This window comes from Oryctolagus cuniculus, chromosome 16 (genome assembly GCF_051225735.1).
Source record: "Oryctolagus cuniculus isolate XC-2025 breed Fujian yellow rabbit chromosome 16, ASM5122573v1, whole genome shotgun sequence".
Taxonomy (NCBI): Eukaryota; Metazoa; Chordata; class Mammalia; order Lagomorpha; family Leporidae; genus Oryctolagus; species Oryctolagus cuniculus.
In genome coordinates, this window is record NC_142882.1 from 35104832 (window position 1) to 35249010 (window position 144179).

Consider the following 144179-nt stretch of genomic DNA (forward strand, 5'->3'; position numbering starts at 1 on the left):
CTTTCTGTAAACATGACATTGGATGCATTTGCCGAACAGGAAGATTGTGCTTTTCTCCAAAACCACTTTCACGGTGAATTTTGGATAAATTTCACCCAAAATCCACAACAATTTGTCCAGATACTCCTGGATGAAAACAAAACTATCTGGTGTGTTGTGGCTGTCTCAATCCCAGATCTTGCTACAGCCTCTCTGTGTGTTTGTGTTTTCTGGACATTCTCTATGGACTTTACGGTTTTGAATGCATTTTAGCATGTAAGGTTTTGTTTTCTGCAGGCAAACGCTAATTGGTTCCATCTGGAGTCAAATCCTCCACACATTCGAGTTTTCTAGGCAGAAACCTACAGCAACCTGAGAAAACATGATATTTCTTTCTGTAAACATGACATTGGATGCACTTGCCGAATAGGAAGATTGTGCTTTCTCCAACAACACTTTCACGGTGATTTTTTGGTTAAATTTCACTTCAAAACTACAACAATTTGTCCAGATACTCCTGGATGAAAACAAAACTATCTGGTGCGTTGTGGCTATCTCAATCCCAGATCTTGCTACAGCCTCTGTGTTTATTTGTGTTTTCTTGACATTTTCTATGTACTTTACAGTTTTGAATGCATTTTAGCATGTAAGTTTTTGTTTTTAGCTGCCAAACGCTAATTGGTTCCACCTGGAGTCAAATCCTCCACACATTCGAGTTTTCTAGGAAGAAAGCTTCAGAAACCTGAGAAAACATGATATTTCTTTCTGTAAACATGACATTGGATGCATTTGCCGAACAGGAAGATTGTGCTTTTCTCCAAAACCACTTTCACGGTGAATTTTGGATAAATTTCACCCAAAATCCACAACAATTTGTCAAGATACTCCTGGATGTAAACAAAACTATCTGGTGTGTTGTGGCTATCTCAATCACAGATCTTGCTACAGCCTCTGTGTGTGTTTGTGTTTTCTGGACATTCTCTATGGACTTTACGGATTTGAATGCATTTTAGCATGTAAGGTTTTGTTTTTAGCTGCCAAACGCTAATTGGTACCACCTGGAGTCAAATCCTCCACACATTCGAGTTTTCTAGGAAGAAAGCTTCAGAAACCTGAGAAAACATGATATTTCTTTCTGTAAACATGACATTGGATGCATTTGCCGAACAGGAAGATTGTGCTTTTCTCCAAAACAACTTTCACGGTGATTTTTGGATCAATTTCACCCGAAATCCACAACAATTTGTCCAGATACTCCTGGATGTAAACAAAACTATCTGGTGTGTTGTGGCTATCTCAATCCCAGATCTTGCTTCAGAAACCTGAGAAAACATGATATTTCTTTCTGTAAACATGACATTGGATGCATTTGCCGAATAGGAAGATTGTGCTTTCTCCAAAACCACTTTCAAGGTGTTTCTTTGGTTAAATTTTACTTCAAAACTACAACAATTTGTCCAGATACCCCTGGATGAAAACAAAACTATCTGGTGTGTTGTTGCTATCTCAATCCCAGATCTTGCTACAGCCTCTGTGTGTGTTTGTGTTTTCTGGACATTCTCTATGGACTTTACGGTTTTGAATGCATTTTAGCATGTAAGTTTTTGTTTTTAGCTGGCGAACGCTAATGGGTTCCACCTGGAGTCAAATCCTCCACACATTCGAGTTTTCTAGGAAGAAAGCATCAGAAACCTGAGAAAACATGATATTTCTTTCTGTAAACATGACATTGGATGCATTTGCCGAACAGGAAGATTGTGCTTTTCTCCAAAACCACTTTCACGGTGATTTTTGGATCAATTTCACCCGAAATCCACAACAATTTGTCTAGATACTCCTGGATGTAAACACAACTATCTGATGTGTTGTGGCTATCTCAATCCCAGATCTTGCTTCAGAAACCTGAGAAAACATGATATTTCTTTCTGTAAACATGACATTGGATGCATTTGCGAATAGGAAGATTGTGCTTTCTCCAAAACCACTGTCAAGGTGTTTCTTTGGTTAAATTTTACTTCAAAACTACAACAATTTGTCCAGATACCCCTGGATGAAAACAAAACTATCTGGTGGGTTGTGGCTATCTCAATCCCAGATCTTGCTACAGCCTCTGTGTGTGTTTGTGTTTTCTGGACATTCTCTATGGACTTTACGGTTTTGAATGCATTTTAGCATGTAAGTTTTTGTTTTTAGCTGGCGAACGCTAATGGGTTCCACCTGGAGTCAAATCCTCCACACATTCGAGTTTTCTAGGAAGAAAGCATCAGAAACCTGAGAAAACATGATATTTCTTTCTGTAAACATGACATTGGATGCATTTGCCGAACAGGAAGATTGTGCTTTTCCCCAAAACCACTTTCACGGTGATTTTTGGTTAAATTTCACCCGAAATCCACAAGAGGTTGTCCAGATACTCCTGGATGAAAACAAAACTATCTGGTGTGTTGTGGCTGTCTCAATCCCAGATCTTGCTACAGCCTCTGTGTGTGTTTGTGTTTTCTGGACATTCTCTATGGACTTTACGGTTTTGAATGCATTTTAGCATGTAAGCTTTTGTTTTCTGCAGGCAAACGCTAATTGGTTCCACCTGGAGTCAAATCCTCCACACATTCGAGTTTTCTAGGAAGAAACCTACAGCAACCTGAGAAAACATGATATTTCTTTCTGTAAACATGACATTGGATGCATTTGCCGAACAGGAAGATTGTGCTTTTCTCCAAAACCACTTTCACGGTGAATTTTGGATAAATTTCACCCAAAATCCACAACAATTAGTCCAGATACTCCTGGATGAAAACAAAACTATATGGTGTGTTGTGGCAATCTCAATCACAGATCTTGCTACAGCCTCTGTGTGTGTTTGTGTTTTCTGGACATTCTCTATGGACTTTACGGATTTGAATGCATTTTAGCATGTAAGGTTTTGTTTTTAGCTGCCAAACGCTAATTGGTACCACCTGGAGTCAAATCCTCCACACATTCGAGTTTTCTAGGAAGAAAGCTTCAGAAACCTGAGAAAACATGATATTTCTTTCTGTAAACATGACATTGGATGCATTTGCCGAACAGGAAGATTGTGCTTTTCTCCAAAACAACTTTCACGGTGATTTTTGGATCAATTTCACCCGAAATCCACAACAATTTGTCCAGATACTCCTGGATGTAAACAAAACTATCTGGTGTGTTGTGGCTATCTCAATCCCAGATCTTGCTTCAGAAACCTGAGAAAACATTATATTTCTTTCTGTAAACATGACATTGGATGCATTTGCCGAATAGGAAGATTGTGCTTTCTCCAAAACCACTTTCAAGGTGTTTCTTTGGTTAAATTTTACTTCAAAACTACAACAATTTGTCCAGATACCCCTGGATGAAAACAAAACTATCTGGTGTGTTGTGGCTATCTCAATCCCCGATCTTGCTACAGCCTCTGTGTGTGTTTGTGTTTTCTGGACATTCTCTATGGACTTTACGGTTTTGAATGCATTTTAGCATGTAAGTTTTTGTTTTTAGCTGGCGAACGCTAATTGGTTCCACCTGGAGTCAAATCCTCCACACATTCGAGTTTTCTAGGAAGAAAGCATCAGAAACCTGAGAAAACATGATATTTCTTTCTGTAAACATGACATTGGATGCATTTGCCGAGCAGGAAGATTGTGCTTTTCCCCAAAACCACTTTCACGGTGATTTTTGGTTAAATTTCACCCGAAATCCACAAGAGGTTGTCCAGATACTCCTGGAAGAAAACAAAACTATCTGGTGTGTTGTGGCTGTCTCAATCCCAGATCTTGCTACAGCCTCTGTGTGTGTTTGTGTTTTCTGGACATTCTCTATGGACTTTACGGTTTTGAATGCATTTTAGCATGTAAGCTTTTGTTTTCTGCAGGCAAACGCTAATTGGTTCCACCTGGAGTCAAATCCTCCACACATTCGAGTTTTCTAGGCAGAAACCTACAGCAACCTGAGAAAACATGATATTTCTTTCTGTAAACATGACATTGGATGCATTTGCCGAACAGGAAGATTGTGCTTTTCTCCAAAACCACTTTCACGGTGAATTTTGGATAAATTTCACCCAAAATCCACAACAATTTGTCCAGATACTCCTGGATGTAAACAAAACTATCTGGTGTGTTGTGGCTATCTCAATCACAGATCTTGCTACAGCCTCTGTGTGTGTTTGTGTTTTCTGGACATTCTCTATGGACTTTACGGATTTGAATGCATTACAGCATGTAAGGTTTTGTTTTTAGCTGCCAAACGCTAATTGGTTCCACCTGGAGTCAAATCCTCCACACATTCGAGTTTTCTAGGAAGAAAGCTTCAGAAACCTGAGAAAACATGATATTTCTTTCTGTAAACATGACATTGGATGCATTTGCCGAACAGGAAGATGGTGCTTTTCTCCAAAACAACTTTCACGGTGATTTTTGGTTAAATTTCACCCGAAATCCACAAGAGGTTGTCCAGATACTCCTGGATGTAAACACAACTATCTGGTGTGTTGTGGCTATCTCAATCCCAGATCTTGCTTCAGAAACCTGAGAAAACATGATATTTCTTTCTGTAAACATGACATTGGATGCATTTGCGAATAGGAAGATTGTGCTTTCTCCAAAACCACTGTCAAGGTGTTTCTTTGGTTAAATTTTACTTCAAAACTACAACAATTTGTCCAGATACCCCTGGATGAAAACAAAACTATCTGGTGTGTTGTGGCTATCTCAATCCCAGATCTTGCTACAGCCTCTGTGTGTGTTTGTGTTTTCTGGACATTCTCTATGGACTTTAAGGTTTTGAATGCATTTTAGCATGTAAGTTTTTGTTTTTAGCTGGCGAACGCTAATGGGTTCCACCTGGAGTCAAATCCTCCACACATTCGAGTTTTCTAGGAAGAAAGCATCAGAAACCTGAGAAAACATGATATTTCTTTCTGTAAACATGACATTGGATGCATTTGCCGAGCAGGAAGATTGTGCTTTTCCCCAAAACCACTTTCACGGTGATTTTTGGTTAAATTTCACCCGAAATCCACAAGAGGTTGTCCAGATACTCCTGGATGAAAACAAAACTATCTGGTGTGTTGTGGCTGTCTCAATCCCAGATCTTGCTACAGCCTCTGTGTGTGTTTGTGTTTTCTGGACATTCTCTATGGACTTTACGGTTTTGAATGCATTTTAGCATGTAAGCTTTTGTTTTCTGCAGGCAAACGCTAATTGGTTCCACCTGGAGTCAAATCCTCCACACATTCGAGTTTTCTAGGCAGAAACCTACAGCAACCTGAGAAAACATGATATTTCTTTCTGTAAACATGACATTGGATGCATTTGCCGAACAGGAAGATTGTGCTTTTCTCCAAAACCACTTTCACGGTGAATTTTGGATAAATTTCACCCAAAATCCACAACAATTAGTCCAGATACTCCTGGATGAAAACAAAACTATCTGGTGTGTTGTGCCTATCTCAATCACAGATCTTGCTACAGCCTCTGTGTGTGTTTGTGTTTTCTGGACATTCTCTATGGACTTTACGGATTTGAATGCATTTTATCATGTAAGGTTTTGTTTTTAGCTGCCAAACGCTAATTGGTTCCACCTGGAGTCAAATCCTCCACACATTAGAGTTTTCTAGGAAGAAAGCTTCAGAAACCTGAGAAAACATGATATTTCTTTCTGTAAACATGACATTGGATGCATTTGCCGAACAGGAAGATTGTGCTTTTCTCCAAAACAACTTTCACGGTGATTTTTGGATCAATTTCACACGAAATCCACAACAATTTGTCCAGATACTCCTGGATGTAAACAAAACTCTCTGGTGTGTTGTGGCTATCTCAATCCCAGATCTTGCTTCAGAAACCTGAGAAAACATGATATTTCTTTCTGTAAACATGACATTGGATGCATTTGCCGAATAGGAAGATTGTGCTTTCTCCAAAACCACTTTCAAGGTGTTTCTTTGGTTAAATTTTACTTCAAAACTACAACAATTTGTCCAGATACCCCTGGATGAAAACAAAACTATCTGGTGGGTTGTGGCTATCTCAATCCCAGATCTTGCTACAGCCTCTGTGTGTGTTTGTGTTTTCTGGACATTCTCTATGGACTTTACGGTTTTGAATGCATTTTAGCATGTAAGTTTTTGTTTTTAGCTGGCGAACGCTAATTGGTTCCACCTGGAGTCAAATCCTCCACACATTCGAGTTTTCTAGGAAGAAAGCATCAGAAACCTGAGAAAACATGATATTTCTTTCTGTAAACATGACATTGGATGCATTTGCCGAACAGGAAGATTGTGCTTTTCTGCAAAACTACTTTCACGGTGATTTTTGGTTAACTTTCACCCGAAATCCACAAGAGGTTGTCCAGATACTCCTGGATGAAAACAAAACTATCTGGTGTGTTGTGGCTGTCTCAATCCCAGATCTTGCTACAGCCTCTGTGTGTGTTTGTGTTTTCTGGACATTCTCTATGGACTTTACGGTTTTGAATGCATTTTAGCATGTAAGGTTTTGTTTTCTGCAGGCAAACGCTAATTGGTTCCACCTGGAGTCAAATCCTCCACACATTCGAGTTTTCTAGGCAGAAACCTACAGCAACCTGAGAAAACATGATATTTCTTTCTGTAAACATGACATTGGATGCATTTGCCGAATAGGAAGATTGTGCTTTCTCCAACAACACTTTCACGGTGATTTTTTGGTTAAATTTCACTTCAAAACTACAACAATTTGTCCAGATACTCCTGGATGAAAACAAAACTATCTGGTGCGTTGTGGCTATCTCAATCCCAGATCTTGCTTCATCCTCTGTGTTTATTTGTGTTTTCTTGACATTTTCTATGTACTTTACAGTTTTGAATGCATTTTAGCATGTAAGGTTTTGTTTTTAGCTGCCAAACGCTAATTGGTTCCACCTGGAGTCAAATCCTCCACACATTCGAGTTTTCTAAGAAGAAAGCTTCAGAAACCTGAGAAAACATGATATTTCTTTCTGTAAACATGACATTGGATGCATTTGCCGAACAGGAAGATTGTGCTTTTCTCCAAAACCACTTTCTCGGTGAATTTTGGATAAATTTCACCCAAAATCCACAACAATTTGTCCAGATACTCCTGGATGTAAACCAAACTATCTGGTGTGTTGTGCCTATCTCAATCCCAGATCTTGCTACAGCCTCTGTGTGTGTTTGTGTTTTCTGGACATTCTCTATGGACTTTACGGATTTGAATGCATTACAGCATGTAAGGTTTTGTTTTTAGCTGCCAAACGCTAATTGGTTCCACCTGGAGTCAAATCCTCCACACATTCGAGTTTTCTAGGAAGAAAGCTTCAGAAACCTGAGAAAACATGATATTTCTTTCTGTAAACATGACATTGGATGCATTTGCCGAACAGGAAGATGGTGCTTTTCTCCAAAACCACTTTCACGGTGAATTTTGGATAAATTTCACCCAAAATCCACAACAATTTGTCAAGATACTCCTGGATGTAAACAAAACTATCTGGTGTGTTGTGGCTATCTCAATCCCAGATCTTGCTTCAGAAACCTGAGAAAACATGATATTTCTTTCTGTAAACATGACATTGGATGCATTTGCCGAACAGGAAGATGGTGCTTTTCTCCAAAACCACTTTCACGGTGAATTTTGGATAAATTTCACCCAAAATCCACAACAATTTGTCAAGATACTCCTGGATGTAAACAAAACTATCTGGTGTGTTGTGGCTATCTCAATCCCAGATCTTGCTTCAGAAACCTGAGAAAACATGATATTTCTTTCTGTAAACATGACATTGGATGCATTTGCCGAATAGGAAGATTGTGCTTTCTCCAAAACCACTTTCAAGGTGTTTCTTTGGTTAAATTTTACTTCAAAACTACAACAATTTGTCCAGATACTCCTGGATGTAAACAAAACTATCTGGTGTGTTGTGGCTACCTCAATCCCAGATCTTGCTTCATCCTCTGTGTTTGTTTGTGTTTTCTGGACATTTTCTATGTACTTTACAGTTTTCAATGCATTTTTGCATGTAAGTTGTTATTTTTAGCTGCCAAACGCTAATTGGTTCCACCTGGAGTCAAATCCTCCACACATTCGAGTTTTCTAGGAAGAAAGCTTCAGAAACCTGAGAAAACATGATATTTCTTTCTGTAAACATGACATTGGATGCATTTGCCGAACAGGAAGATTGTGCTTTTCTCCAAAAGCACTTTCACGGTGATTTTTTCGTTAAATTTCACCCAAAATCCACAACAATTTGTCCAGATACTCCTGGATGAAAACAAAAATATCTGGCGTGTTTTGGCTATCTCAATCCCAGATCTTGCTACATCCTCTGTGTTTGTTTGTGTTTTCTGGACATTCTCTATGGACTTTACAGTTTTGAATGAATTTTAGCATGTAAGTTTTTGTTTTTAACTGCCAAAAGCTAATTGGTTCCACCTGGAGTCAAATCCTCCACACATTCGAGTTTTCTAGGAAGAATGCTTCAGAAACCTGAGAAAACATGATATTTCTTTCTGTAAACATGACATTGGATGCATTTGCCGAATAGAAAGATTGTGCTTTCTCCAAAACCTCTTTCACGGTGAATTTTGGTTAAATTTCACCCAAAATCCACAACAATTTGTCCAGATATTCCTGGATGAAAACAAAACTATCTGGTGTGTTTTTGCTATCTCAATCCCAGATATTGCTACAGCCTCTGTGTTTGTTTGTGTTTTCTGGACATTCTCTATGGACTTTACGGTTTTGAATGCATTTTAGCATGTAAGTTTTTGTTTTTAGCTGCCAAACGCTAATTGGTTCCACCTGGAGTCAAATCCTCCACACATTCGAGTTTTCTAGGAAGAAAGCTTCAGAAACCTGAGAAAACATGATATTTCTTTCTGTAAGCATCATATTAGATGCATTTGCCAAACAGGAAGATTGTGCTTTCCTCCAAAACCACTTTCACGGTGATTTTTGGTTAAATTTCACCCAAAATCCACAACGATTTGTCCAGATACTCCTGGATGAAAACAAAGATATCTGGTGATTTTTAGCTATCTCAATCCCAGATCTTGCTACAGCCTCTGGGTGTGTTTGTGTTTTCTGGACATTCTCTACGGACTTTACAGTTTTGAATGCATTTTAGCATGTAAGGTTTTGTTTTTACCTGCAAAACGGTAATTGGTTCCACCTGGAGTCAAATCCTCCACACATTCGAGTTTTCTAGGAAGAAAGCTTCAGAAACCTGAGAAAACATGATATTTCTTTCTGTAAACATGACATAGGATGCATTTGCCGAACAGGAAGATTGTGCTTTTCTCCAAAACCATGTTCACTGTTATTTTTTGATTAAATTTCACTTCAAAACTACAACAATTTGTCCAGATACTCTTGGATGAAAACAAAACTATCTGGTGTGTTGTGGCTATCTCAATCCCAGATCTTGCTACAGCCTCTGTGTGTGTTTTTGTTTTCTGGACATTCTCTATGGACTTTACGGTTTTGAATGCATTTTAGCATGTAAGGTTTTGTTTTTAGCTGCCAAACGCTAATTGGTTCCACCTGGAGTCAAATCCTCCACACATTAGAGTTTTCTAGGAAGAAAGCTTCAGAAACCTGAGAAAACATGATATTTCTCTCTGTAAACATGACATTGGATGCATTTTCCGAACAAGAAGATTGTGCTTTTCTCCAAAACCACTTTGAAGATGATTTTTTGGTTAAATTTCACTTCAAAACTACAACAATTTGTCCAGATCCTCCTGGATGAAAACAAAGATATCTGGTGATTTTTAGCTATCTCAATCCCAGATCTTGCTACAGCCCCTGTGTGTGTTTGTGTATTTTGGACATTCACTGTGGACTTTAAGGTTTTGAATGCATTTTTGCAGAACCCTTTTTGTTCTCTGTTGGCAAACGCTAATTGGTTCCACCTGGAGTCAAATGCTCCACACATTCGAGTTTTCTAGGAAGAAAGCTTCAGAAACCTGAGAAAACATGATATTTCTCTCTGTAAACATGACATTGGATGCATTTGCCGAACAGGAAGATTGTGCTTTTCTCCAAAACCACTTTCAAGGTGATTTTTTGGTTAAATTTCTCTTCAAAACTACAACAATTTGTCCAGATACTCCTGGATGAAAACAAAGATATCTGGTGTGTTGTTGCTATCTCAATCCCAGATCTTGCTACAGCCTCTGTGTGTGTTTGTGTTTTCTGGACATTCTCTATGGACTTTAAGGTTTTGAATGCATTTTAGCAGGACCCTTTTTGTTTTCTGCTGGGAAACGCTAATTCGTTCCACCTGGAGTCAAATCCTCCACTCATTCGAGTTTTCTGAGAAGAAAGCTTCAGAAACCTGGGAAAACATGATATTTCTTTCTGTAAACATGACATTGGATGCATTTGCCGAACAGGAAGATTGTGCTTTCCTCCAAAACCACTTTCACGGTGATTTTTGGTTAAATTTCTCCCAAAATCCACAACGATTTGTCCAGATACTCCTGGATGAAAACAAAACTATCTGGTGTGTTGTGGCTATCTCAATCCCAGATCTTGCTACAGCCTCTGGGTGTGTTTGTGTTTTCTGGACATTCTCTATGGACTTTACAGTTTTGAATGCATTTTAGCATGTAAGGTTTTGTTTTTACCTACACAACGGTAATTGGTTCCACCTGGAGTCAAATCCTCCACACATTCGAGTTTTCTAGGAAGAAAGCTTCAGAAACCTGAGAAAACATGATATTTCTTTCTGTAAACATGACATTGGATGCATTTGCCGAACAGGAAGATTGTGCTTTTCTCCAAAACCACTTTCAAGGTGCTTTTTTGGTTAAATTTCACTTCAAAACTACAACAATTTGTCCAGATACTCCTGGATGAAAACAAAACTATCTGGTGTGTTGTGGCTATCTCAATCCCAGATCTTGCTACAGCCTCTGTGTGTGTTTGTGTTTTCTGGACATTCTCTATGGACTTTACTGTTTTGAATGCATTTTAGCATGTAAGGTTTTGTTTTTAGCTGCCAAACGCTAATTGGTTCCACCTGGAGTCAAATGCTCCACACATTCGAGTTTTCTAGGAAGAAAGCTTCAGAAACCTGAGAAAACATGATATTTCTTTCTGTAAACATGACATTGGATGCATTTGCCGAACAGGAAGATTGTGCTTTTCTCCAAAACCACTTTCACGGTGAATTTTGGATAAATTTCACCCAAAATCCACAACAATTTGTCAAGATACTCCTGGATGTAAACAAAACTATCTGGTGTGTTGTGGCTATCTCAATCACAGATCTTGCTACAGCCTCTGTGTGTGTTTGTGTTTTCTGGACATTCTCTATGGACTTTACGGATTTGAATGCATTTTAGCATGTAAGGTTTTGTTTTTAGCTGCCAAACGCTAATTGGTTCCACCTGGAGTCAAATCCTCCACACATTCGAGTTTTCTAGGAAGAAAGCTTCAGAAACCTGAGAAAACATGATATTTCTTTCTGTAAACATGACATTGGATGCATTTGCCGAACAGGAAGATTGTGCTTTTCTCCAAAACAACTTTCACGGTGATTTTTGGATCAATTTCACCCGAAATCCACAACAATTTGTCTAGATACTCCTGGATGTAAACACAACTATCTGATGTGTTGTCGCTATCTCAATCCCAGATCTTGCTTCAGAAACCTGAGAAAACATGATATTTCTTTTTGTAAACATGACATTGGATGCATTTGCGAATAGGAAGATTGTGCTTTCTCCAAAACCACTGTCAAGGTGTTTCTTTGGTTAAATTTTACTTCAAAACTACAACAATTTGTCCAGATACCCCTGGATGAAAACAAAACTATCTGGTGGGTTGTGGCTATCTCAATCCCAGATCTTGCTACAGCCTCTGTGTGTGTTTGTGTTTTCTGGACATTCTCTATGGACTTTACGGTTTTGAATGCATTTTAGCATGTAAGTTTTTGTTTTTAGCTGGCGAACGCTAATGGGTTCCACCTGGAGTCAAATCCTCCACACATTCGAGTTTTCTAGGAAGAAAGCTTCAGAAACCTGAGAAAACATGATATTTCTTTCTGTAAACATGACATTGAATGCATTTGCCGAACAGGAAGATTGTGCTTTTCTCCAAAACCACTTTCAAGGTGCTTTTTTGGTTAAATTTTACTTCAAAACTACAACAATTTGTCCAGATACTCCTGGATGAAAACAAAACTATCTGGTGTGTTGTGGCTATCTCAATCCCAGATCTTGCTACAACCTCTGTGTGTGTTTGTGTTTTCTGGACATTCTCTATGGACTTTACGGTTTTGAATGCATTTTAGCATGTAAGGTTTTGTTTTTAGCTGCGAAACGCTAATTGGTTCCACCTGGAGTCAAATCCTCCACACATTCGAGTTTTCTAGGAAGAAAGCTTCAGAAACCTGAGAAAACATGATATTTCTTTCTGTAAACATGACATTGGATGCATTTGCCAAACAGGAAGATCGTGCTTCTCTCCAAAACCACTTTCACGGTGATTTTTGGTTAAATTTCACCCAAAATCCACAACGATTTGTCCAGATACTCCTGGATGAAAACAAAACTATCTGGTGTGTTGTGGCTATCTCAATCCCAGATCTTGGTACAGCCTCTGTGTGTGTTTGTGTTTTCTGGACATTCTCTATGGACTTTACGGTTTTGAATGCATTTTAGCATGTAAGGTTTTGTTTTTAGCTGCCAAACGCTAATTGGTTCCACCTGGAGTCAAATCCTCCACACATTCGAGTTTTCTAGGAAGAAAGCTCCAGAAACCGGAGAAAACATGATATTTCTTTCTGTAAACATGACATTGGATGCATTTGCCGAACAGGAAGATTGTGCTTTTCTCCAAAACAACTTTCACGGTGATTTTTGGTTAAATTTCACCCGAAATCCACAACAATTTGTCCAGATATTCCTGGATGAAAACAAAACTATCTGGTGTGTTGTGGCTATCTCAATCCCAGATCTTAGTACAGCCTCTGTTTGCGTTTGTGTTTTCTGGACATTCTCTATGGACTTTACGGTTTTGAATGCATTTTAGCAGGACGCTTTTTGTCTTCTGCTGGCAAACGCTAATTGGTTCCACCTGGAATCAAATCCTCCACACATTCGAGTTTTCTGGGAAGCAAGCTTCAGAAACCTGAGAAAACATGATATTTCTTTCTGTAAACATGACATTGGATGCATTTGCCGAACAGGGAGAGTGTGCTTTTCTCCAAAACCACTTTCACGGTGATTTTTTGGTTAAATTTCACTTCAAAACTACAACAATTTGTCCAGATACTCCTGGATGAAACAAAGATATCTTGTGATTTTTAGCTATCTCAATCCCAGATTCTGCTACAGCCTCTGTGTGTGTTTGTGTTTTCTGGACATTCTCTAAAAACTTTTAGGTTTTGAATGCATTTTAGCAGGACCCTTTTTGTTTTCTGCTGGCAAACGTTAATTGGTTCCACCTGGAGTCAAATCCACCACACATTCGAGTTTTCTAGGAAGAAAGCTCCAGAAACCTGAGAAAACATGATATTTCTTTCTGTAAACATGACATTGGATGCATTTGCCGAACAGGAAGATTGTGCTTTTCACCAAAACCACTTTCACGGAGATTTTTGGTTAAATTTCACCCGAAATCCACAACAATTTGTCCAGATACTCCTGGATGAAAACAAAACTATCTGGTGATTTTTAGCTATCTCAATCCCAGATCTTGCTACAGCCTCTGTGTGTGTTTGTGTTTTCTGGACATTCTCTATGGACTTTACGGTTTTGAATGCATTTTAGCATGTAAGGTTTTGTTTTCAGCTGGCAAACGCTAATTGGTTCCACCTGGAGTCAAATCCACCACACATTCGAGTTTTCTAGGAAGAAAGCTTCAGAAACCTGAGAAAACATGATATTTCTTTCTGCAAACATGACATTGGATGCATTTGCCAAACAGGAAGATTGTGCTTTTCTCCAAAACCACTTTCAAGGTGATTTTTTGGTTAAATTTCACTTCAAAACTACAACGATTTGTCTAGATACTCCTGGATGAAAACAAAGATATCTGGTGATTTTTAGCTATCTCAATCCCAGATCTTGCTACAGCCTCTGTGTGTGTTTGTGTTTTCTGGATATTCTCTATGGACTTTACGGTTTTGAATGCATTTTAGCAGGACCCTTTTTGTTTTCTGCTGGCAAACGCTAATTGGTTCCACTTGAAGTCAAATCCTCCACACATTCGAGTTTTCTAGGAAGAAAGCTCCAGAAACCTGAGAAAACATGATATTTCTTTCTGCAAACATGACATTGGATGCATTTGCCGAACAGGAAGATTGTGCTTTTCTGCAAAACTACTTTCACGGTGATTTTTGGTTAAATTTCACCCGAAATCTACAACAATTTGTCCAGATACTCCTGGATGACAACAAAACTATCTGGTGTGTTGTGGCTATCTCAATCCCAGATCTTGGTACAGCCTCTGTGTGTGTTTGTGTTTTCTGGACATTCTCTATGGACTTTACGGTTTTGAATGCATTTTAGCATGTAAGGTTTTGTTTTCAGCTGGCAAACGCTAATTGGTTCCACCTGGAGTCAAATCCTCCACACATTCGAGTTTTCCAGGAAGAAAGCTTCAGAAACCTGAGAAAACATGATATTTCTTTCTGTAAACATGACATTGGATGCATTTGCCGAACAGGAAGATTGTGCTTTTCTCCAAAACCACTTTCAAGGTGATTTTTTGGTTAAATTTCACTTCAAAACTACAACGATTTGTCCAGATACTCCTGTATGAAAACAAAGATATCTGGTGATTTTTAGCTATCTCAATCCCAGATCTTGCTACAGCCTCTGTGTGTTTGTGTTTTCTGGATATTCTCTATGGACTTTACGGTTTTGAATGCATATTAGCAGGACCCTTTTTGTTTTCTGCTGGCAAACGCTAATTGGTTCCACCTGGAGTCAAATCCTCCACACATTCGAGTTTTCTAGGAAGAAAACTTCAGAAACCTGAGAAAACATGATATTTTTTCTGTAAACATGACATTGGATGCATTTGCCGAACAGGGAGATTGTGCTTTTCTCCAAAACCACTTTCACGGTGATTTTTTGGTTAAATTTCACTTCAAAACTACAACAATTTGTCCAGATACTCCTGGATGAAAACAAAACTATCTGGTGTATTGTGGCTATCTCAATCCCAGATCTTGCTACAGCCTCTGTGTGTGTTTGTGTTTTCTGGAAATTCTCTATGGACTTTACCGTTTTGAATGCATTTTAGCATGCAAGGTTTTGTTTTTAGCTGCCAAACGCTAATTGGTTCCACCTGGAGTCAAATCCTCCACTCATTCGAGTTTTCTAGGAAGAAAGCTTCAGAAACCTGAGAAAACATGATATTTCTTTCTGTAAACATGTCATTAGATGCATTTCCCGAACAGGAAGATTGTGCTTTTCTCCAAAACCACTTTCAAGGTGATTTTTTGGTTAAATTTCACTTCAAAACTACAACGATTTGTCCAGATACTCCTGGATGAAAACAAAGATATCTGGTGATTTTTAGCTATCTCAATCCCAGATCTTGCTACAGCCTCTGTGTGTGTTTGTGTTTTGTTGACATGCTCTATGGACTTTACGGTTTTGAATGCATTTTAGCATGTAAGGTTTTGTTTTTAGCTGCCAAACGCTAATTGTTTCCATCTGGAGTCAAATCCTCCACACATTCGAGTTTTCTAGGAAGAAAGCTCCAGAAACCTGAGAAAGCATGATATTTCGTTCTGTAAACATGACATTGGATGCATTTGCCGAACAGGAAGATTGTGCTTTTCTCCAAAACCACCTTCAAGGTAATTTTTCGTTAAATTTCACCCGAAATCCACAACAATTTGTCCAGATACTCCTGGATGAAAACAAAACTATCTGATGTGTAGTGGCTATCTCCATCCCAGATCTTGCTACAGCCTATGTGTGTGTTTGTGTTTTCTGGAAATTCTCGATGGACTTTAAGGTTTTGAATGCATTTCAGCAGGACCCTTTTTGTTTTTAGCTGCCAAACGCTAATTGGTTCCACCTGGAGTCAAATCCTCCACCCATTCGAGTTTTCTAGGAAGAATGCTTCAGAAACCTGAGAAAACATGATATTTCTTTCTGTCAATATGACATTAGATGCATTTGCCGAACAGGAAGATTGTGCTTTTCTCCAAAACCACTTTCACGGTGATTTTTTTGTTAAATCTCACTTCAAATCTACAACAATTTGTCCAGATACTCCTGGATGAAAACAAAACTATCTGGTGTGTTGTGGCTATCTCAATCCCAGATCTTGCTACAGCCTCTTTGTGTGTTTGTGTTTTCTGGACATTCTCTATGGACTTTATGGTTTTCAATGCATTTTAGCATGTAAGTTTTTGTATTTAGCTGCCAAACGCTAATTGGTTCCACCTGGAGTCAAATCCTCCACACATTCGAGTTTTCTAGGAAGAAAGCTTCAGAAACCTGAGAAAACATGATATTTCTCTCTGTAAACATGACATTGGATGCATTTGCTGAACAGGAAGATTGTGCTTTTCTCCAAAACCACTTTCAAGGTGCTTTTTTGGTTAAATTTTACTTCAAAACTACAACAATTTGTCCAGATACTCCTGGATGAAAACAAAACTATCTGGTGTGTTGTGGCTATCTCAATCCCAGATCTTGCTACAGCCTCTGTGTGTGTTTGTGTTTTCTGGACATTCTCTATGGACTTTACGGTTTTGAATGCATTTTAGCATGTAAGGTTTTGTTTTTAGCTGCCAAACGCTAATTGGTTCCACCTGGAGTCAAATCCTCCACACATTCGAGTTTTCTAGGAAGAAAGCTTCAGAAACCTGAGAAAACATGATATTTCTTTCTGTAAACATGACATTGGATGCATTTGCCAAACAGGAAGATCGTGCTTCTCTCCAAAACCACTTTCACGGTGATTTTTGGTTAAATTTCACCCAAAATCCACAACGATTTGTCCAGATACTCCTGGATGAAAACAAAACTATCTGGTGTGTTGTGGCTATCTCAATCCCAGATCTTGCTACAGCCTCTGTGTGTGTTTGTGTTTTCTGGACATTCTCTATGGACTTTACGGTTTTGAATGCATTTTAGCATGTAAGTTTTTGTTTTTAGCTGCCAAACGCTAATTGGTTCCACCTGGAGTCAAATCCACCAAACATTCGTGTTTTGTAGGAAGAAAGCTTCAGAATCCTGAGAAAACATGATATTTCTTTCTGAAACATGACATTGGATGCATTTGCCGAATAGGAAGGTTGTGCTTTCTCCAAAACCACTTTCACGGTGAATTTTGGATAAATTTCACCCAAAATCCACAACTATTTGTCCAGATACTCCTGGAGGTAAACAAAACTATCTAGTGTGTTGTGGCTATCTCAATCCCAGATCTTGCTTCATCCTCTGTGTTTGTTTGTGTTTTCTGGACATTTTCTATGTACTTTACAGTTTTCAATGCATTTTTGCATGTAAGTTTTTGTTTTTAGCTGCCAAACGCTAATTGGTTCCACCTGGAGTCAAATCCTCACACATTCGAGTTTTCTAGGAAGAAAGCTTCAGAAACCTGTGAAAACATGATATTTCTTTCTGTAAACATGACATTGGATGCATTTGCTGAACAGGAAAATTGTGCTTTTCTCCAAAACCACTTTCACGGTGGTTTTTTGTTAAATTTTACTTCAAAACTACAACAATTTGTCCAGATACTCCTGGATGAAAACAAAGATATCTGGTGATTTTTAGCTGTCTCAATCCCAGATCTTGCTACAGCCCCTGTGTGTGTTTGTGTATTCTGGACATTCACTGTGGACTTTAAGGTTTTGAATGCATTTTTGCAGAACCCTTTTTGTTGTCTGCTGGCAAACGCTAATTGGTTCCACCTGGAGTCAAATGCTCCACACATTCGAGTTTTCTAGGAAGAAAGCTTCAGAAACCTGAGAAAACATGATATTTCTCTCTGTAAACATGACATTGGATGCATTTGCCGAACAGGAAGATTGTGCTTTTCTCCAAAACCACTTTCAAGGTGATTTTTTCGTTAAATTTCACTTCAAAACTACAACAATTTGTCCAGATACTCCTGGATGAAAACAAAGATATCTAGTGATTTGTAGCTGTCTCAATTCCAGATCTTGCTACAGACCCTGTGTGTGTTTGTGTATTCTGGACTTTCACTGTGGACTTTAAGGTTTTGAATGCATTTTTGCAGAACCCTTTTTGTTGTCTGCTGGCAAACGCTAATTGGTTTCACCCGGAGTCAAATACTCCACTCATTCGAGTTTTCTAGGAAGAAAGCTTCAGAAACCTGAGAAAACATGATATTTCTTTCTGTAAACATGACATTAGATGCATTTCCCGAACAGGAAGATTGTGCTTTTCTCCAAAACCACTTTCAAGGTGATTTTTTGGTTAAATTTCACTTCAAAACTACAACGATTTGTCCAGATACTCCTGGATGAAAACAAAGATATCTAGTGATTTTTAGCTATCTCAATCCCAGATCTTGCTACAGCCTCTGTGTGTGTTTGTGTTTTGTTGACATGCTCTATGGACTTTACGGTTTTGAATGCATTTTAGCATGTAAGGTTTTGTTTTTAGCTGCCAAACGCTAATTGGTTCCACCTGGAGTCAAATCCTCCACACATTCGAGTTTTCTAGGAAGAAAGCTCCAGAAACCTGAGAAAGCATGATATTTCGTTCTGTAAACATGACATTGGGTGCATTTGCCGAACAGGAAGATTGTGCTTTTCTCCAAAACCACCTTCAAGGTAATTTTTGGTTAAATTTCACCCGAAATCCACAACAATTTGTCCAGATACTCCTGGATGAAAACAAAACTATCTGATGTGTAGTGGCTATCTCCATCCCAGATCTTGCTACAGCCTCTGTGTGTGTTTGTGTTTTCTGGAAATTCTCGATGGACTTTAAGGTTTTGAATGCATTTTAGCAGGACCCTTTTTGTTTTTAGCTGCCAAACGCTAATTGGTTCCACCTGGAGTCAAATCCTCCACACATTTGAGTTTTCTAGGAAGAATGCTTCAGAAACCTGAGAAAACATGATATTTCTTTCTGTAAACATGACATTGGATGCATTTGCCGAACAGGAAGATTGTGCTTTTCTCCAAAATCACTTTCACGGTGATTTTTTGGTTAAATTTCACCTCAGAACTACAACAATTTGTCCAAATATTCCTGGATGAAAACAAAACTATCTGGTGTGTTGTGGCTATCTCAATCCCAGATCTTGTAACAGCCTCTGTGTGTGTTTGTGTTTTCTGGACATTCTCTATGGACTTTACGGTTTTGAATGCATTTTAGCATGTAAGGTTTTGTTTTTAGCTGCCAAACGCTAATTGGTTCCACCTGGAGTCAAATCCTCCACTCATTCGAGTTTTCTAGGAAGAAAGCTTCAGAAACCTGAGAAAACATGATATTTCTTTCTGTAAACATGACATTGGATGCATTTGCCGAACAGGAAGATTGTGCTTTTCTCCAAAACAACTTTCACGGTGATTTTTGGTTAAATTTCACCCGAAATCCACAACAATTTGTCCAGATATTCCTGGATGAAAACAAAACTATCTGGTGTGTTGTGGCTATCTCAATCCCAGATCTTAGTACAGCCTCTGTTTGTGTTTGTGTTTTCTGGACATTCTCTATGGACTTTACGGTTTTGAATGCATTTTAGCAGGACGCTTTTTGTCTTCTGCTGGCAAACGCTAATTGGTTCCACCTGGAGTCAAATCCTCCACACATTCGAGTTTTCTGGGAAGAAAGCTTCAGAAACCTGAGAAAACATGATATTTCTTTCTGTAAACATGACATTGGATGCATTTGCCGAACAGGGAGAGTGTGCTTTTCTCCAAAACCACTTTCACGGTGATTGTTTGGTTAAATTTTACTTCAAAACTACAACAATTTGTCCAGATACTCCTGGATGAAACAAAGATATCTTGTGATTTTTAGCTATCTCAATCTCAGATTCTGCTACAGCCTCTGTGTGTGTTTGTGTTTTCTGGACATTCTCTAAAAACTTTTAGGTTTTGAATGCATTTTAGCAGGACCCTTTTTGTTTTCTGCTGGCAAACGTTAATTGGTTCCACCTGGAGTCAAATCCACCACACATTCGAGTTTTCTAGGAAGAAAGCTCCAGAAACCTGAGAAAACATGATATTTCTTTCTGTAAACATGACATTGGATGCATTTGCCGAACAGGAAGATTGTGCTTTTCTCCAAAACCACTTTCACGGAGATTTTTGGTTAAATTTCACCCGAAATCCACAACAATTTGTCCAGATACTCCTGGATGAAAACAAAACTATCTGGTGATTTTTAGCTATCTCAATCCCAGATCTTGCTACAGCCTCTGTGTGTGTTTGTGTTTTCTGGACATTCTCTATGGACTTTACGGTTTTGAATGCATTTTAGCATGTAAGGTTTTGTTTTCAGCTGGCAAACGCTAATTGGTTCCACCTGGAGTCAAATCCACCACACATTCGAGTTTTCTAGGAAGAAAGCTTCAGAAACCTAAGAAAACACGATATTTCTTTCTGTAAACATGACATTGGATGCATTTGCCGAACAGGAAGATTGTGCTTTTCTCCAAAACCACTTTCACGGTGTTTTTTGCTTACATTTCACTTGAAAACTACAATTTGTCCAGATACTCCTGGATGAAAACAAAACTATCTGGTGATTTTTAGCTATCTCAATCCCAGATCTTGCTACAGCCTCTGTGTGTGTTTGTGTTTTCTGGACATTCTCTATGGACTTTAAGGTTTTGAATGCATTTTAGCATGTAAGGTTTTGTTTTTAGCTGGCAAACGCTAATTGGTTCCACCTGGAGTCAAATCCTCCACCCATTCGAGTTTTCTAGGAAGAAAGCTTCAGAAACCTGAGAAAACATGATATTTCTTTCTGTAAACATGACATTGGATGCATTTGCCGAACAGGAAGATTGTGCTTTTCTCCAAAACAACTTTCACGGTGATTTTTGGTTAAATTTCACCCGAAATCCACAACAATTTGTCCAGATACTCCTGGATGAAAACAAAACTATCTGATGTGTACTGACTATCTCCATCCCAGATCTTGCTACAGCCTCTGTGTGTGTTTGTGTTTTCTGGAAATTCTCGATGGACTTTAAGGTTTTGAATGCATTTTAGCAGGACCCTTTTTGTTTTTAGCTGCCAAACGCTAATTGGTTCCACCTGGAGTCAAATCCTCCACACATTTGAGTTTTCTAGGAAGAATGCTTCAGAAACCTGAGAAAACATGATATTTCTTTCTGTAAACATGACATTGGATGCATTTGCCGAACAGGAAGATTGTGCTTTTCTCCAAAATCACTTTCAATGTGATTTTTTGGTTAATTTCACCTCAGAACTACAACAATTTGTCCAAATATTCCTGGATGAAAACAAAACTATCTGGTGTGTTGGGGCTATCTCAATCCCAGATCTTGTAACAGCCTCTGTGTGTGTTTGTGTTTTCTGGACATTCTCTATGGACTTTACGGTTTTGAATGCATTTTAGCATGTAAGGTTTTGTTTTTAGCTGCCAAACGCTAATTGGTTCCACCTGGAGTCAAATCCTCCACTCATTCGAGTTTTCTAGGAAGAAAGCTTCAGAAACCTGAGAAAACATGATATTTCTTTCTGTAAACATGACATTGGATGCATTTGCCGAACAGGAAGATTGTGCTTTTCTCCAAAACAACTTTCACGGTGATTTTTGGTTAAATTTCACCCGAAATCCACAACAATTTGTCCAGATATTCCTGGATGAAAACAAAACTATCTGGTGTGTTGTGGCTATCTCAATCCCAGATCTTAGTACAGCCTCTGTTTGTGTTTGTGTTTTCTGGACATTCTCTATGGACTTTACGGTTTTGAATGCATTTTAGCAGGACGCTTTTTGTCTTCTGCTGGCAAACGCTAATTGGTTCCACCTGGAGTCAAATCCTCCACACATTCGAGTTTTCTGGGAATAAAGCTTCAGAAACCTGAGAAAACATGATATTTCTTTCTGTAAACATGACATTGGATGCATTTGCCGAACAGGGAGAGTGTGCTTTTCTCCAAAACCACTTTCACGGTGATTGTTTGGTTAAATTTTACTTCAAAACTACAACAATTTGTCCAGATACTCCTGGATGAAACAAAGATATCTTGTGATTTTTAGCTATCTCAATCTCAGATTCTGCTACAGCCTCTGTGTGTGTTTGTGTTTTCTGGACATTCTCTAAAAACTTTTAGGTTTTGAATGCATTTTAGCAGGACCCTTTTTGTTTTCTGCTGGCAAACGTTAATTGGTTCCACCTGGAGTCAAATCCACCACACATTCGAGTTTTCTAGGAAGAAAGCTCCAGAAACCTGAGAAAACATGATATTTCTTTCTGTAAACATGACATTGGATGCATTTGCCGAACAGGAAGATTGTGCTTTTCTCCAAAACCACTTTCACGGTGATTTTTGGTTAAATTTCACCCGAAATCCACAACAATTTGTCCAGATACTCCTGGATGAAAACAAAACTATCTGGTGATTTTTAGCTATCTCAATCCCAGATCTTGCTACAGCCTCTGTGTGTGTTTGTGTTTTCTGGACATTCTCTATGGACTTTACGGTTTTGAATGCATTTTAGCATGTAAGGTTTTGTTTTCAGCTGGCAAACGCTAATTGGTTCCACCTGGAGTCAAATCCACCACACATTCGAGTTTTCTAGGAAGAAAGCTTCAGAAACCTAAGAAAACACGATATTTCTTTCTGTAAACATGACATTGGATGCATTTGCCGAACAGGAAGATTGTGCTTTTCTCCAAAACCACTTTCACGGTGTTTTTTGCTTACATTTCACTTGAAAACTACAATTTGTCCAGATACTCCTGGATGAAAACAAAACTATCTGATGTGTACTGACTATCTCCATCCCAGATCTTGCTACAGCCTCTGTGTGTGTTTGTGTTTTCTGGAAATTCTCGATGGACTTTAAGGTTTTGAATGCATTTTAGCAGGACCCTTTTTGTTTTTAGCTGCCAAACGCTAATTGGTTCCACCTGGAGTCAAATCCTCCACACATTTGAGTTTTCTAGGAAGAATGCTTCAGAAACCTGAGAAAACATGATATTTCTTTCTGTAAACATGACATTGGATGCATTTGCCGAACAGGAAGATTGTGCTTTTCTCCAAAATCACTTTCAATGTGATTTTTTGGTTAATTTCACCTCAGAACTACAACAATTTGTCCAAATATTCCTGGATGAAAACAAAACTATCTGGTGTGTTGGGGCTATCTCAATCCCAGATCTTGTAACAGCCTCTGTGTGTGTTTGTGTTTTCTGGACATTCTCTATGGACTTTACGGTTTTGAATGCATTTTAGCATGTAAGGTTTTGTTTTTAGCTGCCAAACGCTAATTGGTTCCACCTGGAGTCAAATCCTCCACTCATTCGAGTTTTCTAGGAAGAAAGCTTCAGAAACCTGAGAAAACATGATATTTCTTTCTGTAAACATGACATTGGATGCATTTGCCGAACAGGAAGATTGTGCTTTTCTCCAAAACAACTTTCACGGTGATTTTTGGTTAAATTTCACCCGAAATCCACAACAATTTGTCCAGATATTCCTGGATGAAAACAAAACTATCTGGTGTGTTGTGGCTATCTCAATCCCAGATCTTAGTACAGCCTCTGTTTGTGTTTGTGTTTTCTGGACATTCTCTATGGACTTTACGGTTTTGAATACATTTTAGCAGGACGCTTTTTGTCTTCTGCTGGCAAACGCTAATTGGTTCCACCTGGAGTCAAATCCTCCACACATTCGAGTTTTCTGGGAATAAAGCTTCAGAAACCTGAGAAAACATGATATTTCTTTCTGTAAACATGACATTGGATGCATTTGCCGAACAGGGAGAGTGTGCTTTTCTCCAAAACCACTTTCACGGTGATTGTTTGGTTAAATTTTACTTCAAAACTACAACAATTTGTCCAGATACTCCTGGATGAAACAAAGATATCTTGTGATTTTTAGCTATCTCAATCTCAGATTCTGCTACAGCCTCTGTGTGTGTTTGTGTTTTCTGGACATTCTCTAAAAACTTTTAGGTTTTGAATGCATTTTAGCAGGACCCTTTTTGTTTTCTGCTGGCAAACGTTAATTGGTTCCACCTGGAGTCAAATCCACCACACATTCGAGTTTTCTAGGAAGAAAGCTCCAGAAACCTGAGAAAACATGATATTTCTTTCTGTAAACATGACATTGGATGCATTTGCCGAACAGGAAGATTGTGCTTTTCTCCAAAACCACTTTCACGGTGATTTTTGGTTAAATTTCACCCGAAATCCACAACAATTTGTCCAGATACTCCTGGATGAAAACAAAACTATCTGGTGATTTTTAGCTATCTCAATCCCAGATCTTGCTACAGCCTCTGTGTGTGTTTGTGTTTTCTGGACATTCTCTATGGACTTTACGGTTTTGAATGCATTTTAGCATGTAAGGTTTTGTTTTCAGCTGGCAAACGCTAATTGGTTCCACCTGGAGTCAAATCCACCACACATTCGAGTTTTCTAGGAAGAAAGCTTCAGAAACCTAAGAAAACACGATATTTCTTTCTGTAAACATGACATTGGATGCATTTGCCGAACAGGAAGATTGTGCTTTTCTCCAAAACCACTTTCACGGTGTTTTTTGCTTACATTTCACTTGAAAACTACAATTTGTCCAGATACTCCTGGATGAAAACAAAACTATCTGGTGATTTTTAGCTATCTCAATCCCAGATCTTGCTACAGCCTCTGTGTGTGTTTGTGTTTTCTGGACATTCTCTATGGACTTTAAGGTTTTGAATGCATTTTAGCATGTAAGGTTTTGTTTTTAGCTGGCAAACGCTAATTGGTTCCACCTGGAGTCAAATCCTCCACCCATTCGAGTTTTCTAGGAAGAAAGCTTCAGAAACCTGAGAAAACATGATATTTCTTTCTGTAAACATGACATTGGATGCATTTGCCGAACAGGAAGATTGTGCTTTTCTCCAAAACAACTTTCACGGTGATTTTTGGTTAAATTTCACCCGAAATCCACAACAATTTGTCCAGATACTCCTGGATGAAAACAAAACTATCTGATGTGTAGTGGCTATCTCCATCCCAGATCTTGCTACAGCCTCTGTGTGTGTTTGTGTTTTCTGGAAATTCTCGATGGACTTTAAGGTTTTGAATGCATTTTAGGAGGACCCTTTTTGTTTTTAGCTGCCAAACGCTAATTGGTTCCACCTGGAGTCAAATCCTCCACACATTTGAGTTTTCTAGGAAGAATGCTTCAGAAACCTGAGAAAACATGATATTTCTTTCTGTAAACATGACATTGGATGCATTTGCCGAACAGGAAGATTGTGCTTTTCTCCAAAATCACTTTCAATGTGATTTTTTGGTTAAATTTCACCTCAGAACTACAACAATTTGTCCAAATATTCCTGGATGAAAACAAAACTATCTGGTGTGTTGTGGCTATCTCAATCCCAGATCTTGTAACAGCCTCTGTGTGTGTTTGTGTTTTCTGGACATTCTCTATGGACTTTACGGTTTTGAATGCATTTTAGCATGTAAGGTTTTGTTTTTAGCTGCCAAACGCTAATTGGTTCCACCTGGAGTCAAATCCTCCACTCATTCGAGTTTTCTAGGAAGAAAGCTTCAGAAACCTGAGAAAACATGATATTTCTTTCTGTAAACATGACATTGGATGCATTTGCCGAACAGGAAGATTGTGCTTTTCTCCAAAACAACTTTCACGGTGATTTTTGGTTAAATTTCACCCGAAATCCACAACAATTTGTCCAGATATTCCTGGATGAAAACAAAACTATCTGGTGTGTTGTGGCTATCTCAATCCCAGATCTTAGTACAGCCTCTGTTTGTGTTTGTGTTTTCTGGACATTCTCTATGGACTTTACGGTTTTGAATGCATTTTAGCAGGACGCTTTTTGTCTTCTGCTGGCAAACGCTAATTGGTTCCACCTGGAGTCAAATCCTCCACACATTCGAGTTTTCTGGGAAGAAAGCTTCAGAAACCTGAGAAAACATGATATTTCTTTCTGTAAACATGACATTGGATGCATTTGCCGAACAGGGAGAGTGTGCTTTTCTCCAAAACCACTTTCACGGTGATTGTTTGGTTAAATTTTACTTCAAAACTACAACAATTTGTCCAGATACTCCTGGATGAAACAAAGATATCTTGTGATTTTTAGCTATCTCAATCTCAGATTCTGCTACAGCCTCTGTGTGTGTTTGTGTTTTCTGGACATTCTCTAAAAACTTTTAGGTTTTGAATGCATTTTAGCAGGACCCTTTTTGTTTTCTGCTGGCAAACGTTAATTGGTTCCACCTGGAGTCAAATCCACCACACATTCGAGTTTTCTAGGAAGAAAGCTCCAGAAACCTGAGAAAACATGATATTTCTTTCTGTAAACATGACATTGGATGCATTTGCCGAACAGGAAGATTGTGCTTTTCTCCAAAACCACTTTCACGGAGATTTTTGGTTAAATTTCACCCGAAATCCACAACAATTTGTCCAGATACTCCTGGATGAAAACAAAACTATCTGGTGATTTTTAGCTATCTCAATCCCAGATCTTGCTACAGCCTCTGTGTGTGTTTGTGTTTTCTGGACATTCTCTATGGACTTTACGGTTTTGAATGCATTTTAGCATGTAAGGTTTTGTTTTCAGCTGGCAAACGCTAATTGGTTCCACCTGGAGTCAAATCCACCACACATTCGAGTTTTCTAGGAAGAAAGCTTCAGAAACCTAAGAAAACACGATATTTCTTTCTGTAAACATGACATTGGATGCATTTGCCGAACAGGAAGATTGTGCTTTTCTCCAAAACCACTTTCACGGTGTTTTTTGCTTACATTTCACTTGAAAACTACAATTTGTCCAGATACTCCTGGATGAAAACAAAACTATCTGGTGATTTTTAGCTATCTCAATCCCAGATCTTGCTACAGCCTCTGTGTGTGTTTGTGTTTTCTGGACATTCTCTATGGACTTTAAGGTTTTGAATGCATTTTAGCATGTAAGGTTTTGTTTTTAGCTGGCAAACGCTAATTGGTTCCACCTGGAGTCAAATCCTCCACCCATTCGAGTTTTCTAGGAAGAAAGCTTCAGAAACTTGAGAAAACATGATATTTCTTTCTGTAAACATGACATTGGATGCATTTGCCAAACAGGAAGATTGTGCTTTTCTCCAAAACCACTTTCAAGGTGATTTTTTGGTTAAATTTCACTTCAAAACTACAACGATTTGTCTAGATACTCCTGGATGAAAACAAAGATATCTGGTGATTTTTAGCTATCTCAATCCCAGATCTTGCTACAGCCTCTGTGTGTGTTTGTGTTTTCTGGATATTCTCTATGGACTTTACGGTTTTGAATGCATTTTAGCAGGACCCTTTTTGTTTTCTGCTGGCAAACGCTAATTGGTTCCACTTGGAGTCAAATCCTCCACACATTCGAGTTTTCTAGGAAGAAAGCTCCAGAAACCTGAGAAAACATGATATTTCTTTCTGCAAACATGACATTGGATGCATTTGCCGAACAGGAAGATTGTGCTTTTCTCCAAAACCACTTTCACGGAGATTTTTGGTTAAATTTCACCCGAAATCCACAACAATTTGTCCAGATACTCCTGGATGAAAACAAAATTATCTGGTGATTTTTAGCTATCTCAATCCCAGATCTTGCTACAGCCTCTGTGTGTGTTTGTTTTTTCTGGACATTCTCTATGGACTTTACGGTTTTGAATGCATTTTAGCATGTAAGGTTTTGTTTTTAGCTGCCAAACGCTAATTGGTTCCACCTGGAGTCAAATCCTCCACACATTCGAGTTTTCCAGGAAGAAAGCATCAGAAACCTGAGAAAACATGATATTTCTTTCTGTAAACATGACATTGGATGCATTTGCCGAACAGGAAGATTGTGCTTTTCTCCAAAACCACTTTCACGGTGATTTTTGGTTAAATTTCGCCAAAATCCACAATTTGTCCAGATACTCCTGGATGAAAACAAAACTATCTGGTGTGTTGTGGCTATCTCAATCCCAGATCTTGCTACAGCCTCTGTGTGTGTTTGTGTTTTCTGGACATTCTCTATGGACTTTATGGTTTTGAATGCATTTTAGCATGTAAGGTTTTGTTTTTAGCTGCCAAAAGCTAATTGGTTCCACCTGGAGTCAAATCCTCCACACATTCGAGTTTTCTAGGAAGAAAGCTTCAGAAACCTGAGAAAACATGATATTTCTTTCTGTAAACATGACATTGGATGCATTTGCCGAACAGGAAGATTGTGCTTTTCTCCAAAACCACTTTCAAGGTGATTTTTTGGTTAAATTTCACTTCAAAACTACAACGATTCGTCTAGATACTCCTGGATGAAAACAAAGATATCTGGTGATTTTTAGCTATCTCAATCCCAGATCGTGCTACAGCCTCTGTTTGTGTTTGTGTTTTCTGGATATTCTCTATGGACTTTCCGGTTTTGAATGCATTTTAGCAGGACCCTTTTTGTTTTCTGCTGGCAAACGCTAATTGGTTCCACCTGGAGTCAAATCCTCCACACATTCGAGTTTTCTAGGAAGAAAGCTTCAGAAACCTGAGAAAACATGATATTTCTTTCTGTAAACATGCCATTGGATGCATTTGCCGAACAGGAAGATTGTGCTTTTCTCCAAAATCACTTTCAATGTGATTTTTTGGTTAAATTTCACCTCGGAACTACAACAATTTGTCCAAATATTCCTGGATGAAAACAAAACTATCTGGTGTGTTGTGGCTATCTCAATCCCAGATCTTGTAACAGCCTCTGTGTGTGTTTGTGTTTTCTGGACATTCTCTATGGACTTTACGGTTTTGAATGCATTTTAGCATGTAAGGTTTTGTTTTTAGCTGCCAAACGCTAATTGGTTCCACCTGTAGTCAAATCCTCCACTCATTCGAGTTTTCTAGGAAGAAAGCTTCAGAAACCTGAGAAAACATGATATTTCTTTCTGTAAACATGACATTGGATGCATTTGCCGAACAGGAAGATTGTGCTTTTCTCCAAAACAACTTTCACGGTGATTTTTGGTTAAATTTCACCCGAAATCCACAACAATTTGTCCAGATATTCCTGGATGAAAACAAAATTATCTGGTGTGTTGTGGCTATCTCAATCCCAGATCTTAGTACAGCCTCTGTTTGTGTTTGTGTTTTCTGGACATTCTCTATGGACTTTATGGTTTTGAATGCATTTTAGCATGTAAGGTTTTGTTTTTAGCTGGCAAACGCTAATTGGTTCCACCTGGAGTCAAATCCTCCACACATTCGAGTTTTCTAGGAAGAAAGCTTCAGAAACCTGAGAAAACATGATATTTCTTTCTGTAAACATGACATTGGATGCATTTGCCGAACAGGAAGATTGTGCTTTTCTCCAAAACCACCTTCAATGTGATTTTTGGTTAAATTTCACTTCAAAACTACAACAATATTTCGAGATACTCCTGGATGAAAACAAAACTATCTGGTGATTTTTAGCTATCTCAATCCCAGATCTTGCCACAGCCTCTGTGTGTCTTTGTGTTTTCTGGACATTCTCTATGGACTTTACGGTTTTGAATGCATTTTAGCAGGACCCTTTTTGTTTTCTGCTGGCAAACGCTAATTGGTTCCACCTGGAGTGAAATCCTCCACACATTCGAGTTTTCTAGGAAGAAAGCTTCAGAAACCTGAGAAAACATGATATTTCTTTCTGTAAACATGACATAGGATGCATTTCCCGAACAGGAAGAGTGTGCTTTTCTCCAAAACCACGTTCACGGTGATTTTTTGGTTAAATTTCACATCAGAACTACAACAATTTGTCCAGATACTCCTGGATGAAAACAAAACTATCTGGTGTGTTGTGGCTATCTCAATCCCAGATCTTGCTACAGCCTCTGTGTGTGTTTGTGTTTTCTGGACATTCTCTATGGACTTTACGGTTTGGAATGCATTTTAGCATGTAAGGTTTTGTTTTTAGCTGCCAAACGCTAATTGGTTCCACCTGGAGTCAAATCATCCACACATTCGACTTTTCTAGGAAGAAAGCTTCAGAAACCTGAGAAAACATGATATTTCTTTCTGTAAACATGACATTGGATGCATTTGCCGAACAGGAAGATTGTGCTTTTCTCCAAAACATTTTCACGGTGATTTTTTTGTTAAATTTTACTTCAAAACTACAACAATTTGTCCAGATACTCCTGGATGAAAACAAAGATATCTGGTGATTTTTAGCTATCTCAATCCCAGATCTTTGTACAGCCTCTGTGTGTGTTTGTGTTTTCTGGACATTATCTATGGACTTTAAGGTTTTGAATGCATTTTAGCATGGAAGTTTTTGTTTTTAGCTAGCAAGCGCTAATTGGTTCCACCTGGAGTCAAATCCTCCACACATTCGAGTTTTCTAGGAAGAAAGCTCTAGAAACCTGAGAAAACATGATATTTGTATTTGTAAACATGACATTGGATGCATTTGCCGAACAGGGAGAGTGTGCTTTTCTCCAAAACCACTTTCACGGTGATTGTTTGGTTAAATTTTACTTCAAAACTACAACAATTTGTCCAGATACTCCTGGATGAAACAAAGATATCTTGTGATTTTTAGCTATCTCAATCCCAGATTCTGCTACAGCCTCTGTGTGTGTTTGTGTTTTCTGGACATTCTCTAAAAACTTTTAGGTTTTGAATGCATTTTAGCAGGACCCTTTTTGTTTTCTGCTGGCAAACGTTAATTGGTTCCACCTGGAGTCAAATCCTCCACACATTCGAGTTTTCTAGGAAGAAAGCTCCAGAAACCTGAGAAAACATGATATTTCTTTCTGTAAACATGACATTGGATGCATTTGCCGAACAGGAAGATTGTGCTTTTCTCCAAAACCACTTTCACGGAGATTTTTGGTTAAATTTCACCCGAAATCCACAACAATTTGTCCAGATACTCCTGGATGAAAACAAAACTATCTGGTGATTTTTAGCTATCTCAATCCCAGATCTTGCTACAGCCTCTGTGTGTGTTTGTGTTTTCTGGACATTCTCTATGGACTTTACGGTTTTGAATGCATTTTAGCATGTAAGGTTTTGTTTTCAGCTGGCAAACGCTAATTGGTTCCACCTGGAGTAAAATCCTCCACACATTCGACTTTTCTAGGAAGAAATCTACAGAAACCTGAGAAAACATGATATTTCTTTCTGTAAACATGACATTGGATGCATTTGCCGAACAGGAAGATTGTGCTTTTCTGCAAAGCTACTTTCACGGTGATTTTTGGTTAAATTTCACCCGAAATCTACAACAATTTGTCCAGATACTCCTGGATGAAAACAAAACTATCTGGTGTGTTGTGGCTATCTCAATCCCAGATCTTGGTACAGCCTCTGTGTGTGTTTGTGTTTTCTGGACATTCTCTATGGACTTTAAGGTTTTGAATGCATTTTAGCATGTAAGGTTTTGTTTTTAGCTGGCAAACGCTAATAGGTTCCACCTGGAGTCAAATCCTCCACCCATTCGAGTTTTCTAGGAAGAAAGCTTCAGAAACTTGAGAAAACATGATATTTCTTTCTGTAAACATGACATTGGATGCATTTGCCAAACAGGAAGATTGTGCTTTTCTCCAAAACCACGTTCACGGTGATTTTTTGGTTAAATTTCACTTCAAAACTACAACGATTTGTCTAGATACTCCTGGATGAAAACAAAGATATCTGGTGATTTTTAGCTATCTCAATCCCAGATCTTGCTACAGTCTCTGTGAGTGTTTGTGTTTTCTGGATATTCTCTATGGACTTTACGGTTTTGAATGCATTTTAGCAGGACCCTTTTTGTTTTCTGCTGGCAAACGCTAATTGGTTCCACTTGGAGTCAAATCCTCCACACATTCGAGTTTTCTAGGAAGAAAGCTCCAGAAACCTGAGAAAACATGATATTTCTTTCTGCAAACATGACATTGGATGCATTTGCCGAACAGGAAGATTGTGCTTTTCTGCAAAACTACTTTCACGGTGATTTTTGGTTAAATTTCACCCGAAATCTACAACAATTTGTCCAGATACTCCTGGATGAAAACAAAACTATCTGGTGTGTTGTGGCTATCTCAATCCCAGATCTTGGTACAGCCTCTGTGTGTGTTTGTGTTTTCTGGACATTCTCTATGGGCTTTACGGTTTTGAATGCATTTTAGCATGTAAGGTTTTGTTTTCAGCTGGCAAACGCTAATTGGTTCCACCTGGAGTCAAATCCTCCACACATTCGAGTTTTCTAGGCAGAAACCTACAGCAACCTGAGAAAACATGATATTTCTTTCTGTAAACATGACATTGGATGCATTTGCCGAACAGGAAGATTGTGCTTTTCTCCAAAACCACTTTCAAGGTGATTTTTTGGTTAAATTTCACTTCAAAACTACAACGATTTGTCTAGATACTCCTGGATGAAAACAAAGATATCTGGTGATTTTTAGCTATCTCAATCCCAGATCTTGCTACAGTCTCTGTGTGTGTTTGTGTTTTCTGGATATTCTCTATGGACTTTACGGTTTTGAATGCATTTTAGCAGGACCCTTTTTGTTTTCTGCTGGCAAACACTAATTGGTTCCACCTGGAATCAAATCCTCCACACATTCGAGTTTTCTAGGAAGAAAACTTCAGAAACCTGAGAAAACATGATATTTTTTCTGTAAACATGACATTGGATGCATTTGCCGAACAGGGAGATTGTGCTTTTCTCCAAAACCACTTTCACGGTGATTTTTTGGTTAAATTTCACTTCAAAACTACAACAATTTGTCCAGATACTCCTGGATGAAAACAAAGATATTTTGTGATTTTTAGCTATCTCAGTCCCAGATTCTGCTACAGCCTCTGTGTGTGTTTGTGTTTTCTGGACATTCTCTAAAAACTTTAAGGTTTTCAATGCATTTTAGCAGGACCCTTTTTGTTTTCTGCTGGCAAACGTTAATTGGTTCCACCTGGAGTCAAATCCACCACACATTCGAGTTTTCTAGGAAGAAAGCTTCAGAAACCTGAGAAAACATGGCATTTGTATTTGTAAACATGACATTGGATGCATTTGCCGAACAGGAAGATTGTGCTTTTCTCCAAAACCACTTTCAGGGTGATTTTTGGTTAAATTTCACCCGAAATCCACAACAATTTGTCCAGATAATCCTGGATGAAAACAAAATTATCTGGTGATTTTTAGCTATCTCAATCCGAGATATTGCTACAGCCTCTGTGTGTGTTTGTGTTTTCTGGACATTCTCTATGGACTTTACGGTTTTGAATGCATTTTAATATGTAAGGTTTTGTTTTCAGCTGGCAAACGCTAATTGGTTCCACCTGGAGTCAAATCCTCCACACATTCGAGTTTTCTAGGAAGAAAGCTCCAGAAACCTGAGAAAACATGATATTTCTTTCTGTAAACATGACATTGGATGCATTTGCCGAACAGGAAGATTGTGCTTTTCTCCAAAACTACTTTCACGGTGATTTTTGGTTAAATTTCACCCGAAATCTACAACAATTTGTCCAGATACTCCTGGATGAAAACAAAACTATCCGGTGTGTTGTGGCTATCTCAATCCCAGATCTTGCTACAGCCTCTGTGTGTGTTTGTGTTTTCTGGACATTCTCTATGGACTTTACGGTTTTGAATGCATTTTAGCATGTAAGGTTTTGTTTTTAGCTGCCAAACGCTAATTGGTTCCACCTGGAGTCAAATCCTCCACACATTCGAGTTTTCCAGGAAGAAAACATCAGAAACCTGAGAAAACATGATATTTCTTTCTGTAAACATGACATTGGATGCATTTGCCGAAGAGGAAGATTGTGCTTTTCTCCAAAACCACTTTCAAGGTGATTTTTTGGTTAAATTTCACTTCAAAACTACAACGATTCGTCTAGATACTCCTGGATGAAAACAAAGATATCTAGTGATTTTTAGCTATCTCAATCCCAGATCGTGCTACAGCCTCTGTTTGTGTTTGTGTTTTCTGGATATTCTCTATGGACTTTCCGGTTTTGAATGCATTTTAGCAGGACCCTTTTTGTTTTCTGCTGGCAAACGCTAATTGGTTCCACCTGGAGTCAAATCCTCCACACATTCGAGTTTTCTAGGAAGAAAGCTTCAGAAACCTGAGAAAACATGATATTTCTTTCTGTAAACATGACATTGGATGCATTTGCCAAACAGGAAGATTGTGCTTTTCTCAAAATCCACTTTCACGGTGATTTTTTGGTTAAATTTCACCCGAAATCCACAAGAATTTGTCTAGATACTCCTGGATGAAAACAAAGATATCTGGTGATTGTTAGCTATCTCAATCCCAGATCTTGCTACAGCCTCTGTGTGTGTTTGTGTTTTCTCGACATTCTCTATGGACTTTACGGTTTTGAATGCATTTTAGCATGTAAGGTTTTGTTTTCAGCTGGCAAACGCTAATTGGTTCCACCTGGAGTCAAATCCTCCACACATTCGAGTTTTCTAGGAAGACAGCTCCAGAAACCTGAGAAAACATGATATTTCTTTCTGTAAACATGACATTGGATGCATTTGCCGAACAGGAAGATTGTGCTTTTCTCCAAAACCACTTTCACGGAGATTTTTGGTTAAATTTCACCCGAAATCCACAACAATTTGTCCAGATACTCCTGGATGAAAACAAAACTATCTGGTGATTTTTAGCTATCTCAATCCCAGATCTTGCTACAGCCTCTGTGTGTGTTTGTGTTTTCTGGACATTCTCTATGGACTTTACGGTTTTGAATGCATTTTAGCATGTAAGGTTTTGTTTTCAGCTGGCAAACGCTAATTGGTTCCACCTGAAGTAAAATCCTCCACACATTCGAGTTTTCTAGGAAGAAAGCTCCAGAAACCTGAGAAAACATGATATTTCTTTCTGTAAACATGACATTGGATGCATTTGCCGAACAGGAAGATTGTGCTTTTCTGCAAAACTACTTTCACGGTGATTTTTGGTTAAATTTCACCCGAAATCTACAACAATTTGTCCAGATACTCCTGGATGAAAACAAAATTATCTGGTGATTTTTAGCTATCTCAATCCCAGATCTTGCTACAGCCTCTGTGTGTGTTTGTGTTTTCTGGACATTCTCTATGGACTTTAAGGTTTTGAATGCATTTTAGCATGTAAGGTTTTGTTTTTAGCTGGCAAACGCTAATTGGTTCCACCTGGAGTCAAATCCTCCACCCATTCGAGTTTTCTAGGAAGAAAGCTTCAGAAACCTGAGAAAACATGATATTTCTTTCTGTAAACATGACATTGGATGCATTTGCCGAACAGGAAGATTGTGCTTTTCTCCAAAACCACGTTCACGGTGATTTTTTGGTAAAATTTTACTTCAAAACTACAACAATTTGTCCAGATACTCCTGGATGAAAACAAAGATATCTGGTGATTTTTAGCTATCTCAATCCCAGATCTTGCTACAGCCTCTGTGTGTGTTTGTGTTTTCTGGACATTCTCTATGGACTTTACGGTTTTGAATGCATTTTAGCATGTAAGGTTTTGTTTTTAGCTGGCAAACGCTAATAGGTTCCACCTGGAGTCAAATCCTCCACTCATTCGAGTTTTCTAGGAAGAAAGCTTCTGCAACCTGAGAAAACATGATATTTGTATTTGTAAACATGACATTGGATGCATTTGCCGAACAAGAAGAGTGTGCTTTTCTCCAAAAACAACTTTCACGGTGATTTTTTGGTTAAATTTCACTTCAAAACTACAACAATTTGTCCAGATACTCCTGGATGAAAACAAAGATATCTGGTGATTTTTAGCTATCTCAATCCCAGATCTTGCTACGGCCTCTGTGTGTGTTTGTGTTTTCTGGACATTCTCTATGGACTTTCAGGTTTTGAATGCATTTTAGCCTGTAAGGTTTTGTTTTTAGCTGGCAAACGCTAATTGGTTCCACCTGGAGTCAAATCCTCCACACAATCGAGTTTTCCAGGAAGAAAGCTTCAGAAACCTGAGAAAACATGATATTTCTTTCTGTAAACATGACATTGGATGCATTTGCCGAACAGGAAGATTGTGCTTTTCTGCAAAACTACTTTAACGGTGATTTTTGGTTAAATTTCACCCGAAATCTACAAGAATTTGTCCAGATACTCCTGGATGAAAACAAAACTATGTGGTGTGTTGTGGCTATCTCAATCCCAGATCTTGGTACAGCCTCTGTGTGTGTTTGTGTTTTCTGGACATTCTCTATGGACTTTAAGGTTTTGAATGCATTTTAGCATGTAAGGTTTTGTTTTTAGCTGGCAAACGCTAATAGGTTCCACCTGGAGTCAAATCCTCCACCCATTCGAGTTTTCTAGGAAGAAAGCTTCAGAAACTTGAGAAAACATGATATTTCTTTCTGTAAACATGACATTGGATGCATTTGCCAAACAGGAAGATTGTGCTTTTCTCCAAAACCACGTTCACGGTGATTTTTTGGTTAAATTTCACTTCAAAACTACAACGATTTGTCTAGATACTCCTGGATGAAAACAAAGATATCTGGTGATTTTTAGCTATCTCAATCCCAGATCTTGCTACAGTCTCTGTGTGTGTTTGTGTTTTCTGGATATTCTCTATGGACTTTACGGTTTTGAATGCATTTTAGCAGGACCCTTTTTGTTTTCTGCTGGCAAACGCTAATTGGTTCCACTTGGAGTCAAATCCTCCACACATTCGAGTTTTCTAGGAAGAAAGCTCCAGAAACCTGAGAAAACATGATATTTCTTTCTGCAAACATGACATTGGATGCATTTGCCGAACAGGAAGATTGTGCTTTTCTGCAAAACTACTTTCACGGTGATTTTTGGTTAAATTTCACCCGAAATCTACAACAATTTGTCCAGATACTCCTGGATGAAAACAAAACTATCTGGTGTGTTGTGGCTATCTCAATCCCAGATCTTGGTACAGCCTCTGTGTGTGTTTGTGTTTTCTGGACATTCTCTATGGGCTTTACGGTTTTGAATGCATTTTAGCATGTAAGGTTTTGTTTTCAGCTGGCAAACGCTAATTGGTTCCACCTGGAGTCAAATCCTCCACACATTCGAGTTTTCTAGGCAGAAACCTACAGCAACCTGAGAAAACATGATATTTCTTTCTGTAAACATGACATTGGATGCATTTGCCGAACAGGAAGATTGTGCTTTTCTCCAAAACCACTTTCAAGGTGATTTTTTGGTTAAATTTCACTTCAAAACTACAACGATTTGTCTAGATACTCCTGGATGAAAACAAAGATATCTGGTGATTTTTAGCTATCTCAATCCCAGATCTTGCTACAGTCTCTGTGTGTGTTTGTGTTTTCTGGATATTCTCTATGGACTTTACGGTTTTGAATGCATTTTAGCAGGACCCTTTTTGTTTTCTGCTGGCAAACACTAATTGGTTCCACCTGGAATCAAATCCTCCACACATTCGAGTTTTCTAGGAAGAAAACTTCAGAAACCTGAGAAAACATGATATTTTTTCTGTAAACATGACATTGGATGCATTTGCCGAACAGGGAGATTGTGCTTTTCTCCAAAACCACTTTCACGGTGATTTTTTGGTTAAATTTCACTTCAAAACTACAACAATTTGTCCAGATACTCCTGGATGAAAACAAAGATATTTTGTGATTTTTAGCTATCTCAGTCCCAGATTCTGCTACAGCCTCTGTGTGTGTTTGTGTTTTCTGGACATTCTCTAAAAACTTTAAGGTTTTCAATGCATTTTAGCAGGACCCTTTTTGTTTTCTGCTGGCAAACGTTAATTGGTTCCACCTGGAGTCAAATCCACCACACATTCGAGTTTTCTAGGAAGAAAGCTTCAGAAACCTGAGAAAACATGGCATTTGTATTTGTAAACATGACATTGGATGCATTTGCCGAACAGGAAGATTGTGCTTTTCTCCAAAACCACTTTCAGGGTGATTTTTGGTTAAATTTCACCCGAAATCCACAACAATTTGTCCAGATAATCCTGGATGAAAACAAAATTATCTGGTGATTTTTAGCTATCTCAATCCGAGATATTGCTACAGCCTCTGTGTGTGTTTGTGTTTTCTGGACATTCTCTATGGACTTTACGGTTTTGAATGCATTTTAATATGTAAGGTTTTGTTTTCAGCTGGCAAACGCTAATTGGTTCCACCTGGAGTCAAATCCTCCACACATTCGAGTTTTCTAGGAAGAAAGCTCCAGAAACCTGAGAAAACATGATATTTCTTTCTGTAAACATGACATTGGATGCATTTGCCGAACAGGAAGATTGTGCTTTTCTCCAAAACTACTTTCACGGTGATTTTTGGTTAAATTTCACCCGAAATCTACAACAATTTGTCCAGATACTCCTGGATGAAAACAAAACTATCCGGTGTGTTGTGGCTATCTCAATCCCAGATCTTGCTACAGCCTCTGTGTGTGTTTGTGTTTTCTGGACATTCTCTATGGACTTTACGGTTTTGAATGCATTTTAGCATGTAAGGTTTTGTTTTTAGCTGCCAAACGCTAATTGGTTCCACCTGGAGTCAAATCCTCCACACATTCGAGTTTTCCAGGAAGAAAACATCAGAAACCTGAGAAAACATGATATTTCTTTCTGTAAACATGACATTGGATGCATTTGCCGAAGAGGAAGATTGTGCTTTTCTCCAAAACCACTTTCAAGGTGATTTTTTGGTTAAATTTCACTTCAAAACTACAACGATTCGTCTAGATACTCCTGGATGAAAACAAAGATATCTAGTGATTTTTAGCTATCTCTATCCCAGATCTTGGTACAGCCTCTGTGTGTGTTTGTGTTTTCTGGACATTCTCTATGGACTTTCCGGTTTTGAATGCATTTTAGCAGGACCCTTTTTGTTTTCTGCTGGCAAACGCTAATTGGTTCCACCTGGAGTCAAATCCTCCACACATTCGAGTTTTCTAGGAAGAAAGCTTCAGAAACCTGAGAAAACATGATATTTCTTTCTGTAAACATGACATTGGATGCATTTGCCAAACAGGAAGATTGTGCTTTTCTCAAAATCCACTTTCACGGTGATTTTTTGGTTAAATTTCACCCGAAATCCACAAGAATTTGTCTAGATACTCCTGGATGAAAACAAAGATATCTGGTGATTGTTAGCTATCTCAATCCCAGATCTTGCTACAGCCTCTGTGTGTGTTTGTGTTTTCTCGACATTCTCTATGGACTTTACGGTTTTGAATGCATTTTAGCATGTAAGGTTTTGTTTTCAGCTGGCAAACGCTAATTGGTTCCACCTGGAGTCAAATCCTCCACACATTCGAGTTTTCTAGGAAGACAGCTCCAGAAACCTGAGAAAACATGATATTTCTTTCTGTAAACATGACATTGGATGCATTTGCCGAACAGGAAGATTGTGCTTTTCTCCAAAACCACTTTCATGGAGATTTTTGGTTAAATTTCACCCGAAATCCACAACAATTTGTCCAGATACTCCTGGATGAAAACAAAACTATCTGGTGATTTTTAGCTATCTCAATCCCAGATCTTGCTACAGCCTCTGTGTGTGTTTGTGTTTTCTGGACATTCTCTATGGACTTTAAGGTTTTGAATGCATTTTAGCATGTAAGGTTTTGTTTTTAGCTGGCAAACGCTAATTGGTTCCACCTGGAGTCAAATCCTCCACCCATTCGAGTTTTCTAGGAAGAAAGCTTCAGAAACCTGAGAAAACATGATATTTCTTTCTGTAAACATGACATTGGATGCATTTGCCGAACAGGAAGATTGTGCTTTTCTCCAAAACCACGTTCACGGTGATTTTTTGGTAAAATTTTACTTCAAAACTACAACAATTTGTCCAGATACTCCTGGATGAAAACAAAGATATCTGGTGATTTTTAGCTATCTCAATCCCAGATCTTGCTACAGCCTCTGTGTGTGTTTGTGTTTTCTGGACATTCTCTATGGACTTTACGGTTTTGAATGCATTTTAGCATGTAAGGTTTTGTTTTTAGCTGGCAAACGCTAATAGGTTCCACCTGGAGTCAAATCCTCCACTCATTCGAGTTTTCTAGGAAGAAAGCTTCTGCAACCTGAGAAAACATGATATTTGTATTTGTAAACATGACATTGGATGCATTTGCCGAACAAGAAGAGTGTGCTTTTCTCCAAAAACAACTTTCACGGTGATTTTTTGGTTAAATTTCACTTCAAAACTACAACAATTTGTCCAGATACTCCTGGATGAAAACAAAGATATCTGGTGATTTTTAGCTATCTCAATCCCAGATCTTGCTACGGCCTCTGTGTGTGTTTGTGTTTTCTGGACATTCTCTATGGACTTTCAGGTTTTGAATGCATTTTAGCCTGTAAGGTTTTGTTTTTAGCTGGCAAACGCTAATTGGTTCCACCTGGAGTCAAATCCTCCACACAATCGAGTTTTCCAGGAAGAAAGCTTCAGAAACCTGAGAAAACATGATATTTCTTTCTGTAAACATGACATTGGATGCATTTGCCGAACAGGAAGATTGTGCTTTTCTGCAAAACTACTTTAACGGTGATTTTTGGTTAAATTTCACCCGAAATCTACAAGAATTTGTCCAGATACTCCTGGATGAAAACAAAACTATGTGGTGTGTTGTGGCTATCTCAATCCCAGATCTTGCTACAGCCTCTGTGTGTGTTTGTGTTTTCTGGACATTCTCTATGGACTTTAAGGTTTTGAATGCATTTTTGCATTTAAGGTTTTGTTTTTAGCTGGCAATCGCTAATTGGTTCCACCTGGAGTCAAATCCTCCACACATTCGAGTTTTCCAGGAAGAAAGCTTCAGAAACCTGAGAAAACATGATATTTCTCTCTGTAAACATGACATTGGATGCATTTGCCGAACAGGAAGATTGTGCTTTTCTCCAAAACCACTTTCAAGGTGATTTTTTGGTTAAATTTCACTTCAAAACTACAACGATTTGTCTAGGTACTCCTGGATGAAAACAAAGATATCTGGTGATTTTTAGCTATCTCAATCCCAGATCTTGCTACAGCCTCTGTGTGTGTTTGTGTTTTCTGGATATTCTCTATGGACTTTACGGTTTTGAATGCATTTTAGCATGTAAGTTTTTGTTTTCAGCTGGCAAACGCTAATTGGTTCCACCTGGAGTCAAATCCTCCACACATTCGAGTTTTCTAGGAAGAAAGCTTCAGAAACCTGAGAAAACATGATATTTCTTTCTGTAAACATGACATTGGATGCATTTGCCGAACAGGAAGATTGTGCTTTTCTCCAAAACCACTTTCACGGTGATTTTTTGGTTAAATTTCACTTCAAATCTACAACAATTTGTCCAGATACTCCTGGATGAAAACAAAACTATCTGGTGTGTTGTGGCTATCTCATTCCCAGATCTTGCTACAACCTCTGTGTTTGTTTGCGTTTTCTGGACATTCTCTATGGACTTTACAGTTTTTAAAGCATTTTAGCATGTAAGTTTTTGTTTTTAGCTAGCAAACGCTAATAGGTTCCACCTGGAGTCAAATCCTCCACACATTCGAGTTTTCTAGGAAGAAAGCTTCAGAAACCTGAGAAAACATGATATTTGTATTTGTAAACATGACATTGGATGCATTTGCCGAACAGGGAGAGTGTGCTTTTCTCCAAAACCACTTTCACGGTGATTTTTTGGTTAAATTTTACTTCAAAACTACAACAATTTGTCCAGATACTCCTGGATGAAAACAAAACTCTCTGGTGTGTTGTGCCTATCTCAATCCCAGATCTTGCTACAGCCTCTGTGTGTGTTTGTGTTTTCTGGACATTCTCTATGGACTTTACGGTTTTGAATGCATTTTCGCATGTAAGTTTTTGTTTTTAGCTGCCAAACGCTAATTGTTTCCACCTGGAGTCAAATCCTCCACACATTCGAGTTTTCTAGGAAGAAAGCTTCAGAAACCTGAGAAAACAGGATATTTCTTTCTGGAAACATGACATTGGATGCATTTGCCGAACAGGAAGATTGTGCTTTTCTCCAAAACCACTTTCACGGTGATTTTTTGGTTAAATTTCACTTCAAAACTACAACATTTTGTCCAGTACTCCTGGATGAAAACAAAACTATCTGGTGTGTTGTGGCTATCTCAATCCCAGATCTTGCTACAGCCTCTGTGTGTGTTTGTGTTTTCTGGACATTCTCTATGGACTTTAAGGTTTTGAATGCATTTTAGCATGTAAGTTTTTGTTTTTAGCTGCCAAACGCTAATTGGTTCCACCTGGAGTCAAATCCTCCACACATTCGAGTTTTCTAGGAAGAAAGCTTCAGAAACCTGAGAAAACATGATATTTCTTTCTGGAAACATGACATTGGATGCATTTCCCGAACAGGAAGATTGTGCTTTTCTCCAAAACAACTTTCAAGGTGATTTTTTGGTTAAATTTTTCTTCAAATCTACAACAATTTCTCCATATATTTCTGGATGTAAACAAAACTATCTGGTGTGTTGTGGCTATCTCAATCCCAGATCTTGCTACAGCCTCGTGTGTATTTGTGTTTTTTGGACATTCTCTATGGACTTTACGGTTTTGAATGCATTTTAGCATGTAAGTTTTTATTTTTAGCTGCCAAACGCTAATTGGTTCCACCTGGAGTCAAATCCTCCACACATTCGAGTTTTCTAGGAAGAAAGCTTCAGAAACCTGAGAAAACATGAAATTTCTCTCTGTAAACATGACATTAGATGCATTTGCCGAACAGGAAGATTGTGCTTTTCTCCAAAACCACTTTCACGGTGATTTTTGGTTAAATTTCACCCAAAATCCACAACAATTTGTCCAGATATTCCTGGAAGTAAACAAAACTATCTGGTGTGTTGTGGCTATCTCAATCCCAGATCTTGCTACAGCCTGTGAGTTTGTTTGTGTTTTCTGGACATTCTCTATGGACTTTACGGTTTTGAATGCATTTTAGCATGTAAGTTTTTGTTTTTAGCTGCCAAACGCTAATTGGTTCCACCTGGAGTCAAATCCTCCACACATTCGAGTTTTCTAGGAAGAAACCTTCAGAAACCTGAGAAAACATGATGTTTATTTCTGTAAACATGACATTGGATGCATTTTCCGAACAGGAAGATTGTGCTTTTCTCCAAAACCACTTACACGGTGATTTTTTGGTTAAATTTCACTTCAAAACTACAACAATTTGTCCAGATACTCCTGGATGACAACTAAACTATCTGGTGTGTTTTGGCTATCTCAATCCCAGATCTTGCTACAGCCTCTGTGTGTGTTTGCGTTTTCTGGACCTTCTCTATGGACTTTACGGTTTTGAATGCATTTTAGCATGTAAGTTTTTGTTTTTAGCTGCCAAACGCTAATTGGTTCCACCTGGAGTCACATCCTCCACACATTCGAGATTTCTAGGAAGAAAGCTTCAGAAACCTGAGAAAACAGGATATTTCTTTCTGTAAACATGACATTGGATGCATGTGCCGAACAGGAAGATTGTGCTTTTCTCCAAAACCACTTTCACGGTGATTTTTTGGGTTAAATTTCACTTCAAAACTACAACAATTTGTCCAGATACTCCTGGATGAAAACAAAACTATCTTGTGTGTTGTGGCTATCTCAATCCCAGATCTTGCTACAGCCTCTGTGTGTGTTTGTGTTTTCTGGACATTCTCTATGGACTTTACAGTTTTGAATGCATTTTAGCATGTAAGGTTTTGTTTTTAGCTGGCAAACGCTAATTGGTTCCACCTGGAGTCAAATCCTCCACACATTCGAGTTTTCTAGGAAGAAAGCTTCAGAAACCTGAGAAAACATGATATTTCTTTCTGTAAACATGACATTGGATGCATTTGCCGAACAGGAAGATTGTGCTTTTCTCCAAAACAACTTTCAAGGTGATTTTTTGGTTAAATTTTACTTCAAAACTACAACAATTTGTCCAGATACTCCTGGATGAAAACAAAACTATCTGGTGAGTTGTGGATATCACAATCCCAGATCTTGCTACAGCCTCTGTGTGTGTTTGTGTTTTCTGGACATTCCCTATGGACTTTACGGTTTTGAATGTATTTTAGCATGTAAGTTTTTGTTTTTAGCTGCCAAACGCTAATTGGTTCCACCTGGAGTCAAATCCTCCACACATTCGAGTTTTCTAGGAAGAAAGCTTCAGAAACCTGAGAAAACATGATATTTCTTTCTGTAAACATGACATTGGATGCATTTGCCGAACAGGAAGATTGTTCTTTTCCCCAAAACAACTTTCACTGTGATTTTTTGGTTAAATTTTAATTCAAAACTACAACAATTTGTCCAGATACTCCTGGATGAAAACAAAACTATCTGGTGTGTTGTGGCTATCTCAATCCCAGATCTTGCTACAGCCTCTGTGTGTGTTTGTGTTTTCTGGACATTCTCTATGGACTTTAAGGTTTTGAATGCATTTTAGCATGTAAGTTTTTGTTTTTAGCTGCCAAACGCTAATTGGTTCCACCTGGAGTCAAATCCTCCACACATTCGAGTTTTCTAGGAAGAAAGCTTCAGAAACCTGAGAAAATATGATATTTCTTTCTGTAAACATGACATTGGATGCATTTGCCGAACAGGAAGATTGTGCTTTTCTCCAAAACCTCTTTCAAGGTGATTTTTGGTTAAATTTCACCCCAAATCCACAACAATTTGTCCAGATACACCTGGATGAAAACAAAACTATCTGGTGAGTTGTGGCTATCTCAATCACAGATCTTGCTGCACCCTCTGTGTGTGTTTGTGTTTTCTGGACATTCTCTATGGACTTTACGGTTTTGAATGCATTTTAGCATGTAACGTTTTGTTTTTAGCTGCCAAACGCTAATTGGTTCCACCTGGGGTCAAATCCTCCACACATTCGAGTTTTCTAGGAAGAAAGCTTCAGAAACCTGAGTAAACATGATATTTCTTTCTGTAAACATGACATTGGATGCATTTGCCGAATAGGAAGATTGTGCTTTTCTCCAAAACCACTTTCAAGGTGATTTTTTGGTTAAATTTCACTTCAAAACCACAACAATTTTTCCAGATACTCCTGGATGAAAACAAAACTATCTGGTGTGTTGTGGCTATCTCAATCCCAGATCTTGCTACAGCCTCTGTGTGTGTTTGTGTTTTCTGGACATTCTCTATGGACTTTACGGTTTTGAATGCATTTTAGCATGTAAGGTTTTGTTTTTAGCTGCCAAACGCTAATTGGTTCCACCTGGAGTCACATCCTCCACACATTCGAGTTTTCTAGGAAGAAAGCTTCAGAAACCTGAGAAAACATGATATTTCTTTCTGTAAACATGACATTGGATGCATTTGCCGAACAGGAAGATTGTGCTTTTCTCCAAAACCACTTTCACGGTGATTTTTTGGTTAAATTTCACTTCAAAACTACAACAATTTGTCCAGATACTCCTGGATGAAAACAAAACTCTCTGGTGTGTTGTGCCTATCTCAATCCCAGATCTTGCTACAGCCTCTGTGTGTGTTTGCGTTTTCTGGACATTCTCTATGGACTTTACGGTTTTGAATGCATTTTAGCATGTAAATTTTTGTTTTTAGCTGCCAAACGCTAATTCGTTCCACCTGGAGTCAAATCCTCCACTCATTCGAGTTTTCTGGGAAGAAAGCTTCAGAAACCTGGGAAAACATAATATTTGTATTTGTAAACATGACATTGGATGCATTTGCTGAACAGGAAGAGTGTGCTTTTCTCCAAAACCACTTTCACGGTGATTTTTTGATTACATTTTACTTCAAAACTACAACAATTGGTCCAGATACGCCTGGATGAAAACAAAACTAGCTGGTGAGTTGTGGCTATCTCAATCCCAGATCTTGCTACAGCCTCTGTGTGTGTTTGTGTTTTCTGGACATTCTCTATGGACTTTAAGGTTTTGAATGCATTTTAGCAGGATCCTTTTTGTTTTCTGCTGGGAAACGCTAATTGGTTCCACCTGGAGTCAAATCCTCCACACATTCGAGTTTTCTAGGAAGAAAGCTTCAGAAACCTGAGAAAACATGATATTTCTTTCTGTAAACATGACATTGGATGCATTTGCCGAACAGGAAGATTGTGCTTTTCTCCAAAACCACTTTCACGGTGATTTTTGGTTAAATTTCACCAGAAATCCACAACAATTTGTCCAGATACTCCTGGATGAAAACAAAACTATCTGGTGATTTTTAGCTATCTCAATCCCAGATCTTGCTACAGCCTCTGTGTGTGTTTGTATTTTCTGGACATTCTCTATGGACTTTAAGGTTTTGAATGCATTTTAGCATGTAAGGTTTTGTTTTTAGCTGCCAAACGCTAATTGGTTCCACCTGGAGTCAAATCCTCCACACATTCGAGTTTTCTAGGAAGAAAGCTTCAGAAACCTGAGAAAACATGATATTTCTTTCTGTAAACATGACATTGGATGCATTTCCCGAACAGGAAGATTGTGCTTTTCTCCAAAACCACTTTCACGGTGATTTTTTGGTTAAATTTCACTTCAAAACTGTAACAATTTGTCCAGATACTCCTGGATGAAAACAAAGATATCTGGTGATTTTTAGCTATCTCAATCCCAGATCTTGCTACAGCCTCTGTGTGTGTTGTGCTTTCTGGACATTCTCTATGGACTTTAAGGTTTTGAATGCATTTTAGCAGGACCCTTTTTGTTTTCTGCTGCCAAACGCTAATTGGTTCCACCTGGGGTCAAATCCTCCACACATTCGAGTTTTCTAGGAAGAAAGCTTCAGAAACCTGAGTAAACATGATATTTCTTTCTGTAAACATGACATTGGATGCATTTGCCGAATAGGAAGATTGTGCTTTTCTCCAAAACCACTTTCAAGGTGATTTTTTGGTTAAATTTCACTTCAAAACCACAACAATTTTTCCAGATACTCCTGGATGAAAACAAAACTATCTGGTGTGTTGTGGCTATCTCAATCCCAGATCTTGGTACAGCCTCGGTGTGTGTTTGTGTTTTCTGGACATTCTCTATGGACTTTACGGTTTTGAATGCATTTTAGCATGTAAGGTTTTGTTTTTAGCTGCCAAACGCTAATTGGTTCCACCTGGAGTCACATCCTCCACACATTCGAGTTTTCTAGGAAGAAAGCTTCAGAAACCTGAGAAAACATGATATTTCTTTCTGTAAACATGACATTGGATGCATTTGCCGAACAGGAAGATTGTGCTTTTCTCCAAAACCACTTTCACGGTGATTTTTTGGTTAAATTTCACTTCAAAACTACAACAATTTGTCCAGATACTCCTGGATGAAAACAAAACTCTCTGGTGTGTTGTGCCTATCTCAATCCCAGATCTTGCTACAGCCTCTGTGTGTGTTTGCGTTTTCTGGACATTCTCTATGGACTTTACGGTTTTGAATGCATTTTAGCATGTAAATTTTTGTTTTTAGCTGCCAAACGCTAATTCGTTCCACCTGGAGTCAAATCCTCCACTCATTCGAGTTTTCTGGGAAGAAAGCTTCAGAAACCTGGGAAAACATAATATTTGTATTTGTAAACATGACATTGGATGCATTTGCTGAACAGGAAGAGTGTGCTTTTCTCCAAAACCACTTTCACGGTGATTTTTTGATTACATTTTACTTCAAAACTACAACAATTGGTCCAGATACGCCTGGATGAAAACAAAACTAGCTGGTGAGTTGTGGCTATCTCAATCCCAGATCTTGCTACAGCCTCTGTGTGTGTTTGTGTTTTCTGGACATTCTCTATGGACTTTAAGGTTTTGAATGCATTTTAGCAGGATCCTTTTTGTTTTCTGCTGGGAAACGCTAATTGGTTCCACCTGGAGTCAAATCCTCCACACATTCGAGTTTTCTAGGAAGAAAGCTTCAGAAACCTGAGAAAACATGATATTTCTTTCTGTAAACATGACATTGGATGCATTTGCCGAACAGGAAGATTGTGCTTTTCTCCAAAACCACTTTCACGGTGATTTTTGGTTAAATTTCACCAGAAATCCACAACAATTTGTCCAGATACTCCTGGATGAAAACAAAACTATCTGGTGATTTTTAGCTATCTCAATCCCAGATCTTGCTACAGCCTCTGTGTGTGTTTGTATTTTCTGGACATTCTCTATGGACTTTAAGGTTTTGAATGCATTTTAGCATGTAAGGTTTTGTTTTTAGCTGCCAAACGCTAATTGGTTCCACCTGGAGTCAAATCCTCCACACATTCGAGTTTTCTAGGAAGAAAGCTTCAGAAACCTGAGAAAACATGATATTTCTTTCTGTAAACATGACATTGGATGCATTTCCCGAACAGGAAGATTGTGCTTTTCTCCAAAACCACTTTCACGGTGATTTTTTGGTTAAATTTCACTTCAAAACTACAACAATTTGTCCAGATACTCCTGGATGAAAACAAAGATATCTGGTGATTTTTAGCTATCTCAATCCCAGATCTTGCTACAGCCTCTGTGTGTGTTGTGCTTTCTGGACATTCTCTATGGACTTTAAGGTTTTGAATGCATTTTAGCAGGACCCTTTTTGTTTTCTGCTGCCAAACGCTAATTGGTTCCACCTGGGGTCAAATCCTCCACACATTCGAGTTTTCTAGGAAGAAAGCTTCAGAAACCTGAGTAAACATGATATTTCTTTCTGTAAACATGACATTGGATGCATTTGCCGAATAGGAAGATTGTGCTTTTCTCCAAAACCACTTTCAAGGTGATTTTTTGGTTAAATTTCACTTCAAAACCACAACAATTTTTCCAGATACTCCTGGATGAAAACAAAACTATCTGGTGTGTTGTGGCTATCTCAATCCCAGATCTTGCTACAGCCTCTGTGTGTGTTTGTGTTTTCTGGACATTCTCTATGGACTTTACGGTTTTGAATGCATTTTAGCATGTAAGGTTTTGTTTTTAGCTGCCAAACGCTAATTGGTTCCACCTGGAGTCACATCCTCCACACATTCGAGTTTTCTAGGAAGAAAGCTTCAGAAACCTGAGAAAACATGATATTTCTTTCTGTAAACATGACATTGGATGCATTTGCCGAACAGGAAGATTGTGCTTTTCTCCAAAACCACTTTCACGGTGATTTTTTGGTTAAATTTCACTTCAAAACTACAACAATTTGTCCAGATACTCCTGGATGAAAACAAAACTCTCTGGTGTGTTGTGCCTATCTCAATCCCAGATCTTGCTACAGCCTCTGTGTGTGTTTGCGTTTTCTGGACATTCTCTATGGACTTTACGGTTTTGAATGCATTTTAGCATGTAAATTTTTGTTTTTAGCTGCCAAACGCTAATTCGTTCCACCTGGAGTCAAATCCTCCACTCATTCGAGTTTTCTGGGAAGAAAGCTTCAGAAACCTGGGAAAACATAATATTTGTATTTGTAAACATGACATTGGATGCATTTGCTGAACAGGAAGAGTGTGCTTTTCTCCAAAACCACTTTCACGGTGATTTTTTGATTACATTTTACTTCAAAACTACAACAATTGGTCCAGATACGCCTGGATGAAAACAAAACTAGCTGGTGAGTTGTGGCTATCTCAATCCCAGATCTTGCTACAGCCTCTGTGTGTGTTTGTGTTTTCTGGACATTCTCTATGGACTTTAAGGTTTTGAATGCATTTTAGCAGGATCCTTTTTGTTTTCTGCTGGGAAACGCTAATTGGTTCCACCTGGAGTCAAATCCTCCACACATTCGAGTTTTCTAGGAAGAAAGCTTCAGAAACCTGAGAAAACATGATATTTCTTTCTGTAAACATGACATTGGATGCATTTGCCGAACAGGAAGATTGTGCTTTTCTCCAAAACCACTTTCACGGTGATTTTTGGTTAAATTTCACCAGAAATCCACAACAATTTGTCCAGATACTCCTGGATGAAAACAAAACTATCTGGTGATTTTTAGCTATCTCAATCCCAGATCTTGCTACAGCCTCTGTGTGTGTTTGTATTTTCTGGACATTCTCTATGGACTTTAAGGTTTTGAATGCATTTTAGCATGTAAGGTTTTGTTTTTAGCTGCCAAACGCTAATTGGTTCCACCTGGAGTCAAATCCTCCACACATTCGAGTTTTCTAGGAAGAAAGCTTCAGAAACCTGAGAAAACATGATATTTCTTTCTGTAAACATGACATTGGATGCATTTCCCGAACAGGAAGATTGTGCTTTTCTCCAAAACCACTTTCACGGTGATTTTTTGGTTAAATTTCACTTCAAAACTACAACAATTTGTCCAGATACTCCTGGATGAAAACAAAGATATCTGGTGATTTTTAGCTATCTCAATCCCAGATCTTGCTACAGCCTCTGTGTGTGTTGTGCTTTCTGGACATTCTCTATGGACTTTAAGGTTTTGAATGCATTTTAGCAGGACCCTTTTTGTTTTCTGCTGGGAAACGCTAATTCGTTCCACCTGGAGTCAAATCCTCCACTCATTCGAGTTTTCTGAGAAGAAAGCTTCAGAAACCTGGGAAAACATAATATTTGTATTTGTAAATATGACATTGGATGCATTTGCCGAACAGGAAGAGTGTGCTTTTCTCCACAACCACTTTCACGGTGATTTTTTGATTACATTTTACTTCAAAACTACAACAATTTGCCCCATACGCCTGAATGAAAACAAAACTAGCTGGTGAGTTGTGGCTATCTCAATCCCAGATCTTGCTACAGCCTCTGTGTGTGTTTGTGTTTTCTGGACATTCTCTATGGACTTTAAGGTTTTGAATGCATTTTAGCAGGACCCTTTTTGTTTTCTGCTGGCAAACGCTAATTGGTTCCACCTGGAGTCAAATCCTCCACACATTCGAGTTTTCTAGGAAGAAAGCTTCAGAAACCTGAGAAAACATGATATTTCTTTCTGTAAACATGACATTGGATGCATTTGCCAAACAGGAAGATTGTGCTTTTCTCCAAAACCACTTTCACGGTGATTTTTGGTTAAATTTCACCAGAAATCCACAACAATTTGTCCAGATACTCCTGGATGAAAACAAAACTATCTGGTGATTTTGTAGCTATCTCAATCCGAGATCTTGCTACAGCCTCTGTGTGTGTTTGTATTTTCTGGACATTCTCTATGGACTTTAAGGTTTTGAATGCATTTTAGCATGTAAGGTTTTGTTTTTAGCTGGCAAACGCTAATTGGTTCCACCTGGAGTCAAATCCTCCACACATTCGAGTTTTCTAGGAAGAAAGCTTCAGAAACCTGAGAAAACATGATATTTCTTTCTGTAAACATGACATTGGATGCATTTGCCGAACAGGAAGATTGTGCTTTTCTCCAAAACCACTTTCACGGTGATTTTTTGGTTAAATTTTACTTCAAAACTACAACAATTTGTCCAGATACGCCTGGATGAAAACAAAACTAGCTGGTGAGTTGTGGCTATCTCAATCCCAGATCTTGCTACAGCCTCTGTGTGTGTTTGTGTTTTCTGGACATTCTCTATGGACTTTAAGGTTTTGAATGCATTTTAGCAGGACCCTTTTTGTTTTTTGCTGGGAAACGCTAATTGGTTCCACCTGGAGTCAAATCCTCCACACATTCGAGTTTTCTAGGAAGAAAGCTTCAGAAACCTGAGAAAACATGATATTTCTTTCTGTAAACATGATATTTGATGCACTTGTTGAACAGGAAGATTGTGCTTTTCTCCAAAACCACTTTCACGGTGATTTTTTGGTTAAATTTCACTTCAAAACTACAACAATTTGTCCAGATACTCCTGGATGAAAACAAAGATATCTGGTGATTTTTAGCTATCTCAATCCCAGATCTTGCTACAGCCTCTGTGTGTGTTTGTGTTTTCTGGACATTGTCTATGGACTTTAAGGTTTTGAATGCATTTTAGCATGTAAGGTTTTGTTTTTAGCTAGCAAACGCTAATTGGTGCCACCTGGAGTCAAATCCACCACACATTCGAGTTTTCTAGGAAGAAAGCTTCAGAAACCTGAGAAAACATGATATTTCTTTCTGTAAACATGACATTGTATGCATTGCCGAACAGGAAGATTGTTCTTTTCCCAAAAACCACTTTCACGGTGATTTTTTCGTTAAATTTCACTTCAAAACTGTAACAATTTGTACAGATACTCCTGGATGAAAACAAAACTATCTGGTGTGTTGTGGCTATCTCAATCCCAGATCTTGCTACAGCCTCTGTGTTTGTTTGTGTTTTCAGGATATTCTCTAGGGACTTTACGGTTTTGAATGCATTTTAGCAGGACACTTTCGGTTTTCTGCTGGCAAACGCTAATTTGTTCCACCTGGAGTCAAATCCTCCACACATTCGAGTTTTCTAGGAAGAAAGCTTCAGAAACCTGAGAAAATATGATAATTATTTCTGTAAACATGACATTGGATGCATTTGCCGAACAGGAAGATTGTGCTTTTCTCCAAAACCACTTTCACGGTGATTTTTTGGTTAAATTTCACTTCAAAACTACAACAATTTGTCCAGATACTCCTGGATGAAAACAAAACTATCTGGTGTGTTGTGGCTATCTCAATCCCAGATCTTGCTACAGCCTCTGTGTGTGTTTGTGTTTTCTGGACATTCTCTATGGAATTTACAGTTTTGAATGCATTTTAGCAGTACCCTTTTTGTTTTCTGCTGGCAAACGCTAATTGGTTCCACCTGGAGTCAAATCCTCCACACATTCGAGTTTTCTAGGAAGAAAGCTTCAGAAACCTGAGAAAACATGATATTTCTTTTTGTAAACATGACATTGGATGCATTTGCTGAACAGGAAGAATGTGCTTTTCTCCAAAACCACTTTCACGGTGATTTTTTGGTTAAATTTTACTTCAAAACTACAACAATTTGTCCAGATACTCCTGGATGAAAACAAAATTATCTGTTGTGTTGTGGCTATCTCAATCTCAGATCTTGCTACAGCCTCTGTGTGTGTTTGTGTTTTCTGGACATTCTCTATGGACTTCATGGTTTTGAATGCATTTTATCATGTAAGTTTTTGTTTTCTGCTGGCAAACGCTAACTGGTTCCACCTGGAGTCAAATCCTCCACACATTCGAGTTTTCTAGGAAGAAAGCTTCAGAAACCTGAGAAAACATGATATTTTTTTCTGTAAACATGACATTGGATGCATTTGCCGAACAGGAAGATTGTGCTTTTTTCCAAAACCACTTTCACAGTGATTTTTGGTTAAATTTCACTTCAAAACTACAACAATTTGTCCAGATACTCCTGGATGAAAACAAAACTATCTGGTGATTTTTAGCTATCTCAATCCCAGATCTTGCTACAGCCTCTGTGTGTGTTTGTGTTTTCTGGACATTCTCTATGGAATTTACAGTTTTGAATGCATTTTAGCATGTAAGTTTTTGTTTTCTGCTGGCAAACGCTAATTGGTTCCACCTGGAGTCAAATCCTCCACACATTCGAGTTTTCTAGGAAGAAAGCTTCAGAAACCTGAGAAAACATGATATTTCTTTCTGTAAACATGACATTGGATATATTTTCCGAACAGAAAGATTGTGCTTTTCTCCAATACCACTTTCACGGTGATTTTTGGTTAAATTTCACCCGAAATCCACAATTTGTCCAGATACTCCTGGATGACAACAAAACTATCTGGTGTGTTGTGGCTATCTCAATCCCAGATCTTGCTACAGCCTCTGTGTGTGTTTGTGTTTTCTGGACATTCTCTATGGACCTTAAGGTTTTGAATGCATTTTAGCATGTACGTTTTTGTTTTCAGCTGGCAAACGCGAATTGGTTCCACCTGGAGTCAAATCCTCCACACATTCGAGTTTTCTAGGAAGAAAGCTTCAGAAACCTGAAAAAACATGATATTTCTTTCTGTAAACATGAAATTGGATGCATGTGCCAAACAGGAAGATTGTGCTTTGCTCCAAAACCACTTTCACGGTGATTTTTTAGTTAAATTTCACTTCAAAACCACAACAATTTTTCCAGATGCTCCTGGATGAAAACAAAACTATCTGGTGTGTTGTGGCTATATGAATCCGAGATCTTGCTACAGCCTCTGTGTGTGTTTGTGTTTTCTGGACATTCTCTATGGATTTTACAGTTTTGAATGCATTTTAGCATGTAAGCTTTTGTTTTTAGCTGCCAAACGCTAATTGGTTGCACCTGGAGTCAAATCCTCCACTCATTCGAGATTTCTAGGAAGAAAGCTTCAGAAACCTGAGAAAACATGATATTTCTTTCTGGAAACATGACATTGGATGCATTTGCCGAACAGGAAGATTGTGCTTTTCTCCAAAACCACTTTCACGGTGATTTTTGGTTAAATTTCACCCAAAATCCACAACAATTTGTCCAGATACTCCTGGATGTAAACAAAACTATCTGGTGTGTTGTGGCTATCTCAATCCCAGATCTTGCTACAGCCTCTGTGTGTGTTGGTGTTTTCTGGACATTCCCTATGGAATTTACGGTTTTGAATGCATTTTAGCATGTAAGTTTTTGTTTTTAGCTGCCAAACGCTAATTGGTTGCACCTGGAGTCAAATCCTCCACTCATTCGAGATTTCTAGGAAGAAAGCTTCAGAAACCTGAGAAAACATGATATTTCTTTCTGGAAACATGACATTGGATGCATGTGCCGAACAGGAAGATTGTGCTTTTCTCAAAAACCACTTTCACGGTGATTTTTTGGTTAAATTTTAATTCAAAACTACAACAATTTGTCCAGATACTCCTGGATGAAAACAAAACTATCTGATGTATTGTGGCTATCTCAATCCCAGATCTTGCTACAGCCTCTGTGTGTGTTTGTGTTTTCTGGACATTCTCTATGGACTTTACGGTTTTGAATGTATTTTAGCATGTAAGTTTTTGTTTCTAGCTGCCAAACGCTAATTGGTTCCACCTGGAGTCACATCCTCCACACATTCGAGATTTCTAGGAAGAAAGCTTCAGAAACCTGAGAAAACATGATATTTCTTTCTGTAAACATGACATTGGATGCATTTGCCGAACAGGAAGATTGTTCTTTTCTCCAAAACCACTTTCACGGTGATTTTTTGGTTAAATTTTAATTCAAAACTACAACAATTTGTCCAGATACTCCTGGATGAAAACAAAACTATCTGGTGTGTTGTGGCTATCTCAATCCCAGATCTTGCTACAGCCTCTGTGTGTGTTTGTGTTTTCTGGACATTCTCTATGGACTTTACTGTTTTGAATGCATTTTAGCATGTAAGGTTTTGTTTTCTGCTGGCAAACGCTAATTGGTTCCACCTGGAGTCAAATCCTCCACACATTTGAGTTTTCTAGGAAGAAAGCTTCAGAAACCTGAGAAAACATGATATTTCTTTCTGTAAACATGACATTGGATGCATTTGCCGAACAGGAAGATTGTGCTTTTCTCCAAAACCTCTTTCAAGGTGATTTTTGGTTAAATTTCACCAAAAATCCACAACAATTTGTCCAGATACTCCTGGATGAAAACAAAACTATCTGGTGTGTTGTGGCTATCTCAATCCCAGATCTTGCTACAACCTCTGTGTGTGTTTGTGTTTTCTGGACATTCTCTGTGGACTTTACGGTTTTGAATGCATTTTAGCATGTAAGGTTTTGTTTTTAGCTGCCAAACGCTAATTGGTTCCACCTGGAGTCAAATCCTCCACACATTCAAGTTTTCTAGGAAGAAAGCTTCAGAAACCTGAGGAAACATGATATTTGTTTCTGTAAACATGACATTGGATGCATTTGCCGAACAGGAAGATTGTTCTTTTCTCCAAAACCACTTTCACGGTTATTTTTTGGTTAAATTTCACTTCAAAACTACAACAATTTGTCCAGATACTCCTGGATGAAAACAAAACTATCTGGTGTGTTGTGGCTATCTCAATCCCAGATCTTGCTACAGCCTCTGTGTGTGTTTGTGTTTTCTGGACATTCTCTATGGACTTTACTGTTTTGAATGCATTTTAGCATGTAAGGTTTTGTTTTTAGCTGGCAAACGCTAATTGGTTCCACCTGGAGTCAAATCCTCCACACATTTGAGTTTTCCAGGAAGAAAGCTTCAGAAACCTGAGAAAACATGATATTTCTTTCTGTAAACATGACATTGGATGCATTTGCCGAACAGGAAGATTGTGCTTTTCTCCAAAACCTCTTTCAAGGTGATTTTTGGTTAAATTTCACCAAAAATCCACAGCAATTTGTCCAGATACTCCTGGATGAAAACAAAACTATCTGTTGTGTTGTGGCTATCTCAATCCCAGATCTTGCTACAACCTCTGTGTGTGTTTGTGTTTTCTGGACATTCTCTATGGACTTTACGGTTTTGAATGCATTTTAGCATGTAAGGTTTTGTTTTTAGCTGCCAAACGCTAATTGGTTCCACCTGGAGTCAAATCCTCCACACATTCGAGTTTTCTAGGAAGAAAGCTTCAGAAACCTGAGGAAACATGATATTTGTTTCTGTAAACATGACATTGGATGCATTTGCCGAACAGGAAGATTGTGCATTTCTCCAAAACCACATTCACGGTGATTTTTGGTTAAATTTCACCCAAAATCCACAACAATTTTTCCAGATATTCCTGGATGAAAACAAAGCTATCTGGTGTGTTGTGGCTATCTCAATCCCAGATCTTGCTACAGCCTCTGTGTGTGTTGGTGTTTTCTGGACATTCCCTATGGACTTTACGGTTTTGAATGCATTTTAGCATGTAAGGTTTTGTTTTTAGCTGCCAAACGCTAATTGGTTCTACCTGGAGTCAAATCGTCCACACATTTGAGTTTTCCAGGAAGAAAGCTTCAGAAATCTGAGAAAACATGATATTTCTTGCTGTAAACATGACATTGGATGCATTTACCGAACAGGAAGATTGTTCTTTTCTCCAAAACCACTTTCACGGTGATTTTTTGATTAAATTTCACTTCAAAACTACAACAATTTGTCCAGATACTCCTGGATGAAAACAAAACTATCTGGTGTGTTGTGGCTATCTCAATCCCAGATCTTGCTACAGCCTCTGTGTGTGTTTGTGTTTTCTGGACATTCTCTATGGACTTTACGGTTTTGAATGCATTTTAGCATGTAAGTTTTTGTTTTTAGCTGCCAAACGCTAATTGGTTCCACCTGGAGTCAAATCCTCCACACATTGGAGTTTTCTAGGAAGAAAGCTTCAGAAACCTGAGAAAACATGATATTTCTTTCTGCAAACATGACATTGGATGCATTTGCCGAACAGGAAGATTGTGCTTTTCTCCAAAGCCTCTTTCAAGGTGATTTTTGGTTAAATTTCACCCAAAATCCTCAAGAATTTGTCCAGATACTCCTGGATGAAAACAAAACTATCTGGTGATTTGTAGCTATCTCAATCCCAGATCTTGCTACAGCCTCTGTGTGTGTTTGTGTTTTCTGGACATTCTCTATGGACTTTACGGTTTTGAATGCATTTTAGCATGTAAGTTTTTGTTTTTAGCTGCCAAACGCTAATTTGTTCCACCTGGAGTCAAATCCTCCACACATTCGAGTTTTCTAGGAAGAAAGCTTCAGAAACCTGAGAAAACATGATATTTCTTTCTGTAAACATGACATTGGATGCATTTGCCGAACAGGAAGATTGTGCTTATCTCCAAAACCACTTTCAAGGTGATTTTTTGGTTAAATTTTACTTCAAAACTACAACAATTTGTCCAGATACTCCTGGATGAAAACAAAACTATCTGGTGTGTTGTGGCTATCTCAATCCCAGATCTTGCTACAGCCTCTGTGTGTGTTTGTATTTTCTGGACATTCCCTATGGACTTTTCGGTTTTGAATGCATTTTAGCATGTAAGCTTTTGTTTTTAGCTGCCAAACGCTAATTGGTTGCACCTGGAGTCAAATCCTCCACTCATTCGAGATTTCTAGGAAGAAAGCTTCAGAAACCTGAGAAAACATGATATTTCTTTCTGTAAACATGACATTGGATGCATTTGCCGAACAGGAAGATTGTGCTTTTCTCCAAAACCACTTTCACGGTGATTTTTTGTTAAATTTCACCCAAAATCCACAACAATTTGTCCAGATACACCTGGATGTAAACAAAACTATCTGGTGTGTTGTGGCTATCTCAATCCCAGATCTTGCTACAGCCTCTGTGTGTGTTTGTGTTTTCTGGACATTCTCTATGGACTTTACGGTTTTGAATGCATTTTAGCATGTAAGTTTTTGTTTTTAGCTGCCAAACACTAATTGGTTCCACCTGGAGTCAAATCCTCCACACATTCGAGTTTTCCAGGAAGAAAGCTTCAGAAACGTGAGAAAACATGATATTTCTTTGTGTAAATATGACATTGGATGCATTTGCCGAACAGGAAGATTGTGCTTTTCTCCAAAACCACTTTCACGGTGATTTTTTGGTTAAATTTCACTTCAAAACCACAACAATTTTTCCAGATGCTCCTGGATGAAAACAAAACTATCTGGTGTGTTGTGGCTATCTCAATCCCAGATCTTGCTACAGCCTCTGTGTGTGTTTATTTTTCTGGACATTCCCTATGGACTTTTCGGTTTTGAATGCATTTTAGCATGTAAGCTTTTGTTTTTAGCTGCCAAACGCTAATTGGTTGCACCTGGAGTCAAATCCTCCACTCATTCGAGATTTCTAGGAAGAAAGCTTCAGAAATCTGAGAAAACATGATATTTCTTGCTGTAAACATGACATTGGATGCATTTACCGAACAGGAAGATTGTTCTTTTCTCCAAAACCACTTTCACGGTGATTTTTTGATTAAATTTCACTTCAAAACTACAACAATTTGTCCAGATACTCCTGGATGAAAACAAAACTATCTGGTGTGTTGTGGCTATCTCAATCCCAGATCTTGCTACAGCCTCTGTGTGTGTTTGTGTTTTCTGGACATTCTCTATGGACTTTACGGTTTTGAATGCATTTTAGCATGTAAGTTTTTGTTTTTAGTTGCCAAACGCTAATTGGTTCCACCTGGAGTCAAATCCTCCACACATTGGAGTTTTCTAGGAAGAAAGCTTCAGAAACCTGAGAAAACATGATATTTCTTTCTGCAAACATGACATTGGATGCATTTGCCGAACAGGAAGATTGTGCTTTTCTCCAAAGCCTCTTTCAAGGTGATTTTTGGTTAAATTTCACCCAAAATCCTCAAGAATTTGTCCAGATACTCCTGGATGAAAACAAAACTATCTGGTGTGTTGTGGCTATCTCAATCCCAGATCTTGCTACAGCCTCTGTGTGTGTTTGTGTTTTCTGGACATTCTCTATGGACTTTACGGTTTTGAATGCATTTTAGCATGTAAGTTTTTGTTTTTAGCTGCCAAACGCTAATTTGTTCCACCTGGAGTCAAATCCTCCACACATTCGAGTTTTCTAGGAAGAAAGCTTCAGAAACCTGAGAAAACATGATATTTCTTTCTGTAAACATGACATTGGATGCATTTGCCGAACAGGAAGATTGTGCTTATCTCCAAAACCACTTTCAAGGTGATTTTTTGGTTAAATTTTACTTCAAAACTACAACAATTTGTCCAGATACTCCTGGATGAAAACAAAACTATCTGGTGTGTTGTGGCTATCTCAATCCCAGATCTTGCTACAGCCTCTGTGTGTGTTTGTATTTTCTGGACATTCCCTATGGACTTTTCGGTTTTGAATGCATTTTAGCATGTAAGCTTTTGTTTTTAGCTGCCAAACGCTAATTGGTTGCACCTGGAGTCAAATCCTCCACTCATTCGAGATTTCTAGGAAGAAAGCTTCAGAAACCTGAGAAAACATGATATTTCTTTCTGTAAACATGACATTGGATGCATTTGCCGAACAGGAAGATTGTGCTTTTCTCCAAAACCACTTTCACGGTGATTTTTTGTTAAATTTCACACAAAATCCACAACAATTTGTCCAGATACACCTGGATGTAAACAAAACTATCTGGTGTGTTGTGGCTATCTCAATCCCAGATCTTGCTACAGCCTCTGTGTGTGTTTGTGTTTTCTGGACATTCTCTATGGACTTTACGGTTTTGAATGCATTTTAGCATGTAAGTTTTTGTTTTTAGCTGCCAAACACTAATTGGTTCCACCTGGAGTCAAATCCTCCACACATTCGAGTTTTCCAGGAAGAAAGCTTCAGAAACGTGAGAAAACATGATATTTCTTTGTGTAAATATGACATTGGATGCATTTGCCGAACAGGAAGATTGTGCTTTTCTCCAAAACCACTTTCACGGTGATTTTTTGGTTAAATTTCACTTCAAAACCACAACAATTTTTCCAGATGCTCCTGGATGAAAACAAAACTATCTGGTGTGTTGTGGCTATCTCAATCCAGATCTTGCTACAGCCTCTGTGTGTGTTTCTTTTTCTGGACATTCCCTATGGACTTTTCGGTTTTGAATGCATTTTAGCATGTAAGCTTTTGTTTTTAGCTGCCAAACGCTAATTGGTTGCACCTGGAGTCAAATCCTCCACTCATTGGAGATTTCTAGGAAGAAAGCTTCAGAAACCTGAGAAAACATGATATTTCTTTCTGTAAACATGACATTGGATGCATTTGCCGAACAGGAAGATTGTTCTTTTCTCCAAAACCACTTTCACGGTGATTTTTTGATTAAATTTCACTTCAAAACTACAACAATTTGTCCAGATACTCCTGGATGAAAACAAAACTATCTGGTGTGTTGTGGCTATCTCAATCCCAGATCTTGCTACAGCCTCTGTGTGTGTTTGTGTTTTCTGGACATTCTCTATGGACTTTACGGTTTTGAATGCATTTTAGCATGTAAGTTTTTGTTTTTAGTTGCCAAACGCTAATTGGTTCCACCTGGAGTCAAATCCTCCACACATTGGAGTTTTCTAGGAAGAAAGCTTCAGAAACCTGAGAAAACATGATATTTCTTTCTGCAAACATGACATTGGATGCATTTGCCGAACAGGAAGATTGTGCTTTTCTCCAAAGCCTCTTTCAAGGTGATTTTTGGTTAAATTTCACCCAAAATCCTCAAGAATTTGTCCAGATACTCCTGGATGAAAACAAAACTATCTGGTGTGTTGTGGCTATCTCAATCCCAGATCTTGCTACAGCCTCTGTGTGTGTTTGTGTTTTCTGGACATTCTCTATGGACTTTACGGTTTTGAATGCATTTTAGCATGTAAGTTTTTGTTTTTAGCTGCCAAACGCTAATTTGTTCCACCTGGAGTCAAATCCTCCACTCATTCGAGATTTCTAGGAAGAAAGCTTCAGAAACCTGAGAAAACATGATATTTCTTTCTGTAAACATGACATTGGATGCATTTGCCGAACAGGAAGATTGTGCTTATCTCCAAAACCACTTTCAAGGTGATTTTTTGGTTAAATTTTACTTCAAAACTACAACAATTTGTCCAGATACTCCTGGATGAAAACAAAACTATCTGGTGTGTTGTGGCTATCTCAATCCCAGATCTTGCTACAGCCTCTGTGTGTGTTTGTATTTTCTGGACATTCCCTATGGACTTTTCGGTTTTGAATGCATTTTAGCATGTAAGCTTTTGTTTTTAGCTGCCAAACGCTAATTGGTTGCACCTGGAGTCAAATCCTCCACTCATTCGAGATTTCTAGGAAGAAAGCTTCAGAAACCTGAGAAAACATGATATTTCTTTCTGTAAACATGACATTGGATGCATTTGCCGAACAGGAAGATTGTGCTTTTCTCCAAAACCACTTTCACGGTGATTTTTTGTTAAATTTCACCCAAAATCCACAACAATTTGTCCAGATACACCTGGATGTAAACAAAACTATCTGGTGTGTTGTGGCTATCTCAATCCCAGATCTTGCTACAGCCTCTGTGTGTGTTTGTGTTTTCTGGACATTCTCTATGGACTTTACGGTTTTGAATGCATTTTAGCATGTAAGTTTTTGTTTTTAGCTGCCAAACACTAATTGGTTCCACCTGGAGTCAAATCCTCCACACATTCGAGTTTTCCAGGAAGAAAGCTTCAGAAACGTGAGAAAACATGATATTTCTTTGTGTAAATATGACATTGGATGCATTTGCCGAACAGGAAGATTGTGCTTTTCTCCAAAACCACTTTCACGGTGATTTTTTGGTTAAATTTCACTTCAAAACCACAACAATTTTTCCAGATGCTCCTGGATGAAAACAAAACTATCTGGTGTGTTGTGGCTATCTCAATCCAGATCTTGCTACAGCCTCTGTGTGTGTTTCTTTTTCTGGACATTCCCTATGGACTTTTCGGTTTTGAATGCATTTTAGCATGTAAGCTTTTGTTTTTAGCTGCCAAACGCTAATTGGTTGCACCTGGAGTCAAATCCTCCACTCATTCGAGATTTCTAGGAAGAAAGCTTCAGAAACCTGAGAAAACATGATATTTCTTTCTGTAAACATGACATTGGATGCATTTGCCGAACAGGAAGATTGTGCTTTACTCCAAAACCACTTTCAAGGTGATTTTTGGTTAAATTTCACTTCAAAACTCCAACAATTTGTCCAGATACTCCTGGATGACAACAAAACTATCCGGTGATTTTTAGCTATCTCAATCCCAGATACTGCTACAGCCTCTGTGTGTGTTTGTGTTTTCTGGACATTCTCTATGGACTTTAAGGTTTTGAATGCATTTTAGCAGGACACTTTCTGTTTTCTGCTGGCAAACGCTAATTGGTTCCACCTGGAGTCAAATCCTCCACTCATTCGAGTTTTCTAGGAAGAAAGCTTCAGAAACCTGAGAAAACATGATATTTCTTTCTGTAAACATGACATTGGATGCATTTGCCAAACAGGAAGATTGTGCTTTTCTCCAAAACCTCTTTCAAGGTGATTTTTGGTTAAATTTCACTTCAAAACTCCAACAATTTGTCCAGATACTCCTGGATGACAACAAAACTATCTGGTGTGTTGTGGCTATCTCAATCCCAGATCTTGCTACAGCCTCTGTGTGTGTTTGTGTTTTCTGGACATTCTCTATGGACTTTACGGTTTTGAATGCATCTTAGCATGTAAGTTTTTGTTTTTAGCTGCCAAACGCTAATTGGTTCCACCTGGAGTCAAATCCTCCACACATTCGAGTTTTCTAGGAAGAAAGCTTAAGAAACCTGATAAAACATGATATTTCTTTCTGTAAACATGACATTAGATGCATTTGCAGAACAGGAAGATTGTGCTTTTCTCCAAAACCACTTTCACGGTGATTTTTGGTTAAATTTCACCCAAAATCCACAACAATTTGTCCAGATACTCCTGGATGAAAACAAAGATATCTGGTGATTTTTAGCTATCTCAATACCAGATCCTGCTACAGCCTCTGTGTTTGTTTTTGTTTTCTGGACATTCTCTATGGACTTTACGGTTTTGAATGTATTTTAGCATGTAAGTTTTCGTTTCTAGCTAGCAAACGCTTATTGGTTCCACCTGGAGTCAAATGCTCCACACATTCGAGTTTTCTAGGAAGAAAGCTTCAGAAACCTGAGAAAACATGATATTTCTTTCTGTAAACATGACATTGGATGCATTTGCCCAACAGGAAGATTGTGCTTTTCTCCAAAACCACTTTCAAGGTGATTTTTGGTTCAGTTTCACCCGAAATCCACAACAATTTGTCCAGATACTCCAGGATGTAAACAAAACTATCTGGTGTGTTGTGGCTATCTGAATCCCAGATCTTGCTACAGCCTATGTGTTTGTTTGTGTTTTGTGGACATTCTCTATGGACTTTACGGTTTTGAATGCATTTTAGCATGTAAGGTTTTGTTTTCAGCTGGCAAACGCTAATTGGTTCCACCTGGAGTCAAATCCTCCACTCATTCGAGTTTTCTAGGAAGAAAGCTTCAGAGACCTGAGAAAACATGATATTTGTATTTGTAAACATGACATTGGATGCATTTGCCCAACAGGAAGATTGTGCATTTCTCCAAAACCACTTTCACGGTGATTTTTGGTTAAATTTCACCCGAAATCCACAAGAATTTGTCCAGATACTCCTGGATGAAAACAAAGATATCTGGTGATTTTTAGCTATCTCAATCCCAGATCCTGCTACAGCCTATGTGTTTGTTTTTGTTTTCTGGACATTCTCTATGGACTTTACGGTTTTGAATGCATTTTAGCATGGAAGTTTTTGTTTTTAGCTGCCAAACGCTAATTGGTTCCACCTGGAGTCAAATCCTCCACACATTCGAGTTTTCTAGGAAGAAAGCTTCAGAAACCTGAGAAAGCATGATATTTCTTTCTGTAAACGTGACATTGGATGCATTTGCCGAACAGGAAGATTGTGCTTTTCCCCAAAACCACTTTCACGGTTATTTTTTGGTTAAATTTTACTTCAAAACTACAACAATTTGTCCAGATACTCCTGGATGAAAACAAAACTATCTGGTGTGTTGTGGCTCTCTCAAGCCCAGATCTTGCTACAGCCTCTGTGTGTGTTTGTGTTTTCTGGACATTCTCTATGGACTTTACGGTTTTGAATGTATTTTAGCATGTAAGTTTTTGTTTCTAGCTACCAAACGCTTATTGGTTCCACCTGGAGTCACATGCTCCACACATTCGAGATTTCTAGGAAGAAAGCTTCAGAAACCTGAGAAAGCATGATATTTCTTTCTGTAAACGTGACATTGGATGCATTTGCCGAACAGGAAGATTGTGCTTTTCTCCATAACCTCTTTCAAGGTGATTTTTGGTTAAATTTCACCCGAAATCCACAACAATTTGTCCAGATACTCCTGGATGAAAACAAAACTATCTGGTGTGTTGTGGCTATCTCAATCCCAGATCTTGATACAGCCTCTGTGTGTGTTTGTGTTTTCTGGACATTCTCTATGGACTTTACGGTTTTGAATGCATTTTAGCATGTAAGTTTTTGTTTTTAGCTGCCAAACGCTAATTTGTTCCACCTGGAGTCAAATCCTCCACACATTCGAGTTTTCTAGGAAGAAAGCTTCAGAAACCTGAGAAAACATGATATTTCTTTCTGTAAACATGACATTGGATGCATTTGCCGAACAGGAAGATTGTGCTTATCTCCAAAACCACTTTCAAGGTGATTTTTTGGTTAAATTTTACTTCAAAACTACAACAATTTGTCCAGATACTCCTGGATGAAAACAAAACTATCTGGTGTGTTGTGGCTATCTCAATCCCAGATCTTGCTACAGCCTCTGTGTGTGTTTGTATTTTCTGGACATTCCCTATGGACTTTTCGGTTTTGAATGCATTTTAGCATGTAAGCTTTTGTTTTTAGCTGCCAAACGCTAATTGGTTGCACCTGGAGTCAAATCCTCCACTCATTCGAGATTTCTAGGAAGAAAGCTTCAGAAACCTGAGAAAACATGATATTTCTTTCTGTAAACATGACATTGGATGCATTTGCCGAACAGGAAGATTGTGCTTTTCTCCAAAACCACTTTCACGGTGATTTTTTGTTAAATTTCACACAAAATCCACAACAATTTGTCCAGATACACCTGGATGTAAACAAAACTATCTGGTGTGTTGTGGCTATCTCAATCCCAGATCTTGCTACAGCCTCTGTGTGTGTTTGTGTTTTCTGGACATTCTCTATGGACTTTACGGTTTTGAATGCATTTTAGCATGTAAGTTTTTGTTTTTAGCTGCCAAACACTAATTGGTTCCACCTGGAGTCAAATCCTCCACACATTCGAGTTTTCCAGGAAGAAAGCTTCAGAAACGTGAGAAAACATGATATTTCTTTGTGTAAATATGACATTGGATGCATTTGCCGAACAGGAAGATTGTGCTTTTCTCCAAAACCACTTTCACGGTGATTTTTTGGTTAAATTTCACTTCAAAACCACAACAATTTTTCCAGATGCTCCTGGATGAAAACAAAACTATCTGGTGTGTTGTGGCTATCTCAATCCAGATCTTGCTACAGCCTCTGTGTGTGTTTCTTTTTCTGGACATTCCCTATGGACTTTTCGGTTTTGAATGCATTTTAGCATGTAAGCTTTTGTTTTTAGCTGCCAAACGCTAATTGGTTGCACCTGGAGTCAAATCCTCCACTCATTGGAGATTTCTAGGAAGAAAGCTTCAGAAACCTGAGAAAACATGATATTTCTTTCTGTAAACATGACATTGGATGCATTTGCCGAACAGGAAGATTGTTCTTTTCTCCAAAACCACTTTCACGGTGATTTTTTGATTAAATTTCACTTCAAAACTACAACAATTTGTCCAGATACTCCTGGATGAAAACAAAACTATCTGGTGTGTTGTGGCTATCTCAATCCCAGATCTTGCTACAGCCTCTGTGTGTGTTTGTGTTTTCTGGACATTCTCTATGGACTTTACGGTTTTGAATGCATTTTAGCATGTAAGTTTTTGTTTTTAGTTGCCAAACGCTAATTGGTTCCACCTGGAGTCAAATCCTCCACACATTGGAGTTTTCTAGGAAGAAAGCTTCAGAAACCTGAGAAAACATGATATTTCTTTCTGCAAACATGACATTGGATGCATTTGCCGAACAGGAAGATTGTGCTTTTCTCCAAAGCCTCTTTCAAGGTGATTTTTGGTTAAATTTCACCCAAAATCCTCAAGAATTTGTCCAGATACTCCTGGATGAAAACAAAACTATCTGGTGTGTTGTGGCTATCTCAATCCCAGATCTTGCTACAGCCTCTGTGTGTGTTTGTGTTTTCTGGACATTCTCTATGGACTTTACGGTTTTGAATGCATTTTAGCATGTAAGTTTTTGTTTTTAGCTGCCAAACGCTAATTTGTTCCACCTGGAGTCAAATCCTCCACTCATTCGAGATTTCTAGGAAGAAAGCTTCAGAAACCTGAGAAAACATGATATTTCTTTCTGTAAACATGACATTGGATGCATTTGCCGAACAGGAAGATTGTGCTTATCTCCAAAACCACTTTCAAGGTGATTTTTTGGTTAAATTTTACTTCAAAACTACAACAATTTGTCCAGATACTCCTGGATGAAAACAAAACTATCTGGTGTGTTGTGGCTATCTCAATCCCAGATCTTGCTACAGCCTCTGTGTGTGTTTGTATTTTCTGGACATTCCCTATGGACTTTTCGGTTTTGAATGCATTTTAGCATGTAAGCTTTTGTTTTTAGCTGCCAAACGCTAATTGGTTGCACCTGGAGTCAAATCCTCCACTCATTCGAGATTTCTAGGAAGAAAGCTTCAGAAACCTGAGAAAACATGATATTTCTTTCTGTAAACATGACATTGGATGCATTTGCCGAACAGGAAGATTGTGCTTTTCTCCAAAACCACTTTCACGGTGATTTTTTGTTAAATTTCACCCAAAATCCACAACAATTTGTCCAGATACACCTGGATGTAAACAAAACTATCTGGTGTGTTGTGGCTATCTCAATCCCAGATCTTGCTACAGCCTCTGTGTGTGTTTGTGTTTTCTGGACATTCTCTATGGACTTTACGGTTTTGAATGCATTTTAGCATGTAAGTTTTTGTTTTTAGCTGCCAAACACTAATTGGTTCCACCTGGAGTCAAATCCTCCACACATTCGAGTTTTCCAGGAAGAAAGCTTCAGAAACGTGAGAAAACATGATATTTCTTTGTGTAAATATGACATTGGATGCATTTGCCGAACAGGAAGATTGTGCTTTTCTCCAAAACCACTTTCACGGTGATTTTTTGGTTAAATTTCACTTCAAAACCACAACAATTTTTCCAGATGCTCCTGGATGAAAACAAAACTATCTGGTGTGTTGTGGCTATCTCAATCCAGATCTTGCTACAGCCTCTGTGTGTGTTTCTTTTTCTGGACATTCCCTATGGACTTTTCGGTTTTGAATGCATTTTAGCATGTAAGCTTTTGTTTTTAGCTGCCAAACGCTAATTGGTTGCACCTGGAGTCAAATCCTCCACTCATTCGAGATTTCTAGGAAGAAAGCTTCAGAAACCTGAGAAAACATGATATTTCTTTCTGTAAACATGACATTGGATGCATTTGCCGAACAGGAAGATTGTGCTTTACTCCAAAACCACTTTCAAGGTGATTTTTGGTTAAATTTCACTTCAAAACTCCAACAATTTGTCCAGATACTCCTGGATGACAACAAAACTATCCGGTGATTTTTAGCTATCTCAATCCCAGATACTGCTACAGCCTCTGTGTGTGTTTGTGTTTTCTGGACATTCTCTATGGACTTTAAGGTTTTGAATGCATTTTAGCAGGACACTTTCTGTTTTCTGCTGGCAAACGCTAATTGGTTCCACCTGGAGTCAAATCCTCCACTCATTCGAGTTTTCTAGGAAGAAAGCTTCAGAAACCTGAGAAAACATGATATTTCTTTCTGTAAACATGACATTGGATGCATTTGCCAAACAGGAAGATTGTGCTTTTCTCCAAAACCTCTTTCAAGGTGATTTTTGGTTAAATTTCACTTCAAAACTCCAACAATTTGTCCAGATACTCCTGGATGACAACAAAACTATCTGGTGTGTTGTGGCTATCTCAATCCCAGATCTTGCTACAGCCTCTGTGTGTGTTTGTGTTTTCTGGACATTCTCTATGGACTTTACGGTTTTGAATGCATCTTAGCATGTAAGTTTTTGTTTTTAGCTGCCAAACGCTAATTGGTTCCACCTGGAGTCAAATCCTCCACACATTCGAGTTTTCTAGGAAGAAAGCTTAAGAAACCTGATAAAACATGATATTTCTTTCTGTAAACATGACATTAGATGCATTTGCAGAACAGGAAGATTGTGCTTTTCTCCAAAACCACTTTCACGGTGATTTTTGGTTAAATTTCACCCAAAATCCACAACAATTTGTCCAGATACTCCTGGATGAAAACAAAGATATCTGGTGATTTTTAGCTATCTCAATACCAGATCCTGCTACAGCCTCTGTGTTTGTTTTTGTTTTCTGGACATTCTCTATGGACTTTACGGTTTTGAATGTATTTTAGCATGTAAGTTTTCGTTTCTAGCTAGCAAACGCTTATTGGTTCCACCTGGAGTCAAATGCTCCACACATTCGAGTTTTCTAGGAAGAAAGCTTCAGAAACCTGAGAAAACATGATATTTCTTTCTGTAAACATGACATTGGATGCATTTGCCCAACAGGAAGATTGTGCTTTTCTCCAAAACCACTTTCAAGGTGATTTTTGGTTCAGTTTCACCCGAAATCCACAACAATTTGTCCAGATACTCCAGGATGTAAACAAAACTATCTGGTGTGTTGTGGCTATCTGAATCCCAGATCTTGCTACAGCCTATGTGTTTGTTTGTGTTTTGTGGACATTCTCTATGGACTTTACGGTTTTGAATGCATTTTAGCATGTAAGGTTTTGTTTTCAGCTGGCAAACGCTAATTGGTTCCACCTGGAGTCAAATCCTCCACTCATTCGAGTTTTCTAGGAAGAAAGCTTCAGAGACCTGAGAAAACATGATATTTGTATTTGTAAACATGACATTGGATGCATTTGCCCAACAGGAAGATTGTGCATTTCTCCAAAACCACTTTCACGGTGATTTTTGGTTAAATTTCACCCGAAATCCACAAGAATTTGTCCAGATACTCCTGGATGAAAACAAAGATATCTGGTGATTTTTAGCTATCTCAATCCCAGATCCTGCTACAGCCTATGTGTTTGTTTTTGTTTTCTGGACATTCTCTATGGACTTTACGGTTTTGAATGCATTTTAGCATGGAAGTTTTTGTTTTTAGCTGCCAAACGCTAATTGGTTCCACCTGGAGTCAAATCCTCCACACATTCGAGTTTTCTAGGAAGAAAGCTTCAGAAACCTGAGAAAGCATGATATTTCTTTCTGTAAACGTGACATTGGATGCATTTGCCGAACAGGAAGATTGTGCTTTTCCCCAAAACCACTTTCACGGTTATTTTTTGGTTAAATTTTACTTCAAAACTACAACAATTTGTCCAGATACTCCTGGATGAAAACAAAACTATCTGGTGTGTTGTGGCTCTCTCAAGCCCAGATCTTGCTACAGCCTCTGTGTGTGTTTGTGTTTTCTGGACATTCTCTATGGACTTTACGGTTTTGAATGTATTTTAGCATGTAAGTTTTTGTTTCTAGCTACCAAACGCTTATTGGTTCCACCTGGAGTCACATGCTCCACACATTCGAGATTTCTAGGAAGAAAGCTTCAGAAACCTGAGAAAGCATGATATTTCTTTCTGTAAACGTGACATTGGATGCATTTGCCGAACAGGAAGATTGTGCTTTTCTCCATAACCTCTTTCAAGGTGATTTTTGGTTAAATTTCACCCGAAATCCACAACAATTTGTCCAGATACTCCTGGATGAAAACAAAACTATCTGGTGTGTTGTGGCTATCTCAATCCCAGATCTTGATACAGCCTCTGTGTGTGTTTGTGTTTTCTGGACATTCTCTATGGACTTTACGGTTTTGAATGCATTTTAGCATGTAAGTTTTTGTTTTTAGCTGCCAAACGCTAATTGGTTCCACCTGGAGTCAAATCCTCCACACATTCGAGTTTTCTAGGAAGAAAGCTTCAGAAATCTGAGAAAACATGATATTTCTTTCTGTAAACATGACATTGGACACAATTGCCGAACAGGAAGATTGTGCTTTTCTCCATAACCTCTTTCAAGGTGATTTTTGGTTAAATTTCACCCGAAATCCACAACAATTTGTCCAGATACTGCTGGATGAAAACAAAACTATCTGGTGTGTTGTGGCTATCTCAATCCCAGATCTTGCTACAGCCTCTGTGTGTGTTTGTGTTTTCTGGACATTCTATATGGACTTTACGGTTTTGAATGCATTTTAGCATGTAAGTTTTTGTTTTTAGCTGGCAAACGCTAATTGGTTCCACCTGGAGTCAAATCCTCCACACATTCGAGTTTTCTAGGAAGAAAGCTTCAGAAACCTGAGAAAACATGATATTTCTTTCTGTAAACATGACATTGGACGCATTTGCCGAACAGGAAGATTGTGCTTTTCTCCAAAACCACTTTCACGGTGATTTTTTGGTTAAATTTCACTTCAAAACCACAACAATTTGTCCAGATACTCCTGGATGAAAACAAAACTATCCGGTGTGCTGTGGCTATCTCAATCCCAGATCTTGCTACAGCCTCTGTGTGTGTTTTTGTTTTCTGGACATTCTCTATGGACTTTACGGTTTTGAATGCATTTTAGCATGTAAGTTTTTGTTTTTAGCTGGCAAACGCTAATTGGTTCCACCTGGAGTCAAATCCTCCACACATTCGAGTTTTGTAGGAAGAAAGCTTCAGAAACCTGAGAAAACATGATATTTCTTTCTGTAAACATGACATTGGATGCATTTGCCGAACAGGAATATTGTGCTTTTCTCCAATACCACTTTCACGGTGATTTTTTGGTTAAATTTCACTTCAAAACTACAACAATTTGTCGAGATACTCCTGGATGAAAACAAAACTATCTGGTGTGTTGTGGCTATCTCAATCCCAGATCTTGCTACTGCCTCTGTGTGTGTTTGTGTGTTCTGGACATTCCCTATGGACTTTACGGTTTTGAATGCATTTTAGCATGGAAGTTTTTGTTTTTAGCTGCCAAACGCTAATTGGTTCCACCTGGAGTCAAATCCTCCACACATTCGAGTTTTCTAGGAAGAAAGCTTCAGAAACCTGAGAAAACATGATATTTCTTTCTGTAAACATGACATTGGATGCATTTGCCCAACAGGAAGATTGTGCATTTCTCTAAAACCACTTTTACGGTTATTTTTGGTTAAATTTCACCGGAAATCCACAACAATTTTCCAGATACTCCTGGATGAAAACAAAACTATCTGGTGTGTTGTGGCTATCTCAATCCCAGATCTTGCTATAGCCTCTGTGTGTGTTTGTGTTCTCTGGACATTCTCTATGGACTTTACGGTTTTGAATGCATTTTAGCATGTAAGTTTTTGTTTTTAGCTGCCAAACGCTAATTGGTTCCACCTGGAGTCAAATCCTCCAGACATTCGAGTTTTCTATGAAGAAAGCTTCAGAAACCTGAGAAAACATGATATTTCTTTCTGTAAACATGACATTGGATGCATTTGCCGAACAGGAAGATTGTGCTTTTCTCTAAAACCACTTTCACGGTGATTTTTTGGTTAAATTTCACCCGAAATCCACAACAATTTGTCCAGATACTCCTGGATGTAAACAAAACTATCTGGTGTGTTGTTGCTATCTCAATCCCAGATCTTGCTACAGCCTCTGTGTGTGTTTGTGTTTTCTGGACATTCTCTATGGACTTTACGGTTTTGAATGCATTTTAGCATGTAAGTTTTTGTTTTTAGCTGCCAAACGCTAATTGGTTCCACCTGGAGTCAAATCCTCCACACATTCGAGTTTTCTAGGAAGAAAGCTTCAGAAACCTGAGAAAACATGATATTTCTTTCTGTAAACATGACATTGGATGTATTTGCAGAACAGGAAGATTGTGCTTTTCTCCAAAACCACTTTCACGGTGATTTTTTGGTTAAATTTTACTTTAAATCCACAACAATTTGTCCAGATACTCCTGGATGTAAACAAAACTATCTGGTGTGTTGTGGCTATCTCAATCCCAGATCTTGCTACAGCCTCTGTGTGTGTTTGTGTTCTCTGGACATTCTCTATGGACTTTACGGTTTTGAATGCATTTTAGCATGTAAGTTTTTGTTTTTAGCTGGCAAACGCTAATTGGTTCCACCTGGAGTCAAATCCTCCACACATTCGAGTTTTCTATGAAGAAAGCTTCAGAAACTTGAGAAAACATGATATTTCTTTCTGTAAACATGACATTGGATGCATTTGCCGAACAGGAAGATTGTGCTTTTCTCTAAAACCACTTTCACGGTGATTTTTTGGTTAAATTTCACCCGAAATCCACAAGAATTTGTCCAGATATTCCTGGATGTAAACAAAACTATCTGGTGTGTTGTTATCTCAATCCCAGATCTTGCTACAGCCTCTGTGTGTGTTTGTGTTTTCTGGATATTCCCTATGGACTTTACGGTTTTGAATGCATTTTAGCATGTAAGCTTTTGTTTTTAGCTGCCAAACGCTAATTGGTTCCACCTGGAGTCAAATCCTCCACTCATTCGAGTTTTCTAGGAAGAAAGCTTCAGAAACCTGAGAAAACATGATATTTCTTTCTGTAAACATGACATTGGATGCATTTGCCCAACAGGAAGATTGTGCTTTTCTCCAAAACCACTTTCAAGGTGATTTTTGGTTCAGTTTCACCCGAAATCCACAACAATTTGTCCAGATACTCCAGGATGTAAACAAAACTATCTGGTGTGTTGTGGCTATCTGAATCCCAGATCTTGCTACAGCCTATGTGTTTGTTTGTGTTTTGTGGACATTCTCTATGGACTTTACGGTTTTGAATGCATTTTAGCATGTAAGGTTTTGTTTTCAGCTGGAAAACGCTAATTGGTTCCACCTGGAGTCAAATCCTCCACTCATTCGAGTTTTCTAGGAAGAAAGCTTCAGAGACCTGAGAAAACATGATATTTGTATTTGTAAACATGACATTGGATGCATTTGCCCAACAGGAAGATTGTACATTTCTCCAAAACCACTTTCACGGTGATTTTTGGTTAAATTTCACCCGAAATCCACAAGAATTTGTCCAGATACTCCTGGATGAAAACAAAACTATCTGGTGTGTTGTTGCTATCTCAATCCCAGATCTTGCTACAGCCTCTGTGTGTGTTTGTGTTCTCTGGACATTCTCTATGGACTTTACGGTTTTGAATGCATTTTAGCATGTAAGTTTTTGTTTTTAGCTGCCAAACGCTAATTGGTTCCACCTGGAGTCAAATCCTCCAGACATTCGAGTTTTCTATGAACAAAGCTTCAGAAACCTGAGAAAACATGATATTTCTTTCTGTAAACATGACATTGGATGCATTTGCCGAACAGGAAGATTGTGCTTTTCTCTAAAACCACTTTCACGGTGATTTTTTGGTTAAATTTCACCCGAAATCCACAACAATTTGTCCAGATACTCCTGGATGTAAACAAAACTATCTGGTGTGTTGTTGCTATCTCAATCCCAGATCTTGCTACAGCCTCTGTGTGTGTTTGTGTTTTCTGGACATTCTCTATGGACTTTACGGTTTTGAATGCATTTTAGCATGTAAGTTTTTGTTTTTAGCTGCCAAACGCTAATTGGTTCCACCTGGAGTCAAATCCTCCACACATTCGAGTTTTCTAGGAAGAAAGCTTCAGAAACCTGAGAAAACATGATATTTCTTTCTGTAAACATGACATTGGATGTATTTGCAGAACAGGAAGATTGTGCTTTTCTCCAAAACCACTTTCACGGTGATTTTTTGGTTAAATTTTACTTCAAATCCACAACAATTTGTCCAGATACTCCTGGAAGTAAACAAAACTATCTGGTGTGTTGTGGCTATCTCAATCCCAGATCTTGCTACAGCCTCTGTGTGTGTTTGTGTTCTCTGGACATTCTCTATGGACTTTACGGTTTTGAATGCATTTTAGCATGTAAGTTTTTGTTTTTAGCTGGCAAACGCTAATTGGTTCCACCTGGAGTCAAATCCTCCACACATTCGAGTTTTCTAGGAAGAAAGCTTCAGAAACTTGAGAAAACATGATATTTCTTTCTGTAAACATGACATTGGATGCATTTGCCGAACAGGAAGATTGTGCTTTTCTCTAAAACCACTTTCACGGTGATTTTTTGGTTAAATTTCACCCGAAATCCACAAGAATTTGTCCAGATACTCCAGGATGTAAACAAAACTATCTGGTGTGTTGTGGCTATCTGAATCCCAGATCTTGCTACAGCCTATGTGTTTGTTTGTGTTTTGTGGACATTCTCTATGGACTTTACGGTTTTGAATGCATTTTAGCATGTAAGGTTTTGTTTTCAGCTGGCAAACGCTAATTGGTTCCACCTGGAGTCAAATCCTCCACTCATTCGAGTTTTCTAGGAAGAAAGCTTCAGAGACCTGAGAAAACATGATATTTGTATTTGTAAACATGACATTGGATGCATTTGCCCAACAGGAAGATTGTGCATTTCTCCAAAACCACTTTCACGGTGATTTTTGGTTAAATTTCACCCGAAATCCACAAGAATTTGTCCAGATACTCCTGGATGAAAACAAAGATATCTGGTGATTTTTAGCTATCTCAATCCCAGATCCTGCTACAGCCTATGTGTTTGTTTTTGTTTTCTGGACATTCTCTATGGACTTTACGGTTTTGAATGCATTTTAGCATGGAAGTTTTTGTTTTTAGCTGCCAAACGCTAATTGGTTCCACCTGGAGTCAAATCCTCCACACATTCGAGTTTTCTAGGAAGAAAGCTTCAGAAACCTGAGAAAGCATGATATTTCTTTCTGTAAACGTGACATTGGATGCATTTGCCGAACAGGAAGATTGTGCTTTTCCCCAAAACAACTTTCACTGTGATTTTTTGGTTAAATTTTACTTCAAAACTACAACAATTTGTCCAGATACTCCTGGATGAAAACAAAACTATCTGGTGTGTTGTGGCTCTCTCAAGCCCAGATCTTGCTACAGCCTCTGTGTGTGTTTGTGTTTTCTGGACATTCTCTATGGACTTTACGGTTTTGAATGTATTTTAGCATGTAAGTTTTTGTTTCTAGCTACCAAACGCTTATTGGTTCCACCTGGATTCACATGCTCCACACATTCGAGATTTCTAGGAAGAAAGCTTCAGAAACCTGAGAAAGCATGATATTTCTTTCTGTAAACGTGACATTGGATGCATTTGCCGAACAGGAAGATTGTGCTTTTCTCCATAACCTCTTTCAAGGTGATTTTTGGTTAAATTTCACCCGAAATCCACAACAATTTGTCCAGATACTCCTGGATGAAAACAAAACTATCTGGTGTGTTGTGGCTATCTCAATCCCAGATCTTGCTACAGCCTCTGTGTGTGTTTGTGTTTTCTGGACATTCTCTATGGACTTTACGGTTTTGAATGCATTTTAGCATGTAAGTTTTTGTTTTTAGCTGCCAAACGCTAATTGGTTCCACCTGGAGTCAAATCCTCCACACATTCGAGTTTTCTAGGAAGAAAGCTTCAGAAATCTGAGAAAACATGATATTTCTTTCTGTAAACATGACATTGGACGCAATTGCCGAACAGGAAGATTGTGCTTTTCTCCATAACCTCTTTCAAGGTGATTTTTGGTTAAATTTCACCCGAAATCCACAACAATTTGTCCAGATACTGCTGGATGAAAACAAAACTATCTGGTGTGTTGTGGCTATCTCAATCCCAGATCTTGCTACAGCCTCTGTGTGTGTTTGTGTTTTCTGGACATTCTATATGGACTTTACGGTTTGGAATGCATTTTAGCATGTAAGGTTTTGTTTTTAGCTGCCAAACGCTAATTGGTTCCACCTGGAGTCAAATCCTCCACACATTCGAGTTTTCTAGGAAGAAAGCTTCAGAAACCTGAGAAAACATGATATTTCTTTCTGTAAACATGACATTGGACGCATTTGCCGAACAGGAAGATTGTGCTTTTCTCCATAACCTCTTTCAAGGTGATTTTTTGGTTAAATTTCACTTCAAAACCACAACAATTTGTCCAGATACTCCTGGATGAAAACAAAACTATCCGGTGTGCTGTGGCTATCTCAATCCCAGATCTTGCTACAGCCTCTGTGTGTGTTTTTGTTTTCTGGACATTCTCTATGGACTTTACGGTTTTGAATGCATTTTAGCATGTAAGGTTTTGTTTTTAGCTGGCAAACGCTAATTGGTTCCACCTGGAGTCAAATCCTCCACACATTCGAGTTTTGTAGGAAGAAAGCTTCAGAAACCTGAGAAAACATGATATTTCTTTCTGTAAACATGACATTGGATGCATTTGCCGAACAGAAATATTGTGCTTTTCTCCAATACCACTTTCACGGTGATTTTTTGGTTAAATTTCACTTCAAAACTACAACAATTTGTCGAGATACTCCTGGATGAAAACAAAACTATCTGGTGTGTTGTGGCTATCTCAATCCCAGATCTTGCTACTGCCTCTGTGTGTGTTTGTGTGTTCTGGACATTCCCTATGGACTTTACGGTTTTGAATGCATTTTAGCATGGAAGTTTTTGTTTTTAGCTGCCAAACGCTAATTGGTTCCACCTGGAGTCAAATCCTCCACACATTCGAGTTTTCTAGGAAGAAAGCTTCAGAGACCTGAGAAAACATGATATTTGTATTTGTAAACATGACATTGGATGCATTTGCCCAACAGGAAGATTGTGCATTTCTCCAAAACCACTTTCACGGTGATTTTTGGTTAAATTTCACCCGAAATCCACAAGAATTTGTCCAGATACTCCTGGATGAAAACAAAGATATCTGGTGATTTTTAGCTATCTCAATCCCAGATCCTGCTACAGCCTATGTGTTTGTTTTTGTTTTCTGGACATTCTCTATGGACTTTACGGTTTTGAATGCATTTTAGCATGGAAGTTTTTGTTTTTAGCTGCCAAACGCTAATTGGTTCCACCTGGAGTCAAATCCTCCACACATTCGAGTTTTCTAGGAAGAAAGCTTCAGAAACCTGAGAAAGCATGATATTTCTTTCTGTAAACGTGACATTGGATGCATTTGCCGAACAGGAAGATTGTGCTTTTCCCCAAAACAACTTTCACTGTGATTTTTTGGTTAAATTTTACTTCAAAACTACAACAATTTGTCCAGATACTCCTGGATGAAAACAAAACTATCTGGTGTGTTGTGGCTCTCTCAAGCCCAGATCTTGCTACAGCCTCTGTGTGTGTTTGTGTTTTCTGGACATTCTCTATGGACTTTACGGTTTTGAATGTATTTTAGCATGTAAGTTTTTGTTTCTAGCTACCAAACGCTTATTGGTTCCACCTGGAGTCACATGCTCCACACATTCGAGATTTCTAGGAAGAAAGCTTCAGAAACCTGAGAAAGCATGATATTTCTTTCTGTAAACGTGACATTGGATGCATTTGCCGAACAGGAAGATTGTGCTTTTCTCCATAACCTCTTTCAAGGTGATTTTTGGTTAAATTTCACCCGAAATCCACAACAATTTGTCCAGATACTCCTGGATGAAAACAAAACTATCTGGTGTGTTGTGGCTATCTCAATCCCAGATCTTGCTACAGCCTCTGTGTGTGTTTGTGTTTTCTGGACATTCTCTATGGACTTTACGGTTTTGAATGCATTTTAGCATGTAAGTTTTTGTTTTTAGCTGCCAAACGCTAATTGGTTCCACCTGGAGTCAAATCCTCCACACATTCGAGTTTTCTAGGAAGAAAGCTTCAGAAATCTGAGAAAACATGATATTTCTTTCTGTAAACATGACATTGGACGCAATTGCCGAACAGGAAGATTGTGCTTTTCTCCATAACCTCTTTCAAGGTGATTTTTGGTTAAATTTCACCCGAAATCCACAACAATTTGTCCAGATACTGCTGGATGAAAACAAAACTATCTGGTGTGTTGTGGCTATCTCAATCCCAGATCTTGCTACAGCCTCTGTGTGTGTTTGTGTTTTCTGGACATTCTATATGGACTTTACGGTTTGGAATGCATTTTAGCATGTAAGGTTTTGTTTTTAGCTGCCAAACGCTAATTGGTTCCACCTGGAGTCAAATCCTCCACACATTCGAGTTTTCTAGGAAGAAAGCTTCAGAAACCTGAGAAAACATGATATTTCTTTCTGTAAACATGACATTGGACGCATTTGCCGAACAGGAAGATTGTGCTTTTCTCCATAACCTCTTTCAAGGTGATTTTTTGGTTAAATTTCACTTCAAAACCACAACAATTTGTCCAGATACTCCTGGATGAAAACAAAACTATCCGGTGTGCTGTGGCTATCTCAATCCCAGATCTTGCTACAGCCTCTGTGTGTGTTTTTGTTTTCTGGACATTCTCTATGGACTTTACGGTTTTGAATGCATTTTAGCATGTAAGGTTTTGTTTTTAGCTGGCAAACGCTAATTGGTTCCACCTGGAGTCAAATCCTCCACACATTCGAGTTTTGTAGGAAGAAAGCTTCAGAAACCTGAGAAAACATGATATTTCTTTCTGTAAACATGACATTGGATGCATTTGCCGAACAGAAATATTGTGCTTTTCTCCAATACCACTTTCACGGTGATTTTTTGGTTAAATTTCACTTCAAAACTACAACAATTTGTCGAGATACTCCTGGATGAAAACAAAACTATCTGGTGTGTTGTGGCTATCTCAATCCCAGATCTTGCTACTGCCTCTGTGTGTGTTTGTGTGTTCTGGACATTCCCTATGGACTTTACGGTTTTGAATGCATTTTAGCATGGAAGTTTTTGTTTTTAGCTGCCAAACGCTAATTGGTTCCACCTGGAGTCAAATCCTCCACACATTCGAGTTTTCTAGGAAGAAAGCTTCAGAAACCTGAGAAAACATGATATTTCTTTCTGTAAACATGACATTGGATGCATTTGCCCAACAGGAAGATTGTGCATTTCTCTAAAACCACTTTCACGGTGATTTTTGGTTAAATTTCACCCTAAATCCACAACAATTTTCCAGATACTCCTGGATGTAAACAAAACTATCTGGTGTGTTGTGGCTATCTCAATCCCAGATCTTGCTACAGCCTCTGTGTGTGTTTGTGTTTTCTGGACATTCTCTATGGACTTTACGGTTTTGAATGCATTTTAGCATGTAAGTTTTTGTTTTTAGCTGCCAAACGCTAATTGGTTCCACCTGGAGTCAAATCCTCCACACATTCGAGTTTTCTAGGAAGAAAGCTTCAGAAACCTGAGAAAACATGATATTTCTTTCTGTAAACATGACATTGGATGTATTTGCCGAACAGGAAGATTGTGCTTTTCTCCAAAACCACTTTCACGGTGATTTTTTGGTTAAATTTTACTTCAAATAAACAACAATTTGTCCAGATACTCCTGGATGTAAACAAAACTATCTGGTGTGTTGTGGCTATCTCAATCCCAGATCTTGCTACAGCCTCTGTGTGTGTTTGTGTTCTCTGGACATTCTCTATGGACTTTACGGTTTTGAATGCATTTTAGCATGTAAGTTTTTGTTTTTAGCTGCCAAACGCTAATTGGTTCCACCTGGAGTCAAATCCTCCACACATTCGAGTTTTCTATGAAGAAAGCTTCAGAAACTTGAGAAAACATGATATTTCTTTCTGTAAACATGACATTGGATGCATTTGCCGAACAGGAAGATTGTGCTTTTCTCTAAAACCACTTTCACGGTGATTTTTTGGTTAAATTTCACCCGAAATCCACAACAATTTGTCCAGATACTCCTGGATGTAAACAAAACTATCTGGTGTGTTGTTGCTATCTCAATCCCAGATCTTGCTACAGCCTCTGTGTGTGTTTGTGTTTTCTGGATATTCCCTATGGACTTTACGGTTTTGAATGCATTTTAGCATGTAAGCTTTTGTTTTTAGCTGCCAAACGCTAATTGGTTCCACCTGGAGTCAAATCCTCCACTCATTCGAGTTTTCTAGGAAGAAAGCTTCAGAAACCTGAGAAAACATGATATTTCTTTCTGTAAACATGACATTGGATGCATTTGCCGAACAGGAAGATTGTGCTTTTCTCCAAAACCACTTTCTCGGTGATTTTTTGGTTAAATTTCACCTGAAATCCACAACAATTTGTCCAGATACTCCTGGATGTAAACAAAACTATCTGGTGTGTTGTTGCTATCTCAATCCCAGATCTTGCTACAGCCTCTGTGTGTGTTTGTGTTTTCTGGACATTCTCTATGGACTTTATGGTTTTGAATGCATTTTAGCATGTAAGTTTTTGTTTTTAGCTGGCAAACGCTAATTGGTTCCACTTGGAGTCAAATCCTCCACACATTCGACTTTTCTAGGAAGAAAGCTTCAGAAACCTGAGAAAACATGATATTTCTTTCTGTAAACATGACATTGGATGCATTTGACGAACAGGAACATTGTGCTTTTCTCCAAAACCACTTTCATCGTGATTTTTGGTTAAAGTTCACCCAAAATCCACAACAATTTGTCCAGATTCTCCTGGATGAAAACAAAACTATCTGGTGTGTTGTGGCTGTCTCAATCCCAGATCTTGCTACAGCCTCTGTGTGTGCTTGTATTTTCTGGACATTCTCTATGGATTTTTCGGTTTTGAATGCATTTTAGCATGTAAGGTTTTGTTTTTAGCTGCCAAACGCTAATTGGTTCCACCTGCAGTCAAATCCTCCACACATTCGAGTTTTCTAGGAAGAAAGCTTCAGAAACCTGAGAAAACATGATATTTCTTTCTGTAAACATGACATTGGATGCATTTGCCGAACAGGAAGATTGTGCTTTTCTCTAAAACCACTTTCACGGTGATTTTTGGTTAAATTTCACCCAAAATCCACAACAATTTGTCCAGATACTCCTGGATGAAAACAAAACTATCTGGTGTGTTGTGGCTATCTCAATCCCAGATCTTGCTACAGCCTCTGTGTGTGCTTGTATTTTCTGGACCTTCTCTATGGACTTTACGGTTTTGAATGCATTTTAGCATGTAAGGTTTTGTTTTTAGCTGCCAAACGCTAATTGGTTCCACCTGGAGTCAAATCCTCCACACATTCGAGTTTTCTAGGAAGAAAGCTTCAGAAACCTGAGAAAACATGATATTTCTTTCTGGAAACATGACATTGGATGCATTTGCCGAACAGGAAGATTGTGCTTTTCTCCAAAACCTCTTTCAAGGTGATTTTTGGTTAAATTTCACCAAAAATCCACAACAATTTTTTCAGATACTCCTGGATGAAAACAAAACTATCTGGTGTGTTGTGGCTATCTCAATCCCAGATCTTGCTACAGCCTCTGTGTTTGTTTGTGTTTTCTGGACATTCTCTATGGACTTTACGGTTTTGAATGCATTTTAGCATGGAAGTATTTGTTTTTAGCTGCCAAACGCTAATTGGTTCCACCTGCAGTCAAATCCTCCACACATTCGAGTTTTCTAGGAAGAAAGCTTCAGAAACCTGAGAAAACATGATATTTCTTTCTGTAAACATGACATTAGATGCATTTTCCCAACAGGAAGATTGTGCTTTTCTCCAAAACCACTTTCACGGTGAATTTTTGGTTAAATTTCACCCAAAATCCACAACAATTTGTCCAGATACTCCTGGATGAAAACAAAGCTATCTGGTGTGTTGTGGCTATCTCAATCCCAGATCTTGCTACAGCCTCTGTGTGTGTTTGTGTTTTCTGGAAATTCCCTATGGACTTTACGGTTTTGAATGCATTTTAGCATATAAGCTTTCGTTTTTAGCTGCCAAACGCTAATTGGTTCCACCTGGAGTCAAATCCTCCACACATTCGAGTTTTCTAGGAAGAAAGCTTCAGAAACCTGAGAAAACATGATATTTCTTTCTGGAAACATGACATTGGATGCATTTGCCGAACAGGAAGATTGTGCTTTTTTCTAAAACCACTTTCACGGTGATTTTTTGGTTAAATTTCACCTGAAATCCACAACAATTTGTCCAGATACTCCTGGATGTAAACAAAACTATCTGGTGTGTTGTTGCTATCTCAATCCCAGATCTTCCTACAGCCTCTGTGTTTGTTTGTGTTTTCTGGACATTCTCTATGGACTTTACGGTTTTGAATGCATTTTAGCATGTAAGTTTTTGTTTTTAGCTGGCAAACGCTAATTGGTTCCACCTGGAGTCAAATCCTCCACACATTCGAGTTTTCTAGGAAGAAAGCTTCAGAAACTTGAGAAAACATGATATTTCTTTCTGTAAACATGACATTGGATGCATTTGTCCAACAGGAAGATTGTGCTTTTCTCCAAAAACACTTTCAAGGTGATTTTTGGTTCAATTTCACCCGAAATCCACAACAATTTGTCCAGATACTCCTGGATGTAAACAAAACTATCTGGTGTGTTGTGGCTATCTGAATCCCAGATCTTGCTACAGCCTATGTGTTTGTTTGTGTTTTCTGGACATTCTCTATGGACTTTACGGTTTTGAATGCATTTTAGCATGTAAGGTTTTGTTTTTAGCTGCCAAACGCTAATTGGTTCCACCTGGAGTCAAATCCTCCACACATTCGAGTTTTCTAGGAAGAAAGCTTCAGAGACCTGAGAAAACATGATATTTGTATTTGTAAACATGACATTGGATGCATTTGACGAATAGGAACATTGTGCCTTTCTCTAAAACCACTTTCACGGTGATTTTTTGGTTAAATTTCACCCAAAATCCACAACAATTTGTCCAGATACTCCTGGATGTAAAAAAAACTATCTGGTGTGTTGTGGCTATCTCAATCACAGATCTTGCTACAGCCTCTGTGTGTGTTTGTGTTTTCTGGACATTCTCTATGGACTTTACGGTTTTGAATGCATTTTAGCATGTAAGGTTTTGTTTTTAGCTGCCAAACGCTAATTGGTTCCACCTGGAGTCAAATCCTCCACACATTCGAGTTTTCTAGGAAGAAAGCTGCAGAAACGTGAGAAAACATGATATTTCTTTCTGTAAACATGACATTGGATGCATTTGCCGAACAGGAAGATTGTGCTTTCCTCCAAAACCACTTTCAAGGTGATTTTTTGGTTAAATTTTACTTCAAAACTACAACAATTTGTCCAGATACTCCTGGATGTAAACAAAACTATCTGGTGTGTTGTGGCTATCTCAATCCCAGATCTTGCTACAGCCTCTGTGTGTGTTTCTTTTTTCTGGATATTCCCTATGGACTTTTCGGTTTTGAATGCATTTTAGCATGTAAGCTTTTGTTTTTAGCTTCCAAACGCTAATTGGTTGCACCTGGAGTCAAATCCTCCACTCATTCGAGATTTCTAGGAAGAAAGCCTCAGGAACCTGAGAAAGCATGATATTTCTTTCTGTAAACATGACATTGGACGCATTTGACGAACAGGAACATTGTGCTTTTCTCCAAAACCACTTTCATCGTGATTTTCGGTTAAAGTTCACCCAAAATCCACAACAATTTGTCCAGATTCTCCTGGATGAAAACAAAACTATCTGGTGTGTTGTGGCTATCTCAATCCAAGATCTTGCTACATCCTCTGTGTGTGTTTGTGTTATCTGGACATTCCCTATGGACTTCACGGTTTTGAATGCATTTTAGCATGTAAGGTTTTGTTTTTAGCTGCGAAACGCTAATTGGTTCCACCTGGAGTCAAATCCTCCACACATTCGAGTTTTCTAGGAAGAAAGCTTCAGAAACCTGAGAAAACATGATATTTCTTTCTGTAAACATGACATTGGATGCATTTGCCCAACAGGAAGATTGTGCATTTCTCTAAAACCACTTTCACGGTGATTTTTGGTTAAATTTCACCCTAAATCCACAACAATTTGTCCAGATACTCCTGGATGAAAACAAAACTATCTGGTGTGTTGTGGCTATCTCAATCCCAGATCTTGCTACAGCCTCTGTGTGTGTTTGTGTTCTCTGGACATTCTCTATGGACTTTACGGTTTTGAATGCATTTTAGCATGTAAGTTTTTGTTTTTAGCTGCCAAACGCTAATTGGTTCCACCTGGAGTCAAATCGTCCACACATTCGAGTTTTCTAGGAAGAAAGCTTCAGAAACCTGAGAAAACATGATATTTCTTTCTGTAAACATGACATTGGATGTATTTGCCGAACAGGAAGATTGTGCTTTTCTCCAAAACCACTTCCAAGGTGATTTTTTGGTTAAATTTTACTTCAAATCCACAACAATTTGTCCAGATACTCCTGGATGAAAACAAAACTATCTGGTGTGTTGTGGCTATCTCAATCCCAGATCTTGCTACAGCCTCTGTGTGTGTTTGTGTTCTCTGGACATTCTCTATGGACTTTACGGTTTTGAATGCATTTTAGCATGTAAGTTTCTGTTTTTAGCTGCCAAACGCTAATTGGTTCCACCTGGAGTCAAATCCTCCACACATTCGAGTTTTCTATGAAGAAAGCTTCAGAAACCTGAGAAAACATGATATTTCTTTCTGTAAACATGACATTGGATGCATTTTCCAGACAGGAAGAATGTGCTTTTCTCTAAAACCACTTTCACGGTGATTTTTTGGTTAAATTTCACCCGAAATCCACAAGAATTTGTCCAGATACTCCTGGATGTAAACAAAACTATCTGGTGTGTTGTTGCTATCTCCATCCCAGATCTTGCTACAGCCTCTGTGTTTGTTTGTGTTTTCTGGACTTTCTCTATGGACTTTACGGTTTTGAATGCATTTTAGCAGGATCCTTTTTGTTTTCTGCTGGGAAACGCTAATTGGTTCCACCTGGAGTCAAATCCTCCACACATTCGAGTTTTCTAGGAAGAAAGCTTCAGAAACCTGAGAAAACATGATATTTCTTTCTGTAAACATGACATTGGATGCATTTGCCAAACAGGAAGATTGTGCTTTGCTCCAAAACCAGTTTCACGGTGATTTTTTGGTTAAATATCACTTCAAACCTGCAACAATTTGTCCAGATGCTCCTGGATGAAAACAAAACTATCTGGTGTGTTGTGGCTATCTCAATCCCAGATCTTGCTACAGCCTCTGTGTTTGTTTGTGTTTTCTGGACATTCCCTATGGACTTTACGGTTATGAATGCATTTTAGCATGTAAGATTTTGTTTTTAGCTGCCAAACGCTAATTGGTTCCACCTGGAGTCAAATCCTCCACACATTCGAGTTTTCCAGGAAGAAAGCTTCAGAAACCTGAGAAAACATGATATTTCTTTCTGTAAACATGACATTGGATGCATTTGCCGAACAGGAAGATTGTTCTTTTCCCCAAAACAACTTTCACTGTGATTTTTTGGTTAAATTTTAATTCAAAACTATAACAATTTGTCCAGATACTCCTGGATGAAAACAAAACTATCTGGTGTGTTGTGGCTATCTCAATCCCAGATCTTGCTACAGCCTCTGTGTGTGTTTGTGTTTTCTGGACATTCTCTATGGACTTTACGGTTTTGAATGCATTTTAGCATGTAAGGTTTTGTTTCTAGCTGCCAAACGCTAATTGGTTCCACCTGGAGTCACATCCTCCACACATTCGAGATTTCTAGGAAGAAAGCTTCAGAAACCTGAGAAAACATGATATTTCTTTCTGTAAACATGACATTGGATGCATTTGCCCAACAGGAAGATTGTGCTTTTCTCCAAAACAACTTTAACGGTGATTTTTGGTTAAATTTCACCTGAAATCTACAAAAATTTGTCCAGATAATCCTGGATGAAAACAAAACTATCTGGTGTGTTGTGGCTATCTCAATCCCAGATCTTGCTACAGCCTCTGTGTGTGTTTGTGTTTTCTGGACATTCTCTATGGACTTTACGGTTTTGAATGCATTTTAGCATGTAAGGTTTTGTTTTTAGCTGCCAAACGCTAATTGGTTCCACCTGCAGTCAAATCCTCCACACATTCGAGTTTTCTAGGAAGAAAGCTTCAGAAACCTGAGAAAACATGATATTTCTTTCTGTAAACATGACATTGGATGCATTTGCCGAACAGGAAGATTGTGCTTTTCCCCAAAACAACTTTCACTGTGATTTTTTGGTTAAATTTTACTTCAAAACTACAACAATTTGTCCAGATACTCCTGGATGAAAACAAAACTATCTGGTGAGTTGTGGATATCACAATCCCAGATCTTGCTACAGCCTCTGTGTGTGTTTGTGTTTTCTGGACATTCCCTATGGACTTTACGGTTTTGAATGTATTTTAGCATGTAAGTTTTTGTTTTTAGCTGCCAAACGCTAATTGGTTCCACCTGGAGTCAAATCCTCCACACATTCGAGTTTTCCAGGAAGAAAGCTTCAGAAACCTGAGAAAACATGATATTTCTTTCTGTAAACATGACATTGGATGCATTTGCCGAACAGGAAGATTGTTCTTTTCCCCAAAACAACTTTCACTGTGATTTTTTGGTTAAATTTTAATTCAAAACTATAACAATTTGTCCAGATACTCCTGGATGAAAACAAAACTATCTGGTGTGTTGTGGCTATCTCAATCCCAGATCTTGCTACAGCCTCTGTGTGTGTTTGTGTTTTCTGGACATTCTCTATGGACTTTACGGTTTTGAATGTATTTTAGCATATAAGTTTTTGTTTCTAGCTGCCAAACGCTAATTGGTTCCACCTGGAGTCACATCCTCCACACATTCGAGATTTCTAGGAAGAAAGCTTCAGAAACCTGAGAAAACATGATATTTCTTTCTGTAAACATGACATTGGATGCATTTGCCGAACAGGAAGATTGTTCTTTTCTCCAAAACCACTTTCACGGTGATTTTTTGGTTAAATTTCAATTCAAAACTACAACAATTTGTCCAGATACTCCTGGGTGAAAACAAAACTATCTGGTGTGTTGTGGCTATCTCAATCCCAGATCTTGCTACAGCCTCTGTGTGTGTTTGTGTTTTCTGGACATTCTCTATGGACTTTACGGTTTTGAATGCATTTTAGCATGTAAGTTTTTGTTTTTAGCTGCCAAACGCTAATTGGTTCCACCTGGAGTCAAATCCTCCACACATTCGAGTTTTCTAGGAAGAAAGCTTCAGAAACCTGAGAAAATATGATATTTCTTTCTGTAAACATGACATTGGATGCATTTGCCGAACAGGAAGATTGTGCTTTTCTCCAAAACCTCTTTCAAGGTGATTTTTGGTTAAATTTCACCTGAAATCTACAAAAATTTGTCCAGATAATCCTGGATGAAAACAAAACTATCTTGTGTGTTGTGGCTATCTCAATCCCAGATCTTGCTACAGCCTCTGTGTGTGTTTGTGTTTTCTGGACATTCTCTATGGACTTTACGGTTTTGAATGCATTTTAGCATGTAAGGTTTTGTTTTTAGCTGCCAAACGCTAATTGGTTCCACCTGCAGTCAAATCCTCCACACATTCGAGTTTTCTAGGAAGAAAGCTTCAGAAACCTGAGAAAACATGATATTTCTTTCTGTAAACATGACATTGGATGCATTTGCCGAACAGGAAGATTGTGCTTTTCCCCAAAACAACTTTCACTGTGATTTTTTGGTTAAATTTTACTTCAAAACTACAACAATTTGTCCAGATACTCCTGGATGAAAACAAAACTATCTGGTGAGTTGTGGATATCACAATCCCAGATCTTGCTACAGCCTCTGTGTGTGTTTGTGTTTTCTGGACATTCCCTATGGACTTTACGGTTTTGAATGTATTTTAGCATGTAAGTTTTTGTTTTTAGCTGCCAAACGCTAATTGGTTCCACCTGGAGTCAAATCCTCCACACATTCGAGTTTTCCAGGAAGAAAGCTTCAGAAACCTGAGAAAACATGATATTTCTTTCTGTAAACATGACATTGGATGCATTTGCCGAACAGGAAGATTGTTCTTTTCCCCAAAACAACTTTCACTGTGATTTTTTGGTTAAATTTTAATTCAAAACTATAACAATTTGTCCAGATACTCCTGGATGAAAACAAAACTATCTGGTGTGTTGTGGCTATCTCAATCCCAGATCTTGCTACAGCCTCTGTGTGTGTTTGTGTTTTCTGGACATTCTCTATGGACTTTACGGTTTTGAATGCATTTTAGCATGTAAGGTTTTGTTTCTAGCTGCCAAACGCTAATTGGTTCCACCTGGAGTCACATCCTCCACACATTCGAGATTTCTAGGAAGAAAGCTTCAGAAACCTGAGAAAACATGATATTTCTTTCTGTAAACATGACATTGGATGCATTTGCCGAACAGGAAGATTGTTCTTTTCTCCAAAACCACTTTCACGGTGATTTTTTGGTTAAATTTCAATTCAAAACTACAACAATTTGTCCAGATACTCCTGGGTGAAAACAAAACTATCTGGTGTGTTGTGGCTATCTCAATCCCAGATCTTGCTACAGCCTCTGTGTGTGTTTGTGTTTTCTGGACATTCTCTATGGACTTTATGGTTTTGAATGCATTTTAGCATGTAAGTTTTTGTTTTTAGCTGCCAAACGCTAATTGGTTCCACCTGGAGTCAAATCCTCCACACATTCGAGTTTTCTAGGAAGAAAGCTTCAGAAACCTGAGAAAATATGATATTTCTTTCTGTAAACATGACATTGGATGCATTTGCCGAACAGGAAGATTGTGCTTTTCTCCAAAACCTCTTTCAAGGTGATTTTTGGTTAAATTTCACCCAAAATCCACAACAATTTGTCCAGATACACCTGGATGAAAACAAAACTATCTGGTGTGTTGTGGCTATCTCAATCACAGATCTTGCTGCAGCCTCTGTGTGTGTTTGTGTTTTCTGGACATTCTCTATGGACTTTACGGTTTTGAATGCATTTTAGCATGTAACGTTTTGTTTTTAGCTGCCAAACGCTAATTGGTTCCACCTGGGGTCAAATCCTCCACACATTCGAGTTTTCTAGGAAGAAAGCTTCAGAAACCTGAGAAAACATGATATTTCTTTCTGTAAACATGACATTGGATGCATTTGCCGAACAGGAAGATTGTGCTTTTCTCCAAAACCACTTTCAAGGTGATTTTTTGGTTAAATTTCACTTCAAAACCACAACAATTTTTCCAGATACTCCTGGATGAAAACAAAACTATCTGGTGTGTTGTGGCTCTCTCAATCCCAGATCTTGGTACAGCCTCTGTGTGTGTTTGTGTTTTCTGGACATTCTCTATGGACTTTAAGGTTTTGAATGCATTTTAGCATGTAAGGTTTTGTTTTTAGCTGGCAAACGCTAATTGGTTCCACCTGGATTCAAATCCTCCACACATTCGAGTTTTCTAGGAAGAAAGCTTCAGAAACCTGAGAAAACATGATATTTCTTTCTGTAAACATGACATTGGATGCATTTGCCGAACAGGAAGATTGTGCTTTTCTCCAAAACCACTTTCACGGTGATTTTTTGGTTAAATTTCACTTCAAAACTACAACAATTTGTCCAGATACTCCTGGATGAAAACAAAGATATCTGGTGATTTGTAGCTATCTCAATCCCAGATCTTGCTACAGCCTCTGTGTGTGTTTGTGTTTTCTGGACATTCTCTATGGACTTTAAGGTTTTGAATGCATTTTAGCAGGACCCTTTTTGTTTTCTGCTGGGAAACGCTAATTCGTTCCACCTGGAGTCAAATCCTCCACTCATTCGAGTTTTCTGGGAAGAAAGCTTCAGAAACCTGGGAAAACATAATATTTGTATTTGTAAACATGACATTGGATGCATTTGCCGAACAGGAAGAGTGTGCTTTTCTCCAAAACCACTCTCACGGTGATTTTTTGATTACATTTTACTTCAAAACTACAACAATTTGTCCAGATACGCCTGGATGAAAACAAAACTAGCTGGTGAGTTGTGGCTATCTCAATCCCAGATCTTGCTACAGCCTCTGTGTGTGTTTGTGTTTTCTGGACATTCTCTATGGACTTTAAGGTTTTGAATGCATTTTAGCAGGACCCTTTTTGTTTTCTGCTGGCAAACGCTAATTGGTTCCACCTGGAGTCAAATCCTCCACACATTCGAGTTTTCTAGGAAGAAAGCTTCAGAAACCTGAGAAAACATGATATTTCTTTCTGTAAACATGACATTGGATGCATTTGCCCAACAGGAAGATTGTGCTTTTCTCCAAAACCACTTTCACGGTGATTTTTTGGTTAAATTTCACTTCAAAACTACAACAATTTGTCCAGAGACTCCTGGATGAAAACAAAGATATCTGGTGATTTTTAGCTATCTCAATCCCAGATCATGCTACAGCCTCTGTGTGTGTTTGTGTTTTCTGGACATTCTCTATGGACTTTAAGGTTTTGAATGCATTTTAGCAGGACCCTTTTTGTTTTCTGCTGGGAAACGCTAATTGGTTCCACCTGGAGTCAAATCCTCCACACATTCTAGTTTTCTAGGAAGAAAGCTTCAGAAACCTGAGAAAACATGATATTTCTTTCTGTAAACATGACATTTGATGCACTTGTTGAACAGGAAGATTGTGCTTTTCTCCAAAACCACTTTCACGGTGATTTTTGGGTTAAATTTCACTTCAAAACTACAACAATTTGTCCAGATACTCCTGGATGAAAACAAAGATATCTGGTGATTTTTAGCTATCTCAATCCCAGATCTTGCTACTGCCTCTGTGTGTGTTTGTGTTTTCTGGACATTCTCTATGGACTTTACGGTTTTGAATGCATTTTAGCATGTAAGTTTTTGTTTTTAGCTGCCAAACGCTAATTGGTTCCACCTGGAGTCAAATCCTCCACACATTCGAGTTTTCTAGGAAGAAAGCTTCAGAAACCTGAGAAAACATGATATTTCTTTCTGAAAACATGACATTGGATGCATTTTCCGAACAGGAAGATTGTGCTTTTCTCCAAAACCACTTTCACGGTGATTTTGGTTAAATTTCTCCCGAAATTCACAACAATTTGTCCAGATACTCCTGGATGAAAACAAAACTATCTGGTGATTTTTAGCTATCTCAATCACAGATCTTGCTACAGCCTCTGTGTGTGTTTGTGTTTTCTGGACATTGTCTATTGACTTTAAGGTTTTGAATGCATTTTAGCATGTAAGGTTTTGTTTTTAGCTAGCAAACGCTAATTGGTTCCACCTGGAGTCAAATCCACCACACATTCGAGTTTTCTAGGAAGAAAGCTTCAGAAACCTGAGAAAACATGATATTTCTTTCTGTAAACATGACATTGGATGCATTGCCGAACAGGAAGATTGTGCTTTTCTCCAAAACCACTTTCACGGTGATTTTTTGGTTAAATTTCACTTCAAAACTACAACAATTTGTCCAGATATTCCTGGATGAAAACAAAACTATCTGGTGTGTTGTGGCTATCTCAATCCCAGATCTTGCTACAGCCTCTGTGTGTGTTTGTGTTTTCTGGACATTCTCTATGGAATTTACAGTTTTGAATGCATTTTAGCAGGACCCTTTTTGTTTTCTGCTGGGAAACGCTAATTGGTTCCACCTGGAGTCAAATCCTCCACACATTCGAGTTTTCTAGGAAGAAAGCTTCAGAAACCTGAGAAAACATGATATTTCTTTTTGTAAACATGACATTGGATGCATTTGCTGAACAGGAAGAATGTGCTTTTCTCCAAAACCACTTTCACGGTGATTTTTTGTTAAATTTTACTTCAAAACTACAACAATTTGTCCAGATACTCCTGGATGAAAACAAAATTATCTGTTGTGTTGTGGCTATCTCAATCTCAGATCTTGCTACAGCCTCTGTGTTTGTTTGTGTTTTCTGGACATTCTCTATGGACTTCATGGTTTTGAATGCATTTTATCATGTAAGTTTTTGTTTTCTGCTGGCAAACGCTAACTGGTTCCACCTGGAGTCAAATCCTCCACACATTCGAGTTTTCTAGGAAGAAAGCTTCAGAAACCTGAGAAAACATGATATTTCTTTCTGTAAACATGACATTGGATGCATTTGCCGAACAGGAAGATTGTGCTTTTCTCCAAAACCACTTTCACGGTGATTTTTTGGTTAAATTTCACTTCAAAACTACAACAATTTGTCCAGATACTCCTGGATGAAAACAAAACTATCTGGTGTGTTGTGGCTATCTCAATCCCAGATCTTGCTACAGCCTCTGTGTGTGTTTGTGTTTTCTGGACATTCTCTATGGAATTTACAGTTTTGAATGCATTTTAGCAGGAACCTTTTTGTTTTCTGCTGGCAAACGCTAATTGGTTCCACCTAGAGTCAAATCCTCCACACATTCGAGTTTTCTAGGAAGAAAGCTTCAGAAACCTGAGAAAACATGATATTTCTTTCTGTAAACATGACATTGGATATATTTTCCGAACAGAAAGATTGTGCTTTTCTCCAATACCACTTTCACGGTGAATTTTGGTTAAATTTCACCCGAAATCCACAACAATTTGTCCAGATACTCCTGGATGACAACAAAACTATCTGGTGGGTTGTGGCTATCTCAATCCCAGATCTTGCTACAGCCTCTGTGTGTGTTTGTGTTTTCTGGACATTCTCTATGGACCTTAAGGTTTTGAATGCATTTTAGCATGTAAGTTTTTGTTTTCAGCTGGCAAACACGAATTGGTTCCACCTGGAGTCAAATCCTCCACACATTCGAGTTTTCTAGGAAGAAAGCTTCAGAAACCTGAGAAAACATGATATTTATTTCTGTAAACATGAAATTGGATGCATGTGCCAAACAGGAAGATTGTGCTTTGCTCCAAAACCACTTTCACGGTGATTTTTTAGTTAAATTTCACTTCAAAACTAAAACAACTTGTCCAGATACTCCTGTATGAAAACAAAACTATCTGGTGTGTTGTGGCTATATGAATCCGAGATCTTGCTACAGCCTCTGTGTGTGTTTGTGTTTTCTGGACATTCTCTATGGATTTTACAGTTTTGAATGCATTTTAGCATGTAAGCTTTTGTTTTTAGCTGCCAAACGCTAATTGGTTGCACCTGGAGTCAAATCCTCCACTCATTCGAGATTTCTAGGAAGAAAGATTCAGAAACCTGAGAAAACATGATATTTCTTTCTGGAAACATGACATTGGATGCATTTGCCGAACAGGAAGATTGTGCTTTTCTCTAAAACCACTTTCACGGTGATTTTTGGTTAAATTTCACCCAAAATCCACAACAATTTGTCCAGATACTCCTGGATGTAAACAAAACTATCTGGTGTGTTGTGGCTATCTCAATCCCAGATCTTGCTACAGCCTCTGTGTGTGTTGGTGTTTTCTGGACATTCCCTATGGAATTTACAGTTTTGAATGCATTTTAGCATGTAAGGTTTTGTTTTTAGCTGCCAAACGCTAATTGGTTCCACCTGGAGTCAAATCCTCCACACATTCAAGTTTTCTAGGAAGAAAGCTTCAGAAACCTGAGGAAACATGATATTTGTTTCTGTAAACATGACATTGGATGCATTTGCCGAACAGGAAGATTGTGCATTTCTCCAAAACCACATTCACGGTGATTTTTGGTTAAATTTCACCCAAAATCCACCACAATTTTTCCAGATACTCCTGGATGAAAACAAAGCTATCTGGTGTGTTGTGGCTATCTCAATCCCAGATCTTGCTACAGCCTCTGTGTGTGTTGGTGTTTTCTGGACATTCCCTATGGACTTTACGGTTTTGAATGCATTTTAGCATGTACGGTTTTGTTTTTAGCTGCCAAACGGTAATTGGTTCTACCTGGAGTCAAATCGTCCACACATTCGAGTTTTCCAGGAAGAAAGCTTCAGAAACCTGAGAAAACATGATATTTCTTTCGGCAAACATGACATTGGATGCATTTGCCGAACAGGAAGATTGTGCTTTTCCCCAAAACAACTTTCACTGTGATTTTTTGGTTAAATTTTAATTCAAAACTACAACAATTTGTCCAGATACTCCTGGATGAAAACAAAGATATCTGGTGTGTTGTGGCTATCTCAATCCCAGATCTTGCTACAGCCTCTGTGTGTGTTTGTGTTTTCTGGACATTCTCTATGGACTTTACGGTTTTGAATGTATTTTAGCATGTAAGTTTTTGTTTCTAGCTGCCAAACGCTAATTGGTTCCACCTGGAGTCACATGCTCCACACATTCGAGATTTCTAGGAAGAAAGCTCCAGAAATCTGAGAAAACATGATATTTCTTGCTGTAAACATGACATTGGATGCATTTACCGAACAGGAAGATTGTTCTTTTCTCCAAAACCACTTTCACGGTGATTTTTTGATTAAATTTCACTTCAAAACTACAACAATTTGTCCAGATACTCCTGGATGAAAACAAAACTATCTGGTGTGTTGTGGCTATCTCAATCCCAGATCTTGCTACAGCCTCTGTGTGTGTTTGTGTTTTCTGGACATTCTCTATGGACTTTACGGTTTTGAATGCATTTTAGCATGTAAGTTTTTGTTTTTAGCTGCCAAACGCTAATTGGTTCCACCTGGAGTCAAATCCTCCACAGATTGGAGTTTTCTAGGAAGAAAGCTTCAGAAACCTGAGAAAACATGATATTTGTTTCTGTAAACATGACATTGGATGCATTTGCCGAACAGGAAGATTGTGCTTTTCTCCAAAGCCTCTTTCAAGGTGATTTTTGGTTAAATTTCACCCAAAATCCTCAAGAATTTGTCCAGATACTCCTGGATGAAAACAAAACTATCTGGTGTGTTGTGGCTATCTCAATCCCAGATCTTGCTACAGCCTCTGTGTGTGTTTGTGTTTTCTGGACATTCTCTATGGACTTTACGGTTTTGAATGCATTTTAGCATGTAAGTTTTTGTTTTTAGCTGCCAAACGCTAATTGGTTCCACCTGGAGTCAAATCCTCCACACATTCGATTTTCTAGGAAGAAAGCTACAGAAACCTGAGAAAACATGATATTTCTTTCTGTAAACATGACATTGGATGCATTTGCCAAACAGGAAGATTGTGCTTATCTCCAAAACCACTTTCAAGGTGATTTTTTGGTTAAATTTTACTTCAAAACTACAACAATTTGTCCAGATACTCGTGGATGAAAACAAAACTATCTGGTGTGTTGTGGCTATCTGAATCCCAGATCTTGCTACAGCCTATGTGTTTGTTTGTGTTTTCTGGACATTCTCTATGGACTTTATGGTTTAGAATGCATTTTAGCATGTAAGGTTTTGTTTTTAGCTGCCAAACGCTAATTGGTTCCACCTGGAGTCAAATCCTCCACACATTCGAGTTTTCTAGGAAGAAAGCTTCATTAACCTGAGAAAACATGATATTTGTATTTGTAAACATGACATTGGATGCATTTGACGAACAGGAACATTGTGCTTTTCTCTAAAACCACTTTCATGGTGATTTTTTGGTTAAACTTCACCCGAAATCCACAACAATTTGTCCAGATACTCCTGGATGTAAAAAAAACTATCTGGTGTGTTGTGGCTATCTCAATCCCAGATCTTGCTACAGCCTCTGTGTGTGTTTGTGTTTTCTGGACATTCTCTATGGACTTTACGATTTTGAATGCATTTTAGCATGTAAGTTTTTGTTTTTAGTTGCCAAACGCTAAATGGTTCCACCTGGAGTCAAATCCTCCACACATTCGAGTTTTCTCGGAAGAAAGCTTCAGAAACCTGAGAAAACATGATATTTCTTTCTGTAAACATGACATTGGATGCATTTGCCAAGCAGGAAGATTGTGCTTTGCTCCAAAACCACTTTCACGGTGATTTTTTGGTTAAATATCACTTCAAAACTGCAACAATTTGTCCAGATGCTCCTGGATGAAAACAAAACTATCTGGTGTGTTGTGGCTATCTCAATCCCAGATCTTGCTACAGCCTCTGTGTTTGTTTGTGTTTTCTGGACATTCCCTATGGACTTTACGGTTTTGAATGCATTTTAGCATGTAAGTTTTTGTTTTTAGCTGCCAAACGCTAATTGGTTCCACCTGGATTCAAATCCTCCACACATTCGAGTTTTCTAGGAAGACAGCTTCAGAAACCTGAGAAAATATGATATTTCTTTCTGTAAACATGACATTGGATGCAGTTGCCCAACAGGAAGATTGTGCTTTTCTCCAAAACCACTTTCACGGTGATTTTTTGGTTAAATATCACTTCAAAACTACAACAATTTGTCCAGATGCTCCTGGATGAAAACAAAACTATCTGGTGTGTTGTGGCTATCTCAATCCCAGATCTTGCTACAGCCTCTGTGTTTGTTTGTGTTTTCTAGACATTCCCTATGGACTTTACGGTTTTGAATGCATTTTAGCATGTAAGTTTCTGTTTTTAGCGGCCAAACGCTAATTGGTTCCACCTGGAGTCAAATCCTCCACACATTCGAGTTTTCTAGGAAGACAGCTTCAGAAACCTGAGAAAATATGATATTTCTTTCTGTAAACATGACATTGGATGCAGTTGCCCAACAGGAAGATTGTGCTTTTCTCCAAAACAACTTTCACTTTGATTTTTGGTTAAATTTCACCCAAAATCCACAACAATTTGTCCAGATACTCCTGGATGTAAACAAAACTATCTGGTGTGTTGTGGCTATCTCAATCCCAGATCTTGACACAGCCTATGTGTTTGTTTGTGTTTTCTGGACATTCTCTATGGACTTTACGGTTTTGAATGCATTTTAGCATGTAAGCTTTTGTTTTTAGCTGCCAAACGCTAATTGGTTCCACCTGGAGTCAAATCCTCCACACATTCGAGTTTTCTAGGAAGAAAGCTCCAGAAACCTGAGAAAACATGATATTTCTTTCTGTAAACATGACATTGGATGGAATTGCCGAACAGGAAGATTGTGCTTTTCTCCAAAACCACATTCACGGTGATTTTTGGTTAAATTTAACCCGAAATCCCCAACAATTTGTCCAGATACTCCTGGATGTAAGCAAAACTATCTGGTGAGTTGTGGCTATCTCAATCCCAGATCTTGCTACAGCCTCTGTGTGTGTTTGTGTTTTCTGGACTTTCTCTATGGACTTTACGGTTTTGAATGCATTTTAGCATGTAAGGTTTTGTTTTTAGCTGCCAAACGCTAATTGGTTCCACCTGGAGTCAAATCCTCCACACATTCGAGTTTTCTAGGAAGAAAGCTTCAGAAACCTGAGAAAGCATGATATTTCTTTCTGGAAACATGACATTGGATGCATTTGCCGAACAGGAAGATTGCTCTTTTCTCCAAAACCACTTTCACGGTGATTTTTTGGTTAAATTTTACTTCAAAACTACAACGATTTTCCAGATACTCCTGGATGTAAACAAAACTATCTGCTGTGTTGTGGCTATCTCAATCCCAGATCTTGCTACAGCCTCTGTGTGTGTTTGTGTTTTCTGGACATTCTCCATGGACTTTAGGTTTTTGAATGCATTTTAGCATGTAAGTTTTTGTTTTTAGCTGCCAAACGCTAATTGGTTCCACCTGGAGTCAAATCCTCCACACATTCGAGTTTTCTAGGAAGAAAGCTTCAGAAACCTGAGAAAACATGATATTTCTTTCTGTAAACATGACATTGGATGCATTTGCCGAACAGGAAGATTGTGCTTTTCTCCAAAACCACTTTCACGGTGATTTTTGTTTAAATTTATCCCGAAATCCCCAACAATTTGTCCAGATACACCTGGATGTAAACAAAACTATCTGGTGTGTTGTGGCTATCTCAATCCCTGATCTTGCTACAGCCTCTGTGTGTGTTTGTGTTTTCTGGACTTTCTCTATGGACTTTACGGTTTTGAATGCATTGTAGCATGCAAGTTTTTGTTTTTAGATGCCAAACGCTAATTGGTTCCACCTGGAGTCAAATCCTTCACACATTCGAGTTTTCTAGGAAGAAAGCTTCAGAAACCTGAGAAAACATGATATTTCTTTCTGTAAACATGACATTGGATGCATTTGCTGAACAGGAAGATTGTGCTTTTCTCCAAAACCACTTTCACGGTGATTTTTGGTTAAATTTAACCCGAAATCCCCAACAATTTGTCCAGATACTCCTGGATGTAAACAAAACTATCTGGTGTGTTGTGGCTATCTCAATCCCAGATCTTGCTACCGCCTCCCTGTTTGTTTGTGTTTTCTGGACTTTCTCTATGGAGTTTACGGTTTTGAATGCATTTTAGCATGCAAGTTTTTCTTTTTAGCTGCCAAACACTAATTAGTTCCACCTGGAGTCAAATCCTACACACATTCGAGTTTTCTAGGAAGAAAGGTTCAGAAACCTGAGAAAACATGATATTTCTTTCTGTAAACATGACATTGGATGCATTTGCCAAACAGGAAGATTGTGCTTTTCTCCAAAACCACTTTCAAGGTGATTTTTTGTTTAAATTTCACCCAAAATCCACAACAATTTGTCCAGATAGTCCTGGATGAAAACAAAACTATCTGGTGTGTTGTGGCTATCTCAATCCCAGATCTTGCTACAGCCTCTGTGTGTGTTTGTGTTTTCTGGACATTCTCTATGGACTTTACGGTTTTGAATGCATTTTAGCATGTAAGTTTTTGTTTTTAGCTGCCAAACGCTAATTGGTTCCACCTGGAGTCAAATCCTCCACACATTCGAGTTTTCTAGGAAGAAAGCTTCAGAAACCTGAGAAAACATGATATTTCTTTCTGGAAACATGACATTGGATGCATTTGCCGAAGAGGAAGATTGTGCTTTTCTCCAAAACCACTTTCACGGTGATTTATTGGTTAAATTTCACCCAAAATCCACAACAATTTGTCCAGATACTCCTGGATGTAAACAAAACTATCTGGTGTGTTGTGGCTATCTCAATCCCAGATCTTGCTACAGCCTCTGTGTTTGTTTGTGTTTTCTGGACATTCTCTATGGACTTTAAGGTTTTGAATGCATTTTAGCATGTAAGCTTTTGTTTTTAGCTGCCAAACGCTAATTGGTTCCACCTGGAGTCAAATCCTCCACACATTCGAGTTTTCTAGGAAGAAAGCTCCAGAAACCTGAGAAAACATGATATTTCTTTCTGTAAACATGACATTGGATGCAATTGCCGAACAGGAAGATTGTGCTTTTCTCCAAAACCACATTCACGGTGATTTTTGGTTAAATTTAACCCGAAATCCCCAACAATTTGTCCAGATACTCCTGGATGTAAGCAAAACTATCTGGTGTGTTGTGGCTATCTCAATCCCAGATCTTGCTACAGCCTCTGTGTGTGTTTGTGTTTTCTGGACATTCTCTATGGACTTTACGGTTTTGAATGCATTTTAGCATGTAAGGTTTTGTTTTTAGCTGCCAAACGCTAATTGGTTCCACCTGGAGTCAAATCCTCCACACATTCGAGTTTTCTAGGAAGAAAGCTCCAGAAACCTGAGAAAACATGATATTTCTTTCTGTAAACATGACATTGGATGGAATTGCCGAACAGGAAGATTGTGCTTTTCTCCAAAACCACATTCACGGTGATTTTTGGTTAAATTTAACCCGAAATCCCCAACAATTTGTCCAGATACTCCTGGATGTAAGCAAAACTATCTGGTGTGTTGTGGCTATCTCAATCCCAGATCTTGCTACAGCCTCTGTGTGTGTTTGTGTTTTCTGGACATTCTCTATGGACTTTACGGTTTTGAATGCATTTTAGCATGTAAGGTTTTGTTTTTAGCTGCCAAACGCTAATTGGTTCCACCTGGAATCAAATCCTCCACACATTCGAGTTTTCTAGGAAGAAAGCTTCAGAAACCTGAGAAAGCATGATATTTCTTTCTGGAAACATGACATTGGATGCATTTGCCGAACAGGAAGATTGCTCTTTTCTCCAAAACCACTTTCACGGTGATTTTTTGGTTAAATTTTACTTCAAAACTACAACGATTTGTCCAGATACTCCTGGATGTAAACAAAATTATCTGCTGTGTTGTTGCTATCTCAATCCCAGATCTTGCTACAGCCTCTGTGTGTGTTTGTGTTTTCTGGACATTCTCTATGGACTTTACGGTTTTGAATGCATTTTAGCATGTAAGTTTTTGTTTTTAGCTGCCAAACGCTAATTGGTTCCACCTGGAGTCAAATCCTCCACACATTGGAGTTTTCTAGGAAGAAAGCTTCAGAAACCTGAGAAAACATGATATTTCTTTCTGTAAACATGACATTAGATGCATTTGCCGAACAGGAAGATTGTGCTTTTCTCCAAAACCACTTTCACGGTGATTTTTTGGTTAAATTTCACCCAAAATCCACAACAATTTGTCCAGATACTCCTGGATGTAAACAAAACTATCTGGTGTGTTGTGGCTATCTCAATCCCAGATCTTGCTACAGCCTCTGTGTGTGTTTGTGTTTTCTGGACATTCTCTATGGACTTTACGGTTTTGAATGCATTTTAGCATGTAAGTTTTTGTTTTTAGCTGCCAAACGCTAATTGGTTCCACCTGGAGTCAAATCCTCCACACATTGGAGTTTTCTAGGAAGAAAGCTTCAGAAACCTGAGAAAACATGATATTTCTTTCTGTAAACATGACATTGGATGCATTTGCCGAACAGGAAGATTGTGCTTTTCTCCAAAACCACTTTCACGGTGATTTTTGGTTAAATTTAACCCGAAATCCCCAACAATTTGTCCAGATACACCTGGATGTAAACAAAACTATCTGGTGTGTTCTGGCTATCTCAATCCCAGATCTTGCTACAGCCTCTGTGTGTGTTTGTGTTTTCTGGACTTTCTCTATGGACTTTACGGTTTTGAATGCATTTTAGCATGCAAGTTTTTGTTTTTAGATGCCAAACGCTAATTGGTTCCACCTGGAGTCAAATCCTTCACACATTCGAGTTTTCTAGGAAGAAAGCTTCAGAAACGTGAGAAAACATGATATTTCTTTCTGTAAACATGACATTGGATGCATTTGCCGAACAGGAAGATTGTGCTTTTCTCCAAAACCACATTCACGGTGATTTTTGGTTAAATTTCACCCGAAATCCCCAACAATTTGTCCAGATACTCCTGGATGAAAACAAAACTATCTGGTGTGTTGTGGCTATCTCAATCCCAGATCTTGCTACAGCCTCTGTGTGTGTTTGTGTTTTCTGGACATTCTCTATGGACTTTACGGTTTTGAATGCATTTTAGCATGTAAGCTTTTGTTTTTAGCTGCCAAACGCTAATTGGTTCCACCTGGAGTCAAATCCTCCACACATTCGAGTTTTCTAGGAAGAAAGCTTCAGAAACCTGAGAAAACATGATATTTCTTTCTGTGAACATGACATTGGATGCATTTGCCGAAGAGGAGGATTGTGCTTTTCTCCAAAACCACTTTCACGGTGATTTTTTGGTTAAATTTCTCTTCGAAACTACAACAATTTGTCCAGATACTCCTGGATGAAAACAAAATTATCTGGTGTGTTGTGGCTATCTCAATCCCAGATCTTGCTACAGCCTCTGTGTTTGTTTGCGTTTTCTGGACATTTTCCATGGACTTTACGGTTTTGAATGCATTTTAGCATGTAAGTTTTTGTTTTTAGGTGCCAAACGCTAATTGGTTCCACCTGGAGTCAAATCCTCCACACATTCGAGTTTTCTAGGAAGTAAGCTTCAGAAACCTGAGAAAACATGATATTTCTTTCTGGAAACATGACATTGGATGCATTTGCCGAACAGGAAGATTGTGCTTTTCTCCAAAACCACTTTCACGGTGATTTTTTGGTTAAATTTCTCTTCAAAACTACAACAATTTGTCCAGATACTCCTGGATGAAAACAAAACTATCTGGTGTGTTGTGGCTATCTCAATCCCAGATCTTGCTACAGCCTCTGTGTGTGTTTGTGTTTTCTGGACATTCTCTATGGACTTTAAGGTTTTGAATGCATTTTAGCATGTAAGTTTTTGTTTTTAGCTGCCAAACGCTAATTGGTTCCACATGGAGTCAAATCCTCCACACATTCGAGTTTTCTAGGAAGAAAGCTTCAGAAACCTGAGAAAACATGATATTTCTTTCTGTAAACATGACATTGGATGCATCTGTTGAACAGGAAGATCGTCTTTTCCGCAAAACCACTTTCACGGTGATTTTCGGTTAAATTTCACCCGAAATCCACAACAATTGGTCCAGATACTCCTGGATGAAAAGAAAACTATCTGGTGTGTTGTGGCTATCTCAATCCCAGATCTTGCGACAGCCTCCCTCTTTGTTTGTGTTTTCTGGACTTTCTCTATGGACTTTACGGTTTTGAATGCATTTTAGCATGGAAGTTTTTGTTTTTAGCTGCCAAACGGTAATTGGTTCCACCTGGAGTCAAATCCTTCACACATTCGAGTTTTCTAGGAAGAAAGCTTCAGAAACCTGAGAAAACATGATATTTGTTTCTGGAAACATGACATTGGATGCATTTGCCGAACAGGAAGGTTGCGCTTTTCTCCAAAACCACTTTCAGGGTGATTTTTTGGTTAAATTTCACCCGAAATCCACAACAATTTGTCCAGATACACCTGGATGTAAACAAAACTATCTGGTGTGTTGTGGCTATCTCAATCCCAGATCTTGCTACAGCCTCTGTGTGTGTTTGTGTTTTCTGGACATTCTCTATGGACTTTACGGTTTTGAATGCATTTTAGCATGTAAGGGTTTGTTTTTAGCTGCCAAACGCTAATTGGTTCCACCTGGAGTCAAATCCTCCACACATTCGAGTTTTCTAGGAAGAAAGCTTCAGAAACCTGAGAAAACATGATATTTCTTTCTGTAAACATGACATTGGATGCATTTGCCGAAGAGGAAGATTGTGCTTTTCTCCAAAACCACTTTCACGGTGATTTTTTGGTTAAATTTCTCTTCGAAACTACAACAATTTGTCCAGATACTCCTGGATGAAAACAAAACTATCTGGTGTGTTGTGGCTATCTCAATCCCAGATCTTGCTACAGCCTCTGTGTTTGTTTGCGTTTTCTGGACATTTTCCATGGACTTTACGGTTTTGAATGCATTTTAGCATGTAAGTTTTTGTTTTTAGCTGCCAAACGCTAATTGGTTCCACCTGGAGTCAAATCCTCCACACATTCGAGTTTTCTAGGAAGTAAGCTTCAGCAACCTGAGAAAACATGATATTTCTTTCTGGAAACATGACATTGGATGCATTTGCCGAACAGGAAGATTGTGCTTTTCTCCAAAACCACTTTCACGGTGATTTTTTGGTTAAATTTCTCTTCAAAACTACAACAATTTGTCCAGATACTCCTGGATGTAAACAAAACTATCTGGTGTGTTGTGGCTATCTCAATCCCAGATCTTGCTACAGCCTCTGTGTTTGTTTGTGTTTTCTGGACATTCTCTATGGACTTTAAGGTTTTGAATGCATTTTAGCATGTAAGTTTTTGTTTTTAGCTGCCAAACGCTAATTGGTTCCACATGGAGTCAAATCCTCCACACATTCGAGTTTTCTAGGAAGAAAGCTTCAGAAACCTGAGAAAACATGATATTTCTTTCTGTAAACATGACATTGGATGCATCTGTTGAACAGGAAGATCTTCTTTTCCGCAAAACCACTTTCACGGTGATTTTCGGTTAAATTTCACCCGAAATCCACAACAATTTGTCCAGATACTCCTGGATGAAAACAAAACTATCTGGTGTGTTGTGGCTATCTCAATCCCAGATCTTGCGACAGCCTCCCTCTTTGTTTGTGTTTTCTGCACTTTCTCTATGGACTTTACGGTTTTGAATGCATTTTAGCATGTAAGGGTTTGTTTTTAGCTGCCAAACGCTAATTGGTTCCACCTGGAGTCAAATCCTCCACACATTCGAGTTTTCTAGGAAGAAAGCTTCAGAAACCTGAGAAAACATGATATTTCTTTCTGTAAACATCACATTGGATGCATTTGCCGAAGAGGAAGATTGTGCTTTTCTCCAAAACCACTTTCACGGTGATTTTTTGGTTAAATTTCTCTTTGAAACTACAACAATTTGTCCAGATACTCCTGGATGAAAACAAAACTATCTGGTGTGTTGTGGCTATCTCAATCCCAGATCTTGCTACAGCCTCTCTGTTTGTTTGCGTTTTCTGGACATTTTCCATGGACTTTACGGTTTTGAATGCATTTTAGCATGTAAGTTTTTGTTTTTAGCTGCCAAACGCTAATTGGTTCCACCTGGAGTCAAATCCTCCACACATTCGAGTTTTCTAGGAAGTAAGCTTCAGAAACCTGAGAAAACATGATATTTCTTTCTGGAAACATGACATTGGATGCATTTGCCGAACAGGAAGATTGTGCTTTTCTCCAAAACCACTTTCACGGTGATTTTTTGGTTAAATTTCTCTTCAAAACTACAACAATTTGTCCAGATAGTCCTGGATGTAAACAAAACTATCTGGTGTGTTGTGGCTATCTCAATCCCAGATCTTGCTACAGCCTCTGTGTTTGTTTGTGTTTTCTGGATATTCTCTATGGACTTTAAGGTTTTGAATGCATTTTAGCATGTAAGTTTTTGTTTTTAGCTGCCAAACGCTAATTGGTTCCACCTGGAGTCAAATCCTCCACACATTGGAGTTTTCTAGAAAGAAAGCTTCAGAAACCTGAGAAAACATGATATTTCTTTCTGTAAACATGACATTGGATGCATCTGTTGAACAGAAAGATTGTGCTTTTCTCCAATACCACTTTCACGGTGATTTTCGGTTAAATTTCACCCGAAATCCACAACAATTTGTCCAGATACTCCTGGATGAAAACAAAACTATCTGGTGTGTTGTGGCTATCTCAATCCCAGATCTTGCGACAGCCTCCCTCTTTGTTTGTGTTTTCTGCACTTTCTCTATGGACTTTATGGTTTTGAATGCATTTTAGCATGGAAGTTTTTGTTTTTAGCTGCCAAACGCTAATTGGTTCCACCTGGAGTCACATACTCCACACATTCGAGTTTTCTAGGAAGAAAGCTTCAGAAACCTGAGAAAACATGATATTTGTTTCTGGAAACATGACATTGGATGCATTTGCCGAACAGGAAGGTTGCGCTTTTCTCCAAAACCACTTTCAGGGTGATTTTTTGGTTAAATTTCACCCGAAATCCACAACAATTTGTCCAGATACTCCTGGATGAAAACAAAACTATCTGGTGTGTTGTGGCTATCTCAATCCCAGATCTTGCTACAGCCTCTGTGTGTGTTTGTGTTTTCTGGACATTCTCTATGGACTTTACAGTTTTGAATGCATTTTAGCATGTAAGTTTTTGTTTTTAGCTGCCTAACGGTAATTGGTTCCACCTGGAGTCAAATCCTCCACACATTCGAGTTTTCTAGGAAGAAAGCTTCAGAAACCTGAGAAAACATGATATTTCTTTCTGTAAACATGACATTGGATGCATTTGCCGAACAGGAAGATTGCGCTTTTCTCCAAAACAACTTTCAGGATGATTTTTTGGTTAAATATCACCCGAAATCCACAACAATTTGTCCAGATACTCCTGGATGAAAACAAAACTATCTGGTGTGTTGTGGCTATCTCAATACCAGATCTTGCTACAGCCTCTGTGTGTGTTTGTGTTTTCTGGACATTTCTATGGACTTTACGGTTTTGAATGCATTTTAGCATGTAAGTTTTTGTTTTTAGCTGCCAAACTCTAATTGGTTCCACCTGGAGTCAAATCCTTCACACATTCGAGTTTTCTAGGAAGAAAGCTTCAGAAACGTGAGAAAACATGATATTTCTTTCTGTAAACATGACATTGGATGCATTTGCCGAACAGGAAGATTGTGCTTTTCTCCAAAACCACATTCACGGTGATTTTTGGTTAAATTTCACCCGAAATCCCCAACAATTTGTCCAGATACTCCTGGATGAAAACAAAACTATCTGGTGTGTTGTGGCTATCTCAATCCCAGATCTTGCTACAGCCTCTCTGTGTGTTTGTGTTTTCTGGACATTCTCTATGGACTTTACGGTTTTGAATGCATTTTAGCATATAAGGTTTTGTTTTTAGCTGCCAAACGCTAATTGGTTCCACCTGGAGTCAAATCCTCCACACATTCGAGTTTTCTAGGAAGAAAGCTTCAGAAACCTGAGAAAGCATGATATTTCTTTCTGGAAACATGACATTGGATGCATTTGCCAAACAGGAAGATTGCTCTTTTCTCCAAAACCACTTTCACGGTGATTTTTTGGTTAAATTTTACTTCAAAACTACAACGATTTGTCCAGATACTCCTGGATGTAAACAAAACTATCTGGTGTGTTGTGGCTATCTCAATCCCAGATCTTGCTACAGCCTCTGTGTTTGTTTGCGTTTTCTGGACATTTTCCATGGACTTTACGGTTTTGAATGCATTTTAGCATGTAAGTTTTTGTTTTTAGCTGCCAAACGCTAATTGGTTCCACCTGGAGTCAAATCCTCCACACATTCGAGTTTTCTAGGAAGTAAGCTTCAGAAACCTGAGAAAACATGATATTTCTTTCTGGAAACATGACATTGGATGCATTTGCCGAACAGGAAGATTGTGCTTTTCTCCAAAACCACTTTCACGGTGATTTTTTGGTTAAATTTCTCTTCAAAACTACAACAATTTGTCCAGATAGTCCTGGATGTAAACAAAACTATCTGGTGTGTTGTGGCTATCTCAATCCCAGATCTTGCTACAGCCTCTGTGTTTGTTTGTGTTTTCTGGATATTCTCTATGGACTTTAAGGTTTTGAATGCATTTTAGCATGTAAGTTTTTGTTTTTAGCTGCCAAACGCTAATTGGTTCCACCTGGAGTCAAATCCTCCACACATTGGAGTTTTCTAGAAAGAAAGCTTCAGAAACCTGAGAAAACATGATATTTCTTTCTGTAAACATGACATTGGATGCATCTGTTGAACAGGAAGATCGTCTTTTCCGCAAAACCACTTTCACGGTGATTTTCGGTTAAATTTCACCCGAAATCCACAACAATTTGTCCAGATACTCCTGGATGAAAACAAAACTATCTGGTGTGTTGTGGCTATCTCAATCCCAGATCTTGCGACAGCCTCCCTCTTTGTTTGTGTTTTCTGCACTTTCTCTATGGACTTTATGGTTTTGAATGCATTTTAGCATGGAAGTTTTTGTTTTTAGCTGCCAAACGCTAATTGGTTCCACCTGGAGTCACATACTCCACACATTCGAGTTTTCTAGGAAGAAAGCTTCAGAAACCTGAGAAAACATGATATTTGTTTCTGGAAACATGACATTGGATGCATTTGCCGAACAGGAAGGTTGCGCTTTTCTCCAAAACCACTTTCAGGGTGATTTTTTGGTTAAATTTCACCCGAAATCCACAACAATTTGTCCAGATACTCCTGGATGAAAACAAAACTATCTGGTGTGTTGTGGCTATCTCAATCCCAGATCTTGCTACAGCCTCTGTGTGTGTTTGTGTTTTCTGGACATTCTCTATGGACTTTACAGTTTTGAATGCATTTTAGCATGTAAGTTTTTGTTTTTAGCTGCCTAACGGTAATTGGTTCCACCTGGAGTCAAATCCTCCACACATTCGAGTTTTCTAGGAAGAAAGCTTCAGAAACCTGAGAAAACATGATATTTCTTTCTGTAAACATGACATTGGATGCATTTGCCGAACAGGAAGATTGCGCTTTTCTCCAAAACAACTTTCAGGATGATTTTTTGGTTAAATATCACCCGAAATCCACAACAATTTGTCCAGATACTCCTGGATGAAAACAAAACTATCTGGTGTGTTGTGGCTATCTCAATACCAGATCTTGCTACAGCCTCTGTGTGTGTTTGTGTTTTCTGGACATTTCTATGGACTTTACGGTTTTGAATGCATTTTAGCATGTAAGTTTTTGTTTTTAGCTGCCAAACTCTAATTGGTTCCACCTGGAGTCAAATCCTTCACACATTCGAGTTTTCTAGGAAGAAAGCTTCAGAAACGTGAGAAAACATGATATTTCTTTCTGTAAACATGACATTGGATGCATTTGCCGAACAGGAAGATTGTGCTTTTCTCCAAAACCACATTCACGGTGATTTTTGGTTAAATTTCACCCGAAATCCCCAACAATTTGTCCAGATACTCCTGGATGAAAACAAAACTATCTGGTGTGTTGTGGCTATCTCAATCCCAGATCTTGCTACAGCCTCTCTGTGTGTTTGTGTTTTCTGGACATTCTCTATGGACTTTACGGTTTTGAATGCATTTTAGCATGTAAGTTTTTGTTTTTAGCTGCCAAACGCTAATTGGTTCCACCTGGAGTCAAATCCTCCACACATTCGAGTTTTCTAGGAAGAAAGCTTCAGAAACCTGAGAAAGCATGATATTTCTTTCTGGAAACATGACATTGGATGCATTTGCCAAACAGGAAGATTGCTCTTTTCTCCAAAACCACTTTCACGGTGATTTTTTGGTTAAATTTTACTTCAAAACTACAACGATTTGTCCAGATACTCCTGGATGTAAACAAAACTATCTGCTGTGTTGTGGCTATCTCAATCCCAGATCTTGTTACAGCCTCTGTGTGTGTTTGTGTTTTCTGGACATTCTCTATGGACTTTACGGTTTTGAATGCATTTTAGCATGTAAGGTTTTGTTTTAGGCTGCCAAACGCTAATTGGTTCCACCTGGAGTCAAATCCTCCACACATTCGAGTTTTCTAGGAAGAAAGCTTCAGAAACCTGAGAAAACATGATATTTCTTTCTGTAAACATGACATTGGATGCATTTGCCGAACAGGAAGATTGTGCTTTTCTCCAAAACCACTTTCACGGTGATTTTTGGTTAAATTTAACCCGAAATCCCCAACAATTTGTCCAGATACACCTGGATGTAAACAAAACTATCTGGTGTGTTGTGGCTATCTCAATCCCAGATCTTGCTACAGCCTCCCTGTTTGTTTGTGTTTTCTGGACTTTCTCTATGGAGTTTACGGTTTTGAATGCATTTTAGCATGCAAGTTTTTGTTTTTAGCTGCCAAACACTAATTGGTTCCACCTGGAGTCAAATCCTTCACACATTCGAGTTTTCTAGGAAGAAAGCTTCAGAAACCTGAGAAAACATGATATTTCTTTCTGTAAACATGACATTGGATGCATCTGTTGAACAGGAAGATCGTCTTTTCCGCAAAACCACTTTAACGGTGATTTTTTGGTTAAATTTCACCAGAAATCCACAACAATTTGTCCAGATACTCCTGGATGAAAACAAAACTATCTGGTGTGTTGTGGCTATCTCAATCCCAGATCTTGCGACAGCCTCCCTGTTTGTTTGTATTTTCTGGACTTTCTCTATGGACTTTACGGTTTTGAATGCATTTTAGCATGTAAGTTTTTGTTTTTAGCTACCAAACGCTAATTGGTTCCACCTGGAGTCAAATCCTCCACACATTCGAGTTTTCTAGGAAGAAAGCTTCAGAAACCTGAGAAAACATGATATTTCTTTCTGTAAACATGACATTGGATGCATTTGCCGAAGAGGAAGATTGCGCTTTTCTCCAAAACCACTTTCAGGGTGATTTTTTGGTTAAATTTTACCCGAAATCCACAACAATTTGTCCAGATACTCCTGGATGAAAAGAAAACTATCTGGTGTGTTGTGGCTATCTAAATCCCAGATCTTGCTACAGCCTCTGTGTGTGTTTGTGTTTTCTGGACATTCTCTATGGACTTTACAGTTTTGAATGCATTTTAGCATGTAAGAATTTGTTTTTAGCTGCCAAACGCTAATTGGTTCCACCTGGAGTCAAATCCTCCACACATTCGAGTTTTCTAGGAAGAAAGCTTCAGAAACCTGAGAAAACATGATATTTCTTTCTGTAAACATGACATTGGATGCATTTGCCGAACAGGAAGATTGTGCTTTTCTCCAAAACCACATTCACGGTGATTTTTGGTTAAATTTCACCCGAAATCCCCAACAATTTGTCCAGATACTCCTGGATGAAAACAAAACTATCTGGTGTGTTGTGGCTATCTCAATCCCAGATCTTGCTACAGCCTCTGTGTTTGTTTGTGTTTTCTGGACTTTCTCTATGGACTTTACGGTTTTGAATGCATTTTAGCATGTAAGTTTTTGTTTTTAGCTGCCAAACGCTAATTGGTTCCACCTGGAGTCAAATCCTCCACACATTCGAGTTTTCTAGGAAGAAAGCTTCAGAAACCTGAGAAAACATGATATTTCTTTCTGTAAACATGACATTGGATGCATTTGCCGAACAGGAAGATTGTGCTTTTATCCAAAACCACTTTCACGGTGATTTTTGGTTAAATTTCACCCGAAATCCCCAACAATTTGTCCAGATACTCCTGGATGAAAACAAAACTATCTGGTGTGTTGTGGCTATCTCAATCCCAGATCTTGCTACAGCCTCTGTGTGTGTTTGTGTTTTCTGGACATTCTCTATGGACTTTACGGTTTTGAATGCATTTTAGCATGTAAGGTTTTGTTTTTAGCTGGCAAACGCTAATTGGTTCCACCTGGAGTCAAATCCTCCACACATTCGAGTTTTCTAGGAAGAAAGCTTCAGAAACCTGAGAAAACATGATATTTCTTTCTGTAAACATGACATTGGATGCATTTGCCGAACAGGAAGATTGTGCTTTTCTCCAAAACCACTTTCAAGGTGATTTTTTGGATAAATTTTACTTCAAAACTACAACAATTTGTCCAGATACTCCTGGATGAAAACAAAACTATCTGGTGTGTTGTGGCTATCTCAATCCCAGATCTTGCTACAGCCTCTCTTTGTGTGTTTGTTTTCTGGACATTCTCTATGGACTTTACGGATTTGAATGCATTTTAGCATGTAAGGTTTTGTTTTTAGCTGGCAAACGCTAATTGGTTCCACCTGGAGTCAAATCCTCCACACATTCGAGTTTTCTAGGAAGAAAGCTTCAGAAACCTGAGAAAGCATGATATTTCTTTCTGGAAACATGACATTGGATGGACTTGCCGAACAGGAAGTTTGTGCTTTTCTCCAAAACCACTTTCACGGTGATTTTTGGTTAAATTCAACCCGAAATCCACAACAATTTGTCCAGATACTCCTGGATGTAAACAAAACTATCTGGTGTGTTGTGGCTATCTCAATCCCAGATCTTGCTACAGCCTCTGTGTGTGTTTGTGTTTTCTGGACATTCTCTATGGACTTTACGGTTTTGAATGCATTTTAGCATGTAAGGGTTTGTTTTTAGCTGCCAAACGCTAATTGGTTCCACCTGGAGTCAAATCCTCCACACATTCGAGTTTTCTAGGAAGAAAGCTTCAGAAACCTGAGAAAACATGATATTTCTTTCTGTAAACATGACATTGGATGCATTTGCCAAACAGGAAGATTGTGCTTTTCTCCAAAACCACTTTCACGGTGATTTTTTGGTTAAATTTGTCTTCAAATCTACAACAATTTGTCCAGATACTCCTGGATGAAAACAAAACTATCTGGTGTGTTGTGGCTATCTCAATCCCAGATCTTGCTACAGCCTCTGTGTGTGTTTGTGTTTTCTGGACATTCTCTATGGACTTTACGGTTTTGAATGCATTTTAGCATGTAAGGTTTTGTTTTTAGCTGGCAAACGCTAATTGGTTCCACCTGGAGTCAAATCCTCCACACATTCGAGTTTTCTAGGAAGAAAGCTTCAGAAACCTGAGAAAACATGATATTTCTTTCTGGAAACATGACATTGGATGCATTTGCCGAACAGGAAGATTGTGCTTTTCTCCAAAACCACTTTCACGGTGATTTTTTGGTTAAATTTGTCTTCAAAACTACAACAATTTGTCCAGATACTCCTGGATGAAAACAAAACTATCTGGTGTGTTGTGGCTATCTCAATCCCAGATCTTGCTACAGCCTCTGTGTGTATTTGTGTTTTCTGGACATTCTCTATGGACTTTACGGTTTTGAATGCATTTTAGCATGTAAGTTTTTGTTTTTAGCTGCCAAACGCTAATTGGTTCCACCTGGAGTCAAATCCTCCACACATTCGAGTTTTCTAGGAAGAAAGCTTCAGAAACCTGAGAAAACATGATATTTCTTTCTGTAAACATGACATTGGATGCATCTGTTGAACAGGAAGATCTTCTTTTCCGCAAAACCACTTTCACGGTGATTTTCGGTTAAATTTCACCCGAAATCCACAACAATTTGTCCAGATACTCCTGGATGAAAAGAAAACTATCTGGTGTGTTGTGGCTATCTCAATCCCAGATCTTGCGACAGCCTCCCTCTTTGTTTGTGTTTTCTGGACTTTCTCTATGGACTTTACGGTTTTGAATGCATTTTAGCATGTAAGTTTTTGTTTTTAGCTGCCAAACGCTAATTGGTTCCACCTGGAGTCAAATCCTCCACACATTCGAGTTTTCTAGGAAGAAAGCTCCAGAAACCTGAGAAAACATGATATTTCTTTCTGTAAACATGACATTGGATGCATTTGCCGAACAGGAAGATTGCACTTTTCTCCAAAACCACTTTCAGGATGATTTTTTGGTTAAATTCAACCCGAAATCCACAACAATTTGTCCAGATACTCCTGGATGTAAACAAAACTATCTGGTGTGTTGTGGCTATCTCAATCCCAGATCTTGCTACAGCCTCTGTGTGTGTTTGTCTTTTCTGGACATTCTCTATGGACTTTATGGTTTTGAATGCATTTTAGCATGTAAGTTTTTGTTTTTAGCTGCCAAACGCTAATTGGTTCCACCTGGAGTCAAATCCTCCACACATTCGAGTTTTCTAGGAAGAAAGCTTCAGAAACCTGAGGAAACATGATATTTCTTTCTGTAAACATGACATTGGATGCATTTGCCGAACAGGAAGATTGTGCTTTTCTCCAAAACCACTTTCAAGGTGATTTTTTGGATAAATTTTACTTCAAAACTACAACAATTTGTCCAGATACTCCTGGATGAAAACAAAACTATCTGGTGTGTTGTGGCTATCTCAATCCCAGATCTTGCTACAGCCTCTCTGTGTGTGTTTGTTTTCTGGACATTCTCTATGGACTTTACGGATTTGAATGCATTTTAGCATGTAAGGTTTTGTTTTTAGCTGGCAAACGCTAATTGGTTCCACCTGGAGTCAAATCCTCCACACATTCGAGTTTTCTAGGAAGAAAGCTTCAGAAACCAGAGAAAACATGATATTTCTTTCTGTAAACATGACATTGGATGGACTTGCCGAACAGGAAGATTGTGCTTTTCTCCAAAACCACTTTCACGGTGATTTTTGGTTAAATTCAACCCGAAATCCACAACAATTTGTCCAGATACTCCTGGATGTAAACAAAACTATCTGGTGTGTTGTGGCTATCTCAATCCCAGATCTTGCTACAGCCTCTGTGTGTGTTTGTGTTTTCTGGACATTCTCTATGGACTTTACGGTTTTGAATGCATTTTAGCATGTAAGTTTTTGTTTTTAGCTGCCAAACGCTAATTGGTTCCACCTGGAGTCAAATCCTCCACACATTCGAGTTTTCTAGGAAGAAAGCTTCAGAAACCTGAGAAAACATGATATTTCTTTCTGTAAACATGACATTGGATGCATTTGCCAAACAGGAAGATTGTGCTTTTCTCCAAAACCACTTTCACGGTGATTTTTTGGTTAAATTTGTCTTCAAAACTACAACAATTTGTCCAGATACTCCTGGATGAAAACAAAACTATCTGGTGTGTTGTGGCTATCTCAATCCCAGATCTTGCTACAGCCTCTGTGTGTGTTTGTCTTTTCTGGACATTCTCCATGGACTTTACGGTTTTGAATGCATTTTAGCATGTAAGGTTTTGTTTTTAGCTGCCAAACGCTAATTGGTTCCACCTGGAGTCAAATCCTCCACACATTCGAGTTTTCTAGGAAGAAAGCTTCAGAAACCTGAGAAAACATGATATTTCTTTCTGGAAACATGACATTGGATGCATTTGCCGAACAGGAAGATTGTGCTTTTCTCCAAAACCACTTTCACGGTGATTTTTTGGTTAAATTTGTCTTCAAAACTACAACAATTTGTCCAGATACTCCTGGATGAAAACAAAACTATCTGGTGTGTTGTGGCTATCTCAATCCCAGATCTTGCTACAGCCTCTGTGTGTATTTGTGTTTTCTGGACATTCTCTATGGACTTTACGGTTTTGAATGCATTTTAGCATGTAAGTTTTTGTTTTTAGCTGCCAAACGCTAATTGGTTCCACCTGGAGTCAAATCCTCCACACATTCGAGTTTTCTAGGAAGAAAGCTTCAGAAACCTGAGAAAACATGATATTTCTTTCTGTAAACATGACATTGGATGCATCTGTTGAACAGGAAGATCTTCTTTTCCGCAAAACCACTTTCACGGTGATTTTCGGTTAAATTTCACCCGAAATCCACAACAATTTGTCCAGATACTCCTGGATGAAAAGAAAACTATCTGGTGTGTTGTGGCTATCTCAATCCCAGATCTTGCGACAGCCTCCCTCTTTGTTTGTGTTTTCTGGACTTTCTCTATGGACTTTACGGTTTTGAATGCATTTTAGCATGTAAGTTTTTGTTTTTAGCTGCCAAACGCTAATTGGTTCCACCTGGAGTCAAATCCTCCACACATTCGAGTTTTCTAGGAAGAAAGCTCCAGAAACCTGAGAAAACATGATATTTCTTTCTGTAAACATGACATTGGATGCATTTGCCGAACAGGAAGGTTGCGCTTTTCTCCAAAATCCACTTTCAGGGTGATTTTTTGGTTAAATTTCACCCGAAATCCACAACAATTTGTCCAGATACTCCTGGATGAAAACAAAACTATCTGGTGTGTTGTGGCTATCTCAATCCCAGATCTTGCTACAGCCTCTGTGTGTGTTTGTGTTTTCTGGACATTCTCTATGGACTTTACAGTTTTGAATGCATTTTAGAATGTAAGTTTTTGTTTTTAGCTGCCAAACACTAATTGGTTCCACCTGGAGTCAAATCCTCCACACATTCGAGTTTTCTAGGAAGAAAGCTTCAGAAACCTGAGAAAACATGATATTTCTTTCTGTAAACATGACATTGGATGCATTTGCCGAACAGGAAGATTGCACTTTTCTCCAAAACCACTTTCAGGATGATTTTTTGGTTAAATTCAACCCGAAATCCACAACAATTTGTCCAGATACTCCTGGATGTAAACAAAACTATCTGGTGTGTTGTGGCTATCTCAATCCCAGATCTTGCTACAGCCTCTGTGTGTGTTTGTCTTTTCTGGACATTCTCTATGGACTTTATGGTTTTGAATGCATTTTAGCATGTAAGTTTTTGTTTTTAGCTGCCAAACGCTAATTGGTTCCACCTGGAGTCAAATCCTCCACACATTCGAGTTTTCTAGGAAGAAAGCTTCAGAAACCTGAGAAAACATGATATTTCTTTCTGTAAACATGACATTGGATGCATTTGCCGAAGAGGAAGATTGTGCTTTTCTCCAAAACCACTTTCACGGTGATTTTTTGGTTAAATTTCTCTTCAAAACTACAACAATTTGTCCAGATACTCTTGGATGAAAACAAAACTATCTGGTGTGTTGTGGCTATCTCAATCCCAGATCTTGCTACAGCCTCTGTGTGTGTTTGTGTTTTCTGGACATTCTCCATGGACTTTACGGTTTTGAATGCATTTTAGCATGTAAGTTTTTGTTTTTAGCTGCCAAACGCTAATTGGTTCCACCTGGAGTCAAATCCTCCACACATTCGAGTTTTGTAGGAAGAAAGCTTCAGAAACCTGAGAAAACATGATATTTCTTTCTGTAAACATGACATTGGATGCATTTGCAGAACAGGAAGATTGTGCTTTTCTCCAAAACCACTTTCAAGGTGATTTTTTGGTTAAATTTCACCCAAAATCCACAACAATTTGTCCAGATACTCCTGGATGTAAACAAAATTATCTGGTGTGTTGTGGCTATCTCAATCCCAGATCTTGCTACAGCCTCTGTGTGTGTTTGTGTTTTCTGGACATTCTCTATGGACTTTACGGTTTTGAATGCATTTTAGCATGTAAGGGTTTGTTTTTAGCTGCCAAACGCTAATTGGTTCCACCTGGAGTCAAATCCTCCACACATTCGAGTTTTCTAGGAAGAAAGCTTCAGAAACCTGAGAAAACATGATATTTCTTTCAGTAAACATGACATTGGATGCATTTGCCGAACAGGAAGATTGTGCTTTTCTCCAAAACCACTTTCACGGTGATTTTTTGGTTAAATTTCTCTTCAAAACTACAACAATTTGTCCAGATACTCCTGGATGAAAACAAAACTATCTGGTGTGTTGTGGCTATCTCAATCCCAGATCTTGCTACAGCCTCTGTGTGTGTTTGTGTTTTCTGGACATTCTCCATGGACTTTACGGTTTTGAATGCATTTTAGCATGTAAGTTTTTGTTTTTACCTGCCAAACGCTAATTGGTTCCACCTGGAGTCAAATCCTCCACACATTCGAGTTTTCTAAGAAGAAAGCTTCAGAAACCTGAGAAAACATGATATTTCTTTCTGGAAACATGACATTGGATGCATTTGCCGAACAGGAAGATTGTGCTTTTCTCCAAAACCACTTTCACGGTGATTTTTTGGTTAAATTTCTCTTCAAAACTACAACAATTTGTCCAGATACTCCTGGATGAAAACAAAACTATCTGGTGTGTTGTGGCTATCTCAATCCCAGATCTTGCTACAGCCTCTGTGTGTGTTTGTGTTTTCTGGACATTCTCGATGGACTTTACGGTTTTGAATGCATTTTAGCATGTAAGTTTTTGTTTTTAGCTGCCAAACGCTAATTGGTTCCACCTGGAGTCAAATCCTCCACACATTCGAGTTTTCTAGGAAGAAAGCTTCAGAAACCTGAGAAAACATGATATTTCTTTCTGTAAACATGACATTGGATGCATTTGCCGAACAGGAAGATTGTGCTTTTCTCCAAAACCACTTTCAGGATGATTTTTTGGTTAAATTTGTCTTCAAAACTACAACAATTTGTCCAGATACTCCTGGATGAAAACAAAACTATCTGGTGTGTTGTGGCTATCTCAATCCCAGATCTTGCTACAGCCTCTGTGTGTGTTTGTGTTTTCTGGACATTCTCTATGGACTTTAAGGTTTTGAATGCATTTTAGCATGTAAGTTTTTGTTTTTAGCTGCCAAACGCTAATTGGTTCCACATGGAGTCAAATCCTCCACACATTCGAGTTTTCTAGGAAGAAAGCTTCAGAAACCTGAGAAAACATGATATTTCTTTCTGTAAACATGACATTGGATGCATCTGTTGAACAGGAAGATCGTCTTTTCCGCAAAACCACTTTCACGGTGATTTTCGGTTAAATTTCACCCAAAATCCACAACAATTTGTCCAGATACTCCTGGAACAAAAGAAAACTATCTGGTGTGTTGTGGCTATCTCAATCCCAGATCTTGCGACAGCCTCCCTGTTTGTTTGTATTTTCTGGACTTTCTCTATGGACTTTACGGTTTTGAATGCATTTTAGCATGTAAGTTTTTGTTTTTAGCTGCCAAACGCTAATTGGTTCCACCTGGAGTCAAATCCTCCACACATTCGAGTTTTCGAGGAAGAAAGCTCCAGAAACCTGATAAAACATGATATTTCTTTCTGTAAACATGACATTGGATGCATTTTCCGAACAGGAAGGTTGCGCTTTTCTCCAAAACCACTTTCAGGGTGATTTTTTGGTTAAATTTCACCCGAAATCCACAACAATTTGTCCATATACTCCTGGATGAAAACAAAACTATCTGGTGTGTTGTGGCTATCTCAATCCCAGATCTTGCTACAGCCTCTGTGTGTTTGTGTTTTCTGGACATTCTCTATGGACTTTACAGTTTTGAATGCATTTTAGCATGTAAGTTTTTGTTTTTAGCTGCCAAACGCTAATTGGTTCCACATGGAGTCAAATCCTCCACACATTCGAGTTTTCTAGGAAGAAAGCTTCAGAAACCTGAGAAAACATGATATTTCTTTCTGTAAACATGACATTAGATGAATTTGCCGAACAGGAAGATTGTGCTTTTCTCCAAAACCACATTCACGGTGATTTTTGGTTAAATTTCACCCGAAATCCCCAACAATTTGTCCAGATACTCCTGGATGAAAACAAAGCTATCTGGTGTGTTGTGGCTATCTCAATCCCAGATCTTCCTACAGCCTCTGTGTGTGTTTGTGTTTTCTGGACATTCTCTATGGACCTTACGGTTTTGAATGCATTTTAGCATGTAAGGTTTTGTTTTCAGCTGCCAAACGCTAATTGGTTCCACCTGGAGTCAAATCCTCCACACATTCGAATTTTCTAGGAAGAAAGCTTCAGAAACCTGAGAAAATATGATATTTGTATTTGTAAACATGACATTGGATGCATTGCCGAACAGGAAGATTGTACTTTTCTCCAAAACCACTTTCACGGTGATTTTTGGTTAAATTTCACCCAAAATCCACAACAATTTGTCCAGATACTCCTGGATGTAAACAAAACTATCTGGTGTGTTGTGGCTATCTCAATCCCAGATCTTGCTACAGCCTCTGTGTGTGTTTGTGTTTTCTGGACATTCTCTATGGACTTTAAGGTTTTGAATGCATTTTAGCATGTAAGTTTTTGTTTTTAGCTGCCAAACGCTAATTGGTTCCACATGGAGTCAAATCCTCCACACATTCGAGTTTTCTAGGAAGAAAGCTTCAGAAACCTGAGAAAACATGATATTTCTTTCTGTAAACATGACATTGGATGCATCTGTTGAACAGGAAGATCGTCTTTTCCGCAAAACCACTTTCACGGTGATTTTCGGTTAAATTTCACCCAAAATCCACAACAATTTGTCCAGATACTCCTGGAACAAAAGAAAACTATCTGGTGTGTTGTGGCTATCTCAATCCCAGATCTTGCGACAGCCTCCCTGTTTGTTTGTATTTTCTGGACTTTCTCTATGGACTTTACGGTTTTGAATGCATTTTAGCATGTAAGTTTTTGTTTTTAGCTGCCAAACGCTAATTGGTTCCACCTGGAGTCAAATCCTCCACACATTCGAGTTTTCTAGGAAGAAAGCTTCAGAAACCTGAGAAAACATGATATTTCTTTCTGTAAACATGACATTGGATGCATTTTCCGAACAGGAAGGTTGCGCTTTTCTCCAAAACCACTTTCAGGGTGATTTTTTGGTTAAATTTCACCCGAAATCCACAACAATTTGTCCATATACTCCTGGATGAAAACAAAACTATCTGGTGTGTTGTGGCTATCTCAATCCCAGATCTTGCTACAGCCTCTGTGTGTTTGTGTTTTCTGGACATTCTCTATGGACTTTACAGTTTTGAATGCATTTTAGCATGTAAGTTTTTGTTTTTAGCTGCCAAACGCTAATTGGTTCCACATGGAGTCAAATCCTCCACACATTCGAGTTTTCTAGGAAGAAAGCTTCAGAAACCTGAGAAAACATGATATTTCTTTCTGTAAACATGACATTAGATGAATTTGCCGAACAGGAAGATTGTGCTTTTCTCCAAAACCACATTCACGGTGATTTTTGGTTAAATTTCACCCGAAATCCCCAACAATTTGTCCAGATACTCCTGGATGAAAACAAAGCTATCTGGTGTGTTGTGGCTATCTCAATCCCAGATCTTCCTACAGCCTCTGTGTGTGTTTGTGTTTTCTGGACATTCTCTATGGACCTTACGGTTTTGAATGCATTTTAGCATGTAAGGTTTTGTTTTCAGCTGCCAAACGCTAATTGGTTCCACCTGGAGTCAAATCCTCCACACATTCGAATTTTCTAGGAAGAAAGCTTCAGAAACCTGAGAAAATATGATATTTGTATTTGTAAACATGACATTGGATGCATTGCCGAACAGGAAGATTGTACTTTTCTCCAAAACCACTTTCACGGTGATTTTTGGTTAAATTTCACCCAAAATCCACAACAATTTGTCCAGATACTCCTGGATGTAAACAAAACTATCTGGTGTGTTGTGGCTATCTCAATCCCAGATCTTGCTACAGCCTATTTGTTTGTTTGTGTTTTCTGGACGTTTTCTATGGACTTTATGGTTTTGAATGCATTTTAGCAGGACACTTTCTGTTTTCTGCTGGCAAACGCTAATTGGTTCCACCTGGAGTCAAATCCTCCACTCATTCGAGTTTTCTAGTAAGAAAGCTTCAGAAACCTGAGAAAACATGATATTTCTTTCTGTAAACATGACATTGGATGGATTTGCCCAACAGGAAGATTGTGCTTTTCTCCAAAACCACTTTCAAGGTGATTTTTGGTTAAATTTCACCCAAAATTCACAACAATTTGTCCAGATACTCCTGGATGAAAACAAAACTATCTGGTGTGTTGTGGCTATCTCAATCCCAGATCTTGCTACAGCCTCTCTGTGTGTTTGTGTTTTCTGGACATTCCCTATGGACTTTATGGTTTTGAATGCATTTTAGCATGTAAGGTTTTGTTTTTAGCTGCCAAACGCTAATTGGTTCCACCTGGAGTCAAATCCTCCACACATTCGAGTTTTCTAGGAAGAAAGCTTCAGAAACCTGAGAAAACATGATATTTCTGTCTATAAACATGACATTGGATGGATTTGCCGAACAGGAAGATTGTGCTTTTCTCCAAAACCACATTCACGGTGATTTTTGGTTAAATTTCACCCGAAATCCCCAACAATTTGTCCAGATACTCCTGGATGTAAACAAAACTATCTGGTTTGTTGTGGCTATCTCAATCCCAGATCTTGCTACAGCCTCTGTGTGTGTTTGTGTTTTCTGGACTTTCTCTATGAACTTTAAGGTTTTGAATGCATTTTAGCATGTAAGGTTTTGTTTTGAGCTGCCAAACGCTAATTGGTTCCACCTGGAGTCAAATCCTCCACACATTCGAGTTTTCTAGGAAGAAAGCTTCTGAAACCTGAAAAAACATGATATTTGTATTTGTAAAATGACATTGGATGCATTTGCCGAACAGGAAGATTATGCTTTTCTCCAAAACCACTTTCACGGTGATTTTTTGGTTAAATTTCACCCAAAATCCACAACAATTTGTCCAGATACTCCTGGATGAAAACAAAACTATCTGGTGTGTTGTGGCTATCTCAATCCCAGATCTTGCTACAGCCTCTGTGTGTGTTTGTGTTTTCTGGACATTCTCTATGGACTTTAAGGTTTTGAATGCATTTTAGCAGGACCCTTTTTGTTTTCTCCTGGCAAACGCTAATTGGTTCCACCTGGAGTCTAATCCTCCACACATTCGAGTTTTCTAGGAAGAAAGCTTCAGAAACCTGAGAAAACATGATATTTCTTTCTGTAAACATGACATTGGATGGATTTGCCGAACAGGAAGATTGCGCTTTTCTCCTAAACCACTTTCAGGGTGATTTTTTGGTTAAATTTCACTTCAAATGTACAACAATTTGTCCAGATACTCCTGGATGAAAACAAAACTATCTGGTGTGTTGTTGCTATCTCCATCCCAGATCTTGCTACAGCCTCTGTGTTTGTTTCTGTTTTCTGGACTTTCTCTATGGACTTTATGGTTTTGAATGCATTTTAGCAGGACACTTTCTGTTTTCTGCTGCCAAACGCTAACTGGTTCCACCTGGAGTCAAATCCTCCACACATTCGAGTTTCCTAGGAAGAAAGCTTCAGAAACCAGAGAAAACATGATATTTCTTTCTGTAAACATGACATTGGATGGATTTGCCCAACAGGAAGATTGTGCTTTTCTCCAAAACCACTTTCACGGTGATTTTTGGTTAAATTTCACCCGAAATCCCCAACAATTTGTCCAGATACTCCTGGATGTAAACAAAACTATCTGGTTTGTTGTGGCTATCTCAATCCCAGATCTTGCTACAGCCTCTGTGTGTGTTTGTGTTTTCTGGACTTTCTCTATGAACTTTAAGGTTTTGAATGCATTTTAGCATGTAAGGTTTTGTTTTTAGCTGCCAAACGCTAATTGGTTCCACCTGGAGTCAAATCCTCCACACATTCGAGTTTTCTAGGAAGAAAGCTTCTGAAACCTGAAAAAACATGATATTTGTATTTGTAAAATGACATTGGATGCATTTGCCGAACAGGAAGATTATGCTTTTCTCCAAAACCACTTTCACGGTGATTTTTTGGTTAAATTTCACCCAAAATCCACAACAATTTGTCCAGATACTCCTGGATGAAAACAAAACTATCTGGTGTGTTGTGGCTATCTCAATCCCAGATCTTGCTACAGCCTCTGTGTGTGTTTGTGTTTTCTGGACATTCTCTATGGACTTTAAGGTTTTGAATGCATTTTAGCAGGACCCTTTTTGTTTTCTCCTGGCAAACGCTAATTGGTTCCACCTGGAGTCTAATCCTCCACACATTCGAGTTTTCTAGGAAGAAAGCTTCAGAAACCTGAGAAAACATGATATTTCTTTCTGTAAACATGACATTGGATGGATTTGCCGAACAGGAAGATTGCGCTTTTCTCCAAAACCACTTTCAGGGTGATTTTTTGGTTAAATTTCACTTCAAATGTACAACAATTTGTCCAGATACTCCTGGATGAAAACAAAACTATCTGGTGTGTTGTGGCTATCTCAATCCCAGATCTTGCTACAGCCTCTGTGTGTGTTTGTGTTTTCTGGACATTCTCTATGGACTTTAAGGTTTTGAATGCATTTTAGCAGGACCCTTTTTGTTTTCTCCTGGCAAACGCTAATTGGTTCCACCTGGAGTCTAATCCTCCACACATTCGAGTTTTCTAGGAAGAAAGCTTCAGAAACCTGAGAAAACATGATATTTCTTTCTGTAAACATGACATTGGATGGATTTGCCGAACAGGAAGATTGCGCTTTTCTCCTAAACCACTTTCAGGGTGATTTTTTGGTTAAATTTCACTTCAAATGTACAACAATTTGTCCAGATACTCCTGGATGAAAACAAAACTATCTGGTGTGTTGTTGCTATCTCCATCCCAGATCTTGCTACAGCCTCTGTGTTTGTTTGTGTTTTCTGGACTTTCTCTATGGACTTTATGGTTTTGAATGCATTTTAGCAGGACACTTTCTGTTTTCTGCTGCCAAACGCTAACTGGTTCCACCTGGAGTCAAATCCTCCACACATTCGAGTTTCCTAGGAAGAAAGCTTCAGAAACCAGAGAAAACATGATATTTCTTTCTGTAAACATGACATTGGATGGATTTGCCCAACAGGAAGATTGTGCTTTTCTCCAAAACCACTTTCACGGTGATTTTTGGTTAAATTTCACCCGAAATCCCCAACAATTTGTCCAGATACTCCTGGATGTAAACAAAACTATCTGGTTTGTTGTGGCTATCTCAATCCCAGATCTTGCTACAGCCTCTGTGTGTGTTTGTGTTTTCTGGACTTTCTCTATGAACTTTAAGGTTTTGAATGCATTTTAGCATGTAAGGTTTTGTTTTTAGCTGCCAAACGCTAATTGGTTCCACCTGGAGTCAAATCCTCCACACATTCGAGTTTTCTAGGAAGAAAGCTTCTGAAACCTGAAAAAACATGATATTTGTATTTGTAAAATGACATTGGATGCATTTGCCGAACAGGAAGATTATGCTTTTCTCCAAAACCACTTTCACGGTGATTTTTTGGTTAAATTTCACCCAAAATCCACAACAATTTGTCCAGATACTCCTGGATGAAAACAAAACTATCTGGTGTGTTGTGGCTATCTCAATCCCAGATCTTGCTACAGCCTCTGTGTGTGTTTGTGTTTTCTGGACTTTCTCTATGCACTTTAAGGTTTTGAATGCATTTTAGCATGTAAGGTTTTGTTTTTAGCTGCCAAACGCTAATTGGTTCCACCTGGAGTCAAATCCTCCACACATTCGAGTTTTCTAGGAAGAAAGCTTCTGAAACCTGAAAAAACATGATATTTGTATTTGTAAAATGACATTGGATGCATTTGCCGAACAGGAAGATTATGCTTTTCTCCAAAACCACTTTCACGGTGATTTTTTGGTTAAATTTCACCCAAAATCCACAACAATTTGTCCAGATACTCCTGGATGAAAACAAAACTATCTGGTGTGTTGTGGCTATCTCAATCCCAGATCTTGCTACAGCCTCTGTGTGTGTTTGTGTTTTCTGGACATTCTCTATGGACTTTAAGGTTTTGAATGCATTTTAGCAGGACCCTTTTTGTTTTCTCCTGGCAAACGCTAATTGGTTCCACCTGGAGTCTAATCCTCCACACATTCGAGTTTTCTAGGAAGAAAGCTTCAGAAACCTGAGAAAACATGATATTTCTTTCTGTAAACATGACATTGGATGGATTTGCCGAACAGGAAGATTGCGCTTTTCTCCAAAACCACTTTCAGGGTGATTTTTTGGTTAAATTTCACTTCAAATGTACAACAATTTGTCCAGATACTCCTGGATGAAAACAAAACTATCTGGTGTGTTGTGGCTATCTCAATCCCAGATCTTGCTACAGCCTCTGTGTGTGTTTGTGTTTTCTGGACATTCTCTATGGACTTTAAGGTTTTGAATGCATTTTAGCAGGACCCTTTTTGTTTTCTCCTGGCAAACGCTAATTGGTTCCACCTGGAGTCTAATCCTCCACACATTCGAGTTTTCTAGGAAGAAAGCTTCAGAAACCTGAGAAAACATGATATTTCTTTCTGTAAACATGACATTGGATGGATTTGCCGAACAGGAAGATTGCGCTTTTCTCCTAAACCACTTTCAGGGTGATTTTTTGGTTAAATTTCACTTCAAATGTACAACAATTTGTCCAGATACTCCTGGATGAAAACAAAACTATCTGGTGTGTTGTTGCTATCTCCATCCCAGATCTTGCTACAGCCTCTGTGTTTGTTTGTGTTTTCTGGACTTTCTCTATGGACTTTATGGTTTTGAATGCATTTTAGCAGGACACTTTCTGTTTTCTGCTGCCAAACGCTAACTGGTTCCACCTGGAGTCAAATCCTCCACACATTCGAGTTTCCTAGGAAGAAAGCTTCAGAAACCAGAGAAAACATGATATTTCTTTCTGTAAACATGACATTGGATGGATTTGCCCAACAGGAAGATTGTGCTTTTCTCCAAAACCACTTTCACGGTGATTTTTGGTTAAATTTCACCCGAAATCCCCAACAATTTGTCCAGATACTCCTGGATGTAAACAAAACTATCTGGTTTGTTGTGGCTATCTCAATCCCAGATCTTGCTACAGCCTCTGTGTGTGTTTGTGTTTTCTGGACTTTCTCTATGAACTTTAAGGTTTTGAATGCATTTTAGCATGTAAGGTTTTGTTTTTAGCTGCCAAACGCTAATTGGTTCCACCTGGAGTCAAATCCTCCACACATTCGAGTTTTCTAGGAAGAAAGCTTCTGAAACCTGAAAAAACATGATATTTGTATTTGTAAAATGACATTGGATGCATTTGCCGAACAGGAAGATTATGCTTTTCTCCAAAACCACTTTCACGGTGATTTTTTGGTTAAATTTCACCCAAAATCCACAACAATTTGTCCAGATACTCCTGGATGAAAACAAAACTATCTGGTGTGTTGTGGCTATCTCAATCCCAGATCTTGCTACAGCCTCTGTGTGTGTTTGTGTTTTCTGGACATTCCCTATGGACTTTACGGTTTTGAATGCATTTTAGCATGTAAGGTTTTGTTTTTAGCTGCCAAACGCTAATTGGTTCCACCTGGAGTCAAATCCTCCACACATTCGAGTTTTCTAGGAAGAAATCTTCAGAAACCAGAGAAAACATGATATTTCTTTCTGTAAACATGACATTGGATGGATTTGCCGAACAGGAAGATTGTGCTTTTCTCGAAAACCACATTCACGGTGATTTTTGGTTAAATTTCACCCGAAATCCCCAACAATTTGTCCAGATACTCCTGGAGGAAAACAAAACTATCTGGTGTGTTGTGGCTATCTCAATCCCAGATCTTGCTACAGCCTCTGTGTTTGTTTGTGTTTTCTGGACTTTCTCTATGGACTTTACGGTTTTGAATGCATTTTGGCATGTAAGGTTTTGTTTTTAGCTGCCAAACGCTAATTGGTTCCACCTGGAGTCAAATCCTCCACACATTCGAGTTTTCTAGGAAGAAAGCTTCAGAAACCTGAAAAAACATGATATTTGTATTTGTAAACATGACATTGGATGCATTTGCCGAACAGGAAGATTGTGCTTTTCTCCAAAACCACTTTCACGGTGATTTTTTGGTTAAATTTCACCCAAAATCCAAAACAATTTGTCCAGATACTCCTGGATGAAAACAAAGCTATCTGGTGTGTTGTGGCTATCTCAATCCCAGATCTTCCTACAGCCTCTGTGTGTGTTTGTGTTTTCTGGACATTCTCTATGGACTTTACGGTTTTGAATGCATTTTAGCAGGACCCTTTTTGTTTTCTGCTGGCAAACGCTAATTGGTTCCACCTGGAGTCTAATCCTCCGCACATTCGAGTTTTCTAGGAAGAAAGCTTCAGAAACCTGAGAAAACATGATATTTCTTTCTGTAAACATGACATTGGATGCATTTGCCGAACAGGAAGATTGTGCTTTTCTCCAAAACCACTTTCACGGTGATTTTTTGGTTAAATTTCACTTCAAATGTACAACAATTTGTCCAGATACTCCTGGATGAAAACAAAACTATCTGGTGTGTTGTGGCTATCTCAATCCCAGATCTTGCTACAGCCTCTGTGTGTGTTTGTGTTTTCTGGACATTCCCTATGGACTTTACGGTTTTGAATGCATTTTGGCATGTAAGGTTTTGTTTTTAGCTGGCAAACGCTAATTGGTTCCACCTGGAGTCAAATCCTCCACACATTCGAGTTTTCTAGGAAGAAAGCTTCAGAAACTAGAGAAAACATGATATTTCTTTCTGTAAACATGACATTGGATGGATTTGCCGAATAGGAAGATTGTGCTTTTCTCCAAAACCACATTCACGGTGATTTTTGGTTAAATTTCACCCGAAATCCCCAACAATTTGTCCAGATACTCCTGGATGAAAACAAAACTATCTGGTGTGTTGTGGCTATCTCAATCCCAGATCTTGCTACAGCCTCTGTGTGTGTTTGTGTTTTCTGGACATTCCCTATGGACTTTACGGTTTTGAATGCATTTTAGCATGTAAGGTTTTGTGTTTAGCTGCCAAACGCTAATTGGTTCCACCTGGAGTCAAATCCTCCACACATTCGAGTTTTCTAGGAAGAAAGCTTCAGAAACCAGAGAAAACATGATATTTCTGTCTATAAACATGACATTGGATGGATTTGCCGAACAGGAAGATTGTGCTTTTCTCCAAAACCACATTCACGGTGATTTTTGGTTAAATTTCACCCGAAATCCCCAAGAATTTGTCCAGATACTCCTGGATGTAAACAAAACTATCTGGTGTGGTGTGGCTATCTCAATCCCAGATCTTGCTACAGCCTCTGTGTGTGTTTGTGTTTTCTGGACATTCCCTATGGACTTTACGGTTTTGAATGCATTTTGGCATGTAAGGTTTTGTTTTTAGCTGCCAAACGCTAATTGGTTCCACCTGGAGTCAAATCCTCCACACATTCGAGTTTTCTAGGAAGAAAGCTTCAGAAACCTGAAAAAACATGATATTTGTATTTACAAACATGATATTGGATGCATTTGCCGAACAGGAAGATTGTGCTTTTCTCCAAAACCACTTTCAAGGTGATTCTTTCGTTAAATTTTACTTCAAAATTACAACAATTTCTCCAGATACTCCTGGGTGACAACAGAACTATCTGGTGTGTTGTGGCTATCTCAATCCCAGATCTTGGTACAGCCTCTGTGTGTGTTTGTGTTTTCTGGACATTCTCTATGGACTTTACGGTTTTGAATGCATTTTAGCATGTAAGTTTTTGTTTTCATCTGCCAAATGCTAATTGGTTCCACCTGGAGTCAAATCCTCCACACATTCGAATTTTCTAGGAAGAAAGCTTCAGAAACCTGAGAAAACATGATATTTCTTTCTGTAAACATGACATTGGATGCATTTTCCGAACAGTAAGATTGTACTTTTCTCCAAAACCACTTTCACGGTGATTTTTGGTTAAATTTCACCCAAAATCCACAACAATTTGTCCAAATACTCCTGGATGTAAACAAAACTATCTGGTGTGTTGTGGCTATCTCAATCCCAGATCTTGCTACAGCCTATGTGTTTGTTTGTGTTTTCTGGACATTCTCTATGGACTTTATGGTTTTGAATGCATTTTAGCAGGACACTTTCTGTTTTCTGCTGGCAAACGCTAATTGGTTCCACCTGGAGTCAAATCCTCCACACATTCGAGTTTTCTAGGAAGAAAGCTTCAGAAACCTGAGAAAACATGATATTTCTTTCTGTAAACATGACATTGGATGCATGTGCAGAACAGGAAGATTGTGCGTTTCTCCAAAACCACTTTCAAGGTGATTCTTTCGTTAAATTTCACCCAAAATTCACAACAATTTGTGCAGATACTCCTGGATGTAAACAAAACTATCTGGTGTGTTGTGGCTATCTCAATCCCAGATCTTGCTACAGCCTCTGTGTGTGTTTGTGTTTTCTGGACATTCTCTATGGACTTTACGGTTTTGAATGCATTTTAGCATGTAAGGTTTTGTTTTTAGCTGCCAAACGCTAATTGGTTCCACCTGGAGTCAAATCCTCCACACATTCGAGTTTTCTAGGAAGAAAGCTTCAGAAACCTGAAAAAACATGATATTTCTTTCTGTAAACATGACATTGGATGCATTTGCCGAACAGGAAGATTGTGCTTTCTCCAAAACCACTTTCACGGTGATTTTTTGGTTAAATTTCACCCAAAATCCACAACAATTTGTCCAGATACTCCTGGATGTAAACAAAACTATCTGGTGTGTTGTGGCTATCTCAATCCCAGATCTTGCTACAGCCTCTGTGTGTGTTTGTGTTTTCTGGACATTCCCTATGGACTTTAAGGTTTTGAATGCATTTTAGCATGTAAGGTTTTGTTTTTAGCTGCCAAACGCTAATTGGTTCCACCTGCAGTCAAATCCTCCACACATTCGAGTTTTCTAGGAAGAAAGCTTCAGAAACCTGAGAAAACATGATATTTCTTTCTGGAAACATGACATTGGATGCATTTACCGAACAGGAAGATTGTGCTTTTCTCCAAAACCACTTTCAAGGTGATTTTTTGGTTAAATTTCACTTCAAATCTACAACAATTTGTCCAGATACTCCTGGATGAAAACATAACTATGTGGTGTGTTGTGGCTATCTCAATCCCAGATCTTGCTACAGCCTCTGTGTGTGTTTGTGTTTTCTGGACATTCTCTATGGACTTTACGGTTTTGAATGCATTTTAGCATGTAAGTTTTTGTTTTTAGCTGGCAAACGCTAATTGGTTCCACCTGAAGTCAAATCCTCCACACATTCGAGTTTTCTCGGAAGAAAGCTTCAGAAACCAGAGAAAACATGATATTTCTTTCTGTAAACATGACATTGGATGGATTTGCTGAACAGGAAGATTGTGCTTTTCTCCAAAACCACTTTCAGGGTGATTTTTTGGTTAAATTTCACTTCAAATGTACAACAATTTGTCCAGATACTCCTGCAGGAAAACAAAACTATCTGGTGTGTTGTGGCTATCTCAATCCCAGATCTTGCTACAGCCTCTGTGTGTATTTGTGTTTTCTGGACTTTCTCTATGGACTTTACGGTTTTGAATGCATTTTGGCATGTAAGGTTTTGTTTTTAGCTGCCAAACGCTAATTGGTTCCACCTGGAGTCAAATCCTCCGCACATTCGAGTTTTCTAGGAAGAAAGCTTCTGAAACCTGAAAAAACATGATATTTGTATTTGTAAACATGACATTGGATGCATTTGCCGAACAGGAAGATTGTGCTTTTCTCCAAAACCACTTTCACGGTGATTTTTTTGGTTAAATTTCACCTAAAATCCACAACAATTTGTCCAGATACTCCTGGATGAAGACAAAACTATCTGGTGTGTTGTGGCTATCTCAATCCCAGATCTTGCTACAGCCTCTGTGTGTGTTTGTGTTTTCTGGACATTCTCTATGGACTTTACGGTTTTGAATGCATTTTAGCATGTAAGGTTTTGTTTTTAGCTGCCAAACGCTAATTGGTTCCACCTGGAGTCAAATCCTCCACACATTCGAGTTTTCTAGGAAGAAAGCTTCAGAAACCTGAGAAAACATGATATTTCTTTCTGGAAACATGACATTGGATGCATTTGCCGAACAGGAAGATTGTGCTTTTCTCCAAAACCACTTTCACGGTGATTTTTTGGTTAAATTTTACTTCAAAACTACAACAATTTGTCCAGATACTCCTGGATGAAAACAAAACTATCTGGTGTGTTGTGGCTGTCTCAATCCCAGATCTTGCTACAGCCTCTGTGTGTGTGTGTGTTTTCTGGACATTCTCTATGGACTTTACGGTTTTGAATGCATTTTAGCAGGACCCTTTTTGTTTTCTGCTGGCAAACGCTAATTGGTTCCACCTGTAGTCTAATCCTCCACACATTCGAGTTTTCTAGGGAGAAAGCTTCAGAAACCAGAGAAAACATGATATTTGTATTTGTAAACATGACATTGGATGGATTTGCCGAACAGGACGATTGTGCTTTTCTCCACAACCACATTCACGGTGATTTTTGGTTAAATTTCACCCGAAATCCCCAACAAATTTTCCAGATACTCCTGGATGTAAACAAAACTATCTGGTGTTTTGTGGCTATCTCAATCCCAGATCTTGCTACAGCCTCTGTGTTTGTTTGTGTTTTCTGGACTTTCTCTATGGACTTTATGGTTTTGAATGCATTTTAGCAGGACACTTTCTGTTTTCTGCTGCCAAACGCTAACTGGTTCCACCTGGAGTCAAATCCTCCACACATTCGAGTTTCCTAGGAAGAAAGCTTCAGAAACCAGAGAAAACATGATATTTCTTTCTGTAAACATGACATTGGATGGATTTGCCCAACAGGAAGATTGTGCTTTTCTCCAAAACCACTTTCACGGTGATTTTTGGTTAAATTTCACCCGAAATCCCCAACAATTTGTCCAGATACTCCTGGATGTAAACAAAACTATCTGGTTTGTTGTGGCTATCTCAATCCCAGATCTTGCTACAGCCTCTGTGTGTGTTTGTGTTTTCTGGACTTTCTCTATGAACTTTAAGGTTTTGAATGCATTTTAGCATGTAAGGTTTTGTTTTTAGCTGCCAAACGCTAATTGGTTCCACCTGGAGTCAAATCCTCCACACATTCGAGTTTTCTAGGAAGAAAGCTTCTGAAACCTGAAAAAACATGATATTTGTATTTGTAAAATGACATTGGATGCATTTGCCGAACAGGAAGATTATGCTTTTCTCCAAAACCACTTTCACGGTGATTTTTTGGTTAAATTTCACCCAAAATCCACAACAATTTGTCCAGATACTCCTGGATGAAAACAAAACTATCTGGTGTGTTGTGGCTATCTCAATCCCAGATCTTGCTACAGCCTCTGTGTGTGTTTGTGTTTTCTGGACATTCTCTATGGACTTTAAGGTTTTGAATGCATTTTAGCAGGACCCTTTTTGTTTTCTCCTGGCAAACGCTAATTGGTTCCACCTGGAGTCTAATCCTCCACACATTCGAGTTTTCTAGGAAGAAAGCTTCAGAAACCTGAGAAAACATGATATTTCTTTCTGTAAACATGACATTGGATGCATTTGCCGAACAGGAAGATTGTGCTTTTCTCCAAAACCACTTTCAGGGTGATTTTTTGGTTAAATTTCACTTCAAATGTACAACAATTTGTCCAGATACTCCTGGATGAAAACAAAACTATCTGGTGTGTTGTGGCTATCTCAATCCCAGATCTTGCTACAGCCTCTGTGTGTGTTTGTGTTTTCTGGACATTCCCTATGGACTTTACGGTTTTGAATGCATTTTGGCATGTAAGGTTTTGTTTTTAGCTGGCAAACGCTAATTGGTTCCACCTGGAGTCAAATCCTCCACACATTCGAGTTTTCTAGGAAGAAAGATTCAGAAACTAGAGAAAACATGATATTTCTTTCTGTAAACATGACATTGGATGGATTTGCCGAATAGGAAGATTGTGCTTTTCTCCAAAACCACATTCACGGTGATTTTTGGTTAAATTTCACCCGAAATCCTCAACAATTTGTCCAGATACTCCTGGATGAAAACAAAACTATCTGGTGTGTTGTGGCTATCTCAATCCCAGATCTTGCTACAGCCTCTGTGTGTGTTTGTGTTTTCTGGACATTCCCTATGGACTTTACGGTTTTGAATGCATTTTAGCATGTAAGGGTTTGTTTTTAGCTGCCAAACGCTAATTGGTTCCACCTGGAGTCAAATCCTCCACACATTCGAGTTTTCTAGGAAGAAAGCTTCAGAAACCAGAGAAAACATGATATTTCTTTCTGTAAACATGACATTGGATGGATTTGCCGAACAGGAAGATTGTGCTTTTCTCCAAAACCACATTCACGGTGATTTTTGGTTAAATTTCACCCAAAATTCACAACAATTTGTGCAGATACTCCTGGATGTAAACAAAACTATCTGGTGTGTTGTGGCTATCTCAATCCCAGATCTTGCTACAGCCTATGTGTTTGTTTGTGTTTTCTGGACGTTCTCTATGGACTTTATGGTTTTGAATGCATTTTAGCAGGACACTTTCTGTTTTCTGCTGGCAAACGCTAATTGGTTCCACCTGGAGTCAAATCCTCCACACATTCGAGTTTTCTAGGAAGAAAGCTTCAGAAACCTGAGAAAACATGATATTTCTTTCTGTAAACATGACATTGGATGCATGTGCAGAACAGGAAGATTGTGCTTTTCTCCAAAACCACATTCACGGTGATTTTTGGTTAAATTTCAACCAAAATCCACAACAATTTGTGCAGATACTCCTGGATGTAAACAAAACTATCTGGTGTGTTGTGGCTATCTCAATCCCAGATCTTGCTACAGCCTCTGTGTGTATTTGTGTTTTCTGGACTTTCTCTATGGACTTTACGGTTTTGAATGCATTTTGGCATGTAAGGTTTTGTTTTTAGCTGCCAAAAGCTAATTGGTTCCACCTGGAGTCAAATCCTCCACACATTCGAGTTTTCTAGGAAGAAAGCTTCTGAAACCTGAAAAAACATGATATTTGTATTTGTAAACATGACATTGGATGCATTTGCCGAACAGGAAGATTGTGCTTTTCTCCAAAACCACTTTCACGGTGATTTTTTTGGTTAAATTTCACCTAAAATCCACAACAATTTGTCCAGATACTCCTGGATGAAGACAAAACTATCTGGTGTGTTGTGGCTATCTCAATCCGAGATCTTGCTACAGCCTCTGTGTGTGTTTGTGTTTTCTGGACATTCTCTATGGACTTTACGGTTTTGAATGCATTTTAGCAGGACCCTTTTTGTTTTCATCTGCCAAATGCTAATTGGTTCCACCTGGAGTCTAATCCTCCACACATTCGAGTTTTCTAGGAAGAAAGCATCAGAAACCTGAGAAAACATGATATTTCTTTCTGTAAACATGACATTGGATGCATTTGCCGAACTGGAAGATTGCGCTTTTCTCCAAAACCACTTTCAGGGTGATTTTTTGGTTAAATTTCACTTCAAATGTACAACAATTTGTCCAGATACTCCTGGATGAAAACAAAACTATCTGGTGTGTTGTGGCTATCTCAATCCCAGATCTTGCTACAGCCTAACTGTGTGTTTGTGTTTTCTGGACATTCCCTATGGACTTTACGGTTTTGAATGCATTTTAGCATGTAAGGTTTTGTTTTTAGCTGGCAAACGCTAATTGGTTCCACCTGGATTCAAATCCTCCACACATTCGAGTTTTCTAGGAAGACAGCTTCAGAAACCTGAGAAAACATGATATTTCTTTCTGTAAACATGACATTGGATGGATTGCCGAACAGGAAGATTGTGCATTTCTCCAAAACCACATTCACGGTGATTTTTGGTTAAATTTCACCCAAAATCCCCAACAATTTGTCCAGATACTCCTGGAGGAAAACAAAACTATCTGGTGTGTTGTGGCTATCTCAATCCCAGATCTTGCTACAGCCTATTTGTTTGTTTGTGTTTTCTGGACGTTCTCTATGGACTTTATGGTTTTGAATGCATTTTGGCATGTAAGGTTTTGTTTTTAGCTGCCAAACGTTAATTTGTTCCACCTGGAGTCAAATCCTCCACACATTCGAGTTTTCTAGGAAGAAAGCTTCAGAAACCTGAAAAAACATGATATTTGTATTTGCAAACATGATATTGGAAGCATTTGCCGAACAGGAAGATTTTCTCCAAAACCACTTTCAGGATGATTTTTTGGTTAAATTTCACTTCAAATCTACAACAATTTGTCCAGATACTCCTGGATGAAAACAAAACTATCTGGTGTGTTGTGGCTATCTCAATCCCAGATCTTGCTACAGCCTCTGTGTGTGTTTGTGTTTTCTGGACATTCCCTATGGACTTTACGGTTTTGAATGCATTTTAGCATGTAAGGTTTTGTTTTTAGCTGCCAAACGCTAATTGGTTCCACCTGGAGTCAAATCCTCCACACATTCGAGTTTTCTAGGAAGAAAGCATCAGAAACCTGAGAAAACATGATATTTCTTTCTGTAAATATGACATTGGATGCATGTGCAGAACAGGAAGATTGTGCTTTTCTCCAAAACCACTTTCAAGGTGATTTTTGGTTAAATTTCACCCAAAGTTCACAACAATTTGTGCAGATACTCCTGGATGTAAACAAAACTATCTGGTGTGTTGTGGCTATCTCAATCCCAGATCTTGCTACAGCCTCTGTGTGTGTTTGTGTTTTCTGGACATTCCCTATGGACTTTACGGTTTTGAATGCATTTTAGCATGTAAGGGTTTGTTTTTAGCTGCCAAACGCTAATTGGTTCCACCTGGAGTCAAATCCTCCACACATTCGAGTTTTCTAGGAAGAAAGCTTCAGAAACCTGAAAAAACATGATATTTCTTTCTGTAAACATGACATTGGATGCATTTGCCGAACAGGAAGGTTGTGCTTTCTCCAAAACCACTTTCACTGTGATTTTTTGGTTAAATTTCACCCAAAATCCACAACAATTTGTCCAGATACTCCTGGATGTAAACAAAACTATCTGGTGTGTTGTGGCTATCTCAATCCCAGATCTTGCTACAGCCTCTGTGTGTGTTTGTGTTTTCTGGACATTCTCTATGGACTTTACGGTTTTGAATGCATTTTAGCATGTAAGGTTTTGTTTTTAGCTGGCAAACGCTAATTGGTTCCACCTGGAGTCTAATCCTCCACACATTCGAGTTTTCTAGGAAGAAAGCTTCAGAAACCTGAGAAAACATGATATTTCTTTCTGTAAACATGACATTGGATGCATTTGCCGAACAAGAAGATTGTGCTTTTCTCCAAAACCACTTTCAGGGTGATTTTTTGGTTAAATTTCACTTCAAATCTACAACAATTTGTCCAGATACTCCTGGATGAAAACAAAACTATCTGGTGTGTTGTGGCTATCTCAATCCCAGATCTTGCTACAGCCTCTGTGTGTGTTTGTGTTTTCTGGACATTCTCTATGGACTTTACGGTTTTGAATGCATTTTAGCATGTAAGTTTTTGTTTTTAGCTGGCAAACGCTAATTGGTTCCACCTGGAGTCAAATCCTCCACACATTCGAGTTTTCTCGGAAGAAAGCTTCAGAAACCAGAGAAAACATGATATTTCTTTCTGTAAACATGACATTGGATGGATTTGCCGAACAGGAAGATTGTGCTTTTCTCCAAAGCCACTTTCAGGGTGATTTTTTGGTTAAATTTCACTTCAAATGTACAACAATTTGTCCAGATACTCCTGGATGAAAACAAAACTATCTGGTGTGTTGTGGCTATCTCAATCCCAGATCTTGCTACAGCCTAACTGTGTGTTTGTGTTTTCTGGACATTCCCTATGGACTTTACGGTTTTGAATGCATTTTAGCATGTAAGGTTTTGTTTTTAGCTGCCAAACGCTAATTGGTTCCACCTGGAGTCAAATCCTCCACACATTCGAGTTTTCTAGGAAGAAAGCTTCAGAAACCTGAGAAAACATGATATTTCTTTCTGTAAACATGACATTGGATGGATTTGCCGAACAGGAAGATTGTGCTTTTCTCCAAAACCACATTCACGGTGATTTTTGGTTAAATTTCAACCGAAATCCCCAACAATTTGTCCAGATACTCCTGGAGGAAAACAAAACTATCTGGTGTGTTGTGGCTATCTCAATCCCAGATCTTGCTACAGCCTCTGTGTGTATTTGTGTTTTCTGGACATTCTCTATGGACTTTACGGTTTTGAATGCATTTTGGCATGTAAGGTTTTGTTTTTAGCTGCCAAACGCTAATTGGTTCCACCTGGAGTCAAATCCTCCACACATTCGAGTTTTCTAGGAAGAAAGCTTCTGAAACCTGAAAAAACATGATATTTCTTTCTGTAAACATGACATTGGATGCATGTGCAGAACAGGAAGATTGTGCTTTTCTCCAAAACCACTTTCAAGGTGATTTTTGGTTAAATTTCACCCAAAATCCACAACAATTTGTGCAGATACTCCTGGATGTAAACAAAACTATCTGGTGTGTTGTGGCTATCTCAATCCCAGATCTTGCTACAGCCTCTGTGTGTATTTGTGTTTTCTGGACTTTCTCTATGGACTTTACGGTTTTGAATGCATTTTGGCATGTAAGGTTTTGTTTTTAGCTGCCAAAAGCTAATTGGTTCCACCTGGAGTCAAATCCTCCACACATTCGAGTTTTCTAGGAAGAAAGCTTCTGAAACCTGAAAAAACATGATATTTGTATTTGTAAACATGACATTGGATGCATTTGCCGAACAGGAAGATTGTGCTTTTCTCCAAAACCACTTTCACGGTGATTTTTTGGTTAAATTTCACCTAAAATCCACAACAATTTGTCCAGATACTCCTGGATGAAGACAAAACTATCTGGTGTGTTGTGGCTATCTCAATCCCAGATCTTGCTACAGCCTCTGTGTGTGTTTGTGTTTTCTGGACATTCTCTATGGACTTTACGGTTTTGAATGCATTTTAGCAGGACCCTTTTTGTTTTCATCTGCCAAATGCTAATTGGTTCGACCTGGAGTCTAATCCTCCACACATTCGAGTTTTCTAGGAAGAAAGCATCAGAAACCTGAGAAAACATGATATTTCTTTCTGTAAACATGACATTGGATGCATTTGCCGAACTGGAAGATTGCGCTTTTCTCCAAAACCACTTTCAGGGTGATTTTTTGGTTAAATTTCACTTCAAATGTACAACAATTTGTCCAGATACTCCTGGATGAAAACAAAACTATCTGGTGTGTTGTGGCTATCTCAATCCCAGATCTTGCTACAGCCTAACTGTGTGTTTGTGTTTTCTGGACATTCCCTATGGACTTTACGGTTTTGAATGCATTTTAGCATGTAAGGTTTTGTTTTTAGCTGGCAAACGCTAATTGGTTCCACCTGGATTCAAATCCTCCACACATTCGAGTTTTCTAGGAAGACAGCTTCAGAAACCTGAGAAAACATGATATTTCTTTCTGTAAACATGACATTGGATGCATTTGCCGAACAGGAAGATTGTGCATTTCTCCAAAACCACATTCACGGTTATTTTTGGTTAAATTTCACCCAAAATCCCCAACAATTTGTCCAGATACTCCTGGAGGAAAACAAAACTATCTGGTGTGTTGTGGCTATCTCAATCCCAGATCTTGCTACAGCCTATTTGTTTGTTTGTGTTTTCTGGACGTTCTCTATGGACTTTATGGTTTTGAATGCATTTTGGCATGTAAGGTTTTGTTTTTAGCTGCCAAACGTTAATTTGTTCCACCTGGAGTCAAATCCTCCACACATTCGAGTTTTCTAGGAAGAAAGCTTCAGAAACCTGAAAAAACATGATATTTGTATTTGCAAACATGATATTGGAAGCATTTGCCGAACAGGAAGATTTTCTCCAAAACCACTTTCAGGATGATTTTTTGGTTAAATTTCACTTCAAATCTACAACAATTTGTCCAGATACTCCTGGATGAAAACAAAACTATCTGGTGTGTTGTGGCTATCTCAATCCCAGATCTTGCTACAGCCTCTGTGTGTGTTTGTGTTTTCTGGACATTCCCTATGGACTTTACGGTTTTGAATGCATTTTAGCATGTAAGGTTTTGTTTTTAGCTGGCAAACGCTAATTGGTTCCACCTGGAGTCAAATCCTCCACACATTCGAGTTTTCTAGGAAGAAAGCTTCAGAAACCTGAGAAAACATGATATTTCTTTCTGTAAACATGACATTGGATGCATGTGCAGAACAGGAAGATTGTGCTTTTCTCCAAAACCACTTTCAAGGTGATTTTTGGTTAAATTTCACCCAAAATTCACAACAATTTGTGCAGATACTCCTGGATGTAAACAAAACTATCTGGTGTGTTGTGGCTATCTCAATCCCAGATCTTGCTACAGCCTCTGTGTGTGTTTGTGTTTTCTGGACATTCCCTATGGACTTTACGGTTTTGAATGCATTTTAGCATGTAAGGGTTTGTTTTTAGCTGCCAAACGCTAATTGGTTCCACCTGGAGTCAAATCCTCCACACATTCGAGTTTTCTAGGAAGAAAGCTTCAGAAACCTGAAAAAACATGATATTTCTTTCTGTAAACATGACATTGGATGCATTTGCCGAACAGGAAGGTTGTGCTTTCTCCAAAACCACTTTCACTGTGATTTTTTGGTTAAATTTCACCCAAAATCCACAACAATTTGTCCAGATACTCCTGGATGTAAACAAAACTATCTGGTGTGTTGTGGCTATCTCAATCCCAGATCTTGCTACAGCCTCTGTGTGTGTTTGTGTTTTCTGGACATTCCCTATGGACTTTACGGTTTTGAATGCATTTTAGCATGTAAGGTTTTGTTTTTAGCTGGCAAACGCTAATTGGTTCCACCTGGAGTCTAATCCTCCACACATTCGAGTTTTCTAGGAAGAAAGCTTCAGAAACCTGAGAAAACATGATATTTCTTTCTGTAAACATGACATTGGATGCATTTGCCGAACAAGAAGATTGTGCTTTTCTCCAAAACCACTTTCAGGGTGATTTTTTGGTTAAATTTCACTTCAAATCTACAACAATTTGTCCAGATACTCCTGGATGAAAACAAAACTATCTGGTGTGTTGTGGCTATCTCAATCCCAGATCTTGCTACAGCCTCTGTGTGTGTTTGTGTTTTCTGGACATTCTCTATGGACTTTACGGTTTTGAATGCATTTTAGCATGTAAGGTTTTGTTTTTAGCTGCCAAACGCTAATTGGTTCCACCTGGAGTCAAATCCTCCACACATTCGAGTTTTCTCGGAAGAAAGCTTCAGAAACCAGAGAAAACATGATATTTCTTTCTGTAAACATGACATTGGATGGATTTGCCGAACAGGAAGATTGTGCTTTTCTCCAAAGCCACTTTCAGGGTGATTTTTTGGTTAAATTTCACTTCAAATGTACAACAATTTGTCCAGATACTCCTGGATGAAAACAAAACTATCTGGTGTGTTGTGGCTATCTCAATCCCAGATCTTGCTACAGCCTAACTGTGTGTTTGTGTTTTCTGGACATTCCCTATGGACTTTACGGTTTTGAATGCATTTTAGCATGTAAGGTTTTGTTTTTAGCTGCCAAACGCTAATTGGTTCCACCTGGAGTCAAATCCTCCACACATTCGAGTTTTCTAGGAAGAAAGCTTCAGAAACCTGAGAAAACATGATATTTCTTTCTGTAAACATGACATTGGATGGATTTGCCGAACAGGAAGATTGTGCTTTTCTCCAAAACCACATTCACGGTGATTTTTGGTTAAATTTCACCCGAAATCCCCAACAATTTGTCCAGATACTCCTGGAGGAAAACAAAACTATCTGGTGTGTTGTGGCTATCTCAATCCCAGATCTTGCTACAGCCTCTGTGTGTATTTGTGTTTTCTGGACTTTCTCTATGGACTTTACGGTTTTGAATGCATTTTAGCAGGACCCTTTTTGTTTTCATCTGCCAAATGCTAATTGGTTCCACCTGGAGTCTAATCCTCCACACATTCGAGTTTTCTAGTCAGAAAGCTTCAGAAACCTGAAAAAACATGATATTTGTATTTGCAAACATGATATTGGATGCATTTGCCGAACAGGAAGATTTTCTCCAAAACCACTTTCAGGATGATTTTTTGGTTAAATTTCACTTCAAATCTACAACAATTTGTCCAGATACTCCTGGATGAAAACAAAACTATCTGGTGTGTTGTGGCTATCTCAATCCCAGATCTTGCTACAGCCTCTGTGTGTGTTTGTGTTTTCTGGACATTCTCTATGGACTTTACGGTTTTGAATGCATTTTAGCATGTAAGGTTTTGTTTTTAGCTGCCAAACGCTAATTGGTTCCACCTGGAGTCAAATCCTCCACACATTCGAGTTTTCTAGAAAGAAAGCTTCAGAAACCTGAGAAAACAAGATATTTCTTTCTGTAAACATGACATTGGATGCATTTGCCGAACAGGAAGATTGTGCTTTTCTCCAAAACCACTTTCAAGGTGATTTTTTGGTTAAATTTCACTTCAAATGTACAACAATTTGTCCAGATACTCCTGGATGAAAACAAAACTATCTGGTGTGTTGTGGCTATCTCAATCCCAGATCTTGGTACAGCCTCTGTGTGTGTTTGTGTTTTCTGGACATTCTCTATGGACTTTACGGTTTTGAGTGCATTTTAGCATGTAAGTTTTTGTTTTCATCTGCCAAATGCTAATTGGTTCCACCTGGAGTCAAATCCTCCACACATTCGAATTTTCTAGGAAGAAAGCTTCAGAAACCTGAGAAAACATGATATTTCTTTCTGTAAACATGACATTGGATGCATTTGCCGAACAGTAAGATTGTGCTTTTATCCAAAACCACTTTCACGGTGATTTTTGGTTAAATTTCACCCAAAATCCACAACAATTTGTCCAGATACTCCTGGATGTAAACAAAACTATCTGGTGTGTTGTGGCTATCTCAATCCCAGATCTTGCTACAGCCTATGTGTTTGTTTGTGTTTTCTGGACGTTCTCTATAGACTTTATGGTTTTGAATGCATTTTAGCAGGACACTTTCTGTTTTCTGCTGGTAAACGCTAATTGGTTCCACCTGGAGTCAAATCCTCCACTCATTCGAGTTTTCTAGTAAGGAAGCTTCAGAAACCTGATAAAACATGATATTTCTTTCTGTAAACATGACATTGGATGCATTTGCCGAACAGGAAGATTGTGCTTTTCTCCAAAACCACTTTCACGGTGATTTTTTGGTTAAATTTCACCTAAAATCCACAACAATTTGTCCAGATACTCCTGGATGAAGACAAAACTATCTGGGGTGTTGTGGCTATCTCAATCCCAGATCTTGCTACAGCCTCTGTGTGTGTTTGTGTTTTCTGGACATTCTCTATGGACTTTACGGTTTTGAATGCATTTTAGCAGGACCCTTTTTGTTTTCATCTGCCAAATGCTAATTGGTTCCACCTGGAGTCTAATCCTCCACACATTCGAGTTTTCTAGGAAGAAAGCTTCAGAAACCTGAGAAAACATGATATTTCTTTCTGTAAACATGACATTGGATGGATTGCCGAACAGGAAGATTGTGCATTTCTCCAAAACCACATTCACGGTGATTTTTGGTTAAATTTCACCCAAAATCCCCAACAATTTGTCCAGATACTCCTGGAGGAAAACAAAACTATCTGGTGTGTTGTGGCTATCTCAATCCCAGATCTTGCTACAGCCTATTTGTTTGTTTGTGTTTTCTGGACGTTCTCTATGGACTTTATGGTTTTGAATGCATTTTGGCATGTAAGGTTTTGTTTTTAGCTGCCAAACGCTAATTTGTTCCACCTGGAGTCAAATCCTCCACACATTCGAGTTTTCTAGGAAGAAAGCTTCAGAAACCTGAAAAAACATGATATTTGTATTTGCAAACATGATATTGGATGCATTTGCCGAACAGGAAGATTTTCTCCAAAACCACTTTCAGGATGATTTTTTGGTTAAATTTCACTTCAAATCTACAACAATTTGTCCAGATACTCCTGGATGAAAACAAAACTATCTGGTGGGTTGTGGCTATCTCAATCCCAGATCTTGCTACAGCCTCTGTGTGTGTTTGTGTTTTCTGGACATTCCCTATGGACTTTACGGTTTTGAATGCATTTTAGCATGTAAGGTTTTGTTTTTAGCTGCCAAACGCTAATTGGTTCCACCTGGAGTCAAATCCTCCACACATTCGAGTTTTCTAGGAAGAAAGCTTCAGAAACCTGAGAAAACATGATATTTCTTTCTGTAAACATGACATTGGATGCATTTGCCGAACAGGAAGATTGTGCTTTTCTCCAAAACCACTTTCAAGGTGATTTTTTGGTTAAATTTCACTTCAAATGTACAACAATTTGTCCAGATACTCCTGGATGAAAACAAAACTATCTGGTGTGTTGTGGCTATCTCAATCCCAGATCTTGGTACAGCCTCTGTGTGTGTTTGTGTTTTCTGGACATTCTCTATGGACTTTACGGTTTTGAATGCATTTTAGCATGTAAGTTTTTGTTTTCATCTGCCAAATGCTAATTGGTTCCCCCTGGAGTCAAATCCTCCACACATTCGAGTTTTCTAGGAAGAAAGCTTCAGAAACCTGAGAAAACATGATATTTCTTTCTGTAAACATGACATTGGATGCATTTGCCGAACAGTAAGATTGTACTTTTCTCCAAAACCACTTTCACGGTGATTTTTGGTTAAATTTCACCCAAAATCTACAACAATTTGTCCAGATACTCCTGGATGTAAACAAAACTATCTGGTGTGTTGTGGCTATCTCAATCCCAGATCTTGCTACAGCCTATGTGTTTGTTTGTGTTTTCTGGACGTTCTCTATGGACTTTATGGTTTTGAATGCATTTTAGCAGGACACTTTCTGTTTTCTGCTGGTAAACGCTAATTGGTTCCACCTGGAGTCAAATCCTCCACTCATTCGAGTTTTCTAGTAAGGAAGCTTCAGAAACCTGATAAAACATGATATTTCTTTCTGTAAACATGACATTGGATGCATTTGCCGAACAGGACGATTGTGCTTTTCTCCAAAACCACTTTCAAGGTGATTTTCGGTTAAATTTCACCCAAAATTCACAACAATTTGTCCAGATACTCCTGGATGTAAACAAAACTATCTGGTGTGTTGTGGCTATCTCAATCCCAGATCTTGCTACAGCCTCTGTGTGTGTTTGTGTTTTCTGGACATTCTCTATGGACTTTACGGTTTTGAATGCATTTTAGCATGTAAGGTTTTGTTTTTAGCTGCCAAACGCTAATTGGTTCCACCTGGAGTCTAATCCTCCAAACATTCGAGTTTTCTAGGAAGAAAGCTTCAGAAACCTGAGAAAACATGATATTTCTTTCTGTAAACATGACATTGGATGCATTTGCCGAACAGGCAGATTGTGCTTTTCTCCAAAACCACTTGCAAGGTGATTCTTTGGTTAAATTTTACTTCAAAACTACAACAATTTGTCCAGATACTCCTGGGTGACAACAGGACTATCTGGTGTGTTGTGGCTATCTCAATCCCAGATCTTGCTACAGCCTCTGTGTTTGTTTTTGTTTTCTGGACATTCTCTATGGACTTTATGGTTTTGAATGCATTTTAGCAGGACACTTTCTGTTTTCTGCTGCCAAACGCTAATTGGTTCCACCTGGAGTCAAATCCTCCACA